General features: G+C 54.2%; 3 protein-coding genes across 3 annotated transcripts in view; 2 read left to right on the plus strand and 1 right to left on the minus strand.

Moving 5' to 3' along the window:
- The first annotated feature begins 7932 nt into the window (after positions 1-7932).
- On the plus strand, positions 7933-58855 carry CORO2B (coronin 2B). Its single transcript, XM_075431991.1, has 13 exons — positions 7933-8037; positions 24154-24220; positions 35575-35775; positions 49199-49315; positions 52988-53137; positions 53490-53654; positions 54027-54143; positions 54247-54351; positions 54694-54790; positions 55971-56083; positions 56626-56716; positions 56821-56960; positions 57781-58855. Exons 2-13 carry the CDS (start codon positions 24170-24172, stop codon positions 57910-57912), a joined length of 1479 nt encoding a protein of 492 aa, XP_075288106.1. The 5' UTR covers positions 7933-8037; positions 24154-24169; the 3' UTR covers positions 57913-58855.
- Positions 58856-66530: 7675 nt separating this feature from the next.
- ANP32A (acidic nuclear phosphoprotein 32 family member A) lies at positions 66531-88839 on the minus strand. Its single transcript, XM_075431337.1, has 8 exons — positions 88327-88839; positions 72134-72283; positions 71860-71982; positions 69929-70127; positions 69624-69722; positions 68031-68128; positions 67012-67072; positions 66531-66783 (listed from the first exon to the last, which is right to left on the minus strand). Exons 1-8 carry the CDS (start codon positions 88822-88824, stop codon positions 66722-66724), a joined length of 1290 nt encoding a protein of 429 aa, XP_075287452.1. The 5' UTR covers positions 88825-88839; the 3' UTR covers positions 66531-66721.
- Positions 88840-133373: 44534 nt separating this feature from the next.
- Positions 133374-139270, plus strand: part of NOX5 (NADPH oxidase 5) — a 15473-nt gene continuing 9576 nt past the window's right edge. Inside the window, exons 1-5 of the mRNA XM_075431307.1 lie at positions 133374-133493; positions 134393-134543; positions 136267-136477; positions 137789-138023; positions 138951-139104. Coding sequence (XP_075287422.1) covers positions 133374-133493; positions 134393-134543; positions 136267-136477; positions 137789-138023; positions 138951-139104 — 871 coding nt within the window. The remainder of the gene's footprint in view (positions 133494-134392; positions 134544-136266; positions 136478-137788; positions 138024-138950; positions 139105-139270) is intronic.

The raw sequence follows: 139270 nt of genomic DNA on the forward strand, positions 1-139270 counted from the left end.
GGCGTCGCGGGCTGAAAACACCATCTCAGCACCTGAACAGCCACAGTTTTATTTGGGTAGAGCAAAAAAAAATAAAATAACCATGACTCCTCTGCAGGTAACTCACACCTTGGCTATTTTGCAATGAACTCGGGCTGTGTCGGACCCACCTCCAGACAGCGGCCCCGAGGGAGGGCTCGCAGGCACGTGGTTGGCTTCAAGCATGTCCCTATTCCTGCTGCCATCAGGAGCTTGGGCACGCTTGCCGGTGGCCAGAGGAGCTGAGGTCTTCTTCTGCAGCACGTGGCCGTCCTTTCCTCGCTGTGCTGCCCGGCTGCGGGCAGCTCGCCCCTCGCAGCGGCAAGTCCTGCTGTGGGAGATGGCATCGCTGCTGGAGCGCTCTGCGTCACGCACCCGCTGCTCGAGCACTGCGGCAGCCACCGACCTACGTGGAAGGAGCACACCAGGCAGGGATAAGCCCTGAGCACCCCAGGGAGGTGGGGTATATATATATATATATATATATGTACATATATCACAGAATCACAGAATGGTAGGGGTTGGAAGGGACCTCTGGGGGTCACCCAGCCCAACCCCCTGCCCAAGCAGGGTCACCCAGAGCAGGCTGCACAGCACCGCGGCCAGGCGGGGCTGGAATATCTCCAGAGAAGGAGACTCCACAGCCTCCCTGGGCAGCCTGGGCCAGGGCTCCGTCACCCTCAGAGGGAAGAAGTTCTTCCTCGGGTTCAGCTGGAGCTTCCTCTGCTTCAGTTTGTGCCCGTTGCCCCTTGTCCTGTCACTGGGCACCACTGGAAAGAGTCTGGCCCCGTCCTCCTGACCCCCACCCTGCAGATATTTAGAGGCATTTCTAAGGTCCCCTCTCAGCCTTCTCTTCTTCAGGCTGAACAAGCCCAGCTCCCTCAGCCTCTCCTCGTAGGAGAGACGTTCCAGTCCCCTCATCATCCTCGTAGCCCTCCGCTGGACTCTCCAGTAGCTCTTCATCTTTCTGGAACTGGGGAGAGATATATATATATATATATATATATATATATATATATACACACAGCATGTTGTATTTCTCTCTTTACTTCCCCAAAACACATCAAACCAAACCCAAACCAGCTCTTCCCCCCAACTCTTGCTTTGCTCCAGCCTCTGACGAGATGTTGTTCTCTCTCTGTCATCTTCTGCGAAGCGTCTCCCATCCATCCCATGCTATCAAATCAGCAGCTACGGCGAGATCTGGCTGCAAGCAGGCGCTGGGTAAACAACGAGCCACAGGAAGGGGCTGGGTGGAACTCACTGGTGTTGAGAGGCTCCCTTTCGCTTGGCTTTGCTTGGGAATCGCTTGTCCCGCTCGTGAGAGGAGGGCTCAGCTCCCAGCCAGCTGGGAGAGGCTGCCAGCACCCTCGCCGGGGAGGTGAGCGAGGAAGGCTGGACCTCATCCTTGCTGGAGAAAACAGCAGTTTCCTTTTGGGGTGAGAAGATGATGGGTGCCAGGAGAGCAGCTTGGGACCCACCGCTCCCAGACCCTGGTGGTAGCCCGGCCAAACCAAGCTGGGCTTCTCCCCCAAACCCACACTTCACCCACGGCTTCTCCTTGCCAGGGGCTGTTGCTGCCGGTCCCGGTGGTTGCCTGGGGACCAAGGGCACTGCTTTGCGGTGGAAAACTCAGCTCCCACCCTCTGTCTCTGGTGCTGTTAGAAGCGATTTTCCACCACGAGGAGCTGCCATGTCTCTTTGATTCCCTTTGCATCTTGGAGCTCATTGAGTTTTCATTTGTGCACCACATTCAGTTCATACTTGAAATGAGTAGAAATAGCTCCAAGTTCCCCTCCTAGCTCCCTGCGCAAAGCGGGACCTTGTCCAGGACTAATCTGAACCAGATGACTGCAGTGGAGGGAAGAGCAAGGAGAGTCAGTCATAGAGAGATGTTTGTTCTTGCTAACAGGGTTTTTAAATGGAAACGTCTTGCTTTCAAGTAGCAGGGCTTGGGTTTTCGGTGCAGTCCAAGCGCCAGGTTCTAGCAAGTATTGTTATTCCAGATGAAGTTTCATCAACGCAGATGAAAGCCCGTCCCTTGACTTCTCTATAAATTCTCTGGTATGAAATCCAAACATTAACCTCCGTATAATTCACAGCTGCAGTAACTCTGGGGATAATCCAGGACAATTTGCCATGCACAGACTGTAAGTAGTATCTATGTTGTATTTATTTCAACGTAATTTTAGCCAGCGCAAACAATGCGTTCAGCTTTGGCCACCCTACTACACCAGTCCAGCGATGGGAGCGTCTCCGAGAACTGTAACTTTTTTTGATGAGGCAAAGAACCAGCTCAGTGGATCTTTCCTTAGGAACCAAGTATTTGCTAAGGGAGGACCACACGTGCTCCATTTCACTGGGACTGGCATTGCTGAGAGAGAGCACGGGCCTGGAAGGCATGAAGACTTGTTCCACCTGCAGCCAGGGAGAACCTGCCTCTGGGGTGGCTCTTGCTTGTGGCAGCATCGGGACCACTGCCTCCAACAGCAGCATCAGGACCACCGCCTCCAACAGCAGCATTGGGACTACCACCTCCGACAGCAGCACCAGGACCATCACCTCCAATGGCAGCATCAGGACCATCACCTCCAACGGCAGCATCAGGACCACCACCTCTGACAGCAGCATCAGGACCACCGCCTCCAACAGCAGCATTGGGACTACCACCTCCGACAGCAGCACCAGGACCATCACCTCCAATGGCAGCATCAGGACCATCACCTCCAACGGCAGCATCAGGACCACCACCTCTGACAGCAGCACCAGGACCACCACCTCTGACAGCAGCATCAGAACCACCAGCTCCAACAGCAGCATCAGGACCACCAGCTCCAACAGCAACACCAGGACAACCACCTCCAACAGCAACACCAGGACCACCACCTCCAACGCCGTGATCACTCCCTCCAGTGCTCCAGCACCAAAGAAGCCCACCCAGCCCCTCTCGTCTCTTGGCCAGCCGCGTGGACACCTCGTGCAGGAGCTTGGGGCCCTGACCTGCATCCCCAGAGCAAAGCCACCACGGGCTTGCAGCGAACGACTCGGCCAGCTCCGTTCATGAATCATCTCACAACCAGGGCTCTCTGGTGTAACCAGGTCAACCTCGGAGCTCGCTCCAGAGCCGAGCCCGGCTCAGGCAAGCCAAGTGGTGAGTAACGGGCTGATGAAGTGTCTCCAGACGATTCGGGATGGGCTCGGCAATATTTATTTCTCTCAGGAGCTTTCCTTGAGCAAGGGGATGTATTGCACGAAGGCCACGCGTCTGCAGCGTTACACCACCCCGAATCTCCCGGCCGCAGGAACTACGAGCCACGCTCTTCCTGCAGCCCCTGCCTCCAAATTTTCCCGACGATTTGCTTTAATTGCTCCCGTCCAGTGAGGCAGCATCTCCTTCCTCCTCCTCAGCAGAGCCGGTAAATCACGCAGGCAGATAAATGGAGGGGTGGGGTGGGAAGGACGGTGCGTGGGCTCCAGATGGAGGGAGGTGGCGGGGGCACAGGCAGCCCCCCAGCCTGGTTCTGGGAGGGTTTTTATTAATTAGCCCAGCTCAGGCCCCTGAGCATCCATCTGCTTGGGTTTGCTCTCCTGCAGCAACGCCTGTGGACGTCTGCTTGCCCCAAGGGATGCGTGCTGCCACACCCCCCCCCCCCATCCCGTGTCCGTGCGGTCCCCCAGACCCCTCCGTCCTGTCCCCACGCCCCCCGTGGCAGCCGGTGCGTGCTCCCAGCCCGCCCAGCTTCCCCATCCCCACCGTGCACCCACCGGTCTCACCTCGGCAGGGCCGGGAGAGGGAGCCCGAGCCCCCCCCAGCCCCGCACCCACGGAGCCCCGCACCACCCCGCGCTGCCGGTAGGAAATATCCTCCCCGGGGGTCGGGGTCTGCGGGGCTGCAGGACTCCCGCAGAGGAGTGTGGGCAGCAGGGCGAGGGAGGTTCTCCTTCCCCTCTGCTCTGCCCTGGGGAGGCCCCATCTGCAGTGCTGTGTCCAGTGCTGGGCTCCCCAGTTCCAGAAAGATGAGGAGCTACTGGAGAGAGTCCAGTGGAGGGCTACGAGGATGAGGAGGGGACTGGAGCATCTCTCCTACGAGGAGAGGCTGAGGGAGCTGGGCTTGTTCAGCCTGGAGAAGAGAAGGCTGCGAGGGGACCTTAGAAATGCCTCTAAATATCTGCAGGGTGGGGGTCAGGAGGATGGGGCCAGACTCTTTCCAGTGGTGCCCAGCGACAGGACAAGGGGCAACGGGCACAAACTGAAGCAGAGGAAGCTCCAGCTGAACATGAGGAAGAACTTCTTCCCTCTGAGGGTGACGGAGCCCTGGCCCAGGCTGCCCAGGGAGGCTGTGGAGTCTCCTTCTCTGGAGATATTCCAGCCCCGCCTGGCCGCGGTGCTGTGCCCCCTGCTCTGGGTGACCCTGCTTGGGCAGGGGGTTGGACTGGGGGACCCACAGAGGTCCCTTCCAACCCTGAACATCTGCGATTCTGTGATCCAGGAGCATTCCCTTTGGCCATCCCATAGGCATCCCTCTGGGCCACGGGAGACGCGTTCCCGCAAGCCATGGGTGCAGCTCGGGGACGGAGCGATGCTCCCCACGCAGCCCCAGTGCTGATCTCCTCTGCGGAAGGAGACCAGGGTGGATGCTGTGCCACGCAGGCAGGAGGTTTCACCTCTTCGCAGGTGCTGAGCATCTCCTGTCCTTTGGGGCTGCACAGCCCTGGCACTGCCCCCTCCTCACTCCCACGGGGGGCAAGTCCAGTCTGGGTGTGAATGGGGTCCCAACAAACCTTCAAAGCAAAATCCCAGTAACAAAGCCCCCGCAGTCTGTCACTGGTTCAATTTTGGTCCAAAATATAATGAAATCCTTTCCAGCGTGCCAAAAGCTGAATGATTTGGGGTTGGAGTTGCTCTACTGGTGAATCATAGAGCCTTAGGTTGGAAAAGGCCTCTAAGATCATCAAGTCCAACCGTCACCCCAACACCCCCATGCCTGCTACACCGTGTCCCCAGGTGCCACATCCACACGGTGTTTGAACCCCTCCAGGGATGGGGACTCCCCCACTGCCCTGGGCAGCCTGTCCCAACCCCTGACCACTCTTGCAGGAAAGACATTTTCCCAGTATCCAACCTGAACCTCCCCTGACGCAGCTTGAGGCCATCGCCTCTCGTCCTGTCGCTGGTTCCTGGGGAGCAGAGACCAACCCCCCCTCACTGCCCCCTCCTGTCAGGGAGCTGCAGAGAGCGAGAAGGTCTCCCCTCAGCCTCCTCTTCTCCAGCCTGAGCAGCCCCAGCTCCCCCAGCTGCTCCCCACAGTTCTTGTTCTCCAGACCCCTCCCCAGCCTCGCTGCCCTTCTCCGGACACGCTCCAGCCCCTCCATGTCCTGCTTGTGGTGAGGGTCCCAAAGCTGAGCACAGCACTCGAGGTGTGGCCTCACCAACAAGCACATGGAGCGGCACTGAGGGCCCCTTTGCCCCTGCCAGCTCTCCGCAGAGCCCCACGCACCCATCACTGCCGTTTTCTGGCAGAGATGGCTCAATGGGTGCCCTCAGCGTTGCGGGAGGGCAGCCGCGGCGCAGGCGCTCAGGGCAGTGAGTTGCCCCGTGCCCAGTTCCCCCGTCGCAGCACGATGCCACCTTCCCACCCCAGCAAGGGCTGAGCCGCCCCAGTATCCCTCCTGCTCCCCAGCGAAGCATCCCTCAGCCCACCCTCTCCTCCCCGCTCCACCTGGGAGGGGGTCCCAGCCCTTTCCCCAAGGTTTCTGGGCTCCCCCCCCAGCAGCAGTGCCCAGGGTTTGGGGGTTGCTGGGGTTTAGCACCAGACGGAGCGGCCGCGCGGCTTCAGCCTCCCCCCATCAGCAGGATCAGGCCCCCAGGAGCACCCAGCAGCGCACGCCTCTCCAGCAGCCCTACCTTCGCCCGCTGTCCCAGTTCCTCGCTCCAAGTGAGTTGTTTCCATCAGCTAATTGGTGCTAATTAATCCCAGCAGCTCCAGACGAGCAGCGGGTCCCCGGGCGCTGCCGCTTCCACGGCAGGAGCAGCGGCGGCCGGGGCGCGGGGGTTCCTCTGAGGCTTTGTGAGAGCCTGGTTTCCCCCTCTTCAGCTCATCCGGGCCTCCATGTCCCCTGTCCCGGTCACCTCCCAAGCTCTGTTTACTTTCAAGCGTCATCTCTGTTCTCATCGAGCCTCCCGCTTCGGTCACCAGCTCCAGGGAAAATGAGTTTTTTTTGTTGAGAAAAGGTCATCGCCGGGTGGTTCGGGAATTAGAGATGGCTGCTGCTGGCTAATGTCATTAGCCCTGCATTAATTGCATTAACCTTTCTCGCAGTTGCCAGGCCAGCCCATGGCACACGGTTTATCTCTAAAAACAGAGCTGAATTTGAGAGGAATATCAGAGGACAGACATCGCTACGCAGCTCTGGGTGTTCAGAGCCACTCGTGTTTTACGGGGAGGCTCGGCACCGGAATAAAACCACGTAATCTTTCATCAGACTCTTGGCTGAATAATCTCCTTACGAAAAGGAAATCCTTTGTTTATTGGCAGCGTGCTTTTCTTTAAGGGGAGCTGGAAATGCATTTGGTGTTGGCCTCAAGTCGTTTTAATTCAGCAACAATAAAATAAATCGGTGCGACGTCTAATCTAATCCCGCGCCTGGGCTGTATCCTGCTGCTTGCGCTCCCACGTAACCAGGAGACCACGAGCTGAAACGCTCCGTTTTCCAAATATTGCTTCTCTCGCCTCCAGCAACAAGGGACTTTAAAAAATGTGAGAAAATTCCTGGTGCAAGGGTGCAAGGCCGGGTGACGCGGGCCGTGGTTGCAGGGACGCTTCCGTGCCTCCTGGTACCCCGCTCCCCTGAATTTCTTCGGAGTCGGCGCCGTCAGGAGGTCGGTTTTGCTCGGTGGGGAGAAGGGGAAGCAGGGTAAAACTACAGAGGTTTTATTCCTGCGTCGGTGACCTCGTAGCAGCCTCTTGGGCCCCGGTTTGTGGCGGTACCCGGGATGCCGGAGTCCTCAGCAACCCTGAGTGCCACCTCCAGCCCGGGCCACCCTCCGTTCGCCTAGGAAACGGGAGTGACAGCTCTGGGACAGAGCAGTGGTCTCTGGCGTTGCCACTTGTCGCTGTTTATAATATGGGGGGGGGGAAAAAAGCACCTTGCATGTGCAGGGAGACGGGTGCGTGGATGGGTGCTCACGGATGCTGTAGGAGCCTACCTGACACCCAGCCGGGGGGGACCAGGCGGCGAGGTGCGAGCCCCGCAGCGCACGGAGCCAGAGCATCCTTAAGCTTGGAAGGGACCCCTAAGCTCATCGAGTGCCACCGTCCCTGGCTCCCGCTGCGCAAAGCCCCCCAGAAAATATAGGACCTGGTTGCCCCCCACCCCGCAGAAGCCGGCGACACGGCCCCGCACCCCGTCAGCGCCCAGAAACCTGCACTGATTTTATATCGCTTTGGAGAAAGGAGAGCTATTGCTGCCCCAGTGCATACCCACTGGTTTTACTGGTGGACCTCGATGACCCACAGCGTGCAGGGGGGACCCCCCCCTTGCGCATCCCGGGGTGGGTGGGGGGGCAGCAGGTGCCTGGGAAGGGGAGCTCGGGTCGGCAAAGAGTTAAAACCCGGCCTTTTCTCCCCAAAGCCGAGCGGCACCCGCTCCCCCCCCCCGCCCCGCCTTGGCTGGGCCCCCCCCACCCCCCCCCCCACCCCGGCTCCGTCACCGCGGCGCGGTCTGACATCACCGCCGCGCACCGCCCGAGCGCCCGGGCTGCGGGAGGGCTGCGGGAGGGCTGCGGGAGGGAGGGCTGCGGGCTCCGCCGCGCCGCCGCCCAGCCGCCCCTCCGCGGGGAGAGCGCAGCGGCACCCCCCACCCCCCCCACCCCCCTCTTCTGCTGGATTTTTTTATTTTTTCCCCTTCTTTTCTCTCTCTCCCCCCCCCCCCCCCCCCCCTCCGCGCATCTCCTGCTCCCCCCCCGCCGCCCGCGGAGCTCGCTCGCCCCTCCGCGACATCCCGCATGACTGTCACCAAGGTAAGGACCTGCCCTCCCGGCCCGGCCCCCCACCCCGCGCCGCTGCTTTTTATCCGTTTGTATTTTATTGTGTTTTTAAATTATTTATTTAATTGCTATTTAGTTTATTCTGATTTATTTCATCATCTTTTATTTAACTATTATTTATTTTATTCTTAATCATTATTTATTTTATCATTATTGATTTTATTTTTATTTATTTAATTATTATTTATTTTATTCTTATTTATTTGATTACTATTCATTTTATTACTATTCATTTTATTATTATTTCCTCGCGTCTCCCTCTGCCACTCCGGCTCTCCCGCTGTGCTGCATTTTTAACCCTTGGAGCCGCCGGCGGGAGGGCGGGGGGGGGTGTGGGTGGGGGTGGGTGGGGGGGCCTGAGCATCCCCCCTCCCCGGGGGGGACCCCACCGTAAGCCGCTTTCCGCGGCCCCTCGGCAGATGCTGCCCCAGACCTCTACAGGTGGCTGCCGGCTTGTTTGGGGGGGGGAGAGACCCCGGGGATGGGGTTGGGGGGGAATTAAGGGGTGGGATGGGGGGGGCTGCGGGGGGGACGGGGCTCGGTGGCGGCTGAGCAAACCCCGAGCAGAGCGGCCGGGTGCGGGAGGCGACGCGGGGCCACTTCGGTCCCCCCAAATCTGCTCTCTGAGCATCTGTGGGATCAGCCCCCCCCTCAGAGCTCGGCTCTCCCAGCTTGTGGGGGGAAAGATTTTGCTTTCCGAGGGCTGTTCCCCGTTCCTCCCCATCCCCGCCATCCCTCACCCCGCGTTCGTCGTCTCCCACTCGCCCCATCCCGCAGCGGGTCGGGGTTGTGCCAGGGTGCATCTCCCACCGGGGTGGTCCGGGACACGCAGCGTCCCGCTGAAGGAGTGGGTGATGTGGCAGCATCCGGAGGAAAGGGGCCAGCTCCGGGCCGTGGGAGCCGTGGGACTTCGGGAGCAGAGAAGTCCAAGCTGGCCCTGCTTGGCCCAAGTCCTCCTCCTCGCTCCGCAGCCCCGACACGAAGGATGCGGTCGTGCCCAGGAGTCTAACGGTTCACGCACCGGAGGGGAAAGAGCAGCCCCCCTGCTTTGGGAAGCCCCCCGGAGCAAAGGGCTGCCTGGCCCCACGGCGGGCAGGGTCTGCCCATAGCTGGGAGGGTCCCGGTGGGCTGCGATCGCCATCCTGGGGATGGGACTGATGGGGACGTGGGGCACGGCACCGAATTACGAAGCCCCCCGGAGCAAAGGGCTGCCTGGCCCCACGGTGGGCAGGGTCTGCCCATAGCTGGGAGGGTCCCGGTGGGCTGCGATCGCCATCCTGGGGATGGGACTGATGGGGACGTGGGGCACGGCACCGAATTACGAAGCCCCCCGGAGCAAAGGGCTGCCTGGCCCCACGGCGGGCAGGGTCTGCCCATAGCTGGGAGGGTCCCGGTGGGCTGCGATCGCCGTCCTGGGGATGGGACTGATGGGGACGTGGGGCACGGCACCGAATTACCCAGCTCGGCGCCTGCAGAGTGGAAGCAAACGGGACTGAAGCCGGTGTGGTCCTTCCCCGAGCCCCAGGGTGGGACGTGGCCGGGGAGGACAGCGGTAGCTGAGCTCTGTTCGCTGCCTTTCACCCCAAATTTCGCTGCGATGACACGCGTGGGCACACACGTGTTGGCACGAGCGCGCCGGCAGCCCGCGGGCCGACGCTGGCGTGTGCCCAGGGTCCCCAGCGAAGATGCTGGGGGGGGGATCGCTCTCTCCCACCTTCTTCCCCCGCGGACAACTCGCATTTTCCCTGCTTGGCTTTAGCTGGGCGCTCACCGGCGTTTGCTGCTGGGTGTTTCCGTGTGCCTGGCGCTGCGTCGTGCCCTCCCGCAGCCCCTGCCCGCGCCACGAACCCGCACCCGTGGCCAGGATAAACGCGCATCTCCAGCCCTTCTGGGTGCTGAGAGACGGGCTGGTGGAAAGGTCAGCCGGGTTACGAGAACCACAAATTCACCGGCACCGAGCGTCACAGCTGTAAGCCCGGCTGATTAATTTGTAGTGCTCGTTAACAGATTTTTTATTTTTTTTTCCTGAGTGCAAATAGATTTATGCAGAGCTACGCTGAGAAAAGGCCGCGGGGCTGGAAGGAAAGCACCGTCGGTAGGGTGGGGAACCTCAGCTGTGAATTTTCAGGGCATGGAGGTGTAAACTGGGAAGATCTACACCATGTGCACAAAGTAAGCTTCCACCAAAGCAGCGAAAGGCGTTAGCACACCCCAGAGATTTGATTTCCTGCGGTACGGACTATCCCGGCGCAAGCTAAAGGAAAACTGGGAGCAGGGTCCTGACCTGCCCTGGCATCGGGGTCTTGCCAGGCGGTTTGGGATGCAGACCCCGGCACTGAGGTGGCGAACGTGGCCTGTGCTCACCAGTCCGTCCCCTGGGCTGGACCGCATGGCCCAGGCGGACGTGGTGGGGGAGGACAGAATCACAGAATCACAGCATGGTGGGGGTTGGAAGGGACCTCTGTGAGTCACCCAGTCCAACGCCCTGCCGAAGTAGGGTCACCCAGAGCAGGCTGTAGAGGACCTTGTCCAGGCGGGTCCAGAAAGTGGCACCCGTGGGAGAGGAGACCCTTTTTCTGTGTGTTTGTGGCTGCCAGGAGTCAGTGCGAGGTGGGGGCTCGGGGAAGGGTCCGGTGACCCACGGCTGAGTGACTGGGGGGGTTTGGGGACTGGGAATCTGCAGTGCTGTGTCCAGTTCTGGGCTTCCCAGTTTCAGAAAGATGAGGAGCTACTGGAGAGAGTCCAGCGGAGGGCTACGAGGATGAGGAGGGGACTGGAGCATCTCTCCTGCGAGGAGAGGCTGAGGGAGCTGGGCTTGTTCAGCCTGGAGAAGAGAAGGCTGCGAGGGGACCTTAGAAATGCTTATAAATATCTGCAGGGTGGGGGTCAGGAGGCTGGGGCCAGACTCTTTCCAGTGGTGCCCAGCGACAGGACAAGGGGCAATGGGCACAAACTGAAGCAGAGGAAGCTCCAGCTGAACCCGAGGAAGAACTTCTTCCCTCTGAGGGTGACGGAGCCCTGGCCCAGGCTGCCCAGGGAGGCTGTGGAGTCTCCTTCTCTGGAGATATTCCAGCCCCGCCTGGACAAGGTCCTGTGCAGCCTGCTCTGGGTGACCCTGCTTGGGCAGGGGGCTGGGCTGGGTGACCCACAGAAGGCCCTGCCAACCCCCACCATGCTGGGATCCTGGGATTCTGTGAATCGCTTGCATGTTCCCACACTGGGGCAGGCAAAGGGGGGAGCCCCGGGGGGAGTTGCGGGGTCTTTGCGTCCCGCCCAGCTGCAGGTGTCTGACTAAAACCAGTCAAGCCCACAGCTCCCAGTGCTGCCAAGGACAGGCCTTTGTGGCGTTCCTGCCACATCTCCTCCCACGCTGGGGCCGTGTCGCAGGTGCGATGGGGAGGACTTCACAAACTTTGCAAACACTCCCGAGCAATTCGTTCTCAGGGGAAAACTGATTTGAAGATGGATTTGAAAATCGGGCAGAGCTGTCCTAGCGCAAGCCCGAGGCGTGGGAAGGCACAAAAAGCTTTTCTTGGGGGGGTGGGGGGGCTAGGGGGAAGCGAGGAGGGGGCAGAAATACCTGCTGTCAGTATGTGAAACGAGCTGGTTTTGCCCGTGTCCCCAGCCACCCGCTTCCCTCCCACGGGAAGAAATGCAAGGAGCTGCAGCACATCCCCAGAGCTCGCTCTTCTGGAGGAGTTTGCTACCCGGGAGAGCTTAAGTAGATTAAAAATAGGATGGAGAAGGACCGGCTGACGTGCAAAGAGAGCCCACGTCTGACGCTTGGGGATCTGCCCAAATTCTGTGACACCTCCGTGCCATGATGTGCCACACCAGCTCTTCCCGGCCAGAGCTTTCTCCAGGCTCTTCAAGAAGAGCCACTGAGGTGCTGGACTTCATCTGAGAAGGTGCTGTAGGAATCAGGACCAGCTTCATCCCAGCTGGTCCTGCAAGGGTCTTGGGCTCGGCATGAAATCCACGCCGTGCCGTGCCGTGCTGTGATGTGCCACACCAGCCCTTCCCAGCCAGAGCTTTCTCCAGGCTCTTCAAGAAGAGCCACCGAGGTGGTGGCCTTCAGCTGAGAAGGTGCTGTAGGAATCAGGGCCAGCTTCATCCCAGGTGGTCCTGCAAGGGTCTTGGGCTCGGCATGAAATGCCACACCGTGCCGTGCCATGATGTGCCACATCAGCCCTTCCCAGCCAGAGCTTTCTCCAGGCTCTTCAAGAAGAGCCACCGAGGTGGTGGCCTTCAACTGAGAAGGTGCTGTAGGAATCAGGGCCAGCTTCATCCCAGCTGGTCCTGCAAGGGTCTTGGGCTCGGCATGAAATGCCACGCCGTGCTGTGCTGTGCCGTGATGTGCCACACCAGCCCTTCCCAGCCAGAGCTTTCTCCAGGCTCTTCAAGAACAGCCACTGAGGTGTTGGACTTCAACTGAGAAGGTGCTGTAGGAATCAGGGCCAGCTTCATCCCAGCTGGTCCTGCAAGGGTCTTGGACTCGGGTTTGGGTTCTGTGGCTTGCAAACCAAAAACCAGCCCACCTGCGTTATCCGTAAAGCAAAGGGTCCATGCTGTGAAGCTAAAGTCTGCTTGCAGAAGCGATAGGTGAACCCTCCTGGATTTCATGGCGAGGAGGGCATTGCTCAGTGGCCGTGGTTTGCTGGGGCTGGGTGAGTAGTTCCTCGCCCCGGGTGACTTTCCGCTTTGCAGCAGGGAGCAGGAGGAGCACGAAGCCAGGCGGCGCGGGGCTCGGGGCAGAAGGGATGTGAGTCACGGGATGGAGAACAGACGTGGGAGGGAAGAGCCCGCGGCTGGGCTCTCCGGGTTTATTGGCCGTCGAAAGGGAGACGGGATCTCTGGGGATGCGCAAGTGGGAATCCTGCGGTCGGGGAGACAAATTTAACCTCCGAGCAGGGCTTGTGCCGGGTGTGTTTTGGCAGGCAGAGGCATGGCAGAAGTCCCGTGGTATGGCAATGGTGCTTCCAGCCCCCATCCGTTGCCGGAGGCTGTTTCCAAAGCCCTAAATATAATTAACCGTGAACACAAGTTAGTGGAGGCCTGGGGGCGTGTTAATTTTGGAATATAGTTCTACAATGACTGGAAGTTTTCCTAAAAGATGCAGTTTACAAGAGGATGCCATCTGGGAGGTCACAGAATCACAGAATCACAGAATAGTAGGGGTTGGAAGGGACCTCTGTGGGTCATCTAGTCCCGCGGTGTGCATTAGCCTGAATTATCCTGTGGTCTCCTCTGGCTTTATTATGTATTAATTGGCATTAGTCGTCGAGCCACGCTGCCGAAACAACGGCCTCGTCCATCGTTCAGCAGGCAGGGGAAGCCAAGACCAAAAACCCAGAGAGGAAACTGCAACTACGGCCTGTCGCGATCAAACGTGGTCGGCAAAGAAATGATGCCCTGACACTGGTTAATAGTAATTAGGGTTAATAGTAATCAGGGTCCTGCACCTGGGGAGGAACAACCTCATGCACCAGTACAGGCTTGGGGTGGACCTGCTGGAGAGCAGCTCTGCGGAGAGGGACCTGGGTGTGCTGGTGGACGACAGGGTGACCATGAGCCAGCAGTGTGCCCTGGGTGCCAAGAAAGCCAATGGAATCCTGGGGTGCATCAAGAAGAGTGTGGCCAGCAGGACGAGGGAGGTTCTCCTTCCCCTCTACACTGCCCTGGTGAGGCCTCATCTAGAGTACTGTGTCCAGTGCTGGGCTCCCCAGTTCAAGAAAGATGAAGAGCTACTGGAGAGAGTCCAGCGGAGGGTTATGAGGATGAGGAGGGGACTGGAGCATCTGTCCTATGAGGAGAGGCTGAGGGAGCTGGGCTTGTTCAGCCTGAAGAAGAGAAGGCTGCGAGGGGACCTTATAAATGCCTACAAATATCTGAAGGGTGGGTGTCAGGAGGATGGGGCCAAGCTCTTTTCAGTGGTGCCCAGTGACAGGACAAGGGGCAATGGGCACAAACTGAGGCACAGGAAGTTCCGTCTGAACATGAGGAAGAACTTCTTCCTTCTGAGGGTGACGGAGCCCTGGCCCAGGCTGCCCAGGGAGGCTGTGGAGTCTCCTTCTCTGGAGATATTCAAGACCCGCCTGGACAAGGTCCTGTGCAGCCTGCTCTGGGTGACCCTGCTTGGGCCGGGGGTTGGACTAGATGACCCACAGAGGTCCCTTCCAACCCCTACTATTCTGTGATTCTGTGATTCTGTAATTACCGCCGAGGCCTGTGATGGGGAGGGTACGGTCACAACGCCGTGATGTTCCTGATGGCAAGGCGCAGCGCCCGCTGCCGTGTCGCTGAGGGCAGATCCAGAGCATCTGGGGCCAGCGCTGGTCCCACGGAAAAGCTGGTAGGGGTTCCATCAGTGAGAAGCTCAGCTGAAGGGATTGGGCCGTGTTGGTGGGGAAGATGGCTTTGCAGAAGTCAGGCTTTGGACGGCACAGCTCGACTTTATTCATGGAGAAATAACGGGTGAAGTCTTCTCTGGGTGGTTTGCGGAAAGGGAATTTGATGAATCACAGAATCACAGAATCACAGAATGGTCAGGGCTGGAAGGGACCTCTGTGGGTCACCCAGTCCAACCCCCTGCCCAAGCAGGGTCACCCAGAGCAGGCTGTAGAGGACCTTGTCCAGGCGGGTCTGGAATATCTCCAGAGAAGGAGACTCCACAACCTCCCTGGGCAGCCTGGGCCAGGGCTCCGGCACCCTCAGAGGGAAGAAGTTCTTCCTCAGGTTCAGCTGGAGCTTCCTCTGCTTCAGTTTGTGCCCGTTGTCCCTTGTCCTGTCGCTGGGCACCACTGGAAAGAGCTTGGCCCCATGAAGCGCAGTGTGCACTCTGATGCTGGAGAAATGGCTCCAAATAATATGAATAAAATTGTATATATTATTTTATTATTATTATTATATAAAATATTAATTAAAAACCCTCATCTTAATGGATCAGGCATCAAGCTAGCCAACACCTCTAGAAAACAGAATCATGGGATTTATCGTTGCGTGGGGATTTGCTCATGGTGTTCGCCTCAGCAGGGCTCCCGCAGCCCTGAGCCCGCCGGCGCGGTGCTGTGACCAAGGGCGGATGCTCTTCCCGGTGGCAGAGGGGCACGGAGGCAGAAACAACCCACGGAGGGCATGGCAGGAGCGGGGCTTGCTCTGCCTCTCGCTGCCTGAAAATCCCTATATTTTCCGTTGGGGTTCAGCGGCGTGGAGTCTGGAAAAGCCTAGAAATACATAATTGTGTGGAACATCTTCCCGAGGTGGGTGCGAGGCAGGTCTGGAGGGGTGCTGGCTCTGCTGGAGGAGCTGCGATGGGTGCGATGGGTGGAGGTCGTGGAACGGCGTGCGGTGCCGCAGCTGGAAGGGGTAGCGAGGCCACGTTGCGTACCAGCTGCCCCGGGGTGGCACAAGGCGGTCGCCTGAACGGTTCATGGAGCGCAGAACAAGTCCCCTTGTTTCCAGCACGGACGATGCTCGCTAATCTGTAGCTTTGGTGGGATTTCTGGGGGTGGGGAAAAAGCATAACGGGCCGCTTTCAGTCTAAAAATGGAAGCTCCCCGATTCACGAAGCCTTGCTCTCATCAAAGGCAACTTGTCTGGCCTGCGGCTTTTTAATGAGTTTTAATTGTGATTCAATGCAGCGTTGATCTGGTGCTTTAACATTGCCCGGCCGCGCCGGCAGGCTGGCTGGGCACGGTAATTCATACCCTGCAAACGCAACGCGGGGTCGCCCCCCCCCCGTCCTCCTTCTTTTCATGGAAATTTTATCAAATGATGAATAGTTCGATTCATTACCCAGCTAGGAGAGAGCTCCAAGGAGTCAAATCCCGGATTCCTATCTCCCGAGTCAGTCTGCAATTACCCAGATCTGGCAGCCGGCAAAAATCTACGTGACGGAGCCAGCTGCTGAGAGCCCCCCACAAATCTGCGAATCCCATCGTTCCCGGGCTGCGAGGGGACCGGTGCCAAGCGCAGCTCCCAGAAAGCCCGCGCTCCTTTCTTCGTCGCCAAGCTGTTGGCAAAGCCCCCTCGCTGCGGCTCTCCGGCCGGAGTCGGGCTGCAGAGCCTCCAGCATCGCCGTGAAAAGCCCCGGGAGAAAAATCTGCCCGGGGAGGGGCTGTGCCAGGGCAGTGCTGGAGCAGCCAAGGTCTTGCTTGAGTTGCAGAGAATGGAGAATGGAGAGCAGCTCTGCGGAGAGGGACCTGGGTGTCCTGGTGGACAACAGGGTGACCACGAGCCAGCAGCGTGCCCTGGGTGCCAAGAAGGCCAATGGGATCCTGGGGTGCATGAGGAGGAGTGTGGGCAGCAGGGCGAGGGAGGTTCTCCTCCCCCTCTGCTCTGCCCTGGGGAGGCCCCATCTGCAGTGCTGTGTCCAGTGCTGGGCTCCCCAGTTCCAGAAAGATGAGGAGCTACTGGAGAGAGTCCAGCGGAGGGCTACGAGGATGAGGAGGGGACTGGAGCATCTCTGCTGCGAGGAGAGGCTGAGAGAGCTGGGCTTGTTCAGCCTGGAGAAGAGAAGGCTGAGAGGGGACCTTCGAAATGCCTCTAAATATCTGCAGGGTGGGTGTCAGGAGGATGGGGCCAGACTCTTTGCAGTGGTGCCCAGCGACAGGACGAGGGGCAACGGGCACAAACTGAAGCAGAGGAAGCTCCAGCTGAACCCGAGGAAGAACTTCTTCCCTCTGAGGGTGACGGAGCCCTGGCCCAGGCTGCCCAGGGAGGTTTTGGAGTCTCCTTCTCTGGAGACATTCCAGACCTGCCTGGACAAGGTCCTCTACAACCTACTGTAGGTGACCCTGCTTGGGCAGGGGGTTGGACTGGGTGACCCACAGAGGCCCCTTCCAACCCCTAACATTCTGTGATTCTGTGATTCTGTGAGAAATTGGGCTAAAACCTCAGCCCCGAGACAGTGTTGGGGTCCTGCTATGGCAGCGCAGCTGGTGAGCGTGATGGAGCCCCTTCTTAATGGGAAACCTGGGTAGGCTCGCGTGGGGCAGGGTGACAGCCGCCTCCTCGCTGCACCAAACATGAGGCTTTCCAACCTCTTGCTCCGTGCTCACGTCAGATGACGGCCGAGGAAGCACCTGCTTCTGCTCAGCGCCGGGACCCAGCCCAACCCCCTGCCCAAGCAGGGTCACCCAGAGCAGGGGGCACAGCACCGCATCCAGGCGGGGCTGGAATATCTCCAGAGAAGGAGACTCCACAGCCTCCCTGGGCAGCCTGGGCCAGGGCTCCATCACCCTCAGAGGGAAGAAGTTCTTCCTCGGGTTCAGCTGGAGCTTCCTCTGCTTCAGTTTGTGCCTGTTGCCCCTTGTCCTGTCGCTGGGCACCACTGGAAAGAGTCTGGCCCCGTCCTCCTGACCCCCTGCAGATATTTAGAGGCATTTCTGAGGTCCCCTCTCAGCCTTCTCTTCTCCAGGCTGAACAAGCCCAGCTCCCTCAGCCTCTCCTCGTAGGAGAGATGCTCCAGTCCCCTCCTCATCCTCGTAGCCCTCCGCTGGACTCTCTCCAGTAGCTCCTCATCTTTCTGGAACTGGGGAGCCCAGCACTGGACACAGCACTGCAGATGGGGCCTCACTAGGGCAGAGCAGAGGAGGAGGAGAACCTCCCTTGACCTGCTGGCCACTCTCCTCTTCCCGGGGGGTTCACAGCTCCGGGTCGGTTCACTACCAACCTCTGGCAAAGCATCTCTTTGGCTACTCTCTTAAGTGCAAAGAAACCTGATTTTACAGCGTTGTGTGCTAAAATAGGCGGAAAAATAGGGAAAAGGCGAGACTCGAGGCTGCGCCGGATGCGTGGACATCACGGGGCAGACGAGGGATGTCACAAGCGCTGCTCTGTGAGCTTCCCTGCGCTCTTGTTTGTGCCTCAACAACAAGTCTCTGCTTCTGTGGATGGTTTCCCTCTCGCTGGGAGCGGGGGCACAAGGCCGAGCTTGTCCGGGCTCCGGCTGCCCGGCGGGCACCGCGCGGGCTGGCAGCGGGGGGGTCCGTGCCTCCCGCATCCCAGCCCCAGCCGTCCTGTGACCTTCATCCACCCAGGTGCTGGGAAACGGGTGTCTGAATATTTAGAAAATAATGTTTGTTTTTTCTTCTTCTTCTTCTTTTTTTTTTTTTTTTTTGTCCTTTCCTTCTCTTTCGGAAAACTTTTGCCCCCAACTGGGATAAACTTCCAAAAAACCTTTGCAGTTTTGTAAGCTGTCCAGGAGCGAATGGCTCCGTGCGGGAGCGGCTGGGACGGGGAGGGAGCTGCCGGAGCTGGGGCTGTGGGATGCTGCCCTGTGCCCCGAGCAGCACCCCGGGGTGCTCCTTCCTGGGGAACATTTGGGGGTTTTTGGGTGGAAAACAGCCGATGTTTGAGCTGCTCACCCTGCGTTAGAAAAGCCCTGTTTGCCAGAATAAATAAGTTTCTGTGGTTCATGCCCTGTACAAAGCTGGGGCTTAGTGGGGATTTTTGTTTTCAAGCTATCGCAAAAGTACAAATATTTGTGTCCCTGCTCATGGCAGGGGGGTTGGAACCAGATGATCTTTAAGGTCCCTTCCAACCCAAACCATTCCATGATTCTGTGATTCTAGTGCTCCCAGCAGTCCCTTTTGCCCTGACTTTTTCACCCTCGCCCACCCCCCAGCATCTTCCCAAGTAGTTTCTCACCCGTGGGGTCAGCAGCCGCCCTTCTCCCCACTGTCCCCAGCCCTTTGATACCCGTGCGTGTGGCTTTTCACCTCTTCACGGTTAAAAAGCAGGTGAGTTTAGGAGGGGTTGGATTTATGGCATCGTCCCGCCGGAGGCTTTCTCTTGTTGTACAGGCAGCCCCGCTTATTCTGGTTTAAACTGCTGGATCCTGGCTGGAAAAAACCTCTCGTAACCAAGTCTCTTGACTCGGTCTTCTTGATGACGTGGGACGCGATGTGAAATAACGCTCACGGGCGAGCGCCTGGCTCGGTTACCCGCTCATCTCAACGCGTGAAAAGAGACTTTTTTTTCCCCCTCTCTGATCTTCCTAAAAACCTCTCGAGTTGGGGGAAAAAGCGTGCAATACTTTCGCCCTCAAGGAAAACGTTACTCCGAGAAGCTGGAGGAGGATAAAATCCTGTGGTCGGTGACCCAGGGCAGCTCCGGGGGGCCCGAAGCGCTTTGTGCTTCGTCGGGATGTTCCCGCCGGCTTCGCGGGGTGGGAAGGAGTTGGGAAACAGAGTGGGAGGAAAATTGCGCTTGTTTACCGACTCTATCGACGGGCGTGAGATTTGTGTTTCTTCTCAGCACGCGGGCACAGGGGGGGTTTGGTTTGCCTCCCCCACAAGGTTTCCTGGGGAAAAAATGGTCCGAAATGGGGGCCCTGCCGGTACCGCAAATGCCGGTGCCAGGGATGCTTCTTGCATCGCTCCCGGGCGCTCCGGGCCATCCGTGGGACCCTGTGAAGGGCCCGGGGTGGGTGGGAAGCAGCACCGTGGTCCAGGAGGGATGGGGACTGGCAGTGACAGTCCGGTCCCAGGGCCAGGAGACATCTGGCCTTGCTTTTTCCCAGCGGCTTGGGAAGAGGAGAGGCTCTTCCCAGGCAGTCAGGGGTCTCTAGAAAGGAGAAATCGTTGAGAAGTTGAACTCCAGGGAAATCCCAGTCACTTCCTTCCAGGCTGGAAAAACCTCAGCTGGCAGATATCGTTTCAGAAATGTTCATCTGTCTTTTGTCTTTTGTTTAGACCATGTTAATGGGTTTAATCCGTAATATTTCTAAAATCAATGTAATGCTCTTTACGAGCTGGATAAACACGGAGCTCTCTTTGCCTCTTCTCCTGGTCTGCGTGCTAAGGACAAGTGGCTTTCCCAAAGCAAACCATACCTGCCAAAAATCCCATCTCAGCCCCCTCTCCCAGCTCCGGGGTCACCATCAGGGAGCTGGGGTGCACCCAGCACCCCAAGGGATGCAGCAGCAGAGCTCTGGCTCTTGGCGGCTCAGCCCCGCTTTGTGGGGGGACACCAAGTCAAAGCAACTCTGTGGTGGTGGGGGGTCTCAGCCCCGTGGGAGCTCTGCCCTGGGCTTGTACCACTGCCTGGTGTCCCCAGTCTCTCCTCTGCCTGGACGTTGCCCCAGGGCTGACAGCATCACAGCGTCACTCATCCGAGCACAGCATCGTTCCTGGGTGCTGGGCGCTGCTCGTCCTGCTGCAGAGCACCCATCGAGGTGCTGGGGGGCCGGCGTGGGGCGAAGCCGATGCAGGGACGTCTGCATTTCCACCACAACCTTGGAAACCGCCTTTCGGAGCGTCCCAGTGTGCTGCTGTCCTTGGCCCCGTTGCTGGGCTGCTCTGACAGGGCTGTGGGTGCGTGGGGCAGGGGGAGACCACGGGATGCCCAGCGTGACCCCCTCGCAGGGGAGCGTCCCCCCACGGAGCTGCACGGCAGCCCCGGTCCCTCTCCTCGGGTCACAGGTGAGCGTGGGGCAACCCAAATGCCCCCCTCGAGCGTGGCCATCGCTCCTGCACCAACGTATCTCGCCGTCGGAGTCGGTGTCGGCGGGGTCTGTCCCTCTCCGCTGCCGTCCCTGCCATGGGGAGAGGTTGGGTGGGTGGGTGTGCGGGTGGGGGGACCTTCCCGGGGTGCAGCAGGAGCAGAGGGAGCCACGTCAGCACTGCTGCTCCTGCACTGCAAGGCAATTAAATCCATCATCTCGTTAATTCCCTACAGCTAACAGGCAAATGCAAAACCCCACGGGTGAGGGCACAGTGAATTCAGCATCAAACGCCGAGTCTGGTTTTTCGATACAGCCTTAACGCAGCGTTTGGTCTGGGGGCTCTGCAGGTGTCCCACGCGCCAGCATCCGACCCGCCGCTGGGCTGGCAGCAGCCCCCGCCGTCACCCCCGGCCACCTCCTCTCTACCCTGGCAGAGATTTTCGCTTTGGCAGAGTTTTTCTGCCAAGAACTCCAATGGGATCCCGGGGTGCATCAAGAGGAGTGTGGGCAGCAGGGCGAGGGAGGTTCTCCTCCCCCTCTGCTCTGCCCTGGGGAGGCCCCATCTGCAGTGCTGTGTCCAGTGCTGGGCTCCCCAGTTCCAGAAAGATGAGGAGCTACTGGAGAGAGTCCAGCGGAGGGCTGCGAGGATGAGGAGGGGACTGGAGCATCTCTCCTATGAGGAGAGGCTGAGGGAGCTGGGCTTGTTCAGCCTGGAGAAGAGAAGGCTGAGAGGGGACCTTCGAAATGCCTCTAAATATCTGCAGGGTGGGGGTCAGGAGGATGGGGCCAGACTCTTTCCAGTGGTCCCCAGCGACAGGACAAGGGGCAACGGGCACAAACTGAAGCAGAGGAAGTTCCGTCTGAACCCGAGGAAGAACTTCTTCCCTCTGAGGGTGACGGAGCCCTGGCCCAGGCTGCCCAGGGAGGCTGTGGAGTCTCCTTCTCTGGAGATATTCCAGCCCTGGCTGGACGCGGTGCTGTGCAGCCTGCTCTGGGTGACCCTGCTTGGGCAGGGGGTTGGGCTGGGTGACCCACAGAGGGCCCTTCCAGCCGTGACCATTCTGGGATTCTGTGATTTGCCGTGCGGTCCGCAGCTCATCCCCTCCGCTGCCGCCCGGCTGTGCCGGGCAGGGCCAAGCCCAGCGGGACGAAGGGGATGGGATCGTGACAGCCTTTTTTATGTGTTTTATGGGACACGGTTTTTCTGAGGCCCCGCTCAGTGCATTTATTCCGGTGTTTATTGGAGCCCCAAGGTGTTTCCTGCGGTGGGTGCAGAGCTGGAGCCCTTCGCTCCGCTTCCCTCCACTGCTCCAGCTGTTTGTGCCATCAGCCAGATGCATAAATAAGGAGAAAACGAGGAGCTTCGCTGGCTGCTGTAGGATTTGGGTCTCCGAAGTGTTGTCAGGGGCTCTGCCCTGCTCTGCAGACTGCGAGTGTGGAAGGGCTGGTGGGGATGGGCGAGACGGGGTCTCTTGTGGGTGGTACGAACACACAGGAGCGTGGGAGAGATGCTCCAGCACCGCATCCCGGCAGGAGCCGGTGAGAACGGAGCCGGTGGGGTGGGACGGGAGCAGGAGGACCCTCTCCCCACACGGCTGATTCACCCCTCGCCCCGGGAGAAGAGGGGCCGATGGCTCTTCACCCTGCTGTGAAGGCTACCAGGGGCAAGGACCAGCGTGCCAGGGGCAAGGACCAGTGTGCCCACGGCTCTGCTGAGCTCTGCGCCCGGAGCTCCACGTTGTGTCAGCAAAGCAAAAATTATGGATTGCTCACCAGCTTTTCACAGGGATCAAACCCACCTCAGGACCAGGGGAAAAAGGCTTCTTCCCAAGGAGGAGACTTGTTTCTCTGTTCTTGCGGATTTATAGCTAATTTGGGTTGTGCATAACAAATTTTTTACTGAGGGATCGAAACACGCGTGGGGCAACTTGGTCTAAAACCAAAAGCAGCTTCAGGATGCTGAGGGCGTGTGGGACTGTGTCCCCGGCGCTGGCAACGGAGCCCTTCCAGGCGGCATTTCTGCCCTCTGCCAGCCCTGGAGGGGCTTGCACGGGGCTGCGTGGGGCGCGGGGGCAAGCGGGGCTGTGGCCGTCCCCCAGCCCGGCCTGGGAGCCACCACGCTCCCACGGCAGCGAGGGATGGATGAGATCCCACCGTGCTGCTGATGTTATCTTGGAGACAAAACTACCACGCCGGCCAAGCCATAATAGCTGCGGGGAGGCTCGGGGGGGAGTTTATTTTGCATTATCGACATAGTTGCTCTGTGATGGGACACGTAGTTTTGCCTCTCTCATAAATACCCATAATCTGCTTTTTAGTGGTCAATATATGATCCTGCACGGACTCCAAGCAGCGATCAAACCCCTTCTTCCCCTCCCGCCCCTGTGACTTTCTCAGGCTGGGGGGACTTGGTGTCGGGGCTCCGATCGCCATCGCTGCCACCCGGGTTCGGGTGCGGGGGGCTCCGGCCGCTGTCCCCCGACGCCTGGGGCTGCTCCTGGGGGGAACACGGCAGCAAGCTGCGGCCGTCAGCCTGCGCTGGGTTCCGTGCAAGCTGCCTGCTTCCAAAGGTCAGGCCAGTGCTGCTTCCAGAGAGAAATTCTAAAATTGAAGCCTTCGAAATCGCGCCGTTTTAAAGGCTCGCACGGCGGCAGGGTGCAAAATGGCTTTTCCCTGCGGCGGAGTGCAGCCCCCCCATTTCTTCTCCTTGCCAAAGCTGGTTGTGCTGAAAACATCCAGGAAAAAAAAGCATTCCCCCTGCTGTGTTTCCCCAAGGAAGGGGCTTGGCACCCAGCCCCTCGGCAGCGGCATCGCGTCATCCCCGCGCAGGGCTTGGGGCCGGACCACGCCGGTGCTTCGGGGGCTTGGGGGGAGCCGCTGCCCCGCCGGCTCGCTTCGCCTGGGCGTAGGAATCGCTGATGCTTCGCACCCCGCTGCTGGTCCTGGGGGTCCTGGGGTTCGTGAGCACGTTGGCTGCGTATGAGTTGGGCAATGAGTTGGCATCACATTCAAGAAAGATGAGGAGCTACTGGAAAGTCCAGCGGAGGGCTACGAGGATGATGGGGGGACTGGAGCATCTCTCCTACGAGGAGAGGCTGAGGGAGCTGGGCTTGTTCAGCCTGGAGAAGAGAAGGCTGAGAGGGGACCTTCGAAATGCCCATAAATATCTGCAGGGTGGGGGTCAGGAGGACGGGGCCAGACTCTGTTCAGTGGTGCCCAGCGACAGGACGAGGGGCAACGGGCACAAACTGAAGCAGAGGAAGCTCCAGCTGAACCCGAGGAAGAACTTCTTCCCTCTGAGGGTGCCGGAGCCCTGGCCCAGGCTGCCCAGGGAGGCTGTGGAGTCTCCTTCTCTGGAGATATTCCAGCCCCGCCTGGACGCGGTGCTGTGCAGCCTGCTCTGGGTGACCCTGCTTGGGCAGGGGCTGGGCTGGGTGACCCCCAGAGGCCCCTTCCAGCCCCGACCATGCTGGGATTCTGTAATGTGCCGTGTACGTGAATGCCTCCGTTTGCGAACGGTCTCGGGAGTGAAAACTGTGTTGGAATTACTTTGTTCTTTAGAAGCGGGCAGGCTTTGTGTGTTTTCTCTCAGCCTCCCGGGACGGCGAATTGAATGTTTTTTGCTTTCCCTCTCTGCGCAGAGCTCTTGTCGAGTCGATGAGAGACCTCCACAAGCCTAGCGTGCTGGGAAGCAAGCGCGGCAGCCCGGTGAGTGTCCCGCGCAGGGCACGGTAATAAGGCCGGGACGGAGAGATGCGTAGAAACGGCAGCTGAGCCCACGCGAGCCACGGGGCTGGCCGGCTGCCTCTGCTCTGAGGTCCCTCAGCATGAAAGAGGAACCGCTTCATTTCCACCAGAGGCTCGGCATTGCTTGGCCCGCGCCCTTCTGAGTCCAGCTTGGGCTGCAGACGCGCCCGGGTGGCCCGGCCGAAGCGTCGGTCCCGTCGGTCCTTGGCGTGGCTGGATCTGGGCGTTGGGACGCGTTTGGTGGCCGGATCGCGGCTGCGCGCTGCCAGCATGCGTTGCTCTCCGTGGCGGAATGGTTGTTAAAATGAGGGACAGGAACATCTCTCCTACGAGGAGAGGCTGAGGGAACTGGGCTTGTTCAGCCTGGAGAAGAGAAGGCTGCGAGGGGACCTTAGAAATGCCTCTAAATATCTGCAGGGTGGGGGTCAGGAGGACGGGGCCAGACTCTTTCCAGTGGTGCCCAGCGACAGGACAAGGGGCAACGGGCACAAACTGAAGCAGAGGAAGCTCCAGCTGAACCCGAGGAAGAACTTCTTCCCTCTGAGGGTGCCGGAGCCCTGGCCCAGGCTGCCCAGGGAGGCTGTGGAGTCTCCTTCTCTGGAGATATTCCAGCCCCGCCTGGACAAGGTCCTGTGCAGCCTGCTCTGGGTGACCCTGCTTGGGGAGGGGGTTGGACTAGATGACCCACAGAGGTCCCTTCCAACCCCTACTATTCTGTGATTCTGTGATTCTGTGATGTGCCTAAATGTTAAATCTCACCGAGCCTCGTTAGCGTGAGAGCCATTAACGTGAACAAAAGCCGTTTTCGAGGTTGAATTGAGAAGCATCAGAGCATTAGAGTGCTGGGGAGATTAAAATCAGCGTTTATTCGGCTCTAATCTAATGTGCATGGAACAATAGGCATTCGATGACTAATTCTGGCAACGCTGGGTATCTTATCAAAATATAGCTGTTTAATTTCAAGCTTTTTTTGAGGGAGAGGCTTCCAGCAGCTTCAATCCTACGCGCATGCTTTGCTAGCGCCGAGCACGCTCCGAGCAGACCCCATCCTCCGTGTCTGGAGGAGCCTGGGCTGGGCATGCCATGGCATGGCACCGTCCTCGCACCAGCAGCTCTGCCCGCTCCCACCGGTGCGTTTTCCCCCCCAAGGGGAAAAGAAGAGTGGCTTTGCTCAAGCGAAGCCAGCGGGGACGGGGTTGGTGGCTTTGCGGGGGGCTCCCCCACCGCGTCACGATTGCTGTTTGCCGGCGTTGATTTAGGGTACGAGCACGGCCCCGCTCATCCCCGCGCTCAGCAGGCGCAGGTCCCCCACCCCTGGGCGTCGGGGGACCTGGGGTCACCATCAAGTCCACGGCCACTACGCATCGCATCCCTCGGGAGGGGGTTTAATCCCCCCTGGCCCCCAGCGCTGATGCTTGCTCTGGGCGTGGAGCGTCGGGACCAGAGCGCGGTCGTGCTCGCCCCACAGGGACTTTGGGGACAATGGCTCTGTCCCGGAAGGCACCTGGCAGCGTGCTTGGGAGTGTGGCATGGCGCAGGGTCTGGCAGTGGCTTTTTCCTCTAAAATAAGCCCCGATGAGCTATTTTGGTGTTTTCCTCCCCACTCTCTGCATGTGGGAGCTGTGAGGAGTGGCAGGGGGGTCGGGCAGCCCTGTGCTTCCTGCAGATGAAGCCTTCTCCGTCACAGAATCACAGAATCACAGGATCCCAGCATGGTGGGGGTTGGCAGGGACCTCTGTGGGTCACCCAGCCCAACCCCCTGCCCAAGCAGGGTCACCCAGAGCAGGCTGCACAGCACCGCGTCCAGGCGGGGCTGGAATATCTGCAGAGAAGGAGACTCCACAGCCTCCCTGGGCAGCCTGGGCCAGGGCTCCGGCACCCTCAGAGGGAAGAAGTTCTTCCTCGGGTTCAGCTGGAGCTTCCTCGGCTTCAGTTTGTGCCCGTTGCCCCTTGTCCTGTCACTGGGCACCACTGGAAAGAGTCTGGCCCCGTCCTCCTGACACCCACCCTGCAGATATTTAGAGGCATTTCGAAGGTCCCCTCTCAGCCTTCTCTTCTCCAGGCTGAACAAGCCCAGCTCCCTCAGCCTCTCCTCGTAGTAGAGATGCTCCAGTCCCCTCCTCATCCTCCCAGCCCTCCGCTGGACTCTCTCCAGTAGCTCCTCATCTTTCTTGAACTGGGGAGTCCAGAACTGGACACAGCACTGCAGATGGGGCCTCACCAGCGCAGAGCAGAGGGCCCTTGGTTAGGACCTGCCAAAAAGCAGCTCTTGTTTTTGCCCGGTAACGCTTCGGTTTGCCTGAACGGCCGGTCAATACTTGAAATGTCAAACTCGAGCACCGCTGACCTTTCTGGTGGAAAATAACTTCTGCCCAGCCGCTCCCAGGGATGTCGGCGCTGGAGAGGAGAGAGGGGAAATAACCCCACATGAGGGGGTCACCGGGGTAAGGAGGGGGTGGGTTTCCGTTCCACTTGGGTTTTCTTTGTACAGAAGTGGCCTTGACTTTGACTGGGAAGCCCCAGCTGGGGAACGCTCGCCAGAACCTCCGTTGGTGCCGGGAGGGGGAATGAAAAAAGCTAATAATGTCATTTCATAAAGGTGCTGTCACCCAGAGTGCCACAAAACCCCTCCTGAAAGCCCCAGATTTTATAGGCAAAAGATGAATATTACTATTGCATTCCCTTTTCCCAACATGCTTTTTCTGGCAAATATCTGTTCCTTGCCAGTCAGCCGTAACCCTGACGCTTAACCACGTGAGGGACAAGAAATCGGGGAGTCCCGATGACAGAGCACTGGCTTCCCATTACAAACCTCTCCGGGGCGGTGGGAGATGCCGTGTGCCATCGCGGCAACCCGACGGGCCCTGCTGCGGTGCCGGGGCCGGGGTTTTGCCAACCCCCCCCGAACGACCGCTTCGTACAGGTGGAAGCAGAAATCCATTTCCCTGAAAGCTTTCATGGTCGAGGCGGATCGCAGGGCGCTGCCGATGGGGATTTTTTAGGGATTGGAGTCGGCTGGGCTCTGTCACTGCCTATTGCGGCGTTCGGGGCTCTCTGCGCAAGCTCCCCCCGCCCGGCTGCTGTTGCCAAGACTCCCGATGCTTGAAAAGATGCCTTTAAAAATAAACACATTGAGACAAGAGCTGTGTCCCGCTGCTGCTGGTGGGCAGAGGCTGGAGCTGCCAGCAGATCCGAAAAGCCTTCAAAGAGGGGCTGAGTTTTCGCTTCTTGGTTCCTTTTCTCCCGGGCGAAGGGCAGTGCCTTTCCCAGGGGCTGTGGGCAGAGCTGGTCCCGTGGGTTTTCTGCCCCACGGCGGAAGGGGGCTGCGGGGTGGGCACCGGTCCTCCGTCCTCGACAAAAACCTGCAAAATCGAAAGTTGCTTGGTTATTTTTTTTTTTTTTTTTTAATGCAATTGCCCCCGAAGCTGCTCTCCGCTGAATGGCAGCCTGAAACACCCACTTCAAGGCTGACTTCCCCACCCTGCCAGAAGCGGGAGCCCGCAGGGTGCCTGGGACGGGCTGCTTTTACCCCAAGCATCAGTACAGGCTGGGGCTGACCTGCTGGAGAGCAGCTCTGCGGAGAGGGACCTGGGTGTCCTGGGGGACGACAGGGTGACCATGAGCCAGCAGCGTGCCCTGGGTGCCAAGAAGGCTGATGGGATCCTGGGGTGCATCAAGAGGAGTGTGGGCAGCAGGGCGAGGGAGGTTCTCCTCCCCCTCTACTCAGCCCTAGTGAGGCCCTATCTGCAGTGCTGTGTCCAGTGCTGGGCTCCCCAGTTCAAGAAAGTTGAGGAGCTACTGGAGAGAGTCCAGTGGAGGGCTACGACGATGATGAGGGGACTGGAGCATCTCTCCTACAAGGAGAGGCTGAGGGAGTTGGGCTTGTTCAGCCTGGAGAAGAGAAGGCTGAGAGGGGACCTTCGAAATGCTGATAAATATCTGCGGGGGGGGGTCAGGAGGATGGGGCCAGACTCTTTCCAGTGGTGCCCAGTGACAGGACAAGGGGCAACGGGCACAAACTGGAGCAGAGGAAGCTCCAGCTGAACCCGAGGAAAAACTTCTTCCCTCTGAGGGTGACAGAGCCCTGGCCCAGGCTGCCCAGGGAGGCTGTGGAGTCTCCTTCTCTGGAGATATTCCAGCCCCGCCTGGACGTGGTGCTGTGCCCCCTGCTCTGGGTGACCCTGCTTGGGCAGGGGGTTGGGCTGGGTGACCCACAGAGGTCCCTGCCAACCCCGACCATGCTGGGATTCTGTGATTCTGCTTTGCTCCCCGGCCCCTCAGGCGGGTCCCTCTGTCACTTCCCCATGTACCAGCCCCGTGGTGGCTGATGCAATATTGCAGCTCCCGGGATGGATGGGGACAAAGAGGGAAGGGAGCTCTCTGCAACCTCCAGCCAGCGCTCTCGGAGACGAAAACTTGCCCGTCCTTTCCCCGTACGGGCCGCAGCCGCTCCTCAGCATCACTGCCTGCACCAGCCCTGCTGTATGTGGAAAATCTCCTGCTCACCCACCTACCCCGCACGCTCCCGTCCATCTCCCTGAGCTGTGTTTGCAGTGGGGCAGGGTCAGAGGAAGATGTTAATGCAACTCTGCAAGGGTGCCGGGGAGGCTTCACCCAGAGCTGCCAACGCCCGGCTCCGTGCCCGTAATGTTGTCCCTGGGGTCTTTCCCCACCTCCAGGTCCCTGTGTTTGCCGCTGGTTTTGAGGAACGGCACCCAAACCGACCCAGTGGCACCCAGCAACACCTCTGCCTGTCTCCTTCGATGAGAGATTTTGCGAAAAGAGAGCTGTTCCCCGCAGCCTGGGTGCCCGGCTCGGCGTGCACGCCCGGCGCTGGCAGATATCCGCGCTCCGCCGATCCAACCTCAATGAGCTGCTTTGTTCTTTTGTGTGGAGAGGAGGAGCGGGGCGGCCGGGGAAGGGGAGGAAGGGGAAGGAGATGCTCTGCGCTGGCCTGCATCCCTGCTCGGGGCTTCCCAGCTCACCCCTTTTCTGCCCCAACTGTTGTTACGAAGGAGATTTCCACCGTCCAGCTTGGGACTTTGGGACAAGCTCTTCCCCTAAGCGGTTCAAGAAGCAAAACGCTGCAATGAGCCTAAAAACGCCGGAGCGGAGCGGAGAATTTCTCTGCTGTTGCTTGTTTCACGCGGGCGGTGTTGGTGCTGAATGTCGTGACTGGGGACGTGATTTATTTCACTGCCTCACTTCAAAGCGCTGGGCAGTATTCTCGTTTTTCATGGAAGTTCTGCTCAACCCCAGACAGGGGAGGAGTTTTGTGATGAAAGGAAAAACCAGAGTCTAAGAATAATGCAGAACTAGGATGGACCTTGGACGTGGTGGCACATTAGTCCGATTCTGGAGATGGATGGAAATGACTCCGATAAATCAATAACGTTTTTTTTAATGCCTCTGAGCTGTGGGGAGTGGGGTGATGGAAAACTAAAAATGCCCATTAGCGCCAGCAGCATGTAGAGAATCACTCAAAAAGCGAGTTTCATAAAAATTCGGTGTTGTAGGATTGCAGATGCTTTGGATGGTAACTCCCAGAATTGCTGGATGTGGCCCATCGCGAGGGGACAGGGGCTGGTCCCTCGCTGCTGGGAGTTCGAGCTGAGCCGGGGCCGACCGGGGCTCCGGGGACGTCTGCGGCTTTGTCCAAGCACACCAGGGCGAGCAGCAGGCAGGAGCTAAAATTAGCAGGAGTTTTTTGTCTTCCAGCATCCTGTGGCTTCCCGGAGAGCAGCCGGCAGCAGCGGGGCGGTGGCCGGGGGGGGTCACAAGCACCCCTGAATCCACCCCCAGAGCCTGTGTTCATTTTTCTGTTCCAGAGCAGAGGGAAGGGTATTTCTAGGGGGAAAATAATTTGTGGTGAAGACGATAGGTTCTGAACAGACACAGGTTTGCAAAATTTAAGTCAAATAATTTGGAAGTGAGGAGAAAAGGGCAAAGAAATTTGGAAGCAAAATCCCCAGAGTCTGAAGTGCTGTTCACTTCCATGGCTGCTGAAATGCCGGTGGAGCAAAGGTTTAAACCCAAGGTGAAACCAGCAAATGCAACGTTCTTCCTGGGGAAGGTCCTGTCCCCGTGGCCGCGGTGATGCCACCACGGCTTGGGTGCAGCCGCCTCTCCCCACACCCCGTGGGACGTGAGATGCTGTGGTCTCTGCGTGCCGAAACCCGTGCGAAGCCCCCAGCCCCCTGGGAGGAAGCACGGGGCAGAGGGGCCGGCGTGGGACTGCAGCTGGGTGGCTTTTTCCAGCCTTTCCTCTCCGGCTTTGTCTCGCCAGAGTCGAGCTCCTTTGGGGAAGGGGCCGTTTTCCTCCCCGGCTGGGAAATGTCAGCACCACCTGCAAAATACTCGGTGCCGGAGGGGAACACTGAGCTGCATCCCGCCGGCATCCGAAGCATCCCTGCGTCCTCCCTCCTCCCCGTCCCTTCCTCATCTTCAGAAGCCTTGGCTGGCGCGGGCAGGAAGGAGGATGTTTGTCCAGCGTGCCCCCTCCGAGCCCGGAAACCCCAGGGAGTGACGGACTCTGCAAAGCAGCACGCAGAGGGCAAATAAATAAGTAAATAACAAAACTATTTCCCATTTGAAATGATACTTCTACCCTGGGCTGCAGAGGCTGGGGGACAGGAGATTTTCATCCTCCTGCCTAGAAAATTTGACTTGTTTTCAACGGTTTTCCATCATAAAATAGCATTGCTTGTGAAACGATGTGTTTTGCTGGGAAGACTTAGAATCATAGAACCACAGGTTGGAAAAGACCTCTGAGATCATCGAGTCCAACCATCACCCCAACACCACCATGCCTGCTAAACCATGTCCCCAAGTGCCACATCCGCATGGTGTTTGAACCCCTCCAGGGATGGGGACTCCCCCACTGCCCTGGGCAGCCTGGGCCAACGCCTGACCACTCTTTCAGGAAAGAAATTTTTCCCAATCTCCAACCTGAACCTCCCCTGATGGAACTTGAGGCCATCGCTTCTCGTTCTGTCACTGGTTACTTGGGAGAGGAGACCAACAGAAGAGACTTCCCACGTGCACCCTGTCAGCAGCCGTGTTTGCAGCATGAGCGTTGTGCATCGCCCTTTGCACGTTGGTTTTTCATTGACTTTCTTCCTCCTGGCATCCTTAAGGTCTCTTGGTGGCCATGAGCGTGGGCTTGCGGTCTGGTTCGCATCCTTCGGGAGCAGCCGGGTGCTGGGGAATTCTTTGCGGGTCGGAGTTGTGGTGTCCCCGGCGGTGATGCCACGGGCTCGGTGCTGCGGCCACCATGGGCTGCCGGCAGAAACCAAAGGGCTCCTGCTGCTCCCCATCCCCTGGGTGCTTGGAAGCCCCGTGGGATGACAGTAGCTTCAAAGAAAAGGTTTAAATATATATAGTGGGGAAAGATAAATGGAGGAAGGAATAATAAAATTAAATGGAAAAATAAAGCTGGCATCTGCTTGGAAGCTCAGAGTTTTCCTCAATCCAGAACTGAAGCGTTGCTCACCCCAATGGGAGAATGCAATGGGAAACAGGCGACTTTTTTGTATAGCCAGAAAATATTCTTAGGGTTTTTTTGCAGGCAATGCCTCCTGCAGCCCGATGGGCTCCATGGCAAAGGGGTCCAGGCAGAGCGTGGCAGCCCACGGCGGGCAGCTCCCCGGAGCCGGTGGCACCTCCGTGTGCCAAAGCCGCCTGCGGAAGGACCAGACGTGAAGGTGCTTCGGGAGCGGACCTTCCCTGCCCACCCACCCCTTGAGCACCTTGCTCCGGCGACGGGGGAAGACGCCGGCGGGCGCAGCCACCTTCGAGGGGCGAAGGACACTGGGCTTTTTATTCTTCAAACCAGAACCAACGCTGAGGCAGAAGTGTCCCATCAGCTGCTTTGCCCTGCTCCTCCCGTCACAGAATCACAGAATCACAGAATGTTTGGGGTTGGAAGGGACCTCTGTGGGTCACCCAGTCCAACCCTCCTGCCCAAGCAAGGTCACCTACAGCAGGCTGTAGAGGACCTTGTCCAGGCAGGGCTTGAATATCTCCAGAGAAGGAGAATCCACAACCTCCCTCGGCAGCCTAGGCCAGGGCTTCGTCACCCTCAGAGGGAAGAAGGTCTTCCTCATGTTCAACTGGAACTTCCTCTGCTTCAGTTTGTGCCCGTTGCCCCTTGTCCTGTGGCTGGGCACCACTGGAAAGAGTCTGGCCCCGTCCTCCTGACACCCACCCTGCAGATATTTGTAAGTATATATTAGGTCCCCTCACAGCCTTCTCTTCTCCAGGCTGAACAAGCTCAGCTCCCTCAGCCTCTCCTCGTAGGAGAGATGCTCCAGTCCCCTCCTCATCCTCGCAGCCCTCCGCTGGACTCTCTCCAGTAGCTCCTCATCTTTCTTGAACTGGGGAGCCCAGCACTGGACAGAGTACTCCAGATGAGGCCTCACTAGGGCAGAGCAGAGGGGAAGGAGAACCTCCCTTGTCCTGCTGTCCACCCTCCTCTTGATGCACCCCAGGATCCCACTGGCCTTCTTGGCAGCCGTCCCTCAGCACCCTCTCCATCCAAAGGCTGATGCTCCCCGCAGCCGGTGGGGCTGGGACCCCCGGAACACCCCCAAGCCCCCGGCTCTCCCAGCCAGCACGGGAGCTATTTCTGATCCGGGAAAGCCTCCGCCGGCTGCCAGACCCAGAAATCTGCAGGAAAGGGCCCGGATGGGAGCTGCCCGCCGCACAATGCCGGCTCTGGGCACCCCCCAGCCCCTTGCCGGGGATTTTGCCGGCGTTTCCCGGCTGTCTGCATCCCCGGGGCCGCGGGGCGACGTGATGCTGTTTACAGGAAACACTGACAGAGGTTAAAGGAAAGAAACTCTGGATTTCTCCGGCGAAACAGGCGCTTGAGCTTAGTGCTTCCTCCCGGCGTGGCGGGGGCTGTGTGGAGACTTGCCTGGTTTTTGGTGAAAGAACAGAACAGGGAGGGCTGGGAAAAAAAGGGAGGTGCGAGCCTCCATGGCACGCATGTGAAGAAGGGTAAAAACGCATCTCCGGGCTGCTTGGAGCTCGTTTGTGCCGGTGCTTTGCTTGGCAGGGGGTCGCTAAGCTGAAATTCTGAATGCAGAAAATAAGGGGAGCCCCTTTTCTGCTACCCCGGCGCGGCAGCAGGGGTGTCCGCAGCGGGGTCTGTGGGATTTGTCCTGCGTGGCGAGATGCTACGAGGCATCTGAGAAGTTGAGTGGGGGAAGGATTGAGCGAGTGGCCCTTTCAGTAGAGTCTGGGGCTTTTTTTTGCAATAGTTCTGGAGCAGAGGGACAGGGAAGGCAGAAACGAGAGCAAAGTCGAGGTCCCGGGATCGTGGAGTGAATGGAGAGCTTAAAAAATATTAAAGTGCATTTTTGTGCTTTTATAACATTATGAAAAGTTTAGTTTCAGTATGAAAACTCATCTGTTCAGACAAAGGAAAATGTACGATTTAGTGAAGCTCTTGAAAGCCACTCCTCAAGCTGCGGTCGGGGTGTTTTTCCTTGCCCTGCCTGGCTCCGACCGCTTGGGTAGGTTTGGCAAAGACTCACAGCGCTTTGTTGGACGTGAGTCTGCATTTTTTTCCGGAGCAGAAACCTTCCCAGCCAAAAACGTCTCCCCGCTCTCGTTTCGGGTTAAATCCTCGAGGATCTGTGTCCTTTTTCCCCTTGCAGCCGGGGGATTGCCGACAGCACGGTCTCCTCGGAAGGATGCTCCCGGCGTGCGTGCTGCCGGTGGGATGGGCAAGGCAGCTGGGATTTGGGGTGCGGGGGGTTGAGGCAGCGCAGCGGGGTCCTCGCGCAGGGCAGGGTGTCGGATGCTGCGGGGAACATCGGCACAGCGGGGCTCTGCTCGCGCCGGGTCGCTGCGACCCGTTCCTGGCCATCAGCCCCGCAACGCGCGGTGCGGGCTGGTACCCTCTGCTGCTCCTTGCTCTGCCTTTGGCCCCGTAGCTGGGAGTTACGCCGATGAGCTTGCTCCTGCCAGTTAGGGATGGAAACGCTAGCGTTTCCAGGCTTAAAGCACTCCCCTCTCCTATTTGGGAGACGCTGCTCCAACGTGCCGTGCTCCCAACCGTGGCGTTGAGTTTGGGGAGGAGCAGGGACCCGGATTTCTTTAGGGTTGGAGCAGCCAGCGGAGCGTTTCTCCGGTGTTGCCCCTTGCTGAGAGGTGCTCTCAGCAGATCACCCAGGGTTTAAGTGCTCATTGACCCGCTTTTGTCAGTAGATGCTGGTCATGAAGACGCGAGCGGCTCGAGTCCTCCGGCATGCAATTACCGTGGGTACTTATGGTGCTCTAAGGTGGCTTGAACGCTGATGCTCTTCCCCTGGCACGCTCCGAGTGCCTTAAATCTTTATAGATTTTGTCAGGAACACTTGTCCTACTGTAAGGGTTGTTCAAAAGAAGACCGAAATGAAAACAGCAGCGGGTTTTTTACTTAGAAAAAGGGAAGTAGTGAGGAGAAAGGAAAGCGCGCCCATTTCTGTGCACGCCTCTGCAGCGCTTGGACTTGCTCTGGGGAAGCAGCGTGAGCTGGGGGGTCCTTGGGATCCCTGCTCTGCCGGGATCGGCTGGTGGGATCTCCGGGAGCATCTCACGGTTGGGAGCAACGGCAAGTGCTCTGCGACGCTTGGGGGTTAGCCCACGCGGGGAGACCCGTGCAAAATACGCTGAGGCAGCTGAACACAACGTGTACGAGCTCTCCGGTGCTCACTCAGAATCACAGAATCCCAGCATGGTGGGGGTTGGCAGGGCCCTCTGTGGGTCACCCAGCCCAACCCCCTGCCCAAGCAGGGTCACCCAGAGCAGGGGGCACAGCACCGCGGCCAGGCGGGGCTGGAATATCTCCAGAGAAGGAGACTCCACAGCCTCCCTGGGCAGCCTGGGCCAGGGCTCCATCACCCTCAGAGGGAAGAAGTTCTTCCTCTTCTCCCTGCCTAAGTGCTCTTGTTCTGCCCCGGTGCACGCTTTCACGCGGGCCAGACCCATCTGTTTCCAAGTCATCACGTTAAAAGCCTGAATTCATTTGTCACATGCACACAAAGTAGTAGCGCTGTGTCTTCTGGTCGTGCTGGAAAGGAGATCAGCTTAAATTTTGCAGCAGTAGAGAGCCTTTTAATGCCTTTTTGGAGTTGTACCTTGCACCGGGGAGACACCTTCTATTTTTTCCAGGGTGTTACATTTGCTGATCTGTGCTGCTCCGATACTGCCGTGCCTCGTCAGGCAAAATCCCTCTTGCAGCGGGGGTTGGAAACTGGAAAGCAACTGGGGAACAGCCCGAGTAGGGTATTTTGGGAAGGCTAAGCCCTCTGCCTTTGCCCCCGCAGATGTCATGGCGCCCGCAGTACCGCAGCTCCAAGTTTCGGAACGTCTACGGGAAGGTGGCGAGCCGGGAGCACTGCTTCGACGGCATCCCCATCACCAAGAACGTCCACGACAACCACTTCTGCGCCGTCAACACCCGATTCCTCGCCATCGTGACCGAGAGCGCCGGCGGCGGCTCCTTCCTCGTCATCCCCCTCGAGCAGGTAAGAGGTTTGGCCCCGGCGGAGGCGACTCCGATCCGGAGCCGGTCCCTAAGCGCGGGCGTGCGGGTGGATGCTCCATCCCGGGAATCCTCGGGATGCGTCGAAGCCTCCGCTGCCTTTCACTGGAGTTTTCTTGTGCAGGGCAGGGAGGATTTACAGCTGCCTGAGCGAAGCGGGTTTTTTCTTTAGGAGGAAAATGAAAGGTTTGTTAAGAGCTTTTTTGGCATCTCTCAGTGAGCATGTGCCAGCAGGGCGGGCGCTGGGCACGTCTCCACCCTGCCGCTCGGGTTTGTGACCAAGCGCTCCACCAACACAGCTCCCAGAGAGCAGGGGAGGCCCCGCAGAGCCCTCGTCCTGCCGAGCAGGTAGCGGTCCTTACCTTCAACATAACCTCAGCCCTCAGATTTGATGCCGTGGACAGCGTGAGAGGGAGAGCGCAGCTGCGCACCCAGCTTTCCTGTTGCAGAACCCCAGGGGCCGTTGCTCTGTGCGCTGCAGCAGGTTCCACCCCACGCCAGATTTATTTCTAAGACTCCATCATCGAGCCGTAGCCCCTCACGACGCCCAGGAGCCGGGTGCACGGGAGACGCGGCGCGCACACCTCCGCGCTGTCAATCCCGTCCGCAGCGCGCGTCCTTCCTCCCCACCACGCTCTGCTTTTGCTTCCCCAGCTCAGACTTTCCCCAGCCCCTTGCCTGGGCACCCGCGTGAATCCGCGCATCTCCTGCTCATGCAATTTTAAAAACTCCCATAAATTCAGCTGACGCTTCACTTGGTGCCTGGCGGCGGCTCCTGGCTGAGCCCTCGTCCCCACGGCAGACGCGGAGCCATGTCTCGGAGGAAAAGCCAGGAAGCAGTGACCTTGAACGTCATGAAATAAAGATTTCCTTTGCTTTGCTTCGCTCCCGAAAGTGGAGCGCGGGGCGCTGCCGCGGGGTCCCACGGCTGCGCCGATGCCAGTGCTGCAGCGTGCGGACCCGGCAGCTCCGAGCTGGTACCCGCATCCCATCCCGGGCATCCCGCCCTCGCCCCGCCGATGCTGGGCTGCTGGAGGGGACATGAGGGCTCCCAGTCGCTCGCTCTCCGGAGCGTTTTTGACATGGGAGGAGCTGCATTCGCTCCCCTTAGGGATGCACCTGCCTGATTTAACTTGGACACGCCGTGTGTGAACGCGTAGGCCATGCACGGGGAGGAGGAGGCTGTGTCTCGACGGCGAAGTCGCAGAGCCAAACCCGCCGGGATTGCCAGCCGGGAGGGGAAGCGGGCAGAGCCGGCCATGGTGGGATGGAGGAGCCCAGCACCCCTCCGCACCCCATCTCCCCACGCCCTGGCATCCTCCCAGACACTTTCCCCATGTAACGTTCACATCTCTTCTGAATTTCTCTTGAATTTCTGGAGTGGAACCCGCTACAGATGGAAGAAATTATAATCAGCATTCTAATTGCAAGGCACAGCTTGACTCTTATTAATATTCGAGAAACCAGGAGCTTTGTCTGAGCCCTCGGAGCGCTCCGGCCCCAGCTCTGCCTCCCTCCCCACGCCACCGAGCAGAGCTGGGAGGACGCCCGTCCCCACACCGCTTGCTCGTGGTCCTAAATCCCGAGCTGAGAACCCGACAGCGCCAGCAAATTACCCTTTTTTTTAATTTTTCTGGCTAACTTAGCCGGGTCCCAGTGGGGTAAGAGCAGAGGGAGCGCGATGCCGTTTGCAGCCTGTCCTGAAGGGATCGTCAGCCCCGTGCGGAAATCCTGGCACTATCGCACCCAGTAAATCCCAGAGCACAGACCCCAGTGCTCCGTGTCAAGTGGCTCCACACGCCTTTGTACAATCTAATAATTTCATTTCTTTTTTTTTTAGATAGGGACTGATTAGCTCATTAAGAGTAAACTAATTTCCTTTGGAAATCAGCAGCCCTCTAATTAATTGGCATCCATATTTAGCCGAACATAATTAAGGTAACCTAGATACTGCAGATCTACTCAGGATTTGATTTGCTGCCATCTTTTTTTTTTCTTTTTTTTTTTTTTTTCATTTCTGCCCTCTGTTCTGCTCAGAAATGTTCCCCAGAAGCCCCCCTGCTTTCTGCTTCGGGTGACGATGCGTTTGCATACGCTGGGCCATATGGTCCCCTGCCTGCACATCAGAAGTGCTGCTTCCCCGTGCGCTGACGTAGCAATCAGGGGGACGTGCAGATCATTCGGCAAGGCTGCGTGGGTTGGAAAGACAGAGCGTGGCTGCGTTTTATTCCCCCGTCCTCCCCAAGCCTGTCCCCCTGCCCCGAGCTGCAGCAGAGCTGGGGTGGGATCCCAAATTCTGGAGCCCTGGCCACTGGGAACCAGCCTCTCCCCAGCACCGCGAAGGTTTTGTGCTATAAATATCCCCGGAGAGTGGGTGAAGGAGCACTGCTGCTGGGGCTCAAGAAGATGGTGATTTGCTCCCCGAACCGTAGCAACAGGATTTGGTCCAGGCTCCAGCTGACAGGGAGAGGAGACCCCGTCGAAAATGTCGGTGCATTTGGAGTCAGCAAGAACGGGCTGAGCGTTGTCACCACGAGCAAAATCCAGTCCTGCTCGGATGGTGCAGGTCTGCAGGAAAGCAGCTCGTGAAGCTATGTCCCCGTTTGTGGTCCAGCATGGACCACGCTTCTGCTCCGTCTGCTCCGGACATGCTCCCGGCACCGGCCGTCCCTCGTGCTCTCTGCCTTGTGAAGGGATGCGTGGACAGAGAGGGGCTGGGCATCTGCAGTGCTGTGTTCAGTTCTGGGCTCCCCAGTTCCAGAAAGATGAGGAGCTACTGGAGAGAGTCCAGTGGAGGGCTACGAGGATGAGGAGGGGACTGGAGCATCTCTCCTGCGAGGAGAGGCTGAGGGAGCTGGGCTTGTTCAGCCTGGAGAAGAGAAGGCTGAGAGGGGACCTTAGAAATGCCTCTAAACATCTGCAGGGTGGGGGTCAGGAGGATGGGGCCAGACTCTTTCCAGTGGTGCCCAGCGACAGGACAAGGGGCAACGGGCACAAACTGAAGCAGAGGAAGCTCCAGCTGAACCCGAGGAAGAACTTCTTCCCTCTGAGGGTGACGGAGCCCTGGCCCAGGCTGCCCAGGGAGGCTGTGGAGTCTCCTTCTCTGGAGATATTCCAGCCCCGCCTGGACGTGGTGCTGTGCAGCCTGCTCTGGGTGACCCTGCTTGGGCAGGGGGTTGGGCTGGGTGACCCACAGAGGTCCCGCCAACCCCCACCATGCTGGGATTCTGGGATTCTGGGATTCTGTGTGTTTGTGCCGCAGCTCAACTGCAACAGCCAGCACCGAGGATGCTCGGAGAGCCCACGTGTGTGGGCAGCACCAGGTCGTTGCTGGCCCTGAGCTGCAGCAGCTGGGGAAACCCAACATGGCCCCATCTCAGCTGTCCCTGATTTAGCCGGCTTCGTATCAACCGGGTGGGGGGCGAGGAGGGGTCCTGGGAGCAGCTGGGAGAGGAGGAGAAGGTGGTGGCCATGCAGCTTGCTGGGGTGGCCGTGGGCTGCTGTGGGGCCCCTTTGCAGGAGGTGGGCAGCTGGCTGGCATCACTGGTGCCGTGGTGGGAAGGTTTTTGTTTCAGCTTGTTTTCCCCAGCCGGACGGCGTTATCTGCCCGCGGGCCTGAAGGAAGCGGTGAGTGGGAAGGGGAGGCTCTGTTTACGCGTGGGAAGCCGAAGTCCGGAGTTGCTGCTCGTGGTGTAGCTGTGTCTGGCTGCGTGCGAGCTGCTGGTGGTGTGGGGCTCAGCATGGGGCAGGTCCCTTGCCGTGCCCCGGGCGGCACTGCCGGTGGTGGGTGGTGTGTGCCCCGGCGTGCAGAGGTGTGAGCAGGGGGTCCCAGGGGGCTGGCAGGGGACCGAGCCCTGCTGTGTTCCTGTGGGATGCCGGCATCCATCACCGCTACCACGGGGACCCTGCCAGGGGTAGCCCATGGAGGTGACAGACACTTTGCAAACCCCCATGGAGGTCCCAGACCTCCACGGCAGCTCTGGGGACGGGGACAGTGGCTGGGTGAAGCCCAAATCTGTGTCCAGTGCTGGGCTTCCCAGTTTCAGAAAGATGAGGAGCTACTGGAGAGAGTCCAGCGGAGGGCTGCGAGGATGAGGAGGGGACTGGAGCATCTCTCCTACGAGGAGAGGCTGAGGGAGCTGGGCTTGTTCAGCCTGGAGAAGAGAAGGCTCAGAGGGGACCTTAGAAATACCTCTAAATATCTGCAGGGGGGGGGTCAGGAGGACGGGGCCAGATTCTTTCCAGTGGTGCCCAGCGACAGGACAAGGGGCAACGGGCACAAACGGAAGCAGAGGAAGCTCCAGCTGAACCCGAGGAAGAACTTCTTCCCTCTGAGGGTGACGGAGCCCTGGCCCAGGCTGCCCAGGGAGGCTGTGGAGTCTCCTTCTCTGGAGATATTCCAGCCCCCCTGGCCGCGGTGCTGTGCCCCCTGCTCTGGGTGACCCTGCTTGGGCAGGGGGTTGGGCTGGGTGACCCACAGAGGTCCCCGCCAACCTCAAAAATTCTGTGATTCTGGGATTCTGTGAATCGTGCTGCAGGGACCCGCTTGCCAGCGTTGCCTCTGCCTTCGTTACCCAGCACGAAGGGGCGCGACGGGGCGGTCCCTCGTCCGCGTGGGGTTGGTGGCAATGACCCGCGTGGGTGCCAGGGCGGCAGCTGGCGAGCGGGAGCGGTGGGCTGCGTGCCCCCGGCTCCAGGATGGCTTCTCTTGGCTCGAGGTCCCGGTGGCATCTGCTCTGCCTCTGTGCTGGTGGCATCGCCCAAGGGACCCCCGCACAGACCCCTCTCTGCGGGGACACCCGCTTGCAACGGCTGGGCAGAGAACGGGCAAGCTCATCACAGCGCTGCTTTCCTGGCTTCTCAGAGCTGCTGGGCTTCGAAGCACAGGGAGGTTTTGTGCAGGAAAAAATACAGAATTTCCTCTGTTTCTCTGTGCTATGAACCAATTTTCATGTCCTTGGATCTTTTCTGCCTTTAAACTGGGGACGCAGGAGGCTCCCTTGGTCGGTGCTTTTTTGTTCTCTGTGAATTTTTCTCTGTCTGATTTTAGTTTGCAGGAGATATTTCCTTCAGCCTAGAGTTGGCTGGGAAAAAAAACAGACCTGAGGCTTACAAAAAAGCTGACACTTCAGCATTAGTGTTCCAGGTCGGAGCGCAGTCGGATGTCCCTGCCTTTATCAGGGAGATAAGGGGAGCGCAGCTGCGGGAAGCCCGGACCTGGGATCTGCCTGGTTTTAAGCACCTGGATCAGTCAAAAAGCGTCAGCGTGAAAATTTAACGCTGCCCGGAGAGCTGGGGGTAGAGCAGAGGAGGAAACAAGGTTTGAAAATGGGGGTCCTTGGGCCAGCAGGAGCTTGGGAGGGGAAATCTGGATTTTTGACCCTGTTGATGGTGCTGCATTTGCAGTGAAGCCTGGGGAAAGGAGAGCTGGGCTTTGCCTGGGCCATGGCAGTGCAATTTCCTGCCCCCTCTGCCGGATAAAATCCAGAGAATCCCTGCCCTCGCTGGGGAAAAGGGGCTTCTCATTACCCAGAAACTGGGATTTATTGTTAGTGTTCCATAATCCAGTTTCGCAGGGACATTATATGGGCTTTTGTCTTTTTAATTAACAAGCTGGAGCCTGGCTACTGCTTTTGTGGGGCCGATAAATGCTCCTGCAGCGAGGCGTCGGGGTTTCAGTCCGCGCGCGTCGCTGGTCGGATGCTGCTGGGCGCGACGCTGTGCGGGTTTTGGGGCCGCCGGGCTCTGTGGGCGCAGCGTGGCGGGCGAAGCTTTGCCGACAGTTTTTTCCCGTCAGTTTTTTTTCTAACAAACAATATTTCTGTCCACGCAAGAGGTGTAACTGGTATTTAAACCTTCATCCTGGCAAAAATGGCGTCAAGCCATGCTGATTTGTTTTCCTGCTTTATGACCAGCATGGTTTAGTTGCATAACAAAGGGTAATGAAGTCATCTATAAATTGCTGTAAGGTTTTCATGGCAAGAAACCTGGTAAATCCAGGATGGTTTGTTTATCCCCAAACACCCCTGAACATGGAGTTTGCCAGAGACAGCGGCAGCATCCTCCCTCTGGGGAAACTGAGGCGCGGAGACTGGTGATGCTCGCTCGAGGAGCACGGCAGAGATGCAGGGGCAGCTTCTGCCGGGGGAGAGGACGGCCGGGGGTGCTTGCCGTGAGGAGGACGGTCGCTAAAACCAGCTGGGATTGCAGCCTTTCCTGCTTTCCCCTTCTCGGGGTGGAGAGGGAGAAGCACAGGCGATAAAATCCACGGGGCTAAGCAGAAATCCTGCCTGGCTCTGCGTACCCGCTGCTGGTTTGAAGAATCCGTGCGCTGCTTCAGCAGGTGCTGGAGCCCGCAGAGCCCAGCTCCATCGCCCTCCCCTCCTGTCTGAGTTTCCCAGGTGGTACAGGGACAGCAGTTCTCACCCACGGCGTTATTTTCCCGGAGGTGCACATCTGGCTAAACAGCTTCTTCACTCGAAGGCGCCAGAACGCGAGCTCAGCTTTCAGAATTTGCTGGAAAGCTGGCTCTTGCCCCTCGCCCACTGCTCTCGTTCACAGGGGCGGTCGGGAAGCTTGGCAGCGTGTCCACCATAACCAGGCTACTCGCTGCGGGACCCGAAGCGCGTTCAGACATTGCCAGTGCTTGGAATTGAAGTTTTGATGAAAAATATTGTTTGCGTGCATGGATTTCCTTGTTTGCTTTTTTTTTTTTCCCTGGATTTACCAGGGAATCCCTGGACCGGCTTCCAGCCAGGTCAGTTGTGTGCCCAGGGGTGATCCTGCTGGGAACACGTGTGGTTGCCCAGTTTCCTTGGCCGTGGCTGCCTCTGGCCAAACTGGGACCACGCAATCGCTCCCGTCTGGTGGTTTGCAGTCGCTGGAGGCTGGATGAGCAGAAGGGAGGCTGAAGGGGGAGAGCAGAGAAGGTGGAGAAGGGCTTGAGGCATCTGTATATTTGTTCGGTTGTTGGGGAGAAACATATCCAACAGCATCATCCTTCCTCCTGCACGTGGGAATCTCCTTGGGGAATCGTTTGTGGAGCTGCACGAGTGACCGGGGCAGCAAGCGCTGCCTCTTGGTGCAACACCTCCGCTGCCTGGTGACCCATCCCCGCGCGTTTGAGCTCTCGCCGCTCTTTGCTGAAGCAAAGCATTCGACTTCACAGAATCCCAGCATGGTCGGGGTTGGCAGGGACCTCTGTGGGTCATCTAGTCCAACCCTCCTGCCCAAGCAGGGTCACCTACAGTAGGCTGTAGGGGACCTTGTCCAGGTGGGTCTGGAATATCTCCAGAGAAGGAGACTCCACAGCCTCCCTGGGCAGCCTGGGCCAGGGCTCCGTCACCCTCAGAGGGAAGAAGTTCTTCCTCATGTTCAGCTGGAGCTTCCTCTGCTTCAGTTTGTGCCCGTTGCCCCTTGTCCTGTTGCTGGGCACTACTGAAAAGATCTTGGCCCCATCGTCCTGACCCCCACCCTGCAGATATTTGTAAGTAGATATTAGGTCCCCTTGTCATTAGGACTTGGTTCCTAATGAGGGCCAGTTAACCTGCAGAGACCTTCTCCTGTACCAAAATCAGCCGGGGATCTGCCTCAGGTCAGGGAAATCTGTGTAGTTTCCCCCTCTTTGGCTCTCGAGTAGGAGAGACCTTCTTTCAAAAGACAGTGATAAATGTATTTACTCTTGATCTCAGCCACTGGAGACTTGTGTGTGCTCAAGGATTTCCTGGGAAACCCCGTAAATCCCCTGCGACTCAGACAGCGCTTCCCTGATCCCCCTCTGAAAGCTAATGAGGATTGGGTGGGGAAGGGTGGCCTGGGTGGTCCCTGGGGCTGGTGGTGGGTGCTCCTTCCTCGGGGACAGGGGCTGGAGGTGCTGGAGTTGATGCTGGGTGGACGCTGCTGTTGTCTCTGCGGAGTTTTCCATGCGTGATTGGTTTGAGGATGGAGCTGAGTCAAGGTTTTCACCACTCTTGTAGAGCTTCGTAAGAGATGCGAGGATTTGGAAACGTTCTGGGTTTGTACTCCAGGGAACTTGGTGAAAGGCGGGTTTTATGAAATACAGATATGAATTATTTATCCGTGCTTCCTGCTGGGTGGTTGTAAAGCGAATGTGGAGTCCTGCCGTCGCGAGACCGGAGCTTGCGCTGCTTGGAGGGTCTGGGGTGGGGACGCTTCCCATCGCGTGAGCCCAGCGATGGGTGGCCGAGAGGTTCACCGGGGTGGACTCTGATGTTGAAATTGCTCGTGAGCTCACACCGCTCGCAGCAATGCTTTGATGACTTGGAGTGCTGAAAAGTGATGCTTCTAAGAACAAAGCGGCTTCGCTCCTCCTGGTGATGGTGTTCCCCTTCCCGGGGCCGTGCCTCCATCCCTCCTGGGCTCCGCACGCTGCGGTCCCTCTGCCCTCGCTGCTGGTCCAGGGGAAGGCTTCCATCTCGGTCATCAAGCAGCGAAATAACCAAATTCAGCCAGCTTAAAAAATTCATTGTCCTTTCTTCCCTTTCTCCCCCAGACACGATACAAATAACTTTCTCCTTTTCAGGCGTTCCCAATTGCTCCAGCGAAGGGAGGGCTGTGAGGGGTGCAGTTGCTGGGAGATTTGCTCCTGGCAGTGCACACCGTGGAAGAGGTCGGCTGGCCAGAGCCTGGAGAGCCCCAGCACGCTCTCGCTGAAGGGCCGGTATCTGGGTCACCGAGCCTCCCCTGGCCAGGGGTCGGGGAGCCGGCGATCAGGATTCACCATGGCTTAACGCACGGCTGCTGGCAACGTCCCCCTGAGAACGACTCAGTGGGAAGCTGTGGTGTGAATCCCTGATTTTTATTGTGGTTTTTTTTTCCTTTTTATTGCACTTCTTTGGCTCCTTCTCCCCTTCCGGGTGCCCTGGGCATGGGCACAACCCACCACTGCCATCGCGTGAGGGCAGTCCCTTGCTGCATGCACCTGTCTGCTGTCTGCCTTCGACTAATTTTAATCAAAACCCTGGATTTCTTGGGCAGAAACTGCCCCTAGTAACCAAAATCTGTTTTGTCCTCTTGAAATGTACCCTCAGCAAGTTTGCTGATGACACCAGACTGGGAGGTGTGGTAGATACACCAGAAGGCTGTGCTGCCATTCAGCGTGACCTGGATAGGCTGGAAAGCTGGGCAGAGAGGAACCTGATGAGGTTCAACAAGGGCAAGTGCAGGGTCCTGCACCTGGGGAGGAACAACCTCATGCACCAGTACAGGCTTGGGGTGGACCTGCTGGAGAGCAGCTCTGCGGAGAGGGACCTGGGTGTCCTGGTGGACGACAGGTTAACCATGAGCCAGCAGTGTGCCCTGGCTGCCAAGAAAGCCAATGGGATCCTGGGGTGCATCAAGAAGAGTGTGGCCAGCAGGACGAGGGAGGTTCTCCTTCCCCTCTGCTCTGCCCTGGGGAGGCCTCATCTGGAGTACTGTGTCCAGTTCTGGGCTCCCCAGTTCCAGAAAGATGAAGAGCTACTGGAGAGAGTCCAGCGCAGGGCTACAAGGATGGTGAGGGGACTGGAGCATCTCCCCTACGAGGAGAGGTTGAGGGAACTGGGCTTGTTCAGCCTGGAGAAGAGAAGGCTGTGAGGGGACCTTAGAAATGCCTCTAAATATCTGCAGGGTGGGTGTCAGGAGGATGGGGCCAAGCTCTTTTCAGTGGTGCCCAGTGACAGGACAAGGGGCAATGGGCACAAACTGAAGCAGAGGAAGCTCCAGCTGAACCCGAGGAAGAACTTCTTCCCTCTGAGGGTGACGGAGCCCTGGCCCAGGCTGCCCAGGGAGGCTGTGGAGTCTCCTTCTCTGGAGATATTCCAGCCCTGCCTGGATGCGGTGCTGTGCAGCCTGCTCTGGGTGACCCTGCTTGGGCAGGGGGTTGGACTAGATGACCCACAGAGGTCCCTTCCAACCCCTACTATTCTGTGATATTCTGTGATATTCTGTGAAAGCCGAGTGAATTTTGACAAAAGCCATCCAGCTGACTTCGCAGAGGAGATAACTCGGCTGGTTGCACGAAATTCAAGTGGTCGCGTATTAAATTGTGCCGTAAAAAGTTCTGTCCACCTGGAATTTCACAGCTGCTGAGTGAATTCCTGCTCTAGACGCTGCTAACAGTGCCGTGCTAATGCAGATGGGAAAACAGGGGGAAAGCTCGATCATCTGAGCCGCTTGGTGAGCGCTGTCTGCTGGAGTGCTTCGTATCGGAACCCACAAAGCTGGGCTTCGCATCCCGTTAGTCCGCGGAGGGGGACCGGGAGGCAGAGCTTCGTCCGCTGGTGAAGCGCGGGCGTTGCTGCGTTGCTCGCTGGGTTTCACCTTCAGGGTTTCTCGTCCCAAAGCTGGGCTGCTTGTCCTGGGGGCTGCGTCGCTGCAGCTCGAGCCTTGCTCTGCGTGGTGCTCGTAAGCGGGAGGAGACCCGAAGCGGCTCGGTGCTCTCTCCAGGGCTGGGGAGCACAGGGCTGAGCCCTGCCCACCTGCGAAAGGAGGGCAGAATTATTTTGGATTTTTCCCATGGGGATATCTAAAGAATGTGAAAAATAGGGATTTTTCTTCATCACTTTTCATGATTTTTGCAGTGGAGGTTGGGTAAAGGCAGCAAAGGGGCAAATGGCTCCTCCTGGGTGCCCCCCCAGCCAGGGCCCTGGATGTACTGGGTGCATCATGAGGAGCGTGGGCAGCAGGGTGAGGGAGGTTCTCCTCCCCCTCTGCTCTGCCCTGGGGAGGCCCCATCTGCAGTGCTGTGTCCAGCTCTAGGCTCCCCAGTTCCAGAAAGATGAGGAGCTGCTGGAGAGAGTCCAGCGCAGGGCTGCGAGGATGAGGAGGGGACTGGAGCATCTCTCCTACGAGGAGAGGCTGAGGGAGCTGGGCTTGTTCAGCCTGGAGAAGAGAAGGCTGAGAGGGGACCTTAGAAATGCCTCTAAATATCTGCAGGGTGGGGGTCAGGAGGATGGGGCCAGACTCTTTCCAGTGGTGCCCAGGGACAGGACAAGGGGCAACGGGCACAAACTGAAGCAGAGGAAGCTCCAGCTGAACCCGAGGAAGAACTTCTTCCCTCTGAGGGTGACGGAGCCCTGGCCCAGGCTGCCCAGGGAGGCTGTGGAGTCTCCTTCTCTGGAGATATTCCAGCCCCGCCTGGCCGCGGTGCTGTGCAGCCTGCTCTGGGTGACCCTGCTTGGGCAGGGGGCTGGGCTGGGTGACCCACAGAGGGCCCTGCCAACCCCTACCATGCTGTGATTTTGTGATTCCACCCATCCCTGCCCCGACACCCCTGAAACTGGCCCTGATGGAGGTTCAAATCACACCGGCAGGTATCCGTCACTGAAGGGAGAACGAACCCTGCGCCACATGGCTAGGGAGTTGGCGTAACGTGCCCTAATTAGAAAGGGGCCGATGAGATAGAAATCGCTCTTGCGTTAAGTGCTCATCACAGACCGGCTAATGGGGACGTCGGGGAATTAATGAGTGTTTGTAGGAGACCGCACCGAAGGGCAGAGGGAAACGACTGCCGATGACCCTGGTACCCAGCCAGTGATGGAGCTGAAGGTCTCCGTTTGCTCACGTGCTGCAGGCAGTGAGAGCAGGCACCAGGCGTTGGGCCAGGCTGCCCGGGGCAGTGGGGGAGTCCCCATCCCTGGAGGGGTTCAAACACCGTGGGGATGTGGCACTTGGGGACATGGTTTAGCAGGCATGGTGGGGTTGGGTTGATGGTTGGACTTGATGATCTTAGGGGCCTTTTCCAACCTACGATTCTATGATTCTATATTTTTTTTTTCCCTGAGCCTCGATGACTGAGATGACCCATATAACCAAGTCCCTGGTGTTTTAAGGCCAGCCTGATTCTCATCTCATACATGGGCTGTGTCCAAGGGATGGCTTGGAGCTGTTGTAGCAATTTGGGCAAGAACCGGGTTTTCGCTTTAATAACACCTGTAAGAAATATTTTTAAGATGTGAAAGCGGGCTCAGGGAGGGTTGTGTTTTTGCTGGGCAGCCCCTGCAGAGCCCCGCCACGCGGTGGGTTTTGCTCTGGGGTCCCTCAGTGAAGGTCCTGCTGGACGTGGCTCATTTCTGCCCGTGTTTCTCAGTGCCTCGCGTGATGGTTTTCTGCCCCGCCGTGCCACGAGCGACCGTGCCCCTTCATCGCCGCCCGATCGATTCGGGCTGCGCCGCGTCCTGCTCCTGGCTGCCGATCACCGGGGCTGCGACCAGCAGCAGCAATTAGCAGCTGTGTCTCCCCAGGAGCAAATTAACTCAAATAAACCTTGGCAGCAGCGACGGCGCAGGGGTGAGCCCCTGGGCCTGATCCGGCTGCCGGGAGCGCTCCTGGCCGTTGCCCTCAGCTGCGGATGGTGAAAACGCAGCGTGTGGTCCTTGGTGTGCTTCTTCGTTTGAGTTAAATGGAACCAGGAGCTCTACGTGCGAAAAGGTCAGTGCTGCAAGGGCTATGAAATATTTAGTGGCTGTGTCGTGCTGACCTAGTTAGTTTGCACGCTCTGAGGGTGCCACCACCGCCGGGCTGCGGCAAGGAGCTGGCGCGGGGGAAGGAAGGGCGGTGGGGTGGCTGGAGGGTCCCTGCTGGGTCCCTGCGAGGAGCAGGGGGTTCCTGCAGCCCATCTGCGCTGGGAAGCTGAGGAGGAGGCTGTGCGCCGTGCTCGGCCGCGGAGCTCGGCAGGTCCTCGCTCTGCTGCGATGGCAAGACCGCGCCATCCCATGAAGTCTTGGAAGGGTTTCCATCCGTGTGGAAGGATCCCATCAAGTGGTGTCATGGTTAGGTTATTAGCATTGTTTAGCAAGAGGGTTGATGATGCCAAAGCTCCTGGAGGTTCTCCTGTGGAGCACACATGCATACCTTGCTCAATGTCACGTCCAAAGTTTGGGAGAAAAGTAGCAAATGGTTCATGCATGACCCACTGGCTGCTTTGGTAGGCATGGTGGTGATGGGTTGGCACTTGGACTTGGTGATCTTAGAGGGGACTTGGTGATCTTAGAGGGGACTTGGTGATCTTAGAGGGGACTTGATGATCTTAGAGGTCTTTTCCAACCTTCATGATTCTACGATCTGCCTCGAGGCCCGGGGGTTGGTCTGGAGCCTCCCGAGTCCCTTCCAGCCCTTTTGCCCCTGGATTCGGCTGGTCGTGCAGCTGTTTGCTGCCGAGCTCCCCAAGCGGGTGGGCAGCCCCACGGGGCTGTGTTTGCAGAAATCCCTCCTCATACACGGATTTTTGGGAATATTGATGGGGTAAAACAAATCCTCAGCTCAGCCGGGACCTCCTCCGGCCAAAAGCCCCACCTCAGTGTGAGCTACAGAGCTCTCTCCCCTAACAAGGCTCTAGAGAAAGACCAAATTTATCACTAAATTTATTTTTTTCTTTTTTTTTTTTTTTTGTTTATTTTAAATTACAGACAGGCCGGATCGAACCAAACTACCCCAAAATCTGCGGTCACCAGGGCAACGTGCTGGACATCAAGTGGAATCCCTTCATTGAGAACATCATCGCCTCGTGCTCCGAAGACACCTCGGTGAGCTGGGATGCTTTGGGCCGGCACCTCCCGGGAGCCGTGCGGCTCCGTCCACCCTCTTGCCTTTCATTTCGTGGGAAGGGGCTGCCGGAGGCACGGCGGGCGGGTGACGGCTCAGCCCCCTCGGGAACGGACAGGGGGTAAGAGATGGATGCAGGGCAGTAAGCAAATTGTGCCGATCCCCGGCTGCTGCGGCCGGCGCCCAGCTCCTCCGCCGTCCCCGCTGCCATTTATTGTCACAGCGCTGCTCTTTCTGCGTCCCCGCTGCGGATGAGCCCTGCAGCTGTGCACAACGAGGGCTTTTCTCTTTTTTTTTTTTTTTTTATTTCCAAGCCCAACAGCAATGCTATTATTAATCCTTCTTGTTCTCGGGGACCGCAGGGGCTGAGCGGCTCTCATGGCCTGATCCATCGAGTGAGGCAGGAGAAAAGCAGTTTTGCAGGCTGGGGGACAGTGAATCAGGTCATCTGCGCGTAGCTGTGATTTGCACCCTCCTCCTTCTTATTTTCTGCACCCAAACAAGTCCATCCCAGAGGCTGTATCATAAAGGGGGGGGAAAAAAGCCTCGGGTTTGGGGCGATGCAGTTTTTAACCAGTTACAGGTCTGCCTCGCCTGATCCTCGGTGTTTCGCTGCGTTGTCGCCTGATGTCTCATCCCCTCCTTCAGTTCGGTACATTGGCATTTTTTATGAGCTGAAAGCTTGTCAAGGAAGACATTGAGTAGGGAAAAGAAATTCAGATCGTGGCCATGAATCATGGTGAGCTGTCTCCCGCTTCAGATTATAACCTTTTATATCCAGTTGCCAGGGAACAGGAGGTGCTGGGAGCGAGGGAGGATACTGGGAAGACTTCACGAGCCATCGTTACACCTGGGAAATTAATTAGTAGCCCTTGAGGCTGTCCGGTGTGGGGGGGTTCCCCTGATGGGGGGGAGCTGGGGGGGAGCGGCCCCGCAGCCGGGTGGGCTCGTGGCTCCGGGTGCCACCCCGCGCCCCGGGGTGCTGCTCACGGGCAGGTCCCGCGCCCTCGGGCTGGCTCCCAGGAGGCTGAGCGATGCTCCGGCCAACGCTCTTCATCACAGAGAGGATGCTCAGGTCCTCGCGGAGTCCGAGCTGCGTGATGGTTGTCCCGGGCTGGGGACACCACCGCTGTGGGCGACACGGAGGACGGGCCACCAGCACGGCGATGCAGCCGGCGGGTCCTGCTCCAGACTCCTGTCTTTCCTCCATCGTGTCCTACGCGGAGAGGGCAACGCGTGCAGCCTTGTCCCCGGGGCATCGCTACGGGTTAATCCTCACCAAGGGGCGATGAGGATTCTTCAGCTTTGGCAGGACCTGGCATAACGGTTGCCTCGCCGGAGAGGGATCGCTCTCGCAGCCCACCCGGGTTAGCGCTCTGCCTGAAACCCCTCGCTGTCACACCTGTATCAGTCCCTACCTGTCGGTCCCCGCTTGGATGACGGCGTCTGTCCTCACCCAGTGCTCTCCCGTGGGGCACTGGGGCCGTTAATTCGTTACTCATCCTTGCGGGGCAATTAGCAGCACGGCTGATCCTCGAGTTCCCGGTCCCGCCGTGGAGCTGCCGAAATGCCACGAAGGCTTTTTGGGAAGGAGCTTTGGAAGGGCAGGACAAGGCGAGCGGGAGGATGCCGAGAGGAGCTGCCCAGTCTCCGGGGCGGTTTCCAGCTCCGCGTTCCCCTTGTGCCGGGGCAAGTTCCGTCTGAACCCGAGGAAGAACTTCTTCCCTCTGAGGGTGACGGAGCCCTGGCCCAGGCTGCCCAGGGAGGTTGTGGAGTCTCCTTCTCTGGAGATATTCAAGACCCGCCTGGACAAGGTCCTGTGCAGCCTGCTGTAGGTGACCCTGCTTCGGCAGGGGGGTTGGACTAGATGACCCACAGAGGTCCCTTCCAACCCCTACTATTCTGTGATTCTGTGATTCTGGGGCTCGCTGGGCATGGCGAGCGGCTGCGGCGTGCAGAGCTCGAGCGGGGGGCTGGCAGCACCGTGTCTTGCTTGCAGGATGCATCTCCTTGGGGAAAATGTTCTCGGGAAGGTTCCTTAGGGCGGGTTGGGAGGGGGAAGCCTCTGGTGCCACCGGCTGCGTCCCACCCCGGCTGCTCTCCCTGGTGTCGCGAGAGGAGGGTGGAGGGACGCACCGCTGGGGCTGTTCCGCTGGGGGGTTTTTTAATGATAATTTTCCAAAAGCATCGTTTCCATCCCAGGATGAGGTTGTGAAACCCAAAGCTTGAGTTTTGGACCAGCTCCAGCTATGCCTATACCAGCAGCAGAGCGGCGTTAGCACTGCCGCCACTTCCGACGCGTCCGTTTTCAGGTCGGAGTGACCGCGGTGACGGGGAAGCCTGCCTAAAATAGCCTCTCCCTGGCACTCAGCCCCGTTTTTTTTACTTTTTGCAAGACACGAGGGATGATGCGAGTCTGTTAGGAGCAGACCGCAGCGGTGATGCCGCGCCGCGGAGCCCCAGCGACGCTTCCCGGCTGAGCACGGGCGCGGGTCCCGCCTGACACCCATCGCTTCGGCTCAAGGAAAGGGAAGAGGTGGCTCCCGTTCGGGCGTCGCAGCCGAGCGCAGGAGGGTGTCCCCGTGTCCCCCTCGCTGGGTTTGTGCGTGAATCCCCCAAAAGGCGAGCATGCAGGGCTGGCTGGGAGCTGGCACGGATGCAGCTGGAGGTTTCACAGAATCCCAGCATGGTGGGGGTTGGTGGGACCTCTGTGGGCCACCCAGCCCAACCCCCTGCCCAAGCAGGGTCACCCAGAGCAGGGGGCACAGCACCGCGGCCAGGCGGGGCTGGAATATCTCCAGAGAAGGAGACTCCACAGCCTCCCTGGGCAGCCTGGGCCAGGGCTCCGTCACCCTCAGAGGGAAGAAGTTCTTCCTCGTGTTCAGCTGGAGCTTCCTCTGCTTCCGTTTGTGCCCGTTGCCCCTTGAAAGGTTTGAGGTTTGGTAATGGCCGTTTCGTAACCCGTTGCTTTCGTAACCGCAATATCACAAATGAATTTTTTGCCCCTCCCCAGGCTGTCACTCAGGCCGTGGCTGGATGGGGCAACGCTCGTGGGTGCTGGAGAGGAGAATGGGGGCAGCAGGATCAGTCCCCCCCGGGCAGCGGCCTCCCAGATGTTCCCCACTTTGTTAAAAAGCTTCATCCCAGCTGGGCGATGCACGGCCCCAGCCACCCCGTCTGCCCAAGGGGGTTGGGTAAATGCGATGTGTCACTTCCCTGCCCTGGGGAGGCCCCATCTGCAGTGCTGTGTCCAGTGCTGGGCTTCCCAGTTCCAGAAAGATGAGGAGCTGCTGGAGAGAGTCCAGCGGAGGGCTATGAGGATGAGGAGGGGACTGGAGCATCTCTGCTACGAGGAGAGGCTGAGGGAGCTGGGCTTGTTCAGCCTGGAGAAGAGAAGGCTGAGAGGAGACCTCAGAAATGCCTCTAAATACCTGCAGGGTGGGGGTCAGGAGGATGGGGCCAGACTCTTCCCAGTGGTGCCCAGCGACAGGACAAGGGGCAACGGATCAACCTCAGGACATCCATCAGGGTGCAGGATGAGGCCGCTGGCATCGGGGCACGGTGGGGATTCGGCAGCTCGGAGCCCCCCTGGGTGGGTCTCGGGGTCCTCCCGGGGGTCCCAAGCCCATCCCGACGCCCGCCCCGTCCCGCAGGTTCGGATCTGGGAGATCCCGGAGGGCGGCCTGAAGAGGAACGTGACGGAGGCCGTCCTGGAGCTGTACGGGCACAGCCGGCGCGTCGGCCTCGTCGAGTGGCACCCCACCGCCAACAACATCCTCTTCAGCGCCGGCTACGACTATAAGGTGAGCCCTCCATGTTCTCGGCTGCTGCCCTCACCAAGGCTTTCCCTGCTGGTGGCACGGGTGGGAGTCACCGGCGTGTGGCCAGGGCAGGGTCCTGGCATCAAACAACCCCCTCCCCATGCCCCCAGCCGACGATGCCTTCCCTTGAGCAAGGGTCTTGCAGCCCATCATAAGGACTATTTTGGTTAGGGCAGCCCTGGCAGGAGGGCTGGTGGCTCTGTAGGTGATGAGGGGGTGATTTTGGACAAAACAGGAGATATCAAGATGCCTGAAGCAGACATGGAGGTTGCAGGAGGGGTTTTGGGCATCTCCAGGAGTGGAGATACCAGGGCGGCCTCTCCCCTTCCTGCAGGTCCTCATCTGGAACCTGGACATTGGGGAGCCAGTGAAGATGATTGACTGCCACACGGACGTCATCCTCTGCATGTCCTTCAACACCGACGGCAGCCTCCTGGCCACCACCTGCAAGGACAAGAAGCTGCGGGTGGTGGAGCCGCGCTCCGGCAGGGTCCTGCAGGTGCGGTGCCCGAGCCGGGGGGGCTGCGCGCCGCGCCACGGGGTGGGGGGGTTGGAAGGAACAGCTTGGGGAGGAGCCCTACCGAAAGGTGTGAGAACATTCGCAGGGTGCTGTACGCCCTCGTGATGCTTTGCATGTGAGGGGTCTGCCGTTCACTCGGGGTCTGCCGTTCACTCTCTGCTGTGGGGAGGGGCTGGTGGGTTTAAGTAGGTGGAGATGATGGGTTTAATTAGGTGGATCCCAAACACGGGAGTCGAAGGCTTTAAATCTTTTATTAATTAAGGATTTGTGGGAAATGATGGAAATTATGGGGGAAGGAAGCAGAAAGTTGGAGGTGGGGGGGCTGCCGCCGAGCACGCTCCTGTCTTGCAGGAGGCCAGCTGCAAGAACCACCGGGTCAACAGGGTGGTCTTCCTGGGCAGCACGAAGCGGCTGCTGACGACGGGGGTGTCGCGCTGGAACACGCGGCAGATCGCTCTCTGGGACCAGGTGGGTGCCGGGACCCCGGCTCCATCCCCGCCGGGACCCCCACTCAGCACGAGCATCGGGACGTGGCGCTGAATAAAGTGCTTTTTTCCCCCCTGTTACGCAGGAAGACCTGTCCATGCCCCTGATAGAGGAGGAGATCGACGGGCTCTCGGGTCTCCTCTTCCCTTTCTACGACGCCGACACTCACATGCTGTACCTCGCTGGCAAGGTCCGGGCTGGGCTTCGCATCCCACGGCAGCTCGGGGGGAGGCGAAGGGACCCCTCTGCAGCGAACGGCGGGGAGGGGGGAGAAGGACCAGCTGGGGACCAGGTCCTTCACCGGGAGAAGCGTTGCGTGGCTCTTGGGCCACGAAACCCTGGTTTGGAGAGGTGCCCGTCGCTGTCGCGTGAGCGGGGCAGCGTCCCGCCGAGTGACGCGCGGTGCTGCGGCGGTCCCAGCCTGTATCCCCCCAGCACCTCCCAGTTACGGGGTGCTGGGCGTTGCTGTCGTGGTCTTTATTCAACCTCACGTTTGGCAAAGCACTAAACCATCTCTCTTCCTTCCCTCCAGGGCGACGGCAACATTCGGTACTACGAGATCGGCTCGGAGAAGCCCTACTTGAGTTATCTCATGGAGTTTCGCTCCCCAGCCCCGCAGAAAGGACTGGGTAAGGACGGCCGCGCTGCTGACCCTTCGCCCCGAAGGTAGATGGTGGAAGGTGCTTAATTAAATGCTGCAGGCAAATGGGTTTGGACCTGCTGGAGAGCAGCTCTGCAGAGAGGGACCTGGGTGTCCTGGGGGACGACAGGGTGACCAGGAGCCAGCAGCGTGCCCTGGCTGCCAAGAAGGCCAATGGGATCCTGGGGTGCATCACGAGGAGTGTGGGCAGCAGGGCGAGGGAGGTTCTCCTTCCCCTCTGCTCTGCCCTGGGGAGGCCCCATCTGCAGTGCTGTGTCCAGTGCTGGGCTCCCCAGTTCCAGAAAGATGAGGAGCTACTGGAGAGAGTCCAGCGGAGGGCTGCGAGGATGAGGAGGGGACTGGAGCATCTCTCCTAGGAGGAGAGGCTGAGGGAGCTGGGCTTGTTCAGCCTGGAGAAGAGAAGGCTGAGAGGGGACCTTAGAAATGCCTCTAAATATCTGCAGGGTGGGGGTCAGGAGCATGGGGCCAGACTCTTTGCAGTGGTGCCCAGCAACAGGACAAGGGGCAACGGGCACAAACTGAGGCACAGGAAGCTCCAGCTGAACCCGAGGAAGAACTTCTTCCCTCTGAGGGTGACGGAGCCCTGGCCCAGGCTGCCCAGGGAGGCTGTGGAGTCTCCTTCTCTGGAGATATTCCAGACCTGCCTGGACAAGGTCCTCTACAGCCTGCTCTGGGTGACCCTGCTTCGGCAGGAGGGTTGGACCAGATGACCCACAGAGGGCCCTGCCAACCCCCACCATGCTGGGAATCTGTGATTCTGTTTGGCATGGGAGCTGTGCCAGCTCGGGAGCTGCGCTGTCCTTCCCGTGGTGGTTCAGCCGGGCTGGGTCCCGGCCAGGCGCACACCCGGTGTCACCCTTCCTGCTGTCACACACAACAGGGACCACAGTCGGTGATTCCTGTGACGTTTCCTGAATCAAGGCTGCTTTTCCCTTCCCCAGTGTCCCTGCAAAAGCCCCTGGTGCGGCCGGGCTCTGCGCCCTGGGTCCCTGGGGTGATGGCGGGGCTTAATTCAGCCAGGATCTGAATCTCCTGATGGAGAGCAAGGACCTTCTGGGGTCCTCCGTGCCGGGGAGGTGGACAGGTCCCAGGTGGGGATGGGTCCTGGGGTTGGCAGCACCCGGGTTGATTCTGCACCTCGTCCACAGGGGTGATGCCCAAGCACGGGCTGGACGTGTCGGCCTGCGAGGTCTTCCGTTTCTACAAGCTCGTCACCCTCAAGGGGCTGATCGAACCGATCTCGATGATCGTGCCGAGGAGGGTGAGTCCCTCGGGGGTCCGAGCGGGTCCGGTGAGGTGGGGATGACCCTGCTTGCACCGCGTCGCTGACCGGTCCGGCGGCCGCGTCTCTCTGTGCCGGTCTCAGACCTCCCAGTTGTTCCCCTCCCTGGATTCCTGGCGGATTTTTACCCCGGGTTTAATGGGGTTGTTTTTAGGAAAAAACATGTTCCACATGTTCCAGCTGAACCCGAGGAAGAACTTCTTCCCTCTGAGGGTGACGGAGCCCTGGCCCAGGCTGCCCAGGGAGGCTGTGGAGTCTCCTTCTCTGGAGATATTCCAGCCCCACCTGGACAAGGTCCTTTGCAGCCTGCTCTGGGTGACCCTGCTTCGGCAGGGGGTTGGGCTGGGTGACCCACAGAGGTCCCTGCCAACCCCTGCCATGCTGGGATTCTGGGATTCTGGGATTCTCACCTGGCTTCACGGTGCAGACACCAGTTCGTCGCTTCCCCGGGTGCCGCGGGCGGCCGCGTCGCTGCGTGGAGGCTGACGGAGGCGGTTGCTTTTCTTTCCCCGTGTTGTCAGTCGGAGACGTACCAAGAGGACATCTACCCGATGACTCCGGGTACGGAGCCAGCCCTCACGCCGGACGAATGGCTGAGCGGGGTGAACAGAGGTAAAGCCACCGGGTGGGCAGCACGGAGCCCCAAAAACGGCCGGGCGGCGGGCTGGGACCCCAGCCCCCCCCCCCAACCCCCTCCCGCGCTCTTCCCCGCGCAGATCCCATCCTGATGTCGCTGAAGGAGGGCTACAAGAAGACATCCAAGATGGTCTTTAAGGCACCGGTAAAGGAGAAGAGGAGCGTCGTCGTCAACGGCATAGACCTGCTGGAGAACGTGCCGCCCCGGACAGAGAACGAGGTGGGGCAGCACGGAGCGGCGACGGGAGGGGATGGTCGCTGGCAGGGGGGACATTTTCGGAAAGCCACTGGGGACCTAATATCTACTTACAAATATCTGCAGGGTGGGGGTCAGGAGGATGGGGCCAGACTCTTTCCAGTGGTGCCCAGCGACAGGACAAGGGGCAACGGGCACAAACTGGAGCAGAGGAAGCTCCAGCTGAACCCGAGGAAGAACTTCTTCCCTCTGAGGGTGACGGAGCCCTGGCCCAGGCTGCCCAGGGAGGCTGTGGAGTCTCCTTCTCTGGAGATATTCCAGCCCCGCCTGGCCGCGGTGCTGTGCAGCCTGCTGTGGGTGACCCTGCTTGGGCAGGGGCTGGGCTGGGGACCCACAGAGGTCCCTGCCAACCCTGAACATCCTGTGATTCTGGGATTCTATGTGGGTCTCTGCTTGTTCTCCCAAACTGCGGTGCCTGAGCGCTGCATTTCCCCGCAGCTTGAAGCATCGCACTCCGCATTAACCACAGAGCACCCAAAAGGAGCGGCGTTCAGCTCCTGAATTATTCTTTTTTTAATTAAAATCTTTCTCTGGGAACAACATACGGAAGCGCTGGGGAAGCATCTTGGTCTGGGGGGGGAATTTGTTTTGCTGGAGCTGAGTTTGCAGATCACGTGCGAGGGGCATCCCCGCGCTGGAGGGTGGAAAACCGAATCCCGGGAGCGAGCACGGCAGACGAAGCCGTGTTGGGAAAGCAGCCGAGCTACGAAGCGGCCGCAGCGCGGCTCGGGGGGCTGGCAGGGGGGGCGAGCGGCTCCCCTCCAGCTCCCTCTTTCCCTTCCAGCTCCTTCGGATGTTCTTCCGACAGCAGGACGAGATCCGGCGGCTGAAGGACGAGCTCTCGCAGAAGGACGTACGGATCCGACAGCTACAGCTGGAGCTGAATAACCTACGCAACAGCCCGAAGAATAATTAACTTCCAGGGACGTTTTATAAAGAAACTCTCTCTGTTTATACTCGCTCTTTAATTTTACTGTATCCACTTACACAGAATATGAGCCAGAAGTCAAGTGACCTGCCAAGAGCCCACTCGCTAACTGGAAAAAAAGTCCTCCTGGTCTTGTCTAGCACTAAAACCGCCGTAACCGAACGCTGCTGCGGGGCGGGCGACCGCGAGCCCCGGCCGTGGGCTCGGAGTAAGCAGATGAGCCACGTCCCCTCCGTCGGGAGCAGCCGGCGCGGGGGAAAGCGCGATGCTTCGTTGCTCTGAATTTTTTCTTTGTTTTTTTTTTTTTTCTTCTTTTCCCTATGCAAAAATGTGACAGCGGGTGCAGAACTGGGAACGGGGTGCGGGAAGGGCTTAATTCACGGCCGGCGGCCGCGGCACGGCCGGGCTTTGGCAGGAGCAGCCTGGGGACGGGAGCTGCTCCGCGTGCGCCCGTGCACCCGCTCCCACAGCCTGCTTTAAATAAATAAAAAGAGACTGGGTGTCCTAACCTGGCAGGGATTTTTTGCTCCCTCCACCTCTGCGAAGAGGGACTCGCCCTCCTCCTTCCCGCTGGGACGGGGGCCAGCGCTGCGGGGAGGGGGGACGGGTGGCACCCGGCTGGTCCCCGGGCGGACGCCGTGGGGCTGCCCCGAGGGATGGACCCAGCGCCGGGATGGGCACGCGCGTACAATCATGGTTTTCTTGTGGATTAGGCCTGCAGCACAGGGAACGACACCGAATACGGCTCGTTCACCTACGGGTAGATATATTTTTTCGCTAAGCTGCCCAGCAGTGCCAGCGCGACGGTTTCTCCTCCCCGTTTTCTGACTTTGTGCCCCGCACCCACTGCTTCCCCCTCTCTCTGTTCGATGTGCTGTCATCGCCTCTTATTTATGCTGCCATGGAATAGTGACAAAATAAAATGTTTTCAAGATACCAAAACCTTGCCCTCTCCTCCTTTCTCTGCCGAGGGGCCGTGCGCGAGCGCTGGCCCTCACCCGAGGAAGGGTGGCGGGACCCGAAGGGGCATTTTTGGGCGCACACGGAAGGGTCCTCTGCTTGTGCTGCAGGGTTGGGGGGTCCCTGCAGGGTGGAGGGGTGATGGGTGGGGGAGCAGCTCCATGCTGGGGGCTGCGCCGGGAGCAAGGTTCTCCTCCCCCTCTGCTCTGCCCTGGGGAGGCCCCATCTGCAGTGCTGTGTCCAGTGCTGGGCTCCCCAGTTCCAGAAAGATGAGGAGCTGCTGGAGAGAGTCCAGCGGAGGGCTGCGAGGATGAGGAGGGGACTGGAGCATCTCTCCTGCGAGGAGAGGCTGAGGGAGCTGGGCTTGTTCAGCCTGGAGAAGAGAAGGCTGAGAGGGGACCTTAGAAATGCCTCTAAATATCTGCAGGGTGGGGGTCAGGAGGACGGGGCCAGACTCTTTCCAGTGGTGCCCAGCGACAGGACAAGGGGCAACGGGCACAAACTGAAGCAGAGGAAGCTCCAGCTGAACCCGAGGAAGAACTTCTTCCCTCTGAGGGTGACGGAGCCCTGGCCCAGGCTGCCCAGGGAGGCTGTGGAGTCTCCTTCTCTGGAGATATTCCAGCCCCGCCTGGACGCGGTGCTGTGCAGCCTGCTGTGGGTGACCCTGCTTGGGCAGGGGGTTGGGCTGGGTGACCCCCAGAGGGCCCTGCCAAACCCCACCATGCTGGGATTCTGTTACCGTTTGGTGCCAGGGCTGGAGTTTCCTGGGCTTATCGTGTCTCATAGCTGGAAGGAGAAGCCCCTGTTGACGCACATCTCAGCTGCTTCATGGAGAGCAGCCATGGCTTGGTGCTCTTTGAGGTTATTTTGGGTCTTCCGGCCTTATGCAGAGGGGGGGTGCTGGGACTTACTGCTCAGAATTCTCTCCTGTAAGGGAAAAGCCAGCGTTTCTCCAAAGCCCCTTGAATCCATGCGGAGTGAGCCCAATTACAGCTGCGGGTGGTGATGATTAATGAGGCCATTAGCATATCTGCAAACCTCAGCACAAACCCGGCGGCGGTTGCTGCCCCGGTTGCAGGTGAGGGGGGTGCGGGTGGGGGGCTGCTGCGGGATGCACCCTCACGGGGTGGCTCGGGGCTCCCGAAATGTCTGGGATTCACCAAAAATCGCCAGCCCGAGCCGTGGCTGTGCAGTCCCCAGGGCAAACCCTTCGCGAGGGTCCCGCTGCTCCTCCGCTCGCACCTTCCCTCCGGAGCTCCCCTCTCCCACTGACAGCCTGAGCTTTTCCCAGCCATTCCTCTTGAACCACCTGGGAGCTATTTAAGGCAGAAAAGCCCATTTTGGGGGCACTCGACACATCCAATTCTAGCACTGAGCTCCCTGCACTGCTGCGACCTCACGGCTGGACCCCGGAGCAGGGACTGATCCTGCCTCGCTGCAAGGACCCGCAGCATCTCCCCTCATCCCGAGTGCTCCGGCGCTGCCCCACATCCCTGCCCAGGGCTCTGCAGGAGCCTGCGCTGCTGTTATGGGTTTTTTTCAGTTGCTTCTGAGCATTTTGCAGTATTTTCCAGGGTCTAAAAAAGTCTGTGACCTCGCAGATTCTTTCCCCCCACCTTCTCACAGACAAGCGTTCATGTCCTGCGGTGCCAGCAGAGATGAGCCCTTGGTCTCCAGGGCTCCTCCAGGAACTTTCTCCAGCCTCAATAATTTACAAACATCGAATTCACCTGCAGCGTTTCCCCGTCCAAAGCCAGGCTGAGGTCTCACCCTTCCTCTCCTGCTGCTAATTGCAATTAGCTCTCTGCCACAGCTGACATCTTCAGGGATAACAGGCTTTAAGGAAAAAGGCTTAAAGATCTCAGCTGTCGGCAGCAGACGGCCCCTTCCTTCTTCCAACAGGGCCATGGGGTGATTTTGTTCCCTCTGGGTTTTTCCCCTCGGTGTTAATGCCGTCCCTCCGTGCCCATCCTTACCAGCCTGACCTATTTTCTGCTTCCTGGAGGTTTCGCTCTGTTCGAGGCTTGGCCTCCTCGGCCGCTTCCCAGCCGCAGGAGTATTGGTAATGCTCCGCTTTCCAACATCTCTTGGTAAGATTTCTGGGGATTAAAACACTCCTGAATTTACAGATGAAGATACAAAGGCTGGTTTTTGAAATCTAAAATTAAACAAACGCAGAGGAGAAGCCGCCACGGGTTTTGTTTTAATTAGATGGGAGTTTGCCGTCAATTTGCTGAGGATGACTCCGGTCCCTCCCTTTCCTGACATCCTTGACAGGGGGATGCTTTGTGCTCGCAGATCTCAGCCCCTCTTCGTTGATGTGGCACGTGGCACCCTGTGCCCGGCCCTCACCAGGGTGCCTGGAGAAGCGTCCGGCCGCTGCACAAATCCTGGTGCAGCATCAGCTCCATTCCAGCACTAAACTCCTCCTTTGTGCCTGGAAGCTTCCTCCCGGGAGGGGATGGGAGAGTTGGGTTCTGGGGATCTCGCTTTAGGTCACAAGTCAGCAGTGCGTAATTTCTAAAAATGTACAAAATTTGTCAAAAAATTCTGGTGGTTTTTTGCTGTGAGGGGGTGGAGCTCCCAACGGAGGGTCCCCGAGCGCGTGGCTGGAGCTGCTGAACAGAGAGGGGCCGAGTTCTGCGAGCGCAAAGCCCCCCTCTGTCTTAAGGGCATCAGGAAAGGGAGGGACCAGCGTCATCAGGAGAGGGCTGTTGTAAGCGAAGCTGGGGGCTGCACAGGGCAATCGCTTCACCCACCGCTGCGAAGGACACGTTCATCAGTGAGGAGAAGGAGGAGAAGGAGGAGGAGAAGAAAGAGGAGGAGGAGGAGAAGAGGAGGAGGAGAAGAAGAAAGAGGAGAAGAAAGAGGAGGAGGAGGAGGAGAAGAAAGAGGAGGAGAAGAAGGAGAAGAAAGAGGAGAAGGAGGAGAAGAAAGAGGAGAAGGAGGAGAAGAAAGAGGGGAAGAGGAGAAGGAGAAGAGAAGGAGAAGAAAGAAAAGGAAAAGAAAGAGGAGGAAAAGAAAGGAGAAAAAGAAAGAGGAGGAGGAAAAGAAAGAGGAGAAGAAATAGGAGGAGGAGAAGAAAGAGGACGAAAAGAAAGAGGAGGAGGAGGAGGAGGAGAAGAAAGGGGAAGAGAAGAAAGGGGAGGAGAAGAAAGAGGAGGAGGAGGAGAAGAAAGAGGAGGAGAAGAGAGAGAACGAAAAGAAAGAGGAGGAGGAGGAGAAGAAAGAGGAGAGCTTTCCCGGCACTGTTCTGGGAGGTGGGAGGAATCATTTGCAAGAGCAGAAGAGAGCGGTGAGTTGGGCCACCTGCCCTGGCCTCTTCAGGCTCTGGCAAAGCCCCGTGGCCCTCCTCTTGGACCTCCCTGCCACGGTGGTCCAGAGGGGTGGGAGGACCGGGGGGTTCCCCCTGCTGCAGACCCAGCGCTGGGGCATCCTCCTGGGCTGCCAGCGCGGCCGCTGCCACCTCAGACCTCTGCCCAGCCCGTACCTTTGCTGCTGGGGTCGGGGTATCGGCACGTCGACAGCAACAGCTAAAGCCAACGTGACTTCTGGAAAGTCAAGGAATAGTTATTCGCACATCAAGGTCCTGCACCTGGGGAGGAACAACCCAGTCCACCAGTACAGGCTGGGGCGGACCTGCTGGACAGCAGCTCTGTGGAGAGGGACTGGGAGTGCTGGGGGACGACAGGGTGACCATGAGCCAGCAGCGTGCCCTGGGTGCCAAGAAGGCCAATGGGATCCTGGGGTGCATCAAGAGGAGTGTGGGCAGCAGGGCGAGGGAGGTTCTCCTCCCCCTCTGCTCTGCCCTGGGGAGGCCCCATCTGCAGTGCTGTGTCCAGTGCTGGGCTCCCCAGTTCAAGAAAGATGAGGAGCTACTGGAGAGAGTCCAGCGGAGGGCTACGAGGATGAGGAGGGGACTGGAGCATCTCTCCTGCGAGGAGAGGCTCAGGGAGCTGGGCTTGTTCAGCCTGGAGAAGAAAAGGCTGAGAGGGGACCTTAGAAATGCCTCTAAATATCTGCAGGGTGGGGGTCAGCAGGACGGGGCCAGACTCTTTCCAGGGGTGCCCAGCGACAGGACAAGGGGCAACGGGCACAAACTGAAGTAGAGGAAGCTCCAGCTGAACCCGAGGAAGAACTTCTTCCCTCTGAGGGTGACGGAGCCCTGGCCCAGGCTGCCCAGGGAGGCTGTGGAGTCTCCTTCTCTGGAGATATTCCAGCCCCGCCTGGCCGCGGTGCTGTGCAGCCTGCTCTGGGTGACCCTGCTTGGGCAGGGGGTTGGGCTGGGTGACCCACAGAGGTCCCTTCCAGCCCCGAACACTCTGTGATTCTGTGGGTCTTGCTTGTGGGGAGGGGTCACAACCAAGGCTGGGAAACCCCAGCGGGACGTTTTCGGTGGTACGAGCTTTTGAACCGGCTCAGGACACCAAGGCAAAATAAAGCAGCCCAGGAAAAAACTCTTGGGGTTTCTATGAAATAAAAGTCAAGGGAGAGCTCTGCTTTGCCACGGAGGAGAGGCTTCCCCCAGCACCCGACACGCTCCAGGTAAAGCGTGTTTCATGCCACACCTAAGGATGAATGCGCAAATAACAGCTTGGGCATCTGGAAAATAGATGGTCCCTGCCCAGACCGCCCTCAACCACTGCATGACCAGGGCTCTCCAAATCCCCGTGGGGCTGAAAGGCAAACCGAGAGCAGAAAGAGCGAAGGGACACAGCAACGTGGAGTCTGAATGAGCTGAACCCTCCCATCCTTCATTTCTGGCAGGATTTCTACCTGGGTTTTTCCACCAAACTGTTATAAAATACTGGGGTTTGGGTCTTCCCTGAGAGTTGGGAAGTATTGTCGCAAGCTTAGCAGGCATGGTGGTCGGGGTGGATGGTTGGACTTGATGATCTTAGAGGTCTTCTCCAACCTATGATTCTATGATAAGTGCTAAGTGTCTTCAGCCAGCACTCACGTAGGCACAGAGCACTTGGGAAAACGCGCCGTTGGTTCCCGGCCTGGCGAGACTGTACTTACACACCGTGAAATATGAAATAACGATGAAATTATCCACACGGGGCAAACCTCCTTTTTGTTTCCCGTGGCAGTGGGCAGGCAGAAGCCACCGGTTCTCCCCGCTCCCAGCACACGCCTGGCCACCAGCTACCCACCCACCTCTTCCCTCCCCATCTCCCCACGCAGCCAGGACTGCTGCACGGGGAAAGCTGGAACCCTAGGCACGGGTAGCAAAGGTCTTACCGCTGCGGTTTGCTTCAGGAAACCTAATTAATTCCAAAGGAAGCTTTGAAACAATTAACGGTACGAAGAGAGGGGTTCCTTCAGCGACACCCGGGCCGCTCGCTGCCTACACGGGGCGAGGATCTGAACGCTTCCAGGGTCAGAGGAAAAACGGCTTTGCGAGGCAGCGGTGGCTCGCTAGAGCCCACGGGTGACAAAGGTTAAACCGCATGTCCCCGCTGCGTCACCCCCTGAGCTTGGACCTTCACCCAGGCGTCCCCATCCGCCGCGTCCCCGGGACCGGCCGGGGCTCAGCGCCCGGGAAAGCGCAGGTCCAGCTGCTGCCGACTCCTTCCGAGAGCTCCAGTAAAAAGCTGTGTCTTTGGAAAACCGAGTTTCCCAGCATAAATCCAAACTGGAGTGTTCGACTAAGCTGGTTTCGAGCTCTTGAGCCCCGGCGTTCCATGGGGCTGGCGGCCGCTCTCTGCTCTGTGGCAGCTCACGGGTTCGGTTTCGCAGCCCGGCTGGGCAGGGAGCGGCTCGCCCGGCTGGATTTCCTCTTCGAAAAACCAACCGACCAACCAACCCCACCCTACGCACACGCTTCAGGATAGCGTAGCTTCCCACCTACAAAAAAGGCAGGTCTTTCTCCAAAGAGATCCAGTTAAGAAGAAACACACGACCCTCCCAGCTTCCCACGCCCTCGCACGGCACAGAAACTTCCAATTTTAGGTACACGGAAGATGCTACTCGCTCTGCCCTTCACCTCCGACCCACAGCTCACCTCCAGGCGAGGGAAACGTGGAGTCAGCTCCGGGCTGGCAGCGAGTCACCTTGTCTCGGATGAGCAGAGCTCCCAGAGGTGCTAACCCACAACTCACGCCCCGAGCCGCAGCACCGCACGCCGACGGGGGAAACCGAGAGTTCTCTCTTCCGGGCCTGGATAAATAGGGATAGGATTAAACGTCAGAAATGAACGCGCGTTATCGCGATAATCGTGGCGGTAACAGAGAAGGAACGCTCACTCGGACAGAAAAATGGCATGCCGTTATCCACAGGCAAAACCTCTCCCTTGGTTTCACCCAGCCGTGGCCAAGGGTAGCTTTTATGGAGCAAAACGTATCACCAGGCTGCTAAAAATATCAGGGGATTTACCAGAATAGCTTAGTAAATGCCTTTTTTAAAAAGGTGTGCGATTCCTTCCCAGTGGCCCATTTTACTCAAATAAGCCACAGAAAAATTGTATAAAAAGATTTATTGAAATTCATCAATGACAAACAGACATAAAACTCAAAGTTTGGCTCTTCTGGGAAAAAAAAAAAAAACTGTTGCAAATGTATTTATACAGATGAAATATTGACTAGGAAATACAAGTCACTTCTAAAGCTATTTTAAAGAGGGATATGAAAGTAAAACTGTACATTCACTAGGTATTTTTCAGTCATTTTACTGACTTCCACTAGGTAAGAAAATACAATTTTGTATTAGTATCTCGTGCTTGAGTGTATGAAAAGAAACCTCCTACCCTACATGCGGAACTGCCTCCTGGATTTAGGTTTGTAAAAATTTTCAAAGTATATAGCACAAGTGGAAGTAGTTTCTCATCACTTAAAATTGACTAGGTGTTATATATTACAGACCAAAATAGTACACACCTTCTTTAAAAGGGTTGAAACATTTTTTTATTACAATTGTCAAATTCATTTCACTAGTAACTCAGGAATTAGGAACACTTTTTATATATATTTATATATATATTTAAATGCCTGCCATTTTCAGTGTATTGGCTATACCCTAGCCAAAAAAAAACCCCAAACCAACCCCAAAATAAACAGAAAGGAAAACACACAACACGCAGGGCAGGGAGGGAGACTGCAAATTCACCCCACAAACCAGATCCAAAGAAACACCCCCCCCCCAAAAAAAAAAAAAAAAAAAAAAAAAAAAAGGCAAAAACCCCAACAAAAACATTTGGTCACTATTTACAGACAGCAAAACAAAAGGTACCTACAAAAGCAGGGAAAGCACGGGCTGAAAATGGCAGTCATTCCCGGACAGGCAGCGCAGCAACCACTTGACCCAGACGCCATCCTCCCGCCTGCTGCTGGGCAGGGACGCTTCGCCCGCCTCCGCGGCGTCCCCCAGAGAGACGCTCACCACGCGTCCAGTGACCGGCAGCAGTGGAAAAACCCCAACGACCAACGCTAGGCAGCTGTCTCCGAACCCAGCAGGTGTATCTGGGGTCTCATCCACCAACCTTCAACTTTTTTGTCTTTTTTTTTTTTTCTTTTTTTTTAAAAAGATGTCAACTATCCACTCCAATAATAAGAAACAAATTACCACTTGGTTTATACTTACTATTGCAGTTACAGGGACTAAGAGAGGGACAAAAAGAAAAAATTTAAAACGAATAGGAGGAGGAGTGGCAGTAAAAATAGTATTTTATTCCCTTGCCCACCCAGTCTGCTTCTCCCTCTCGTTCCCACAGCAACATTACAATCAGGGGGGGGAAAAAAAAAAAAGAAAAAAAAAAAGGTTGGGGGTGTGGGGAGGGGAAATACAGGGTAAAAACAGTCAAATCACAATAGGAAATTTTCAAAATAGGTTATTCAGTTTAGTCGTCTTCATCCCCTTCGTCTTCAGGTTCTCGTTTTCTCTTCTGTCCCCGTTCTTCATCTAGAAAATCAAACACAACTTGGATTATTTGAGCGCTCCCTCAAGCTGCTGAGAAGGTGAACAAGTTCAGCAAGCTTCTGCTTTGGCAGCTGGCTTGCTATCAAAGGAGCAGGAACACAAACACGAGCCTGCTTTTTACAAAATGGTATTTAACTTAAAAAAAAAAAAAAAAAAAAAGGCAGACAGATGATTATTTTATCTCCAGCTAAAACTGGAATGATGTCATACCGGGCTCTTCTTCATCTTCATCGTCATCTACCTCACCATCGTTGTAGCCTTCTTCATCCTCCTGGATTTAAAGAAAAGACAAAAGAAAAAAAAAAAAAGGAAGATTGAAAGAGTTGCTTTCAGTGCAGGATCCTTCACAATTTGGCAATACCCAACAGCATTTTACAACAGAGAGAAAGTCCTTGAAGCATCTTCAACAAAAACCAAACAAAAAGGCGGACGCTTCCCACGCACTTATGTAAGTGCAGTTTTTTTCCTACAGCGTAACTGGACTCTGGCCCCGGTTTCACTGCAGAAAATCACAAGCAATCACAGCAGCCACTTCTAGCGTCAAGTCTTCAGCGAGAAAATTGTTTCATACTTCACGCTGATACTTCATGCCCCAAGTCTCGTAAAAGCTGGTCAGTAGCAGGCCCACGTTGCAGGGGCAGAGACATCTCCAGAGCCTGAGGAGCTGCTGCTGGTCTGAGCAGCAGCTGAGCACCCACACCTTCAGTCTCGAAGGCCGTCTGGCCGGAGGACAGGTAAGACAACCTCCTACAGACAAATTTCAGCCCCGCTCCCGGCGGTCTCGGCAGACTGTCACCGCCTCAGCACACGGGAGCTGGACGGCAGCAAGAATTCAAGCGCCCTGAAGCGTCACAAGGTCCACGCCGAAGGAGGAACCTTGCTCTGCGAGCACGGGGTCGGTAATCCACGCACCGCTCTCCCGTCGGTCCGGAGGCTGTAACGCCAGCCCTCCAGCGGCCCCACAAACCAGGACCGCAGGCGCTGCTGGCAGGATTGTTGACATCAGCCCAACAGACAGAAGGATTTCATGTCAGCGGTCACTAGATGGCAGCTGGCTCATAGACAGGCGTGCCTCAAAGCCACCCCGCGCTGCGAGGCTTCCCAAGTCAAAAAGAAAGCACGCGCTTCAACTACTACAAGCCTCCAGTGCTTGGGGCATTTTTTTCCCCGACTATTCCCAGTTGGAGAACGTTCCCCCCTCACCCATTATTAACTGCATAAATCCTTACCTCCTCTTCTCCGCTGACATCCTCCTCTTCTCCTTCCTCCTCTTCCTCCTCATCTTCTTCGTCTTCTACTACCTGAGCATCATCATCATACTCCTCTTCTACACAGTCAAACAAGATTAACCACTCAGACGTTTAAAGTTGACTTTTTTTTTCCAGCGCTGCCACCTGCGCTGTGACCTCCTACCCCCACAAGGAGCAAACGGGAGGCCTTCAGGGCAGCACCAAACCGCTCTCCAGCTGCCAGACAGGCCCAGATGTGCCTCCTCGGCCCAGGGACAGGGCGGCATGGCAGCTGCACCCCTGGTCGGAGCTGCTCCAGGGCAGCAGGGGCCTTGATGGTAAGTCACGGCAGCCTCGGGACTGCTTCAGCTTCAGCTGCTCCAGCTCCCACTGCTAAACCACGTTTCTGAGCCCGCAGGACACTCGCAGCTCTTCATCTGCAAGCGTCCATCTGCTCCCATCAGGGACGGAGCAGAACTTCACAAGCCAACCATGCGCTGGGAACCCTCCCCGAGGGACACCCCTTGCCTTTGTGCTGCCAGAGCAATCACACACAATCCATCCTCTGGGTTTGCAGTCTCTTTTCGAGAGGAAAGAGATTCAATGCAACTAGCCCAAGCACCAAACCGGAGACCGTTTTTCCATGCCGCAGGAATGGTGTTTTAGAGCTTTTTCATGCATTTGAACGCAGGCCCAGACTCGTGCTCTGCTGAGGAGAACCCGTCCCTGCTGAACCTGGCTGAACGCACCGCTCTGCCGGGCACGGCTGCAGCTCCCGCCCCTCACCAGAGCCCACACTCAGCACTCGAGGGAAAAGTGCAAGTCCAGCGATTCCGCTTTTGCTGCGCAGCTGGGTTTGGAGAGCCTAGCAAATTCCCCGAACGCAGCCGGATACTCATCCGACCGGTACGCTGCCGCCGCCGGGCGCAGCCTGCCGGGGAGGCAGAACGGCACCTACAGCACAGAGGGACCCACCGTGCGTTTTCTTGATGTTAAAAAGTTGCTTGCTGCATCACCAGTGCCTTTCACAGAGCCTGCCCCGGGCAGACCTCAACACACACATGCTCCTCTCCTCTGCCTGATACCAACAAGTTCCCCGTGTCCTCACGGAGCAGCCACAACCTCCTGTTAACGTCTTGGCTCCTTTACTCAGTTCCTTGACCTGTTTCTATGCCTAATCTGGGTCTCCACCTTACCCTTCTCCATCAGGGTCTACGCAACGGCTCACACTTCCCTGATCATACTGTTCCTGGAAAACTGCAGCGTCTCCATGCCACCCTTCCTTACCCATTTCTCCCTCGCGTCCTCATCCCCTGGGGTTTACTGTTCCCTGAACTCTTCCAGTGTCTTACTCCCCACCCCGGCCCCTTTCTTCTACCACCCTTTCACTACAGATATGGTTGGGAAAGCAGCTGTTTCAGGCCCTGTCCATCTCCTATCCCCTCGTTCCTTCAGAGGACGCTGAGATACTTCTGCTTTGCATCAGCTGGGAAGAGCTGCTGAGGGCACCCTTCTCCTGCCAACAAGCCAAACGTACCACACAGCGCACCAATCTGACAACTTACAAACACCAAGTAGCACAAATTCACATACCGTCTTCATCTTCCTCCTCGTCGTCTAAGCCCTCCACGTAGCCCTCTGCGTCAGAGTCCGGCGCTTCTTTGTCATCCCGATCTTTCACTAGAGATAAGACTGAGAAAGTAGCTCTTTCAGGCCCTGCCCATCTCCTTTCCCCTCGTTCCTTCAGAGGACACGGAGGTACTTCTCCTTTACATCAGTCAGGAAGGAGCTGCTGAGAACACCCTTCTCTTGCCAACAAGTCAGAGCTGGAAGCAAAACGTACTAGGCAGCATATCGATCTTTTAACTTACGTACACCAAGTAGCACAATTCACATACCATCTTCATCTTCCTCCTCGTCGTCTAAGCCCTCCACGTAGCCCTCTGCGTCAGAGTCCGGCGCTTCTTTGTCATCCCGATCGTAGCCATCGAGGTATGTGAGTTGCGGGAGGAGCTTGAATACGTTTTCTCTGTAATCGTTCAAGTTGGTTACCTCGCAATTGAAAAGATCTAGACTCTTCAGGTTTTCTAACTTTTTCTGCAAAGAAAGAAAAGTCTCTGAAGTTCAGCGTCACAACACTGCTCTACAGAGAACGCAACGGCAGCCAGAGTTCATGTGCTCAACAGCTTCCCAGGTCAAAAGGGTCATTCTGGTCTCTGCCTGCTAAATTGGTGTGGAACAGAAGCCTGCAATGCCTGCCCATCGCTGCTCTGGTATCCAAGGGTGGAAAATGCTCTCGAGCTCAGCATCTCGCCAGTGGAAAACTGAAGTTTGGAAAGAGGTAATGTGCAAAACCACACACACTGTGAGGGGCCGAGCTGAGAATTAGCCCAGTCAGTTTTACCAAAAAGCACCAGGTAAGATATTTGACCCAGCAGTCTGGTGTATTTAAACTACAGCTCTCGGTAGAAGAAGAAACAGACTATTCTTTGGACACAGGGATTTTGCTAAGAGAGATTTTTTAAATTTTACCGATTCTACCTTAGCCTTTAGAAAAATGGAAAAAGGCTTACAAATCAAACAGGAATTCAGTTCCTGGGGTTTTGGTTTTATTTTTTTCTGAGGAAGAAGTGGTCTGCACTGCCTACAGCACCTCGAAGTACTAACAATAACAGCACAAGCAGCTGAGGATTTGTATCCAGTCCTACAAAATACCTCCCTTCTGGAGTTTAGTGTGTAGAGCAACGGTGACACCAAAAAAACCAATTTGCCTGAAAGCATAAGAGCAGTTACAACCCTCTCTCTCTTCTGTTTGCTACATGAGTTTAACTGCTCTGCTCTCCCCTTCTGCTGGGGGAAAGGAGATCCGAGATGGACTCAGATGAGAACTGCTCCTTGAGAGGTGTTAAGAGCACGTATTTGGGAAATAAGCATGAGCCGAAACTCTTCATTTCTGGAGAGCAAAGGGCACACAAACCAAAAACTAGAAAACAGCACTAGCGGGATCGATACTTGGATACTCTCTGCAACTGCAACCTGACAAACTTGAACTCAGCACAAATCAGAAGCATAATGACCGTGAGCAGGAAAGATGATGGAAACCAGCAGGGCTAAAGGTGGAAGCTCAGCAACTTCTGCCCAGCTGCAGCGCGCACGCCAAGTATGGAGGCACACGGTGCTACAGCAGGCCCCACCACCACCAGCACACACCGCACCCGGGCACAAGCGGTGGCTGGTGATTTCAGACCCAAGGCTTCAGGGAGAACACGCCGAGCTCAAGCAGGGTGTCCGGGAGACAGACCCACAGCCCACGTCACCGTGGATGGTGACGGGGAGAGCCTGGGCCCGCCGGAGCGGCAGCCGCTAGAGGGAAGCAGCCGCTTGTACTGCCAGCACGGCCCTGGGGCACGGCGGAGAGAGCCCGGGGTCGGCAGCCAGACAGCCCTGGGGCACGGCGGAGAGAGCCCCAGGCTGGTGGCCAGACAGCCCCGGGGCACGGCGGAGAGAGCCCCGGGGCACGGCGGAGAGAGCCCCGGGCCGGTGGCCAGACAGCCCCGGGACACGGTGGAGAGAGCCCGGGGTCGGTGGCCAGACAGCCCCGGGGCACGGCGGAGAGAGCCCGGGGTCGGCAGCCAGACAGCCCCAGGACACGGCGGAGAGAGCCCGGGGTCGGCGGCCAGACAGCCCCAGGGCACGGCGGAGCCTCACAGCAACCCAGCCGGAGAGATGAGCCCCAGAGACATTCCACCACTTTGGACTTTCCAAGCTTGAAATGCCTCTGCTCATCACAAAATGGGGTTTGATTTCACCACGTACCACATTAACTTACCAGAGGTTCTATTGTACCGAGATCTTTTATTTTGTTGCCGCTTAGATTTAGATGCGTGAGGTTCGGACACTTTTCTGCCAACACTTCCAGTCCTCCTGAGATTCTGTTGTCACTTAGCTCGAGCTAAAAGGCACACAAACATCTTGAGTTTTTAGTGCAAACATGTACCACAAAGCTGTTTGGTCAGCTAAATTACATTTTTATACAAACAACTACTTTTCGCATGCAGTATAGTGCAAAGAGGGAAGGATATGGCATAGGGCATTTTATTTACCTTCTTAAGTTTGTTTAACTTTGGTAAGTTTGCAACTGAGGTTAAGCCTACGTTGATTGTACTTAAGAATTCCAGCTCTTCAAACTCATCTGTAAGGCCTTCGATTTTGCCTTCGTATGACCTACAGTTGTCAAGAACGAGTTCTTTAACCTGGAAAAAGAACAATGCAGAAGGAATGTCAGACATTGTGCATGGAGGGTCAAGGTTTCACTCACAAGCAAAGGCATAGATCAGGCAAAAAATGAAAGGTATTCCACTGAACTGGCAAGTACGCGAAAGGTTATTTTCCGTGTCTGATGCCTCCTTTTGCTAGCACTGTTTTAGAAACACAGATATTTGGCTTTGCCTCCGCTGCCCACCTTTGTGTTGTTCTATAAACAATGTCAACGGTTTAAAGACACGAATCCTGGCTTAGCCAATTTGACTGTTAGAAGGATCATTGGTAAAGGAAAGCAATGATCATTCTAAAAAATATGAAAACAATCTATTTATTTTTAAACTAACCTCCAACTTTGACACTCTGTACAACTGGTGTGCTATTACAACACATCATCAGCTGTTAAAACAGCTCCTCTCTGCACGCAAAACTTGTTTGAGCTTTTCAAGCGTGGAGAGATCACTGCTCCGACACTCCTGAAGCCTGAAGTAGGTACTGCTGATCCTAAACCAGGCGTTGCCGGAGTCCACCCTCACCCCTCTTCCTTAGGTGGTACTTTAGGGGAAGATCTTCCCCACGGAGGGGGTTACAGGGGATGTACGTGTTGGATGATGCTGGCAGAGGAGGCTGGGGGAGCGTAGTGGCTGCAGTGCAGCCCTTATCTCCCTCGCCCCGCAGCAGCAGGGAGGCTCAAAGGGACAGCTGAAGATAATGTCCTCACAGGCCGAGCAGCACAGGCCCTGCCCTGTGTTTGGGCACAAACTGAAGCAGAGGAAGTTCCATCCGAACATGAGGAAGAACTTCTTCACTCTGAGGGTGATGGAGCCCTGGCCCAGGCTGCCCAGGGAGACTGTGGAGTCTCCTTCTCTGGAGATATTCAAGACCCGCCTGGACAAGGTCCTCTACAACCTACTGTAGGTGACCCTGCTTCGGCAGGAGGGTTGGACTGGGTGACCCACAGAGGTCCCTTCCAACCCCTACCATTCTGTGATTCTGTGATTCTGTGCCCGACAGCCACAGCCGGGCAGCCCTACTGTGCACACAACAAGTTACAGGCTGCAGGGTTTTGTCAGGGGTTTGGTTTGTTGGGTTTTTTTTCAAACAAAGCGCCGCTCTTTTTGCAGGTGTCACCTCCAACGGACACCAAACAGCATCATCAATGCAAAAGAGCCCCTAAATACGTCCCACTCTGAACGAACCTGCTCCTTGTCACCCTAAGGGCAGGCCAGCCACACGGGGTTGAGGCCCTCAGCACCCTGTCCCGTGCCCGAGGTTTGTTTCCAGGCTTGGAAAGGGAGGGGGTGCTGCTTTTTTGCTGAGGATGGGACCAAACAAGGCTGCGAGAACGGTGTATGCAGAAGCACGAAGCAACTGCTCAGTTCACACCAAGGGCAGTTAATATGCAAATATTTAATTTTCTTTTTTTTTTTTTATTACTGTAATCCTGCTGCACAGAGAAGAATCCTATGTAGTTTTACAGCTCCAAATAACATCCCTAAATTTCTAATTAAATCCCAGGCACTGAAGTCAATAGGGAAGTCAGCCCAAAGCAACACAAGAGCACAAGTGATTCATTGAGAGTAGGAGGATCAGCGTTAGACAGGAAATACATTTTCCAAGACTCTACAATTTTCCTAGAAGAATTATGATAGGGAATGACTACACAAAAGTCTTCCAGAAGCACTTTAGTCTGGATAGAAGAAGCCAAAGGCCAAGTCAAATGCTCCCAATGTCACATATACCTATTCCACTGGGGAGGGATGACCTCAAACCCCAAAAATAAACTACAAAAAAACCCTCTTTGCTTTGAAATTTAGACAGCAGGAAAGCCATTTTAAAGGCAAAGATGTGTATCTTCTTACTGGAACATTATTTAAGTATCAGGAGCCTCCAGTGAGATCAATTCGGGGACAAACACACAGTTTTCTCAGTCATCTGCTTCACACACACACAAAAAAGTAAAATAAAAGCAGCTCCACCCCAAACGCAGACCACCCAGCAGCTCCATTGCCCCTATCTGTGTCCTTGCTCCCCAGCAGACGAGGCCCTGCCTGCCCCGTTATCTCCCCTGGCCAGCGAGGTGGCTCGTCCGAGACGGCACCCACCTACGGACACGCTTCGGAGCAAGGAGGGCAAACGAGAGCGTCGTGGTGCCCGCCGCGCTGCGTTGGTGCCTGGCCGGAGACCCCAGGGGCCTTTTTTTGCCTTCTCCTCCTTGCCAAGGAAGTTTTCAAGAGCACACATAGGAAGATGAAGCAAGGCAGGAGGGAGTTCAGGGAGGGAAAATGCTGGCAGCCGCAGCAGCCAGCAGAGTTCAGAGTCAGCTCTGGCTTTGAGCTACGCAGCAGACCAAAGGCACGGAGCGAAGCAGCACCTCAGCCTCCCACCGAGAAAAAATCAGCATCTGTCCTCAGCCCGGGAGGTGGGACAGCCCTTCATCCTCCCCAGGGCAGGACGGAGAAAGGGCAAACGGGGAAGTGGACAAAGCTTCCTCGGGGGTAGAGATTGCAGGGGGAGCTGGGAACAGCCACGGATGCAGGAGAAAAACCCTTTAACATGGCGGCAGAAGAGCCAACCAGCTTCTACTTTTAGTTTGCTCTTTTTAGCACAAGACTGCTGTTTTCTCCCTACCTCTCAGAAAACTTTGTTTCATACAGCGCTGCAACGCTCTCTTCTTTGCTGCACCCAGTACCAAGACACTGGGCAGAGGTACAACCCGAACAGCCCCACAGGGAAGCGACCGTGGAATAAAACCAGCCAGGTTTGCAAGCGGCAGACAGCTCGCTTGGACCGAAGAGCTCGTTTAGGAAACAGCAGAGCCCGGGCTCCTAACGCTCCAGAAGCACAACCGAGGCAGGGCAATTCCGGTGTTTACGTGGTCAGAGGTCTATGAACACACTGAATCGCTTCTGAACAAGCACGTCTCCACAAAACAAAATTCAAGTCAAAGCTAAGCTGGCTCTATGTCCAGCGGGCTCCTCATCTTTCTTGAACTGGGGAGCCCAGAACCGGACAGAGTACTCCAGGTGGGGCCTCACCAGGGCAGAGCAGAGGGGGAGGAGAATCTCCCTCGCCCTTCTGCCCACACTCCTCCTAATGCACCCCAGGATCCCATTGGCCTTCTTGGCACCCAGGGCACACTGCTGGCTCATGGTCACCCTGTCGTCCCCCAGCACTCCCAGTCCCTCTCAACAGAGCTGCTCTCCAGCAGGTCAGCCCCAGCCTGTACTGGTGCCTGGGGTTGTTCCTGCCCACGAGAGTCCAGCGGAGGGCTGCGAGGATGAGGAGGGGCCTGGAGCATCTCTGCTACGAGGAGAGGCTGAGGGAGCTGGGCTTGTTCAGCCTGGAGAAGAGAAGGCTGAGAGGGGACCTTCGAAATGCCTCTAAATATCTGCAGGGTGGGGGTCAGGAGGATGGGGCCAGACTCTTTCCAGTGGTGCCCAGCGACAGGACAAGGGGCAACGGGCACAAACGGAAGCAGAGGAAGCTCCAGCTGAACCCGAGGAAGAACTTCTTCCCTCTGAGGGTGACGGAGCCCTGGCCCAGGCTGCCCAGGGAGGCTGTGGAGTCTCCTTCTCTGGAGATATTCCAGCCCTGCCTGGACGCAGTGCTGTGCCCCCTGCTCTGGGTGACCCTGCTTGGGCAGGGGGTTGGGCTGGGTGACCCCCAGAGGGCCCTGCCAACCCCGACCATGCTGGGATTCTGTGATTCTGTGAAATACATGCATGCAAAAGGAGGATGAACTGGGCTCATGGGGCTTCTCCCACCTTCGCTGCCACGTGCGTGCTCACTGCTGCACCGTACCCAATTCTCTTGCATGCAGTACAAGCAGGCCAGCTTACAGTTTTGGTAAGAATTAAAATTACCCGCAGCTACTTGCCTGTAGCCTCTCAGCCTGCAGTCTTGTGCGCCCCGCTCTCCTCCCGTTCCCCTCCAACTTGCCATCTCCTCCCCGAGAACCTGCTGTCTCGCAGCAGACAGCCCCGTGGGAGAGGGCATTGCTCTCCAGGGCCCCTCTGGGTTATGAATGGGGGGCTCTTTTCCAGCGTGCTGGCTGCTGCACAGAGGTCTCTTCTCAAACCTGAGCCCCTCGTGAGGATGCTGGGCCTCATCCAGGCACACCACAGCCTCGACAGTTAGCGAGCACATAACTGTGTCAGTATACAGAGAGGGAGAAGCGGAAAGGTGACCTTAGCAAAGCTACATTCCATCTAAAACAGCTCACTACCACAAAAGTATGACAGCAGGACTACAGACCTACTCCTCGCTTGTTTTTCAGAAGTCTTTGTAATCTTAAGGAAAATTCCAGTTCCTGAATCACTCTCCAAACATCGACTGAACTTCCCTGGAAACGCACAGTAGCACTACAATTTTTACATCTCCTTCCTCGTATTCTGTCACCCAAACACAGAACAAACCCTTGCCTGATGCACGTAGCCCGGGCGAGCACCCGTTCTGCGCCCTGTTACACACCCGAGCGAGATGAGCGGGCCTCAGCTGGTCTGAACCAACTCAGTCGTCTCACACTGCAGTCTCTGTAATTCTGCAGACACGCAGCCGAGCAGTCGGAATCGGGGAGGACAATCTGAACTTGTTTGGAGAGACAGGCCAAGGGAGTAAGCGTCCTCAGCTAATTGCTGTACGGCTGCATCAGACAGGAGGATTCAACTTGCAGCAGGGTCAGCCTTAGTGTCTATGCCACAAGGCATAAGCAAATCCAAGCCCTAGCTGGAGTAAGTACTAACACAAGTACTAGCACAAGACAGACCACATGAGCTGAACTTGTCGTTCCTCCCTCTCCCAAGAAACTGCTACACAGCACGGAACAGTGGCAGAGCGACACGCCGCCAGTCACCAGCCGCCCCAGATAACACCGCAGCGCTCACCTCAACAGCTCAGCAAGCCCCCGCAGGTGAGCGTCCAGCAGAAAGCCCAACAAGCAGGCGGCTAGGTCGGCTCCAGCCGTGTCGTTGATAGCAGTCATGATAAGGCACCATCAGGTGCCCGGGCAGGGACACTGCCCATCGCAGAGCTCCAACTGCCCAGCGTTCCTCGGTCAGCCGGCCGTTCCGCCTTGCCCCCCGCGCTCCCGGGGCGGCTCGGGGCCCTGCCACCCCTCTCTCCCAGCCAGCCGGTGCCGTCTGCTCGGGCAGGTGCTCCCTGGCTCTCCGCACGCCTCTGCTCGAGCGTTGCTCTGTGGTTTGCTGGTACCAGCCCTCAGTTTTCAGCAGTCACGCGTATGCAAGTACATTGCTGCTTCTTCCACAGACCATGCGCCTTGGACCTGTTCTCCTGCAGTCATCCCAGTTTCTATTTCTGATTATCCCAGACGCTCTCAGCACACGACATCACATCTGTTAACGCACGCTGCGCCGCGAGCCGTGGATTACCGCATCCCCTGCATCCCTTCATGGCTTCCACGACATCACGCTCTACACTACTGCCTGCTTGATAACCAGGGGTTCCTATCTGTTTCCTAGTATGGTTACTGCGTTAAGCCGCGTTCCCAAATGCGTATATGACATCCTCAATAAGCCACGGGGTGCACTACGAGATTCCAACCTCTTCCTAGGGTACGTACAGACAACCACGTGTAAGCAGCCACTGGATTTCACGGGACTCATCACAAGTGACACCTGGGACTCTTGCTCGCCGTGCACCATACCCAGCAGACCTTCCTCTGCCTCCCCTCCCCAGTGCAGGCTGCCGCTCCGGACGGGTCCTGACTCTCCAGTTATCAAAACATACATCATCAGTAGAATATAACTACACACAACTATTAAGCCTCACATGTTATCACTTAAACCTTTAATCTGCATTTCCATTGTAACACGTAAAAAGGCAAAGTCTCTACTTCGGAAAGCCTACAACCCATGGGCAGGGAGATCCATGAACTCGGGACTAAGTTCCCGAGTCCCAGTCTGTAACTGAAGGCTTAACGAGGTGACAGAAGGACACAGTTGTGAACATAATTTTTAAAAGATAAAAAGCAAATTTGCAAGTACAAATACATTCTGCCAGCTTTACAAGCAGGAACAGCAAAGGCTGTCCCGTCTCATTTTCAGCACAATGGACCAGATGATTTTGAAGTGTACATTGCACATGGTACCCCCAGGACAGGAATCTCCCGCTGTGTGGCATTTTTATCCAAAAAGGCAGGTATAGATGAATGTGTGAACTCTGTCCTGCACTGCCCCCAGACAAGCGATCCAGGGGAGCACTGTGAGAAGTCCTTCATTCCTCTTAACCCAACGGAAACTTCATGTGGAGGAGGGCAGAACTGTGGAAAGAAGCGAGGGGAGAGAAGGGAAGCCTGGTGGAGTAAGTGGAAGTGAAGTCCAAATTTGAAAGCACACACAGTTTTATTCTCTGCCAGATGCACCAACATTTCTTCAAGACACCTGGGTTTCTGTCTTTGGGGTTTTTTTTTGGTCTCAGAAGCCTGCATAGTCCATGCAAAGCCCTGCATCTCTCCACAGTAAAGCAGGACCATTCACGTCTACTGTAACCAAACTGCAAAGGGTTGTGTCCCTCTGGTTCTGGCACTGTATTCTAGATCTGTACTCCTGCAGGTTTGGGGATCCTTGAGCACAAACAGAGCTCATTTGGTTTCTATTCCACTTGATTTGTGCAGCAAAGTTTAAGAGAAGGCAGCCGTCCACAGCCACGGCGTTCTCATTTGCTGGGGAAGGCACGGGTTTGACAAGGCTCAAACTAACGCCCAAGTCTTGCAGGAGCCGATCGTTCGTGCCTCCGCAGTGATGGTAAGGACATAATGCTGCCCACACTCATCTTACAAGCTTCCCCCTAAGTTACTACTGGACGAGACAAACGTTGCATGAATTTCCAGTTCAGGTACTACCAGGAATGTGACTGGGCCAACAAATGCTTGAAGGAACAGCCTACTTCACTCCTTGGGCTAACAAAGCTGCTCTGAAGGCTCAAGGACATGATGCAACTTCTGCTCTAAGACGATCACCAAAACGCAACCAACCTGAAGAACCGAATTTCTTTAAAAACTAAAGCTAGCACCACACGCTACCCGCCACCTGCATTCAAGGCAGATCTTCAGCCACATTAGGGCCCCCTGTGATAGAAACACACAGCAGAGCCCGGCTACACCGAGCTCAGCTCCTGCTGGGAAACAGCGAGACAGAGAAGCGCAGAGCAAGCCGTAGCCCAAACCAAGGCCTCTGTACGTCGGTGAAGACACACCTCAAGAGCTGCTCGGGCTCTGCAGAGCTGCCGGCCCGGGCTGTGCCCCCTCCCACACTGGTGTGCTGCCCGCAGACAGGCAGGCAGGGGAGGGAGGGAGCTGCGGCCCTGGCTGCGCTGGCTTGGTGCCACAGGGATTCCTCTGCCGCGGGGCAACCCTCAGCTGCTCCTTCTGGACAACCCAGCGTCGCCCACCGGAGATGCTCGGGGATGAGGATCTAGCCACAGACAGAAATAAATTTAACAGGGGAGGGAAAATTCCAGGAGCGCTGACGTCCTCTTCCTTTCCCAAGACACACAAGTGAAAAGCAAACCAGAATAAAGGCACCAACCGCAGGTCAAGTCCAGGTTTTTTGCCTTAGCAAACCAACATATGATTTTGGATTTTGATATATCCCTTCCAGGCTTTATTATGAGTATCTGAGATGAGATATATCGACTTAACTCACTCGCAGTACATGTCTTAAACCAGTTAGCCAATGACCAATCTACCTTGCACAGGCTCTGGTCATTGCTGTATCGGGCAAAGAACCTGCAAATCCCAGGGCAGAGAGAAACGCTGTGCAAAAAATGGCCACGTTAACACCAACCACTTCCCCCGAGATACGCCGAGGTATCTAGCAGCCAGAGCCCTTGAGAATCGCACCGGCAGAGGCAGCGACTGATGGCTGGGAAGGGACTGGATGGAATTACAGCGTATAACTTGTAATTCGGGGCAGTGATCCACAACCACCATCACGGGCACCGGGTACGAGCGCAGAGCCTCACCGCAGCCAAATGCCAGGCGCCTCTCACCACGCTAAAGCAGCTCAGGCTGAAGTTTATGGGATTTTCCCCAGGCTGAAGTTCACGGGATTTGCCCCAGGCACAGTCCCCACACCCAAAGGCATCCCTTCCACCAGCCCCTTGGACACCCAGCACCTCACAACTGCTGAAGAGAACAGCTTCCAGAGCAGCCTGGCTCCACGGCAACCTGCTCCACTCCTGGATGTTTTGCCTATTTTATACCCAATTCAACCAAGCTGGAACTTTTCACAACAGAGTCACACGAAACTACTACCAGACCTCAAAATTCGTCTAGGGTTTCTCCAAATGACGCAACCCCTTCAAACTTTCGTATCTGAATTCCTCGTCTGCACCTCTTTCTTGGAAACTCACCCCAACGCTGTTGAACACTTCGGCAGAGGGTTTTAGAAGCCCCGGACTGAACCTCCAGCATCGTGGTGACAGTTTTGGCACCTCTCCTATTTTTCACTCCAAGCACCAATACTCATGGATGTGCACGGACCCCGACGCTGCCATCTCTGAACTACAACGCTGTGGTTCTCATACAGGTTTACTCTGTGTTTGTAAACTATACCCTAGCAAACGCTCTGTACTTAATTTAGTTGATCTAACAATCACATGATGAAGAAACTTGGAATATTTTCTGGACTGCAGTTCTGCACGGTTCTGACACCTTAACCACCCAGCTCGCTTGAGGAGAGTGCCCGGGGAGAGGAGGGACTGTGCCCAGCTCCTGAAGCTGGGAGCAGCAAAATGCCCCCATCGTGGTGCTGAGCCCCCGACAAATGACCGGGGAGGAGAAGCGAAAATGAGGATTTGCTCCGGACGAGGGTGCAACCAAGGAACTGCATGAAAATACTTGCCTAGGAACCAAGAACAACCCAGTGACAACGCGGGCATCCCTGCGGACATCTGTCACGGTCCGGACCCCACGCTCAAAGCCACCTTCAACGCCCGCTCACGCCGGGCTCTGTCGATGTTAACTCCCACTAGGATGAGCACGGTTTCTGCTGGCCGCTCCGCAGGCGTGGGAGACCCCACCGCACCCCCACCCCGGCGAAGGGAGAGGAGCAGGGGAGGAAGGGCAGGAAATTTTTCCTTCCTTTGTTTGGTTGGTTGTTGTTGTGTGTGGTGGGTTTTTTCAATCAAAGCTGCTCTGTGTGCAGGGACAGCTTAAGGCTACTTGCATAGCTCAGAAAAAATCTGGCTCAGCATCAATACATTTACTTTTTCTACCCTCTAATATTTTACATAGCATAGCTATAAACCCTGAGAGCAATACATATGGCTCCAACTAATTTTATGTCCCATCGCTCTGTTCCCAGAGAAACTAAAGGCCCAAGTGAAATACGTAAGTGGCAGAAGGGTAACGAGTCTTGGCAATTCTAAGTCTTACACTCATATCTAATTACGAGGCATCTCCAGTACTAAAAAACTTCCAGAAAGAATAATCTACCGTTGTCTTTCTCAAAAAACACCTCCCCAACCAAGAAACCCCATGAGTCACATAAAGACACTTTCACACATTTAACAAGGGTCAGTATAGCCATATGCATAAGCAACACACTAATTAATAAATCGACAACACGCTTCAGGGACACAGAAAGCTGTTTCATTCAAAAGCATATAGCTAGATTTCAGTTTTGTTTCTACTGCTAGCAGCCTAACTCTGTAACCAACTCCAAATATTTCTTTAGACAGACTGTTTCAAATACTTAAATTGCTTGATCTTTGCATTAAATGCTTTTTTAGTGTTCCCATTAATGTTGCCTGCTTCTTTCTCCCTCTTCTACAGATGGCATCACCCAGGGGCAGAGCACTTCGGTGGGTGACTTCGCACGGGTCACTTCAGCTCCACGCCTCAGTTTCGCTCTATTTGAGAAACCAACGGCTCGATACCACATCCACAGTGCTTCTCGTTCGCTGCCAGTTATTATTAAATAAAACAGAAGCAAACCATAAGATTACATTGCAGATTTAATTTGAAATTCTTCCATTAGAAATTTTAAGCATTTAGTTGAACGGCTTCGTTTGCTCAGTTGCACGTACTCCAAATCACCCTCAGCAACAAAGGACTGATGTAGAGACACACATAAAAAAGAAACACTGCATTTAAATTAAGACTAATTTCAGGAGCTGCATATTTAATAATGAAAGCAGTCTCTGAAGATGTCAGCTGCTGTAGAATGCGCTGGCAAATCATACTTGCAAAAGATAAGCTTTTCCTAGCTTTTTTTATGGCTTTGAAGGGAAAGTGTTCGATAGACCAAGTCGATGGACAAACGAGCGCTCCGATCGAGAGCGCAACTTTTACACAGTGGCGTAAAAGCAAACCATTGAGGGTTTGGGTTTTTTTTTTTTTTGGAAATATTTCAAAGGTCATGCTTACATATGCAAGGGCTTCAGGACCGATTTTAGCAACCCAGTCAAAAAATACAGACTACGCATTTACTAGCTATTTTGTCTGAAGGGTAGCAGAGCAAAAGAGGAGACAGGAAAAAAAAAACCTATGTAGAACAAGTCCAGCAGTGTCACACAAATAGCTGAAAAGTGTCCATCACTCCAAAGCACAACAAAAACATCACTGCTCTCTATTCCCACTTGAGACTTGTACCCCACTGCAGACAGAGTTTGGTTCATCGAGCTGAGCTCTTTGTCAATCAAGACTGCTGAAAGCCATCCGGCCCTCTGCAAATGGCAAGGCTTGCCTCGGCGGGTGGCGAGGAGAGGACCCCCCATTCCTCCGCTCCCCCCTTCCCAGCACCCCAGGCACATCCTGCTCCCTCCCAGGGACGGCGCTGGGACCCCAGAGGCGCCTGGGATCCTGGTGTGCAAACCACAACTACTGCCATGACCTTCCCTGGCATTTACTTCTTTCTAAAAACATTCAAGATGCAGCACCCGCTCCTGTTTCTCTGGTCCGGTTCTGCATTTTCAGGCTTCTCCAGCTTACCGATACTCCACAGAATGAATGACATGGGAAGAATCAGTCAACGTCAGCCTTATGGGATGTAAATATTTAAGAAAACAGACACTGATATTTGTGCCGCCACTCAACGTACATTTAAAGATGCATCACTGACATTGATAATACGGTCTTTTACATACAGCAAAAGATAAAATATTTTAAAAGTCCTAAATCCCTGCATGTGATTCATGGTACCTCGAAACACTCCGCAGTTTTTGGTGTACATTTAGAGCAGAACAGCACAAAGGCATACTCTATTTACTGATATATAACACACAAACCCCGCTGCAAGGATGGATTATAATACCTAGGCTTAACCCTTGAAGGTTTGTACTATGAGGCTTTTTTTTTTCCCTTTCCTTGTGTCAACAACTTGTTTCATTTGGTGGGCAGGACAAGAACCCTCGTTTCTTCAGGAGATGCACTTCTTGGTGGACTACAACACAATCACACCATCTAAACCCCAGCTAGTTCTCTTAAATACGTTTTTACCAAACCAGTATCTGGACACCAACTTGAATCACACAGAAAATTATGTAACTTTACATATTGCTGGTCAAAATGGAATTCTCAACCGTTGAGGGTTCAGAAGCCCCAAAACTCTACTGTTGGTACTTTCTAGCAGCATCACAGAGAAATGGGAAAATTAGGCAACCAGTTTTGGATCCATATACTGGTGGTTTTTAATTCTACATTCATAGTTGCTTTCATACGCTTAACACTTGGTCCAGGCTAAGAGAAACGATTCCCTGGTCAGCCCAGCAGTCAGCTGTGAAACTAGTCTAAATTTCAGTGAGGACAGCTCACGCATCACACCTGTCCTCTGGCCTGATTTTTGTGGGCTGCAGTCCCTCCAAGACGAGCATCCATCCATCCATCTGTCCATCCATCAGGATGCTCATTTTAGAGGTTTGCATCTGGAAATTCAGAGCCACGAAAACCAGCTGTTATACAAACCTGGGAAGCTGGCAAAAATGTCAGCTACTTCTTTGTACACTTGCACCCTGCTGTCAGCGACATAAGTGGTTAAGTGATACAAGTCTGCAAAAATCCATGATAACCTGCACACGCTGCACAGAGTTTGTACGTGCTGATCTCGTGCCACCCCAGACACAACCCTATTCCCTTCAGTGTCAAAATCTACAGAAAAGCAGAGTGAAATCAGACTGTCCAAAAAGTTATAAAGTGCAACAGAGAGTGAGAAAAACTCTAAGAAATACTGTGTCACAACCCGCATTTTATCACTGTCACAATTTGGGGCTGATAAAGCACTAAATTCTCTGACTAAATGAACTGGCGTGGTAGTGCTAAACCAGAGATGAGTTTTGTGCATCATTTCAAAAACCTACCTCTGTGTCACAGGGCTGAGCAGAGCCTTAGTACTGAGCTTGTTTCAGTTTTTGCATTTTACTAATGAGTTTATGACAGGAATAGACAGGAATGCCCACAACCGTGGCCAGGTGAGCTCCTGCGACCTCAGTAGTTACACCACTACCAGCTGATGGCTCTGGAGGAAACCCACATAAAGTAACTGTATCTGGCCCACTTCTAGCTGGCAGTTACTTGTAACAGAAAAGCACATTGGTAAGATAAGCAAAGTGACAAAGGCTACAGCAAGTGCACTACCAGAAGTGACCATTTAAAGCAATGGGATAAAAAGCTGAAGTATCTGGGCAGAAAGCAGATGTGCAAGCTCAACTCCGGCTGTACAACGCACCGAAAACAGCATTTCAAGCACCAAAACCCCAGAACTCTCACCAACACTGAACTAATATAAAATGGAGAGAGAATTAAAAAAAAAAAACCCAAAACCCCCCCAAAACCCCCCCAAAACAAAAACTACAACAAAAAAAAGAGGTTGAAGAAGAAAAGGAAGAAACAGCTGCTATACGACCCACTTCAGGGCATTTATATGATGTTTTATTAGTCAACACGTAACCTTACAGGATTATATGACTTAACAGCTCAAAACAGTTAGCTCAGCTGCACAGCAGCACAGTATTCTACAGATCAAACGACAAGGTATTAACACAGCCTCAGAAAGAACCAGACCACCACAACGGCATCCTCTTGTCTGACTCTCATTTACAAAAAGTTTTGATCCTGCGCGGTCTGGTAACAGGATGTATTAAATACATCGCAAAACTTCAGCACGTATAGGGCAGAAGCTCCAAAACAAGTATATTCACGGTTATTTTCACCAAGACTTCTTTACATTACACTTAAAAGTTTGAAGATAATGAACCCCCACAGAAGGAGGAGGAATACTGCCTATCTATCCAAGCAAAGACTCAAAACACCCACTCGCAGAACCGTCCTGTTCATGCCCAAAGACTTGCTTAAAACCCATAAATACTCACAAAAACCACTCACAGAACCATCCTGTTCATGCCCAAAGACTTGCTAAAACCCATAAATACTCACAAAAACCACTCACAGAACCATCCTGTTCATGCCCAAAGACTTGCTAAAACCTATAAATAAATGCCATGGGCATTAGAATCACTTCTAAACCCCAGTTCCAAGTAGTTTAGCTGAAGCACTAGGCGGTTCTAGCTGAATTTTAATAGGTATCTTGGAGAAACAGAACTCCAGCCGCAGAGTTCATTCTCCCCGTGCACACAGCTGCCATCCATGGCTGTGCAAAGCGGACTCTCGACAGAACAGCATTCCCACGTGGCATCCCTCCCGCTTCGCGCGGAACCAGAAAGATGTGGCTTTACCACGGCGGTGTCACCTTGGGAGGCCTGATCCACCCAACCCACTGCCAGAGCCACAGGCCGGCAGGGGGAAAGACGCGGTGACAGGTTAAATCAGCCCCATTTTACAACCACCCGGTGTCGATTTCTGAGGTACTGCCGGACGGTGAACCCCCAACACCTCAGCGCTCGGTTAACCAGCCAGAACAGAGCAAATCCTGCACAAAATCCAAGCATGGAGGAAGGAAAAAACAGTCCAGTTTACACCTAACGCGCTCCGGGTCAAGCCTTTAAACCGCAGGTCTGTGTTTAGAACGGGGAATAAGCCTCCAGCAGCAGGAGCGATGGACAAACCGACCAAAAACCAGGTAAAAAGGGGCAAAAAATCATTTAAAAAATATTAAAAAAGCAAAAGGAGCCCCAGAAGCAGAGACACCCCCCCCCCCCCCAAGCCGCGGGGCACCCCCGGTCCCGCTCCCCCGGGCGGGCTTTGCCGGGGCGGGCAGGCCCGAGGCGGAGAGGAGCCCCCCCCGCCGCGAAATCAAATAAAAATAATTAAAAATAATAATAATTAAAGGGGGTGGGGGGGCGGCGGCGGCGCCTTTTTACCCTCCTGGCTCGTCCCGCCGCGGTCGTCGCCAGCCTCCTCCCAGCCCCCGCGCTCGGCGACAAAATGGCAGCCCCGGCGGCTGGCAGTCATGTCGGAGAGGGCGCCCGGGCGCCGCCCGGCCCCGCCGCAGCGGGAAGGGCCCCCGCCCGCCAACGCCTCACGTCGCTGCTTCCACACACACCGCCGCTTCCACCCCCCCCCCTCCGGGGCCTGGCAGCGCGGGGGGCCGGCGGGCAGCGCTCCCCTCACGGCCCGGCGGGCGCGGCCCGGCCGTTCCCTCCGCCGCGGCTGAGGAGGAGGAAGAAGAGGAGAAAAGGCGGGGGGGTGGCGGGGCGGGGGGGGATGAGGGGAAAACCAAAACATGGCGGCACGTCCTACTTGCGGTGGGGACCCCCCCCCCCCCCTCCAACAACGAGCCCCCGCGGGCCGCGCCTCGCCGCCCGCCGGCCTGCGCCGCGGCGGGAGCCCGGCCTCCCTCCTCCTCCTCCTCGCCGAGGAGTTTTTAAACTTTAAAGAGCAGGTTCCGTCGGCCTGCCGGCCTTTGTCCCCCCCCCCGGACACCCAAAAGCCGCGGGGCCGCCATTTCCCCTCATCACCCCCCCCGGAGAGGTACGTTCGCCCCCCCCCCCCCCCGTCCCCCTTCCCGTTCCCCTTCGGCGGGGCCGGGCACACCGCGCCCTCCCCGGCCCCTGCGCGAAGGCCCGGGCGGGGAGGGGAAGGGAGGAGGGGAGGGGGCTTCCCCGCCGCTGCCCTCGCCCTCCCCGCGCCCCGAGTTCGCGTCCCGCCTGCCCCCACGCACCCCCCCCCCCCCCCCATTTTTGCGTTTGGTTGTTTTGTTTTTTCTTTTTTCTTGTTTTTGTTTTTTTTTTTTTTTGTCCTGACAAAGTTTTCCCCTCTCTCTCTCTCTCGTTTATTCCGCCAGACGCGGAACAACAACCTGAAGTCCGGCCCCGGGGGAGCGGGGCGGGGGGGGGGGGGAAGAGAAAAAACACCACGCACAGGCACCCATCCAGCCTTTTTGTGCGTGCGTGGGGATGGAGAGCGCGGAGAGCGCCTTTATTTCTCTCTTTTTTTTTTTTTTTAATTTTTTATTATTATTATTATTCAACGCTCGCGCTGCCGGCGGCCGAGCTACCCGATCGCCAAAAAACACACAACGCTAAGCGTTGGTCTAAAATTCTTTTTTATCTTCTCAGCATCTGGAGGAGAGGGAGGGAGAGAGAGAGAGAAAGGGCGCGTTCATGAGGACTACAAAGTTACAAATATGGCTCCCCAGCCTCTCTCGCCTGATCGCCGCAAAGAAGCGAAGCCGCGCTCCCGGCCCGGCCGCTCGCCGCCCGCCGGCCGGCCCTGCCCGCCTCGAGCCCCCCGCCAATATTCGCCAACTCGACGCGCCGGGAGGGGAGCACCAACTTATTTTTATTTAAGGCACGGCGAGCTCTACCCCCCTTCCCCCCCCCCCCGCAGGCATCGCACGCCGGCAGAGTCGGGAGCAGCCTCCGGGGTGTCGCGTCCCCCGTGTGTGTCCCCCCCCCAGACCCCCAACGCCTTCGGGGACCCCCCCAAAGCGGGGGGGCCCGGCCACGCACACGCCGGCACCTCAAGGGCAGCGGCCCCCGCTTAACCCCCCCCCCCCCCCACCACTCCACCCCCATCCCGGGGGTTGGGATGCACCCCCCCCCCCAAAAAAAAAATTAAAAAAAACATGGGATGGATTTTTATTATTAATAATTTTTTTTTTTTTTTGGCATTGCTTACATCTGAGGGCGTCCTGTTCCGCAGCTCTAAGTGGATCCTCTTCTTCATGTCCATCTCGGCGGTGGCGGGGGTCGCTCGCTGCCGCCGGCTCTGCTCGCGCAGTGACACCGATGGAGACCCCCCCCCCGCCGCCGCCGGCGCCGCCGCCCCCCCCCCCCGGAGCCAGCGACTTTGAGGGCGCAACCAGCTCCGCTCGGAATCCCGAGCCCCAGCGCCGCGGCGAACACTAACCTGATAACTGCGGAGGCGGGCGCTCCCGGGGGCTCCCGCCTGATCGACGCCCGTCTCCGCCAACCGCGGCGCCGCAACGCCGAAGCCGGAGACAAAGGGGCGGGCGAGGGGCGGTGGGAGCCAATGGGGGAGCGGCGAAGCCGGCCAGGGGGACAGCCCGGCTGGGAGCGGAGGATCATTCCGTGCTGGTGGCTGATGGGGAAGGAGCGGCGGCGGCTCCGCGGCGGGGACGGGGTGCGCTCTGCTTCCCCCCCCCCCCCCCCCCATGCTGGGGGAGGCGCTGAGGCGCGGGGCGGGGAGCGGCCCTCCCGCCGGAGCCGCCCGGGCAGGGGCGCGCAGCCAGGAGGGAGGGAAAGGTGCGGAGCGGGGCGGCGGAGCGCGGGCCGCTGGCGGGCGGGCGGGCGGGCGGGGGGGGCGGGGCGGCGGTCTCCTCAGCGGCTGCCGTGAGGGGAGGCGAAGCCGCTCGGCTCTGCCCGCCCTCAGGCTCGCTCAGCGCGGGGTCCCCCCTCGTTGGGTGGCGAGGCCGGGGGGGACGGGGAGGCGTCGCTTGTGCGAAGCAGTGCCGGGTCGGTGGGTTGCCTGGCTGGGAGGCAGCCTGGGAGGTGCTGGCGGCTGCTGCGGGGCCTCGGGAGCCCGCTCTTGCTGGGGCTGGCGTTGGGCGAAGCGGTGCGGCAGGGCCCGCGGGAGGTGCGTTCTCCTCCGCCTTCTGCCAAACGAGGTGCCAAGTATGTCCTGGCAGGGCCCGCTCCCTGCCTCGGGTGTCGGATCTGCTGGCGAAGCCCCGCGCTCACTTGTCCCCAGGCCCTCGCGACTGGTTTGGCCAAGCACGGGGGACCGTTTCCACTGGGTGAAGATGGTGGGTTGGGGGTGCTCTGTGAGCTTCCCGCCTGTCCCCCTGCGTGGGGTCACTGGGCTTTCGGTGGGCTCGCTAATGGTGCCTTCGCCTCGGGTGGCTGGAAAAGGCAGGGCTGGAAAAACTTGGAGGAGTTGTTCAAAACGCTCGATACTGGGTGTCGACAAAAAGATGAGAATTGCTGGGAAACTGTCTTGTCAAAATATTTTGCAGCGCTTCTTTGCATGCTTCTACCTGCGGATAAACCGTAACGAATGCGGCTGACGGCGAAGCGCGAGTTCTGGTGAGCGTGCGAGCTGGGAGAAAGGTCGGGCTGGATCCAGCTTAAGGTAAAAAGTGGAATTTACAGGACGGTACCACTAGCATTCTGCAGCAGGTTAATGTTTTTGTGGTGGTTTAGGGCCTCATTAGAGTTTAGCTGTGAGAGCTGCTGGATTTGGGTTTCGTCTGTGGCGTGGACAAGTCGTTTTATTTGTTGTTCTGTGGCACTGGTTTCAAAGTGGTAGAAATTACTGTGGTAGATTTAGAATATAACTTTACAAAGCGTTTAGGGTTTCTGGATTAGGGTGAATTTTATTTTAGCTCTGTTTTAAATTCTCCTTTACAGGTGTGAACAAAGGTGGCCCCTGGGCTGAGGCTTCCCACAGGAAGGTTTGGTCTGGAATTTGTTTTCATGGCACAGGCGGAAGACCTTTGGAAAAGAACTTTTATCACAGAAACAAAGTGTCTATAAGTATTAACTAAGCCAACGTAATATTTTAAAAAAACAAGTTTCTGGGAATCCAGAGTTGCTTTTTATTTTTCCTTTGTTTTCTCAGAAGTGAGAATGTGTGCTGTGTTCTAATTTATATAAAAGTTGTATAAAATGCCCCTTTCCAGGCTACTGGAGGAAGCTTACTCAAAGTTCAAAACCAAAATTAAATGTTTAAACCTGTTGGTTTCCCCAGTGCCCCGTTGATGTGCATGCTGTTTGTATTGCAAGAGTTTGAGAAGTCTTGAGAACTGTTTGGAGAACTAAAAACGTATGGAAATGTTCCACAGGCCAAGTACCTAATGTCCTATCACAATGGTGAATAAAAGTTCAATAACATCTTCTCAGAGTACAGCTTTTCTTGAACAGCAACAAGCAAAATCTGGTCACTGGACTGCCTGATACTTTTTACGATATGAAAATAAGTCAGCTTTAAAAATGTGTATGACTGTGGCATTTAAACTGAGGATCTGGCTTTGTTCTCTTTGTAGTCAAGGAAGAAGCTGTTACATTTTGATGAAGCAATACTAAGCTGGGGAATTTTTATTAGGTGTTTCTGTGAATAAAGCTGTCAGCTATCTGTTATAGATGTCATTGATTAGAAATACCATGTACTGACACAGTGTATGGAATGCTGTCTTGTCGGAGTCCTTAACAGAGCAGAGCAGAAAAAATGGTCTGAGCTCTGCTTACGATGGTGGGAAACTGCTCTGCAGGGTCCCTGGTCAGTCTCCCGTTGGAAGATCAAAATATGCTATGTTTTTATCTGTATGATCTGTTTTTTAAGGCTCAAGTACAAAGAAGTTAACATTGTGAGTAATCGCTGCAGTTAATGTTTGATTTTTCTACACGGTTCACGTGTTTGTCCAGTTTTTTTGTTGCTCCAAGTAATCTGTTGTGAACTGTATGAAAAGGACGTTCTGAATACAGGTCTGTGTCTCGAAGCTGATCGTATGTCGGGATCTGAACTACTAAAACCACTCACTATACAAGCTCTGTAGTTATTGCTGAGCCTGACTTAGGTTTTCATGCACTTCTGTATGATCATCTGGCAGATATTGTCTGATCTGGCCTTAAAAACTGTTTAACGGAACTGGAAGTTGGCTACTTAGGTGATTTCATCCACACTTTGTATTTTGGTGTGGATGGTATGGACGGTTCTCCATGTTTCTTCTCTTTTCTTTCCCCCTTTTTTTTTTAACATGGATACATCAACACAAGTTTCATGTGAAGGGCTCCTATACATTAAACGTATGCATCATGTGTGATATCCTACCATGTTCTACATCTGTAAAATTGCTGGGTAGCTGAGCATTTGCTAAAATGAGCTGTTGATTGGTTTTTTTGTGGCTTATAATACTCCTTTGTAGTTCTGCTGGTATCTTGTTTGTCCCTGCTGCATCTAGACAATGCATTCCTTCATGTTGTGTGTAACATCTTCTTTGGTCATTTCTGTGTCTGTAGATATGGTAACAGGAAAGAGAAAAATCCTGTTCATAAATTGTCCCTCCTCCCACCCTTAACTTCCCCACCCCCCAGCATAGCTGGAGTATTGGTCATTAATGGGAATTTAGAACAGTGTTGATTGCTGGTATCCAGGAATTCTGGGGAAAAGGGCCAAAAACGAGCACTGGGGAACTGTATAAATTTTCTGACAATACAGATTTATGCTTTGAGACCCTCAAAATCAATAGGGGAGTGCTACAGGCAGAACAAAAGAAAGAAGAGGAGCTCAAGACATTGGCTGAATAAGGTCTGGAGCCTGCTACTGTTTTGAGAGGCTGGGATGTTGGTGCTGGGCCTTCCATCTGGTGTTCAGTCGTTTAAATCTCTCCCAGGAGTGGCTAGCAAGGTGCAAACTGAGTGGTGGAGTCTAAACACAGAAGGGTTCTTGTCTGCTGTTACTTGCCCATTTTGAAAATGCAGTCAGCCCTTGGAGGGTGTTTAGGCCAGTTCAAAACAATTCGGTTTTCGGTGCTTCCTTCTGGGACCCGTGTATAATTGCTCTGGCTTATGAGGGATTCCCATTGGTTTCTGCATTAATTGCTTGCAAGTTCTCCACGTTGTGTCACAATGTTCTGTTTTCTAGCAGTGTTTCAAGTAAGAGATTGATACTCAGCTGGGAAGCTCGGACAAGAAGTGAAGAAACATTGTTTAAAGCAACGGACGGAAGGGGAAACAACTGTTTTAAGTTGGCAAATTAGGAGAAGAAGAGGTGAATCCTTCTGGTACATATCAAAACTGGCTTTTTTTTTTTTCAGAGCCGAGTGTAGGATTTCTGTTTCCCTTTTTATTTGCGTGATATCAGGCATGCTAGTGGAGCCTAGAAATTCTTAATTAACAAAACAAGGGAAGAAATTGTTTCACGCATTTTTGCTGATCTATGGGAGCGCACTGATCGATATTTACACCCATAAACCTTCCATAACTTGTACACCAGTTTTTAAAATCGCTTAAGTAGTTTTCTGCAAGTCTTTTGCAGTACGCCTCCCCCCCAGTTTCTGTTTGTCAAATATGTTTTTTGTATTCCCTACCGAAACTGGTTGTTGCAGCTGGCACGCTTCTCGGACAGGATTTAGATGAGTTTTGGAGGGTTTCTTGTTTTATTTGTTTTTAACCAGGAGATGCAGTGTATATTGTCTCTTTGTGAACAGGATGCTTAACGGTATTCATGAAGTTTATTCTTTGACGTTCTTTAGATAACCAAGCAATTCCTCACGTAAACTGGCAAATTTCTTTGTATTTCTTTTCTGAAGCATTAATCATTTTATTGTGAAGGTAGGGTGACATTGTTACAAAGAAGTGCTTTTTATGGCTTTGATATTTCATTTTACTGTACAGGATTTAACAAAGGAGAAATAATTGTTTGCTTAGTTCCAGTGGCTTATAGTACGTATTACTTGGTTTTTAACTGAATATTCAGCCAGTCTTACTGCTGTTGATCTTCCTTTTGCAAGCTTTCCTGTCCGTGATCAGCTTCAGAACATCTGTAAATTCTCATGAATTAGACATTGTAAACCAAAAAAAAGATTACAGATTAGCTTAAGTGTTAGATAGGCCTTCAGGATGATTTGTGGAGAAAACGGGTACAACATGAAAGTGAAAAAATCTTAACTTGAAGAAATGGCGTAACTTTGAAGTCAGATGAACAGGCCGTGCAGCTTTCCTGCATAGTTTGTAGAGAATCAGAATACAATAACTTGTTAGACACGTGACAAGAGGGAGGGGGGGAAATCAGCACTTTTAATTTTTTTTTTAGCCTGTCATAGGTCTGTGAATGGGTCAACACAGAAGGAGGAAAAGAACTTAAGAGATTCGTGCAAGAGTCCTGATAAAAAAAATCTGATAAACTCGCCTGTGGTACAGCAGTGAAACACAAAATCAGAGGTAGGAAAGAAAAATGACAATTTTTAGTATGAAAAGTTTAACAAGGTTACATACCAAAATTCAAAGCTAAAAATGTATGTTAATGTATTTTGTAACTAAGGTGGAAAATTCAGTGAATGACGATGTCGGAATTAAAGTGTATAAAATGAAGTTTATTGAAAAGGGTTTGTAGGACTGGTTTAGCTGTTCCTGAAGATGACAAGAGACAGTGGGAGGGCTCTAATTAAACCAGAAAAATTGGAGATTCTTGTCAAATCTCTGTGTGTTGGGATAAATAGAAAGGTAGTGGTTTTTTTCTTGTTGATTTTTTTTTTTTTATGATTTTATATGGCAGGTTGTCTGAGTTCCTTAAGGCGACAACAGCACGATGTCAGGTTTTTACAAGGCCTGCACACGAGCGGTGTGGATGTAGTTAAAAGTACTGCAGCCTTACTGTTCCACTAGGACTTTAAGAAAACTTTTGGAGAGCATTTAACCACTTCTGTTCTTTTCACAGGGGAAAAAAGGAAATGTACTTGTAGTTTTTGTACTTTACAGAATGATTAGGTTTTGGTTTAGCAGAAGTACTTCAGAAGAACAGAGTGCATTTCTTTCTTACACTCGGAATAAGAGGCACCTGCTGTAGAAAGAGCGTATTGTCCGAACCTTGCTGCAGTGGATGTGGGAGCTTTCAGGTCTGACAGTTTAAACAGTGAAGATGAAAGTGAGGACAGTTTTTGGGCAGGGGACTGCAAGAGGAATGTGATACATGGGACATAGTTACCAGCGTGATTACCAGTGCAGCTGCCGTAGTAACTTCTGCCAGTACGACAAAAATCTGTCATGTCCAGTGCTCTACTGGTCGTAGTGTGAGTGATAAAGATGGGAGCAGGAGGAGGGTAATGCCTTGTTCCACTTGCCAGCTTCAGCCCAGCGTGTGTGGATGGAGCTACTGCTGCTAGGTCGCAGACTGACACCAGAGCTTCCCAGGATTTCCAAAAGTGTTCAGGCTGGGCTAAAATTTTGGAATTGGAGGTGCTAAGATTTTGGGTTGTGTTTCCTGTAAATAGTAGTGAAAGGGCAGGGATTCAGAGAGACTGAATTGCTCTGATAGTGAGTAAAACCTGTTGAATGCAGGCAAGAAAAAACCCCAGGTCTTAAATACCTTCTATTTCTGCACTTTGTTACACAAGGTTTTATTTCAGTAATAAATTCATTTGTTTCAGTATTGTGATCGATAGGACTTTTCTACTTCTCTGATAATATTTTCTAGGTTTGGAACGAGGGATAAGGAGTGTTCTGCTAGTCCCAGGCTTCCTTTTAATATAAATACGTATTCAAATGAGAAAAATCTTCTACTGATGAGTAGGAGACTTCTGGAATAATAACACCAAAATGTTATTTTCTCTCACTAACATGTCATCGAAATTCACTTTTTCTAGTGCTCAATAAGTGCAATTTCCACTTGAAATTGTTAAAGTGAATTGCCAAAGGTCATGCATCAGTTTAGTGTCAAAGATGGGTCTGGAATTCAGGAACTCTGATTTTTATAGTCGGAGCAGTCTATTTAACTGCCTAGCCCCAACATCTGCCTTAGCAGATCATAAAATTTCATCTGTGCAATGGAAGTAATTATTCTGTCCTATTTAAGAGAACACTTCGCTTCCTTCCTAGCTGTTCTGAGAGTCAGCGACACACGCAGAATCACAGAATCACAGAATATCACAGAATAGTAGGGGTTGGAAGGGACCTCTGTGGGTCATCTAGTCCAACCCCCCTGCCGAAGCAGGGTCACCTACAGCAGCTGCACAGGACCTTGTCCAGGCAGGGCTGGAATATCTCCAGAGAAGGAGACTCCACAGCCTCCCTGGGCAGCCTGTTCCAGTGCTCCGTCACCCTCAGAGGGTGAACTCCGTACACACATGCAACCTTCTGAAGTTCGTTGTCTTCCTTATCCTCTTCAAAGAATTGCCAGGCTTGCTCTTCTCGACCTCTCGTCTGCCTGTTGCTTCACTTCTGTCATTTCTACCTCCCGTTGCTTACAAACTTGCCTCCTACAGCTTGTTTGGCATTCTTGAGCAAAGGCTTTTGTGGCTGGATTCAGGAAAGAGGTAAAGAGGGAATCGGAAGCTCCAGTATACAAAGTTATTACAAGATTGTTAGTTATTTCATGAAAATGTTCCGTAAGCATCCCTGCCTTGCCCCTGGTGGCTGCTGTGGTACAATTCCTGCAGACTAAAATTCAGGCAGAACTTGAGTGCTGCGGTAGGATTGAGCTCTCCTGTAGAGCGAGACTCCCTGAGCTCCCAAGCACCGCCTGACTGCAAGCAGAGCGATACGAAGCAGTGTAGTTCTGTAGCTTCCATGTCTGGCACGTATATGTATGCACTGGGGCTCAGCCCTCATAAAGTGACTTTCTTTGTGGAGGTTACTTTGCATATTTTCTTTGTCATAGATGGCTATCAGTTTATGGAATGAGTGACACGGCATTTTTGAATATGCCATTAAATTTAGGGCTCTCTACAAAATATATTTTTGCCTGAAGATAATGTATGTGTGTGTTGGGTTTTTTTTCCAACAATAAAAACCCCAAGTCTGAAAATTGTAGTTTAATCCCTTCTCTGTGCCGTCCTCAGACCTCTTTGCAATGTGGTAAGCAGGGTGAAAACTGATTTATTTTTCTTTAAATTAAATAATGTCCTTTTGAAGCCAATGAAAGGAAAATAGTTCTAGTTCTAAAATGAATACTGCAGTTTTAGGTGGTGTAAAAGATCAGCTAATCCCGGAGTGGTTTCCCTCAACAATTGGGTCTTAGTTTCCAAAGTAGGTTAGCAAATAGAGTTTAATAATCCTTTAGGTCCTCTGATTTTCTTTGTGACTTGTTAAATTTTCTGCCTTTTTTTTTTCCCCAAGTACATAAACAATTCGGTTGTTAAGCTCTGAGGTCAATCACCGGTGGCGACTGGATGGGAAACTCCTGTTTTAGCCAGCGCTCTGAAAGAGGGTTGTGCAGGTCTGGTAACGGTTCAGAAACGCGCTGAGCCAGAGACAAAGCCAGCCAACGGACTGGTAAAAGTCGTGGAATCGTTCCCAACTATGAATAATATCCGTGAGATGTACAAACTAGGAGGAAGAGTTGTATTCATTTTATGGAGGGGCAGATTGAGCTGAGGTAAGTGTTGTGTACATCGTGTGGGAGACGTAGATAGAGCGGAACTTACAAATCCTACCTGACAGCAGAGTTACCCTGCCTGCTCACCCAAAAGTGCTCGGTGTGCCTTGGACGTGCAGGCTGGTCTTCAAGTGTGGGGTGTGTCTTCTACCGCTTTTCATACAGAATCATAGAATAGTAGGGGCTGGAAGGGACCTCTGTGGGTCATCTGGTCCAACCCTCCTGCCCAAGCAGGGTCACCTACAGCAGGCTGCACAGGACCTTGTCCAGGTGGGTCTTGAATATCTCCAGAGAAGGAGACTCCACAACCTCCCTGGGCAGCCTGGGCCAGGGCTCCATCACCCTCAGAGGGAAGAAGTTCTTCCTCATGTTCAGATGGAACTTCCTGTGCCTCAGTTTGTGCCCATTGCCCCTTGTCCTGTCACTGGGCACCACTTAAATGCCCAGTTGTAAAAATAAATGCAGCTACTTCTAAGACAGGAAGAAAAGGAAAAGTTAATTTAAGAAATTGAAGACTTGACTTGTGCTAGAATATGTGGATACTTTATTCAGAGACAGAATGAAGGGGGAAGGAAGCAAAATCTGTAGCACAGAAGTTAGCAAAACCAAATTGATTTTGAAGTAGATGGGCCTTCTTTGGAAGTTACAAAGGAGGGTTCTTGCGTGCCTGCACCGTTGACGCCTTTGAAGGGGAAGTGGTGTACTGGAATAAGCGTGATGAGCTGGTGCTGAGCAGGAGGCTGAGCGCGTGCTGGATGCGGTGGCCTGGCTCGCAGAGTTAATGGACTTGTTGCCATTGGCTTCACAAGAGCTTGAGTTTTGGCTCGTAAGCTGCTTACAGTTCTGCTTCTGCAGTGAGAATAAGGAACAATCAGCAAGTTTGTACAGGGGCTGCTGGTAGACATCAACCATGAGATCTAGCCTGGCATTTAATTAAAATTTAATTAAACATAAATGCTTTCCTGGAAATTACTGAGAATCCTCTTGTGGCCACATTGTGTTGTTTTCCCTCCTAGGTGGGTATGGAGTTTCTGGGTGGCAAAAGCAGGAGTTTTACAAGTAGTCCATGTGCTCGTCTGTAAAGCTGTAACACAACAGCAGCTACAGGGATGAGGCAGGGCTTGGGTAAGTACCATTCAGTTTGACTTAGGTAGTCTGCAGAGCGAGGGTCCCTACCTCCTTCCTCTTGGAAGGTCCTCCTCGTGGAAGGAGGACCCCAGAGTGCTTCATGCACTACCCTAGTAAATAGAGGCCTCTGCTGAAAGACAGAACTCGGCATGCTGCTCCAGTGAAATACATTACACATTTGTTATTTTCTGGGTAACGGCCAAATCATTTGTTGTCCCTCCCCACACACACTTCCATTTCTAAAAGGAGTCTTCAGTCTTTTGAATGTCGTACAAAACTGTTCAAAACCAGACTTGAGCAATTGAAATTCAATTAGTTCAATCAGAGCAATTCAATTGACACAGCTGAGTTCTGTGATCTGAACAAAAGATTTTGCTTTAATTGTGTAGGAATATATAAGTGATGGTGTCTTGGTGATGATTGTCTTGTTCCTGGCCCTCCAGATAGATGTAATGCAGTTTAAAGTTTACTGGTATACACCCCGTTCGACTACTTGAGATTTATGTGGTGCCTCAGCCTTGCATAAAATTGTGGGTGAAAACAGTCCCCTGGAAAACAGGAGAGTGTTGGTATTTTCTGTGGGCAACCCGGGCAAACGTTGGGGGTCAGTGTGTGATATTATGACTAAATTCGGCAAATGGCTCAGCCGTCCATTCTGTCTTGAGACAGATGATCTCATAACATCCATTCCAGATGATAAATCATTAGAGGTTGTGATTCATGGATCAAATGTAGTGATGTTCGAGTAAAATGAACTTTATCTCACAGCAGAAGAGGTTAGGATGTCTGCTCTTCTGAAGTCTGTTTACACTGGTCAGTCTACAACATACAGTGGGGTGCAAAGCCAGTGTAAACATATTTATTCCCAAATAAGAGGGCCAAGATTTTTCTGCTAGCAAGAAGCAGAAATTTCCCTCGTCATCTTGGCTTCCGCCACTAGCAGTCAGGCTCTTGGACTCCTGTTTTCCCATGGCATCTGTGGCTGGTTGCCACCAGCCCTTTTCTCACCTTCCTAGATGCTTCCTCACCGTGTCGTGTTTGTTTTTTCTGCCTGTAATCAAAGACCACAGTCAGCATCTTGCTTCCTCTGTCCCTCACTTTGCGTAAGCGTGAAACTAGTGGTCATACAAGTGGTTCTCGTGTTACCTAGTTCTGTTTGCTGTCACAGTCTAAAATCTTATTTTGTCCTTCTGAAAGTGCCTGTGTAAATGAGGCATCAGCTTATGCATCACACAGTTAAATGAGATTCTCTTCCTCTGCCAGTCCTCCTCCTTCACTGTCTTAGTTGCAGCAGATGAAACAGCCTTATTTACTTATCATGCAAATTCAAATTGGGCAGCATATTTGGAATAAGATTTCCTCTAATTCTGAGTAGGGTTGTCTAAACTTCATGTTTCTTTCTGCATGGAATCTTACGTGATGAGGTCCTCGGCGGAGGGCGTTTTACAGGATGGCAGTTTGATATTTCATCCCTTTCTTGTGCTCTGCTCCCTTGCTTCCAGTAGGAGGGATTTTTCCTTATCTCAGATCCCGCACTGCCGTATGTCTCATTCCCCCCACCTGAGTCAGCCCTCAGCTCTGCCTGAAGCTGTGTGCCAGCCTCCCTTGTCTGCCTGTTGCATTTAAAACCATTATTTTCATACAAGGAGGAGTGTGCCATAAACAACCCCTTCTCCTAAGCAACCCTTAATTTTCCTTTACCATGACGACTGCAGAAGTCTCCGGAGTTACTTACTGATGTGCTGCTGGGACTGTCAATGCTGGCTTGCTGTTTCTTGGGCCTCCCTACCTGTCTGCTCTACTGTTGCCTCTTGCATTTCTTTTCGTGCCCATTGCGGAATTTCTGTCGCGTGTTTATCCTGTCCCAGGACTTGGCATGAGTCAGTGGCTAGACTTTATTGACATTATAGTAAAACAAATAAATAATGGTAGAATATGAAATAATCGAACTTGACTCATAAGTATGGAAGGCCATCTAGTCTGTGCTTCCTATGCAGGCAGGGTCAGCCACACACAGCTTTCTTCCTAGCAGATGTTTATGTGGGCTGCCCTTGGAGGTGAGTAATGCTGACGTTGCTGCTCCCCAATAATTTGCTCCAGTACCTTGCCCTGTAGTCAGTCATAACATCTAACCTGAATCTTCCTTGCTGCAGTGTAAGCCTGTTTCTTCTCGTACAGGCTGTGAACAGAAAAAAAAAGTGTGTTGGGTTGTTTGTTTGGTGTTTTTTTTTTTTTTTTTTAGTAGGGCACTTCAAATAAAGTACTTACAGACGTATTGGTCTCTTTGTCAGACCAGCCTCCTCTGTTTCTTCAGCCCTTCCTTGTAGGTTGCTTGCTGAACATCTGATCGTTGTTACTGGCTTTGTGTATATAGCCTGTAGTAGGTACACCTCTTTCTTAAGGCGCAGCATTCCAAAGCTGGGTGCTGTACTCCAGCTGAGACCTGCCTTACAGTTGTCTTTGATCCCCGTAAAGTGCAGCGCTGCTGTCAAGATAGATAAACACTGTTGACATGCATTCACCTTGTAATTTCTCTGCAAACATTAGATTCCTTTCTGCAGAGTTATTTTAGCTTGTTCTTTCTGTCCAGTACTTAGGTGATTGAAGTGGCAGTGACAATAAGTAGCTGCAGCTTTTTTCTCGGCAGGGGTCTCAGTCTGGGGTGGTCAATATGTCAGTGAAAAACTGTTCCTAGAGGGAAGAGTGATCAGCGCAAGGAGGGTGCATGGCCCCGAACTGGAGACAGAACTGGAAGAGACGCTGAGGGTGTTCAGAAGTCTCTGGTGGATATAATCTGATTTTCTTTATGGTGGTTTGGCTGTATCCTTATAGTCACAACATCTGTTAGATCAAATAGCATCGCTTCTCTGATATTTATCCCTTAGGTATGTAGAGGGAGGAATTTTATCCCTTTTCAGCCTTCATTTTTGTGAAGCGCCGATATACTTGATGAGATCTGACACAAAGATAGTCTTAGCTGTTCTTCTCTGGACTTGCTCTTTGCTAACAAGAGTAATTAGATTTTTACTCCCTTTTCTGATCTGTTTCACCCTGGATGTTGCTTACAGTGCGAGGGATCCAGGTTTCATTGCTGAATCTCGAACCTTAGAGACAACATAAAGAAGCGTAAGTATATCTGATGGTACTTTGGAGAGTGAGTCTACAGAGCAAGTGGCTGAAATCCATCCTTCCCATCTGCACAATCCCAGAGTGCTGCAATGGGTGAGGAGCAAACTGTGCCAATACTGGACCCAGCAAAATCTTAAAATGATTTTCAGACTGAAAAAGATGCCAGGGGGGACAGAGAAGTTCTGGACAGAAAAAGCGAGGAAGGATTTCTTGCTATTAATCCAAAATGCCCATATTGAGTGCAGTACTACTTACTGTTCTAGGCCTCGGAAAATGACATGTTATTTTCTTTAACTATGACAAAAGCAAAACCTAGGACTAAGTGGTGGATATTAAATATTGAATATACCAAAAGGATTTGTCGTCTGCTAAGTATAAAAAGACTTCAAAAAGGAACAGGCTGGCTAGGCCCTATATGTTTGTTTTTCTTCATACCGATCATGTATTCCCATTTCTGTTAAAGCGACGTTTACATTTGGGTAAGTGGAAGTGCTTTTCCTTTACAGAAAAGCTACTGCAAAAATAGCAAGTGGTTAAATCAAACGAGCTTCACGGAATATTCACAGTTCACCCTCTTGCGTGCTGGAGTTCGGCATTGTACAAACAGGACCAGAAATTCTTTGCTTACCTCGCAGCAAATTGGCTGCCTAGTCAGATATGCTAAACACCCTGTTGAGCCTACAATGCTGCAATAAAGTTTTGATAATTTAGCTTTCTTCTATAGTGTCATTTGTTGCGGGGTCAGACTTTTCGGATAATAGCTGTCCAAAGTGCCTCAGCACTTTGTGTGTCTCCTGAATGAAGCTCAAAGCACAAATCTTTACGCTGGAATGTGGCTTGGAGATGAGCTAGGGAAATAGTCAGAGGCTCTGGATGTTGTTACTGCTTATGCGCTGCATTATTCTTTCTGAAAATTCCCAGAGCTGGCGATATGTTGTGTATATTTAAAAGCCCCATGAGGGGAAGAATGAAATACATTCTTCTTCTTTCCTCCATACTTCATGAATAGCTTCTTTTTTGAAAATACAAAATGATACAACCTTGTGTATTTTCTTATGCCTACTTCTACTGTTTTTACAGTAGGCTTAAAAAGTACTCTTTCTGTCATTGTTCCTTAAATATTTGCTTTCCTCTCTCAGCCTCATGAGTGGAAAGCCATAGGAAATTGATACTTGTGGTTTATTAACGTTTTAAGTTCTGGTAGCTGAGAGTTCTAGAAATCACTGCACTATTGGCAAAATAAATAGAGTTGCATTTTGAAATCTTGTTTCTGTACGTAGAAATTCCGTGACCACCCTCTGTTTTTTTCCAAGGCAGTTCCATAGGTCAGTCAGGCCTTCGAAACTTGAATTATTTTGTGTTAAACAAAATATGAAGAAAATTCAATTGGCAGTTATGGGGTACCTTACTACAGGCATGAAAAAACACGGGGATGCCAGCTAGCAGGAATCAGAGTGTGTGCTTATCAAGAAAGGTGGGTGCTCATCTGAGGAAGCAGGGAGGGTTACAGGATCGGGTTCTGAAGATACTGCGGGGCGGAGGGAGCGTGTGCAGGTGTGTAGAGCCGCGTACCAGATGTGTCTGCTCGTTTGCAGTGACCAGCCATGCAAATTGAGCTGCCGTGGATGCAGATGAGCTATACTTGTTTTACCAGGCATATGTCTAATTCACACACAAGTTCATGAGAAGCAATTATGCAAATGAGAAGTCAAATGACTGGAGTGTTGTGTGTTAATTAGTATGTCTGTGAACTTTTAAAACACACGGCTATATGCGGTCATATGTATTTGAAGATACACCTCTGCATACAGAATCACAGAATAGTAGGGGTTGGAAGGGACCTCTGTGGGTCATCTAGTCCAACCCTCCTGCTGAAGCAGGGTCACCCAGAGCAGGCTGCAGAGGACCTTGTCCAGGCGGGTCTTGAATATCTCCAGAGAAGGAGACTCCACAGCCTCCCTGGGCAGCCTGGGCCAGGGCTCCGTCACCCTCAGAGGGAAGAAGTTCTTCCTCATGTTCAGACGGAACTTCCTGTGCCTCAGTTTGTGCCCATTGCCCCTTGTCCTGTCGCTGGGCACCACTGAAAAGAGCTTGGCCCCATCCTCCTGACACCCACCCTGCAGATATTTAGAGGCATTTCTAAGGTCCCCTCGCAGCCTTCTCTTCTCCAGGCTGAACAAGCCCAGTTCCCTCAACCTCTCCTCGTAGGGGAGATGTTCCAGTCCCCTCATCATCCTCGTAGCCCTCCGCTGGACTCTCTCCAGTAGCTCTTCATCTTTCTGGAACTGGGGATCCCAGCACTGGACACAGCACTGCAGATGAGGCCTCACCAGGGCAGTGTAGAGGGGAAGGAGAACCTCCCTCGTCCTGCTGGCCACACTCTTCTTGATGCACCCCAGGATCCCATTGGCTTTCTTGGCAGCCAGGGCAACAAAACAGGTTACTAAAGGTACGTTCTAGTACCAAGCAAAGTGTGCGTACGAGGGCAGTGCAATGATAGAAACAAGTCACGTTTTTTTATTCTGTGAGGTAGAACGGAGGGATTCTGACATGTTATTTACTAGCTAGGGGTGAGTACCGAAGGTGGCTTTTTATTCGTCTAAAATGAAGACAGTAGCTCACCAATTCTGGTTTTCAAACACCAGCAAAATATCTTCCCCTTGATTTGATCTTCAGCTTGTTCCAGCTTTCTGCCTTCCTTCTGTAAATACTCACGATATGTCTTCACTCAGCATCTGTGAATGTGAGGGAAGCACAGGTGGAACTGAAAGCTCGGGGAGGTACTACTGGAATATTTTTTTTCTACAGACATCTGCTTCTATCACAAATTCACTTCATAATCATAGAGCGATGTTGCACTCCCCAGAAATACCTAAACTCCACCAAAAAAAAAAAAAAAATAAGGCACAATAAAGCAGGGACAGGAGTGTAGAAGTACCTCCAGATATCACGTTCTGCCTTTTGGGGTTTTTTAGGGGGTTTCCTTTAGATTCCTGCCAAAAGGTCCTATTGCTGAATCCTGTGTATTAAGCTCATCAAGTGTTGTAATGCAGAAGCATAGGCCCTCCCTTTAAGTCTTGATTGGAGGTACACATATGTTGTTCCCTCTGTCAAGGGTCATCTCCTTCACTCAGTTCTGGCCACCTCTTCCCGTGGCCTAATCCAGTTTTGACAGAAGCCCCCTGCAGCTGACCTGAGGGTGGGAACCCACTGGTTACAGCACAGTTGCACAGCTCATCGCGCACACGGAAAGCCGCTGTTTGTAACTGATGGTTAAAGTGTTGAAATCGGGGAAGACAAGCTCTGGAGATCCTTGGTGTGGCTGTCGTCTTTGATCTCCTTGGCAAGCCCTGTTTAGGCAAGTCAGATCTGTGATGTTTTGAGGTTTTTGATACAGGCAAGTCCACCTCGCCGCAGTGATGAATTGGACCTGTCCTGCCTTTTTGTAATTTTACTGTTTGTTTCTTTGGCGATTCTTTGATCACCTCCAATCTTGGATCCCTGCAAGATGCCATCACTTTCCAGGTGTGCCTCCTCTTGACAAATCAGTTCTTGGTGAGTTGTAGTTTACTGTCCAGCTTAGTTCCTTTCAGTGGGGTAATCCTGAATCACAGAATCACACAGAATCACAGAATAGTAGGGGTTGGAAGGGCCCTCTGTGGGTCATCTAGTCCAACCCCCTGCCCAAGCAGGGTCACCCAGAGCAGGCTGCACAGGACCTTGTCCAGGTGGGTCTTGAATATCTCCAGAGAAGGAGACTCCACAACCTCCCTGGGCAGCCTGTTCCAGTGCTCCGTCACCCTCAGAGGGAAGAAGTTCTTCCTCATGTTCAGACGGAACTTCCTGTGCCTCAGTTTGTGCCCATAAATGAAGTCAAATAATTCCCCGTTGCTAGCCTGTACCAGTACCTTTTAGGGATTTCCATCCTACATGGAGAGTAGAAGACAACAGGGTGAGGAAAAGCCCAGGTCTGCATTTTGACTGGTACCATCATTTCAGCAGAAGACCAGTAACTGTTTGAGGATTTCCAGATCATTTCAAAAGAAGGACTGGAATGAGCTGTGCTGAGGGAAAGTAGAGCAGAAGGAGCAGGGTCTACATCCTTGGTACCGCCATGAGCAGGACTGGACCACATCATCTTCAGATTCAGTAGGCTCCCAAGCAAGCGAAGGTCAGTGAGCACAGTAATGTATTGAGGAGCCTTCAGAATCAGGCTTTGACTTAACCAGGCCACCCCACCGAGAACCTCAGACAGCAATAAAAAGGTGACTGCTGATGAGAAGACCAAGCAAAACAACCTGAACGTAACTGCAGTTGTGCAGACCTGTGGAATCGCGCTGCACGGAAGGGGCTGCAAGAGGGCTTCAGCCGTACCGTTGCGCTTGCCTGGTCTCCCCAAGATAGAGTTCCCAAGAACAGAACCTTGAGGTAAGGAAAATGTGCTGCTGTGGTGAGATTAACACTGGGAAGGTGTTCAGATGGGGGAGGCGGAGCCCACTACCTGCTGGTTACTGGGGTCCAGTAGTCTTTTGATTTCATAACCGAAATTGTAAGGAATGCCCTGTAGTAGTGAGTAGCGGAGTAGAAGCCTGTTGCTTGCGTAGTGAAGCTGATAGAAAGAACTGGTTTGGGGCTGACCTCCCACTAGCCTGCGTGACGCATGCGTAATCATACCTGCTGCTGATTTGTCCATTAATAGCACTGAATACATTTTAGCCTTTCTTTCAAGGTAGAAAAATGAACATTAAATGTGTATTTGGACAATGTGTCTTTCAAACAGCAGCCCTGAAGTGCCACGATGTTTTTAACCTTCCTGTTGATTCTTGCTGCAACGTAAGCGTGCGTGACGTGGCTGCCAGTGTGGCCGTAACTTCGCACTGAAATGAAAGCATTGCCTAATGTAAGTAGTCAGAAATTCCAAAAGCAACAACAAAATAATCTTCTCTTTGTATGGATGGCTGGGACTCTCTGGTGAATGTCATCTGTGTTAAAGTGCTTTTAACTTCTTGCCCAACGAAAAAATGTGTTCTAGTAGTGCTCTGTTAGCATTAACATGTTTCTGGCCATATCCACGGCAGTTTCCAGGGTCTTATCTTAGGTTTCTGGCTCTGGAATTCTGCGTCTCTGGATTTCCAGAAACAGAGTTTGTTAATCTTTCATACGTTTAGTAAACATATATCCCAGAGCAGTCTGTATTTTGTCTTTTGCCTAGGGGCTATGTGCATAGAGCACAGCATAAGTTTCGCTAGCTATCCTTGATTTTAAGAAATGGAGGTAATTAAGAATGTAAACCCCTTAGTGTCCACAAGTTTGGACCAGGGGGAATTCATATTGTATGAAATTTGCATAAAAGAAAGGCATTGCTGGCTGTCTTTAACATTATTTTATATAAGCATTGTTAAAGATATTATTCTCACCCGAGTGGGCTCTATAGTCAATCTCTAACAGCATGTTCCTAAGGCTTTTGTATTAAAATTTCTGCTTACCGGTGCCCCGTGATGTGCAGATGTGTTGTTCCTCAGCAGAAATAACTGGCTTGGCTATTTTATAATGTTATTGTTAGAAATTCCAAAACTAATACTATTTAGAATCGCCTTCTACAAAGGTTACTATCCCACTGCTACTGATCTTTGGCGGATACTAGATGCGAAAGGTTTGAGAATGACAGGGCTGACGAGCCATAGCACCCAAACAGGAGCCAAAAGAAGGCACAGAGCGACTGAGCAACGTGTGTGGAACACGCAGAGTTCTCCAGGTATGACTTTGCAGCCTCATGTCCCCAGGAGGGGTTACCAGTGTAGATCAGGCGTATGCCATACCTGAGGCAGCATCAGTCGGCTCCTAGACTCCGCAGCAGGCTGTGAAGCGCTCTCAGAACAGGCTGCCACAGAATGCTGATGATCAAGGGATCCTTAACTTGCTTTTCACTGGGGAAGTGTGCTGTCAGTCAGCATCTTGCCGAGCAGGTTTAATGGGGTGGAGATTCTGGGGAAACTGGTGGGACTGGAAGTAAGTAGTACTCTTCTAATATTAAAATTGAGTTAGGCTTCTGAATCAGAAGTGATTATTTGCCTAATTTCCCTTCAGATGTTTTAATATACACATGGGTCCAAAGCTAATTCTCTGACTATTTAATAGTTTTTAGCTGGTTAAGATGCAGACCTTAGAATTAGGGGGGGTTGGGTGGGGAACAACGGCAACTCCGTGGCTGGGAAATCAGGTAAGTAGAAAACTTGCGAATTTTTTTTTGTTTCTTCTCAAATCTTCTTCTGCATCGTTTCTGTTATTTCCAGGTCTCTCATTCCTTTGTGATCTATTATTTCTATTGATATTTCTCAAAAAGCTGTTCCTGCTTGTAGCATGTGGCAGAATGGGGAGAAGTGGTTTGTAATGTCTTTTTGTTTTTTGGTTTTTTTTTAATATTTTCCATGGTGCCTGAAAAACAGGATGGAAATAAATCCTCTTTATCTTTTCAGAAATAAGGCTTACAGTTTGGGTTTGGTTTTTTTTCTGTTGGGAGACTGGATAATGCAGAGATGGGGGCTGTCAGCGTTGGAAACCTTTCCTTGAAAGGGCAAGGATTTGAAGTCTCAGCCAACATTAATTCTCCCCAGGTATTTGAGTTAATGAACATAAATAGAAACCAGATAATTTTAAACCACCTGTAGTAAAGCAATTTCCTTTGCAGAGCAAATTTTACTACCATCTCTCTCAGATTCTGACTGTGCGTACCCCACGGGAGAGAAAACCTCAGCATCCAATGTAAGATCTCAGCAGGCAGGAAATTTTTTTCCCTTTTAAACAACATGTAACTAGTTACACTTCTTTTGTTTCTAGGTTGTGTAAAGAAAAGTCACAACCTGGAGGGGAAAAAAAAAAAACCAACAAAGCAGCAAAACATCTTTTAATCCTTCCCCCAAATGAATCGGTTTGGAGTATTTTCTCTGAGCAGACTGACTTTCCTTTTAGCTGTGTGTGTGTCTGTTCTGTAGGCTGTTTGTGTTGCCCAAAGCCTTCCAGGTGTTCAAGATCCTCACTCCTGAAGGTACCATGCGTAAAACCCACTCTGTTCAGGAGTTCTGCAGTGCACCCCCATTGAAACCCATCTGGGGGTCCCAGTATTTGCATTTAGCACTCTGAGTTTCAGCCACTGCTGGGTGGGCAGCGTGCCCGCCGTGCACAGGAACGTTACGATTGCACTGTTTGGAGTAGCGGTGCAGCCAGACAGCCTGGTGACCTCTTGAAGCCGGTAGCCATCGTTCTGGTGAGCCACCTCATGGCTCGCTGTGGTGGAGGAGTGTCTGGCCCTGAGTGTGCTGCGTGCTGTACGAGTTGCTTCAGGGGTAAATGGAATTTGGGACATGGGCTCAGAGTGAACAGTCCCTGCGATGCTGCTTGTTTATATCACCAATTTCCTTGATTTACACCCCAAAGCGGAGCCGGGCCCTAGCAAAGAGATGTGCGGTTGCAGTCCTCACGTTGGTGAGTTCAAGCCAGCTGCTGCAGGCTTGTGTACGGATGGGCAATAGCTGTAGACCCAGTGACACTGAGAAAGGGGTTGATGTAGAACACACTGCTTTTTTTTCCTTTTTTTTTTTTGTTTTTTTGTTTTTTTAATTGACAAAGCTCATGCAACAACTGCCAGTTTGGGGGTCAGCTGACCCTGGCTGGGAAATGCTGTCAGTCAGCCGTAAGGGAAGCTGAGGATGTCTAGAATGACTTCTCTCTGTCACAGATCCTGCTTTGTGGCTCCACAACATTTACACACGTTAGCTGCTGCCCTCTCTGCAGCTGTGAGTCCATAGCTAGCCGATTCGGCATGGACTGGTGAATCACTAGGGCTTCTCTAATGGACATGGTGCTGCTGACCAGAAGGTGTTTCTGCCCCCTTGGGTTATTTTTGTCTGAGTAATGCACAGGAACTTGATAATGGTTTGAGACTTTTTCTTTTTCTTTCTTTTTTTCTGAATTGTACAAACCTCACCAATGGGACTCGTCACAGAATCATCAAAGTGGGAAGGGACCTCTTGAGATCAACTGATCAATCCCGTGCTGAAGCGGGGTCAGCTACAGCAGGCTGTCCAGCACGGGGCCAGGTCAGGTTTTGAGACTACGCCTCCTCTCTGAGCAGTGTCTGACCACCCTCATGGTAGAAAGAGGAAAAAAAAAAGTGTTTTCTTGTATGGAGATGATACTACCTGTTTTGTTGGGTTGGTTTTAGGTTAGTTTGTGCCCGTTGCCTCTTGTCACAGGGCGCTACTGAGAACAGTCTGGCTCCCTTGTCTTCATTCCCTCCCATCAGGTGTTCTCATGCACATTGGTAAGATCCCCCTGAACCTTCTCCAGACTTAGAGAGGCCCAGGTCCCTCGGCCTCTCCTTGTATGAACGATGCTCTGGGCCCTTAACCAGCTTTGTGGCCCTGCACTTGACTTGCTGTAGGACAAGCCCATGGCTGTCTTGTACTGGGGAGCCCGGCATGGCACACACCAGTACTGAACCACGGACCTCACTGGTGTTTTGCTTTCTGTGGTTGGTCTCGAAGCTCACTTTGAAGAGAGGGTGCTTTGCCCGGTGTTTTTCCCAGCCTCTGACCACCGTGCGGTGGCTGGGGGTTCCTGACTCTGGGAAGGTATTGAAGCAGGCTCTGTAAGGATGCATTTTGTGCCGTTGTTCCTTTGGTGTAGATTGGCCAGGAATTTGGAGGCGTTCACAGCTTCGTTAGTCACAGTTGCCAGCACAGTCCAGGAGCAGGGGGAGAAAAGGGAAAATGAATGAATTCTAACATCCCAGCGGTGCAACAGCTGCTGGGGGTGCCTGGCTATCTGTGAACTCCCTCTGTGACCCAGCAAACCTATTGCCTAACAGCTTCCAGTTGTTTCCTAACAAATTCTTCTGTTGATCAACACAGAATATTTGTAACACAAAATAGCAAGGAGAGCTGCAAGAAAATTCCAAGTGCAGGCAAATTGCTAGGCTTGAGGCCTGAACGTATTTTCTGGAACTCAGTGCCATCTCCGTGTTCCTGCTATCTCAGATTCCGAATTTAGATTTGAGATCTCTAAGGGGTTCATTTGAACATACTCTTTACTAGCACTTCAAAAATGTCAGGCATATGTTTGTCAAATTTAGAGCTGGTTTAAGCATAATTATGCATTCATTTAAGCATAGTAGTTAAGTGGTTTCATGAACTATATCAATAAGTTGCTACTAATATAATTACACCGATGCTAGTGAGTTTTATGAATTAACTGTATTTGTTTCCAAACAAATGTAGTTAGTTGTATTGGTACAAAGCCAGTGCATAGACAAACCCTCACTTCTGCTAATTATACAGTATTACAGAGGTGGGCTCTGTTTTGTAAAATGCATCCTCATGGTCTTTCCCTTAAGCAAGAGGAAACTGAGGAGCTGGGACAAGATGCTTCAGTAAAAAGTTGGTGTGGATTTCGTCTGGGTTTTTTGTTTGTTGGGTTTTTTGTTCGATGGAACAGGGGGCTGTAGGTTTCGAGGAAGAGGCATGCTTGGCAGCAATCCAGAGAAAAAAGTCAAAAAAGTGAAAAGCCAGAATACCCTGCAGAATGAGGATTGCTGGGGATGACCGGAGAAGGGCGTCTTTGGTGGGTGAGCACAGGGCTCTGAGCACGGCTGCGCTGGGGCTGGCATGCTGGCAGCAAAGGTGTGCGCGGAGCTGGCGCCGAGAAGAACATGGCGAGTCCTTGGTCTGGCTCGTCCCTTCTGGCAGCTGAGTGTTCACCAGGTAGAGGTGGAAAAGCCATGGAGAGAGATCTGTGGGTTGTTCCTGGGAAGTCATTTCCGAATCAGATTCCCCTCCTGCAAACCATACAACACAAGAAACCTCCCCTTCTGGAGCTGGGAGGTTTGGTGGGTGCAGGGGAGTCAGCTGCGTGGTCTTAGGGGGTTCTCTGGATGTCAGCGGGGAGGAAGAAGAGGATGGGAGCACCACTGCAGGGGAGTCGGCTGCGTGGTCTTAGGGGGTTCTCTGGATGTCAGCGGGGAGGAAGAAGAGGATGGGAGCACCACTGCAGGGGAGTCGGCTGCGTGGTCTTAGGGGGTTCTCTGGATGTCAGCGGGGAGGAAGAAGAGGATGGGAACACCACTGCAGGGGAGTCAGCTGCGTGGTCTTAGGGGGTTCTCTGGATGTTGACGGGGAGGAAGAAGAGGATGGGAGCACCACTGCAGGGGAGTCGGCTGCGTGGTCTTAGGGGGTTCTCTGGATGTCGACGGGGAGGAAGAAGAGGATGGGAGCACCACTGCAGTAGTCCAGTCCCTCAGCTTGCTTCTCTCTGCATGCAGAAATGATGTGACAACCTGCAGCCCCTGGGGTGGAGTTCCCAGCATTAAACATCAGCGTTAGCCTTTTCCTTCCTTTTTCCAGGTCTGTAAACCCCGTGTAAGTGCTGCCATCTCCAGCCCCTGGGAGCTCTGCTGTCCTCCGAACGCTGCTGCCACCTGACAGCGTGCCAAGCCTGATCCATCTCCGGCAAGACTTCTTTTAAAGGGATGAGCCTACGTTTTTAAATGAGCTGCATTTTAACCGAACTGAAAGGTAGGCAAGAGCCTGAGCTGCCAACTCTCTCGACAAAAAGAAATTCTGTTTTGAGAGGAATGCAATAAAAAGTCCAGTCTTTTCCCTGGAGGGGATGCCATCGTCACTCCAGCCGCCTTGCTGGTAGAGGAAGCTCGCGGGATCACGTTCTCACCGATTTGGTTGAGGGACTAGACTGGCATGGGCAGAAAAGTTTGGGTAGAAGTTTTGTATCAAAGCATCTGCTTTTTAAAATTAACGCGTTCGATATTCAGTAATGTTTGGGGGGGGGATGTAAAATCTTCAAAAATTATGTTTTGGCTTGCCTTTCCTACCTCATTTTATATCTGATAGCGTAAAGGGTCTTGTTTGACTTTCAGTCTCCACATGTTGTTATTTTCAATATTTTGAGGGGGTTCTTATTTCAGCAGTTCCAGCCCGGTGCCACCTTTGGAGCAGCTCTGCCGGCCGCGGGGAATGGCCGCTCGGTCACAGCTCCGCTGCAGCGATTCCTTCGCCGTGGCTGCGGCGCTGGCTTGCGGGAGGTGCTGCTCGCAGGGGTACTTTCTTTCCAAAAGAAAACTTCCCTTTTCCCGTGTGTTTTCCATTTTGTTAGTTTTGCAGTAATAACTTTTCATCCTGATTCTTTTTTTTTTTTTTTTCAAAAACGAAAGAAATTTAGCATTTTGTTGGAACAGAAATCCCATTTTCACACATGCATGTCCCTTGATTTTTTTTTAAATTTCTTTTTTAGTGGGACTACTCACATAGATAAACCGCTACAGAGCGTTATTGAAATCACAACCATAAATTCTGTAATAGGTTGAAAGTGTCCTGTCAGACTATGGGTAATAAATTCTGGGTATAATGAAATTGTTCATAACTTTTTGGGAAAAAAAAAATGAGACTGCATTTTCCCCAGTGATTTACAGAGGCTGTAATTTTTAAAGGGCCTAAAATAACTTCCCAATTTAAAATGATTTCATATACTTCCCCAAACAAGCAGCGATGCTCTGTTGGCCGTACTGCTGTCTAATTAAATCTTTGCTGCCCTGGTGTACCTGGAGGGAGAAGGGGGCACCCGGAGGTGCTGGGCACCCAGCGCTGGAGCGGCGTGTCTCCCAGCTCCGCCGGCTGGCAGCCCGGACCTTGGCCACCTGCCCTCGCTGGGCTCTGCCTGCTCGCACCCTGGCACTCTCGCTGCAGGCCTTGCCATCCCGAAAGCTCGTCTGGCTTGCGTGGATTTCCAAAAAGCTCTTTGACAGGTGAAAATGTCTTTCTTTGACGTTCCCTGGAGAGGCAGATTCCCTTTTGGTCTGCGGTTTGCCGCACCAGCGCCGGTGCCTCGCTGTGTGTAAGTGTTTCTCTTTGCTCCATGAGCCTTTTGTCTCTGCTGTGCTCTAAATATTCCTCATTTAATGAAGCGAAGTTCTTTAATTACTATTTTTCTTTGTGGAATGGCTCATGGTCCCTTGGTCTTTTGATACTATCAGACTGAAAGGGGAAAAAAAATCTTTTAAACAATTTTCTGACTCCCTCTAGAGGATTTCTTTCCAAGCCCAGAAATAACTCCGCAGTGGGAGAAGCCGAGCACTCAGTCACTGCGCCTGCACAGCCGCCTTTCAGTGCAGATTACGTCTTCCCCAGTACCCACAGCCTGCTCTTTTCTGTCAGTTGCTGCTAATGTCTCCCAGATTTTATTCCCACTGTTCTTTAAATATAAATGCTCGCAGTCCATTTTTCCTTAGGCAATGCAAGCCCGGTGTTCTCTGCCGAAGGACCGCGCTGCAGTCATCGCTGCCCGGAGAACTGCCGTTCCTGTGACGAGCTGTCTCCTCTGGACCAAACTTGCTGAGACGATCAATTAGAAAGCTGATTTTAACACCTTTTGGATGCCTTCTTTCCTGTTGCAATGGTGAAATTCTGATGTCTGTCTTGAAGAGCAACTCATTTTCATGCTGATGTATTTCTTCCCTTCTTCATATCAAGGGGTACACCTAATTTTCTTGTATTTCTGTCCTTTCCTGTTGCTGTCCGTTGTGCCATGCCCCAGGCGATGAAAAATGCCGTCAGTCGGACAGACCAGTGTGGCTTCTTTACAAAGGTCACCGGAGGAGTGGAGACCTTTTTACCAGAGCGTGCTGCGGTCCCTCTCAGCAAGGTGATAGCTTGGTGTCGGTGGTCGGTGAAGAAGAATGCTCCAGGGCACTCTGTGCTAAGGCTGTTTCTGACATGTTTCAATGACAAGGAGTTAATTCCTTATATTTCAGATGCGTTATGTCACCATTCAGTACCATTATCTTATTTGACCATTTTGGATGTGTTATCTTATTTAACCGGGGCAATATTGCTAGCAAAAGTCAGAGCAAGCAATCCCGGACTCTTCTTACTGTCACTTCTTAGTTCAAGACTCTTTCAGGTTGTTCCTTAGCAAGCAGCTGGGGCTAAAGGCTGGTAGCTGGATTATTGCTGCACTAAATCATTCTCGATTCGATATAGGTTGCAGCCACCTCTAATTTCTCAAGGAAATTGTAACCAGAACAATCACTGAAAAGCAGTAGCTAATGATGGGCATTATCATGTGATTCTTTTAACGTATCTACAGTCAAGAGAGGAGTAAATCACAGTGCAAGCAGCCAATGCTACCAGTCCCTTGGACAGGGGGTCCAAGGGGTCCGGTGTGGGTGCGTGCATGGAGCGCTCTGCGCTCCCCCGCCAGTCCTGTGCTCAGCTGGTTTCTCTGGAGCACCGGGACCCTGATGGTTCCATCCGTGGCAGAGACTGCGGCACGAAGCCGGTGTCGGGCCCCCCTTGTCACCCATCACACCCCTAGGACGTGCCGCCGGGACGTGGCAACCCTAGCCGTGCTGCCTACAGGTAACGGGGTTCTTTTCACCCCTTGCCCAAAGTCCCTGCAAAAGCACGGTAGAAAGCACCTCGGGGTTCGGGAGGTCCATCGGTGGTTCGCCCACCGGCCTGGGGTGTTCCTGATGGGTGCAGCCCGTATCGGCGGCAGCAGGCACCGGTGGGAGCGGTGAGTTATTGCTGCTCATGCGCCCTGGCTGCCGCTGCATGTTTCTCTGCTCTAACTGCAGCAAATTGTGATGGCAGTAATTTCATATTTGGATCCTGCATCCTAAAAATGGTTTGGGTTTATGTGTTTCTCTCGTAATAACAGAGAAACCCCAGAGCGCCAACATTTAAATGGACTTTATTCCTTTACGGATAGGAAGCGTTGGAATTATCTGTAAGGGGGATGCTGACCTACTTAGCTACATATACAATCCCTTTCCAGATTAAAATGCCAAATACCAAAAAAAATTTTAAAGGGGCTCTCATTATGCTGCGGAAGCTAGATCTGTTTTTGTCAGTGTTTCCCAATACTTCTTTTTAAAAGGTGGTTGTAAGTGCCTAGAAGCCACGTAGCTTCTGTGTGCTTATAAAAATGTATTTATGTTCTGTCAGTTGTAGGTTAAGGGTTGTTCCTCCATCGCATCACGAGGGGCCTGGAGGAGCACCGTGTTCAGGTCTGTAGGGAAGTGGCAAGCTGAAACAGCTCTTCTGCCGCGCTGAAAGCAGCAGCCGGGTGCGAACGCCTGAGCTTTCCTGCCACCCAGCGAGGCAGAGCGCGAAGTGAGGAGCGACTGGTTCATCTTCTGCACACAGCCCTTGTCTCCCGTGGCTAACGGTGCTTTAACATTTCATTTTCTTCATGGAGTTTTCTACCTGTTCCTTCAAATGTAGGGGTGCATCACGAGGAGTGTGGCCAGCAGGGCGAGGGAGATTCTCCTCCCCCTCTGCTCTGCCCTAGTGAGGCCCCATCTGCAGTGCTGTGTCCAGTGCTGGGCTCTCCAGTTCCAGAAAGATGAGGAGCTACTGGAGAGAGTCCAGCACAGGCTACGAGGATGAGGAGGGGACTGGAGCATCTCTCCTGTGAGGAGAGGCTGAGGGAGCTGGGCTTGTTCAGCCTGGAGAAGAGAAGGCTGAGAGGGGACCTTAGAAATGCCCATAAATATCCGCAGGGTGGGGGTCAGGAGGACGGGGCCAGACTCTTTCCAGTGATGCCCAGTGACAGGACAAGGGGCAACGGGCACAAACTGAAGCAGAGGAAGCTCCAGCTGAACCCGAGGAAGAACTTCCTCCCTCTGAGGGTGATGGAGCTCTGCCCCAGGCTGCCCAGGGAGGCTGTGGAGTCTCCTTCTCTGGAGATATTCCAGCCCCGCCTGGCCGCGGTGCTGTGCAGCCTGCTCTGGGTGACCCTGCTTGGGCAGGGGGTTGGGCTGGGTGACCCACAGAGGTCCCTGCCAACCCCTGCCATTCTGTGATTCTGTGAAATGATTCTTTTGTGTCAAAGCTTGTCATCTGTTTCACTGATTATGAACCAAACCGCGAGCGTTTGTGTAGTGATAGTGCGTTAGTCTGGTGGTGGTGGAAAGGATGACCTGGATCAAGACTCCTCGCCCAAATCACAGCTGTATTGGGAGCGATGATGTCAGCTGCGTTGCCTGGAGTGCAGCGTGTGCCTGAACGCGAGCGAGCAGGATGGGGACAGGGAGCCCGGCAGCGTGAGCGGCTGGCACAGGCTAGCCGGGGCAGGCGAGGAGCGGGGAGCAGCCGGAGGAAGGCTCGGGAGTTGATTCCAGTCTGAGCTCGCCTTCTTCCGTAGCGTATCACCCTTTAACCTTCGGAAGAAGCGGGCACAGAAGAGATTTGTCATTTCTCTCTGCGCAGAGGACTCTGCCTGGTGGTTAGTTGTGAGCCTGCCTGCGGGAAGCCGTTGCTCGTGTTAGTCATGCTGCATAAACCACCCTTTTCCCTTTGCTTGTTTGCTGAGCGGTGGCTCGGAGATTGAATGGACTGGAGTAAATTCATGACTCTCTCACACAGTTTCCTATGTGCCTTTTTACATAATATATACTGTAAATATTTAGCCATTATAGAAGATTTTACAGAAATAAAAAGAATACTAGGCTTTGCCTCCTGCAGTAAAATTTTCACAGTCTCCACAAACTTCTACCTGAATAGACTGTTAAAACACTGCTTGTACCTGAAGGCGATGCAAGATAAACCTGTTAACAGGCATCTATTGCCTGAAACCTTTCCTCCTTTACATGTGCTGTCGCCAGCGTGGTAGGAGTTGTAGGGCTGTGGCTAGCTGAGGCATAAGGAGCACCTGGAAAGAGCAGAAGGCGCTTGCAGATGCCACCAGAGTTCATAATGTTTCTATTCTGCTGGCAGTTCACTTGATGGTTGCATTTAGAAATGTTTTCTGTGGATGTAGAGGAGGGGATGTATCTTTTTTTTTTTTCGTTTCCTCACAGATTTAAGCAATCAGTCCATGTGGTAGCTATGCCTTGAGTTCCTAGCTGGCAGCATTGGGTCCGTCAGCACCTTTTGTGGGACGGTGAGGGCAGTTTCAGGGGAGGGGAGGCCTTTCTGCTGAGCCTGCAGGCGAGAGGATGCTGTGTCAAGTCACAGCGGGTGGGCCTTCTGCTCCTGCACGAATTTCTGAACTGGGGAGGCTTGGGGGAAGCTGGGAAGAAGACAGCTGAGGAGTACAAATCAATATTTCTCCTGGCAGCCTTGGTCCTCTTCCTCTCTCTCCAATTTACATCTGTCCTCTAGAGATGGCGTGTCGCAGTGCAGGAACCAGAGAGGCTTTCCATCTTCTGGATTGCAGTGTGGGTCTGGGGATGGGGTTTTTTTGGAATTCCATGGACAAAATGGATTAACCAGTATACATTCTCCACCGTAAACCCTTTGAGATCCCTTCGATTTTTCAAATTCTCCCATTTCTTGAATTGCTGTAATTTTTTTTCCCTGTTCTCAGGTGAAGTTTTAGTCATTCAGATTGTTCATCTAAATTAGGAGATTAGAGAGCTTGATGCTGTGCAAGCACTGCAAGGAAGTCGCTGTCAAACCTTGCTTGTTGAAGGGCTGACCATGTGAAGAAAGCTCTTTGTCATCAAAGGTCAATTTTTTTTCTTTTGTGGTTTCCTCCTCGCTCCAAACATGATTTCTTATGTGGATGCTGTTCTGCAAATAAAGTTTTAGCTGAAAAAGTTACATAATCTTATTCTGTCCATGTCGAGGTATTGTGAAGCCTCAGATAGCCAGAGGTTTATTTGTATCCTTTCAGCAAAAAATCACACAACCTTTTTAGCAAAGAAACATCTGTGAAACGTTGTGATTTGATTTTATAATGGTTAATTTTGTTTGCAGCTCTGTTTCCGAGCTTTTCATTCCTGATAAACCGTGAAGGCTTTAACGGTGAAATTCTTGTTATTTTACATTGCCTGTCTCAGAAAAACATAGGAAACAATGTGGAGCTGTTACCACAACACAGCCTTACTATTGAGCTTCAATATTGTCTCTGACGTTTTTCCCTTTGTGTGTCTTTTTAATTTTGGAGACTTACTGAAGTGCAGTTTTCAGGTGGTCTGGATGGTAACGTAGCCGTTGTGATGCTCACAGCAGAGAAGCGGCTGCACAAACGCACGCTGGCGTTTCACTGGGCCTGCTCTGCTGTGCAAGTTGTTTAATAGCTGAGGTGGAAACTTGCAGAGCTCCTTTATCCAGCAGTAGAAGATCAGATCTCATTTTTAAATTACCTTTCATGTGTTTTGTCCAAAGTCACTCTTTTGTATTGCTCAGGAGGGACCCCTAAGATTCTGTGCACTCGTGCAGTGTCATACAGGCAAATTGCGACTAGCTTTGTGTCTGGCTCGCTCTGAAATTGTTAGGGCGAACTGATTGCGTGCGGTGGAAGCCAATCCCCCCAGAATAAACCCCTGAACTTTTATGAACGCTTGAACGCTTTCAAATCTGCGCCTGGGGGATCAGGAGGGCCGCGTGGCACGGGGAAAGGAGCTGTGTCGCGTTCTCTAGAAGGTCCAACACAAGGCTTTACAGCAGCTCACTGGGGGGGGTGAGACTGTACTGAGTCGCTAGATAGGATGCTTCAATGCAATATCTTTATTAAGATGCTTCTTCGTCAACGACCTGGATGAAGAGTTAGAATGTACCCTCAGCAAGTTTGCTGACGACACCAAACTGGGAGGTGTGGTAGACACACCAGAAGGCTGTGCTGCCATTCAGCGTGACCTGGATAGGCTGGAAAGCTGGGCAGAGAGGAACCTGATGAGGTTCAACAAGGGCAAGTGCAGCGTCCTGCACCTGGGGAGGAACAACTTCATGCACCAGTACAGGCTTGGGGTGGACCTGCTGGAGAGCAGCTCTGCGGAGAGGGACCTGGGTGTCCTGGTGGACGACAGGTTAACTATGAGCCAGCAGTGTGCCCTGGCTGCCAAGAAAGCCAATGGGATCCTGGGGTGCATCAAGAAGAGTGTGGCCAGCAGGACAAGGGAGGTTCTCCTTTCCCCTCTACACTGCCCTGGTGAGGCCTCATCCGGAGTACTGTGTCCAGTTTTGGGCTCCCCAGTTCAAGAAGGATGAAGAGCTACTGGAGAGAGTCCAGCGGAGGGCTACAAGGATGGTGAGGGGACTGGAGCATCTCCACTACGAGGAGAGGTTGAGGGAACTGGGCTTGTTCAGCCTGAAGAAGAGAAGGCTGCGAGGGGACCTTATAAATGCCTCTAAATATCTGCAGGGTGGGTGTCAGGAGGATGGGGCCAAGCTCTTTTCAGTGGTGCCCAGCAACAGGACAAGGGGCAATGGGCACAAACTGAGGCACAGGAAGTTCCGTCTGAACATGAGGAAGAACTTCTTCCCTCTGAGGGTGACGGAGCCCTGGCCCAGGCTGCCCAGGGAGGTTGTGGAGTCTCCTTCTCTGGAGATATTCAAGACCCGCCTGGACAAGGTCCTGTGCGGCCTGCTGTAGGTGACCCTGCTTCGGCAGGGGGGTTGGACTAGATGACCCACAGAGGTCCCTTCCAACCCCTACTATTCTGTGATTCTGTGATTCTGTGATGCTACGTGGGGAAAGAATTGATTTTCTCTTTGTTTTTAGAGGTTCTGATCCTCTTGAGCACATTCCAGCTTTGGAGGGAGATCTGTGTGTCAGAAAGAAATCCGTACAAGTTCCAGAGGACTCGCCGCAAAGAAAGAAGCCTGGCTGTAAAAAGGCGACCGCTCTCCTCTGTTCTTTCACAACAGAGCACGCAGCTTTCCTGTACCAGAACTGCTTATGACACGGCCACTTCTATTCAACGCAGAGGGTTCTAAAGTACAGAGAACAGCAAATTCAAGCCTATGTATCCAACTGAGATCACATTGGTTGTGCTTGTGGTGAGCGACTGATGAGGTTTCTAAAATCTTTTTCTCTCTTTTAGCATTGCAGGATAATTTCAGGAATGTGAAACGTATAGAGGGAATTTTAATGAGGGGACTTTGGAACGTGGATGTATTTATTTGTCATTAATTACTCACTGTTTTGGTGCTACTCTGTATATGATAAGCCAAATTCTTCTGCTCTTGAAGCTATTCGGAAGCTTTCCCAGTGGTTTTTATGGGAGCAATGTCAAGGGAGACAGAAGGGAATCCTAACAGGTTCCCAGTATGGAAAGACTTGCGTGAATATAATTTTAAAATTTACAAGGTAAAACCCTTCATAAAGATGCTCGTTTATTGCTAGTAAAGAGGATTAATTTTGCCAAGGGGCACTTTCTATGATATGTCACAGAGTTTGGAAATGCCACGCTAGTCCAGTGCTAGGATTTTAGTGGCGATGTGGGAACAATAGTCATATGTTGTTTTCCGATTTCATGTTTTTCAAACATAATAACATGCCGTGTTTTTCACAATCTTGTGATAGCCTTTGAATTTTACGACACTTTATTGTAGTTGTTAGTGATGACCAGCTTTGTTTAGTATTTTAAAATAGCTCTGGGTGGAGAAATTTTGCTTCCGAGATGCAAGTTATTTTAAGGAATGCACAGTACTTTTTCGTAGTTGTGTGGTACTCTTCAAAAGTTGTGCTTAGTTGTGCTGTACTGTTCAAAAATACTAAATCTAATGATAAAAGAACATACTGTACACATGCAGGCCCACTGGCCTCACGTGAGGCTTTTAGGCCAACTGTACATTAATTCATCTGCAAAGGCTTGCGCGTGTGGAAGCGTGTGCGGACATTTCTGGCGTTTCAGCGTGCAGACCAGGTAGCTGTTTGGGCTCTACCTGCTGTAATTTTTTCCAAGAAAAAAGGTAGGAAAGCAAAGTATAAATGAAAATGTTCAGTTGAAAAGTGTTCATTTGCGAGTTGGATTTTGACATTTTTAAACTTGAAAAAGCCTGTATTCTCCCCCACATAGTGCATCTAGAGGAGAAGCAAATTTATGAGTTGTGAGTATTGTAAAGAATATATTCACAAATATCCTCGAGTTTTTTTCTTGGCCTGGTTCAATGACTTCTTTACTAAAAATACTAGCCTTAACTTTGAGTTTCCAGGCTTCTCTAGGCTTAGTGTTTAGATTAAAGTTGTCTCCTTCCACACCATTTTTTTTACAGTAGTTTGTTTTAATTTGAACCTAAAAATTTCAGTGCGAAACTCCGACGATGGATATTATCACTTTGATGAGCTGGAAGTCCTGATGTGATTAAAGCTACTTGTTGTGTTTGACAGGTGATGGTGCAGCATCCATCCTCGCCTACGGAGACTTCAGCAGTGGACGTGGTCAGTGCTGTCGTCCACGGTAAGAACTTTTCCCCTGCACAGCAGCGATCTGCGGCTCAGCTGCGTGCTACCCAGTAGGACCTTTCTCAAACCAGTAAGCTCTTAAGGAAGGCATCCCATGCACGTTTCCCATGCTCATTAGGGGATGAAAACTGCGGCTTTCCGAAGTGGCATGGAAAAAACTCCACCTCGCTGCAGAGACAGTGTGATCTGGAGAATTCACTGCATTATTCATCCATTCGAGAAAGCAGGGCTACCATCTAGTATGGCAAAACGAGTGGATTTTCTGTAAATAGGAAGATCATAATTATTCCAGCGAAAGCGCACTTGTACTGAAGTTTGTGGTGTTTGTGATGTTGGCTCACAGAATCACAGAATAGTAGGGGTTGGAAGGGACCTCTGTGGGTCATCTAGTCCAACCCTCCTGCCGAAGCAGGGTCACCTACAGCAGGCCGCACAGGACCCCGTCCAGGCGGGGGCTTGTAGCAAATGTACATCTGATGTTTGCATGAATGCACACCTTAGAAGCAATTTAATGATCTTTTGCAGCCTCTGGAACAACTCCCGCTAGGACAGAAGCAGCTGAAGAGGAGGAGACGCTGCAGAGCCGCGTGGACACTCTGCAGCGAGTCGTGCGAAATGTGCCCACGCAGGGCACACCAGCTCGGCTTTCAGCCCTTACACCACTGATGGTCTTCGGTTAGAAGTATACAGGAAACATGCTAAAAAGCAAAAAGCCCCAGAAAACATCGCAGTGACAAGAAACCTACTTCATCTACAACACCATCAGCTTCGACACTCCAAACTGACCCAGATATTTCTGCTGGGTTTTGTGCTCGTGAGCCTGCTCAACTGACAACAGCACTGAAAGAGCTGGCCTGAATGTTTCAAACTGCTGCTGCAAAAAAGAAAATAAGACTCCTGAACAGTTAGTAAGTGGATTTATTGAAATCTTTGAAGAATGCTTTTAAAAAAAGGAATGTTGAATGCCGCAACTAGGTTTGAAAACCCCAAACCTACCAGCAGAACGATGGAGAAGGTTGCGTGAGTGTAAGGTGGAACATCAAGCTGTAGGCAAAGTCGTCTTGGGGACGATTGAACCGTTACCGGTGGCACCGGAGAGCGTTAGCCAGCCCACGTCTCAGCGGGCACGCCGAGCGGGAATCGAGGTGGCAAAAGCTCAAGCACTGGAAGAGAAGTAGAGAGAATCAGAGAGCAACTGTATAATCATTCTCATGCTTCCTCTGCTCCTCCCTCTCCATCGCTCTGCCCACCAGGTCGAGGAGAGAGCTCAGCTGGAACCGGGAGAATGAGGGCTTTGATTAACCTGCTTTATGATTTTAGTCCTCAGTTAAATACATATATTGATAGTTACGTTGAGAAAAGTGTTCCAGCTTTTAAGAATGGTGAAAAAACTTCTTAACAATAGTTAAATACTCATATCTTGAATATTGTTGTCTTTCCTTGAGGTTTAAAAGATCAGTTTTCAGTTTTGTCAGTCACCCAAACCAGGTAGAACTGTATTTATCCCAGTATCAAAAGTTACAATTTTAAAATGGTTTTACTCACGTCTGTTGTGTGACAGTGATAAGTTGAACCGTAGTGGAAAAAAAGAGTAATGCTCAGTGGGCTTTTCCAAACTTTCCTGTGTTCCATATGTGCATGTAAGAGATGACAAGTCACACGCATTTTTAGAATACACTTGATGTTCTACACTAATGGCATAATAATAAATTGGCTCCAACAATTTCTCCTTTTTTTTTTTTTTTTTTGTGGACATACTCCAATTTAAATTTCAGCATTGGAAAATATGTTCTTACTTAAAAACACTACCATGCAATATTTACATTTTCTGCTGCTAGTTGCCAGATTTTTGGAGCTCTCTACTATTTCTATTTTCTCACTGTTTATTTGGATTTTCTTTTGGTTCTACTTAAATTCTTAGAAGGCTTCTGTCAAATATTGTTCTTTCTTGAAACATAGTCTTCTGCATGGGTTAAAAGCTGAAAATGGGAATTTTGGGGTTTTTGACATAAAGATGTTTTTAAACTAAATATGTTCACTTGTATGTCTTTTGGTTCAGTATCCATGACATACTTCTTCATTGCTGTTTCCATTAAAAATGGGTTCATATCGTGATGATACAAGGCTTGTATTCAGAGAAGTACAATGTACATATTCTTGGTATTTTAATACCAAGTAAAGAAAATAATTATACTTTATATTTAATTTTAAAATATATTTCTAACTTTCCAGTGTATTCATTATTTCATAAATTTCACATAATAGTTAAAATGTTTTTTTAAAAACATTTTTTCTTCTGCGTGATAAAAATCAAAAGCAGTTGGGTGATGGCTTTAAACCATTGACCTCTGACGTATGCCCAGGTAAGTGGTACGACGAGATAAAAATGCCGTGTGGAGACAGCCCGAAGCATCGCCGGCAGCAGCGCAGTTCCGACCCCGGCCGTTGTGTGACGGGGTCTGGAAATGTGGGCCATCTTGGTAACAAAGACCAGCAGCCACGACAGCGGGGTCGGAACTGAACTGTCCTGGGGAAGCTGTGGAGAGGGCTGGGCGGGGAGTCGGAAAGCTCATTTGTCTTCTCTTGCAGGAGCAATCGCGAGGAGTTCTGCTGCTAACGAGTTCTGCTGCTAACGAGTTCTGCTGCTAACGAGTTCTGCTGCTAACGAGCTCTGCTGCCAACGAGCTCTGCTGCTAACGAGTTCTGATGCTAACGATTTCTGCTGCTAACGAGTTCTGCTGCTTTCCCACGTAGAACCCTACATAAACAAATGGGCTTCTGGATTGTGTGGAGAAGTTGCGTAAGTTTTTACCTGGAAATAAGAGAATTTTCAGTGTGTGGTTTATTTATAAACTGTTGACAGCTTTGGTTTTTCATGTATTATTATTGATGTTGGTTGTTTGAAGTTAATAATTCATCTTCCTTCAGTGGGCCACTGGAACTTTGAGGCAGGAAAATAACGAGTAGCCAGTATAGTGCTCTGACCCACGGGTTTTGGTGCAAGTAGTCAGTTCCAATCAAAGCTTTTTTTTAAATTCTCTGACTTTGCAAATGCTCTCACCGAGGAGGGAGCTGTCTGAAATGGGAATCGCCCTCAGCGCAACGTGGGTCGCAGTGAGTGGAGCTTTCTGCTTCACCTGAATTACGAGTGTGTTACTTAGCAAGGGTAAGCGGGCGGTATTGAGGAAGATTTAAGACACTCTGGACAATTTCAAGTGCAGGATTTTTGGAGAGTCAAACGCTCTCAGAACAGATGCTTTATTTTCACATGCTTGTATCAATATAGGCTAATGGACGGGTGCTTTGGTGAAGAGAGGCATTTAAAAACCCCACACTGAGCATGTTGGAGTGCAGCTTTCCTATGGCAGAGGTTTGTGGACATGACGCTCTTGGACTGGTGCCTGTTGGAGGTAGTAAACTGTTTGTAAGACTTTCTGCAAGACCTGAGGAAAGAATGGCTTCGGAGTTTGCAGAGCTTGGGTGCGCAATGGAGATGGGCTCCGCGCCGTCGGCAGATGCCACTGGCGTACGCCTGTGAGCTGTGCCCTCTGAGGGGGGCTGGACTTAAGGAAGAAATTCTTTACAATGAGGGTGGTGAAACACTGGAACGTGTTGCCCAGAGAGGTAGTGGAGGCCCCATCCCTGGAAACATTCAAGACCAGGTTGGACAGGGCTCTGAGCAACCTGATCTAATTAACGGTGTCCCTGCTCGCTGCGGGGGGGTTGGACTAGATGACCTCTGGGGGTCCCTTCCGACCCAAAACTTTCTATGATTGTATGACTCGGTGCAAAGCACGAGGTGAACGCCTGCTTTGCCCCGTCCCAGCCGCGCGTGACCCCGCGGATGCGGCAGAACCCCGACGGAACCGCGTCGCGATGTCCGACCCGCGCTGAGCGGTGGGGCCCAGTCCCCTTCCTCCCGGTCTGTAGGTCAGTTTTTCCAGGTTTCAAAACACGCTGTCTGTTTGACAGCAGCTTGGTGCTTCAAGATGCCCCGATTCACCACCATCTTCCCGCGCTTCGGGGCGTGCCGGGAGGAGATCTGGGGGCTCGGTGCCCGCCGGGGCACGGCCCTGCGGACGGCTCGCACTCGGGTGGTCAGCGAGCTGCCCTCCGCAAGAGCCCCACCTGACAGCAGGGTTAGAAACTGCGAGGTGTAAATGGATTTATGCATCCCTCTGACGTGAAAAGTACAGCACTGGTGGGAACAGGAACGAACCGCGGTCGTCTGTGCCCGCCTGCGCTCGGCGGGTCTCGTAGCAGAGCTCCCGGCTTTCTCCGCCGCCGCTCGGACGCAGAGCTCGGGGCTCAGCCGATGCCCTGCGATGGCTTCTGCGAGCGACGTCGTTACCTGCCTCCGAGCAGCCGCCTGCTCTCTGCTGTTTCCCACAGCATTTAGATGGGGACCCGTAAGCCACTTTCAGAGTTCTGTAACAACTGGGTAATCAGGGACCTGTCGCAGCCAGGTGCTCCTGGGCGGTCCAGCTGAAACCCCCTTTTTATTTGACATGAAAAGCTTTGCCAGGGCTGACGTAGCGTGAAGCTATAAAGGGGTGCGCATCTCTGCGGCGCACTCAGTTCGGGGAAAATTATCCAGCTTGGAATCCACCGCTGCCTCTCGGGAGAAACCAGGATGCAAACTATCAAATGTGGGATCTAAGGTGAGTGGAAGTACGAAGAATGGTGTAGCAGACTGCTCAAAGGCTTTTTTGCCACTTTTGATGTAATTTAAACATCTTTGTTTCCTGCTTTGTAGAAGCATCTGTGTAAAATCCGAGCAGACCGCAGTATTGGTAGATGCAAGTTGCACAATTTGTTAATATGTATATACATACTTTTATATACATCGTTTCTCGCCTTAATGCAAATATTCCAATAGGTGGTAAAAGCAAATTAACTGCATTTTTCTTTAAAAAAAAATCTGAGATATTTTGAGGGGGATTCTTTAGATTGATACTTATTGGCCAGTTACAATTTTGTGTTAATTGTGCTTAGTTTGAGTGTTTAAAGTATTGCAGGTTACAGTTTGTGGGATTACGAAGGGATAAGGTATGTTTAACTTAGTTCTAAGGACCGAAACGGAGCACAGCACTTAAACCATGACGCTTTTGTGCGTATTTTTAACAGGAGAGAAACACTAAATTGTCCTGGTGAGCAATTACTTAAGTTTTATTTATCAGAATTTTTGGATAATATTAAAAAAAAAACAACAGAAATTTTTGGATAGTGTTAAAAAGAATATCTGAAAGTTACTCTCCATTTAAAAAATACTAATTTCTCAAATCTAGTGCTTAAATTTGTCCACATTTTATTTCACCGGTGTCCATAGATATTTCTTTTTTGACTGTCTTTACCTGAAGTGAGCACACACAACTCTTTCATCTCCGTTCCCCTCTCAAGCGTTGCCACCCAGCTGAGCTTCGGTCAGCCCCGGAGCCGAGCGCTTTGGGTGAAGTTTCTCAGATTTGGGGTCTCTTCAGCAGAAGAGGTTTCTCGCTAGCACAGCTCCTCCGCGCGCTCCCCCCTCTCCACCGCTTCGGGAACGCTCGTGGCAAGGAGCAATCGAAACGCTCCGGGGGAATGAGCTCCGCGTTCCCGACATCAAACGCTCCCAAATCACAGGTCAGGTCCCGTACAAGCTGGGCTAGCTTAGAGACTGTGGTTCCTGATAAATCATAGAGACTGTGGTTGCTGAAAAATCATAAAAGCCGGCCCTTTTTTAGCGGGTGACTTTCTCCCTAGAGCAGGGGGGACTTGGCCTCCCCCTTCCCTCCTGCCCAGGATGCTCTCTCGCCCACCACATGCCAGGTTTATCATAGAATGGTGTGGGTTGGGAGGGACCTTCAAGATCATCTGGTTCCAACCCTCCTGCCATGAGCAGGGACCCCTTCCACCAGCCCAGGGTGCTCGGAGCTCCATCCAACCTGGCCTTGAACCCTGCCAGGGAGGGGGCAGCCACAGCTTCTCTGGGCAGCCTGGGCCAGGGCCTCACCACCCTCATGGGGAAGAATTTCTTCCCAATATCTCATCTAATCTGCCCTCTGTTAGTTTAGAGCCGTTCCCCCTTGTCCTATCACTGCACCCCCTTGTGAAAAGCCCCTCTCCATCCTTCCTGTCAGCCCCTTCAGGCACTGGCAGCTGCTCTAAGGTCATCCCAGAGCCTTCTCTTCTCCAGGGTGAGCAGCCCCAGCTTCCTGAGCCTGTCCTCGTAGCAGAGGTGCTCCAGCCCTCGGATCATCTCCGTGGCCTCCTCTGGCCCCGCTCCAACACATCCCTGTCCTCCTTATGCTGGGGGCTCCAGAGCTGGACACAGGACTCCAGGTGGGGTCTCAGGAGAGCGGAGTCAAGGGGCAGAATCCCCTCCCTTGCCCTGCTGCCCACGCTGCTCTCATGCAGCCCAGGGCACGGTTGGCTTTCTGGGCTGCCAGCGCACATTGCTGGCTCACGTTGAGCTTCTCACCCACCAGCACCCCCAAGTCTTCTCCTCAGGGCTGCTCTCCAGCCGCTCTCTGCCCAGCCTGTGCTTGTGTTTGGGATGTCCTGACCCACCTGCATCCCCAGCCGGCTCGGTTCCTGAGCTCCATGGGTAGGGATGCTGCCTTTGAAGAAGGGACTGGGGAAGGCAGGGGCATGTTTCAGAGCTGCTTCTTGCCTAAATCACTGCTCAGCAGTATTAGAGAGTTGTACCTCTTCTGCATTAATTACAGCCTCTTCGTTTCGGCAGACGTGAGCCTCGCGCTGTGCTGCCAGGGTGTCAGCTACCACTCATCCTCGGGTGCTTTCCTGATCCTACGGACATGAAATGTGTTTGCGCGGCTGATTTTCAGCCTCGGAGCGACAGGTGGTTGAGACATCGTCCTGTAAACTTTTACGGATGTATAATTCGACACTAGAAAGTAGTTTTAATTGGCGATTTAAATGGAAACGGCCCGCATCGGGCTGCGCTCTGGGCTGTCGTAGAACTGGGTCCTTGTCTTCAGGGCAGCTTGCACGGCCGCGTTGCCTCCGTGCGTTCCAGCGCGGGGTGAGAATTCTGGGCTTGCGGTCGCCTGTGGAAGGCTGAGGGGGGAATCTCTGTGGGCAGGGCGAACAGAAGCGCTTTTCTTGAGAGATTGGCTCATCGGGCTTATTTTCATAAACTTCTATGAGGAATTTAAGAGAAGAACTGAAATCAAACAGGCTTGCGCTGGGACATCCGCCAGCTCCAAGGCGAGGAGTAATCCAGGATCCCACTCCGTGCAGGTCCCAGGTCTGATTAAAATCAACTGATCTTCTTGTAGCAGCCTGACCACTATTTAAGTTGTATTAGCAAATCTAAGCTCTGTTCTTTTTTATTTTGGGTATCCACAGTATGTTTGTGTCGGTGAAATACTCTGAGGGGGGCTTGTGCCTGCAGGATCCAGTGCAGACTTGGAGCTGATTCGTATTTTACTCTCCCCTTTCCCCAGTAAACAGGTTGGTGCCCTTGAATTTCCACAGTTTTAAAGTGAATTTGTCTGGATTGTGAACTGGTGGTGTTAGCTCGGGTCAGAATTTGTGCTTGGTTTCTGCTGGATCCCAGCAGGGAAAGCTGCGACTTCATGTAAAATGCAGACAGTTGAGAAGAAACACTGCTGCACGGGAAACGGGAGGAGTAACCCACAGAATCACAGAATGGTAGGGGTTGGAAGGGACCTCTGTGGGTCACCCAGCCCAACCCCCTCCCCAAGCAGGGTCACCTACAGTAGGTTGTAGAGGACCATGTCCAGGCGGGGCTGGAATATCTCCAGAGAAGGAGACTCCACAGCCTCCCTGGGCAGCCTGGGCCAGGGCTCCGTCACCCTCAGAGGGAAGAAGTTCTTCCTCGGGTTCAGCTGGAGCTTCCTCTGCTCCAGTTTGTGCCCATTGCCCCTTGTCCTGTCGCTGGCACCACTGGAAAGAGTCTGGCCCCGTCCTCCTGACCCCCACCCTGCAGATATTTAGAGGCATTTCTAAGGTCCCCTCTCAGCCTTCTCTTCTCCAGGCTGAACAAGCCCAGCTCCCTCAGCCTCTCCTCGTAGGAGAGATGCTCCAGTCCCCTCCTCATCCTTGTAGCCCTGCGCTGGACTCTCTCCAGTGAGAGAGTTCTCCAACCCCCTTGGAAGCGCGTTACTTCCCAGTGAAGCCCGGTAGCAGGCACTCTCTGCAGCACCTGCTTCTCAGCTCTTGGCTGGATTAAACCAGTTGTACCTATTTTTATGTACTTTCTTAAAACCTGCTCACTGCAACACCGTTTCAGCATCACTTCAAATTAAAGCCTTCTTGTGGTTAGGGAAAGAAGCCCTTAGGTGAGGAAGGGCTCTGCCGTGACCCAGGGAGATGCTGTTTGTGGTGTATTTTGTGTTTCCGGATACTTCCCATCGTGCTGCCGAGGCTGGAGGGGAAGGTGCTGGCGGCAGGGCAGTGCCTAGGGCTTTCCCATGCATTTTCTCTGACTTCTCCCCACTCTTTGCAGCCCCATGTGTGGGTCGTGCATCCCGGGGTGCCTGGGCAGCACGGCTGGAGCGAGGAGGCTGGGGATGCCCCTGACGTTGGCTCTGCGTGCAGCACAAGCCTCGCGCCCTGGGCAACGACTCCATCGGAGACCGGAGCCACGTCTGCGCTTCCCGGGGAGCCAGAGGGGAGTTTCGGTACGAAGCTCAGCAGACATCCCAGTAAACAAGTTGGTAGGTAGAGCAGGGGAGTTTTCCCTGGAGAGAGCCCAGCGGAGGGCTGCGAGGATGAGGAGGGACTGGAGCATCTCTCCTACGAGGAGAGGCTGAGGGAGCTGGGCTTGTTCAGCCTGGAGAAGAGAAGGCTGCGAGGGGACCTTGGAAATGCCTCTAAATATCTGCAGGGTGGGGGTCAGGAGGATGGGGCCAGACTCTTTCCAGTGGTGCCCAGTGACAGGACAAGGGGCAACGGGCACAAACTGAAGCAGAGGAAGCTCCAGCTGAACCCGAGGAAGAACTTCTTCCCTCTGAGGGTGACGGAGCCCTGGCCCAGGCTGCCCGGGGAGGCTGTGGAGTCTCCTTCTCTGGAGATATTCCAGACCTGCCTGGACAAGGTCCTCTACAGCCTACTGTAGGTGACCCTGCTAGATGACTAGATGACCCACAGAGGTCCCTTCCACCCCCTACCACTCTGTGATTCTGTGATTCCGGCCAGGATCGGCTGCCTCGGCTCCGGCGGTGAAGCGGGATTCTGCCGCTTAGCGTACAAAGCATCTCCCTGCTTCCCCTCCTTGCTTCCTGCCGGGAGCACCCCTGCCATCAGCCGGAGCAGCAAAGCAGAAATGTTTTACTACCTGGTTTCTGGTTCTGACATTCCCATGGCAACCTCCTCCCCAGCTCCGTGCTGTACAAGTAGGAGTTGTTCGGAAAGGAATAAAGGTTGCAGTATGAAAAAGACACTTCCCCATGTGTTCCTGATGGCCAGTAAATAAGGACTGAGGCGCCGGGTGAACACGGGCTCTTTATGGGATTTGGCAGGGCGCGCTTCCCAAGGTTAGACTGCTTAATGGCGCAAGAAATATAAAACAAAGGAAATTAAAATAATAACATACAACAGCTGTGATCAGCTACATTTTAAATGGGATTAACTGGGGTTGTTTAGTCCAGAGAAGAGGAGGCTGAGGGGAGACCTTCTCGCTCTCTGCAGCTCCCTGACAGGAGGGTGCAGTGAGGGGGGGTTGGTCTCTGCTCCCCAGGAACCAGCGACAGGATGAGAGGCGATGGCCTCAAGCTGTGTCAGGGGAGGTTCAGGTTGGATACTGGTAAAAATGTCTTTCCTGCAAGAGTGGTCAGGGGTTGGGACAGGCTGCCCAGGGCAGTGGGGGAGTCCCCATCCCTGGAGGGGTTCAAACACCGTGTGGATGTGGCACTTGGGGACACGGTTTAGCAGGCATGGGGGTGTTGGGGTGACGGCTGGACTTGATCTCAGAGGCCTTTTCCAACCTTCATGATTCTGTGATTCTGTAAATACTATGTGGCAGCAGCAGGACCGGGCTGCAGCTACAGACCCGATGACAAAACCGGGGGTGATTGCAAGATAGGAGAGACCATCAATGAAATGCGGTGCGAAGCAGGAGCGGGCTCAGGAGTCACCTCCCTGTGTGCGAGCAGGAGTTTGCGCCTTGTTTCCAGCTGCGTCCCCCAAATTTGCTCGGAGTTTGTGCCTTGTTTCCAGCTGCATCCCCCAAATTTGCTCGGAGTTTGTGCCTTGTTTCCTGCCTCATCCCCCAAATTTGCTCAGAGTTTGCGCCTTGTTTCCTGCCTCATCCCCCAAATTTGCTCTACCACTGCCTGTTCTCCCCGGCAGCACCGTGTTCTTCTGCCGAGACCCCGTCTGACGTCCCCCGGGAGCACTCCAGGAAGGCGAAGGGCAGTGAGCGCAGCGGCTCCGCGTTGGTTTTCCCTTGCTTTCCCAAGATAACGAGAGCCGGCGGGAATCTGGGGCTCTGGCAAGCTGCTGGCGGGTGGGACAGAAAAGTGGGGGACTCTAAGAGGCCTAGAGGAGCTGAGGAGGGGGATGGGGAGCGAGGAGGCAAGGATCGAAGGGGGTGGAGCAGGAGGATGGAGGCCAGGACCATCCAGGACAGGAGAGAGGACCCAGTGCCTGTGGGGAGCAAACGTCCCCATCTCCCTGCTCTGGTTTGGTTTGCAAAGGGAAACCCCGGAGCATCTTGCCACCCCTCCTTCCACCCAGCTCCAGTTGTGGGGAGCTGGAAGGGCCTGGGAACGGTTCAGCCCATAAAGCTGAGCTCTCCAAAGTTGGGGAACTCCCAGGATGAAGCTGTGGGTGCAGCGGGAAGTTCAGCCACACGCTGTGGAACGCGTCGGGTCGCGCGACGCTGCTCACGCCGGGGCGATCAAAGGGACCCGGGCAGCCCCGGGGACTTGCACCCAAGGTACCTGGTTAACCTGACGGATGGGCTACCGAGGCCGAGAGCAGGAGGTGGAAGGGCAGGAGATACAGCGCAGGGTGGCCGGGGAGCGGAGCAGGAAACCTTCCCCCCTCGCAGCCCCTTGGAGCTCTGACTGCAGGAGGGGAATGGGAGCACGACGCCAGGTCGCTGTGAGTCTGTCCTGCACCTGGGCAGGAACAACCCCGGGCACCAGTACAGGCTGGGGCTGACCTGCTGGAGAGCTGCTCTGTGGAGAGGAACCTGGGTGTCCTGGTGGACAACAAGGTGACCATGAGCCAGCAGTGTGCCCTGGGTGCCAAGAAAGCCAATGGGATCCTGGGGTGCATTAGGAGGAGTGTGGGCAGCAGGGCGAGGGAGGTTCTCCTCCCCCTCTACGCTGCCCTGGGGAGGCCCCATCTGCAGTGCTGTGTCCAGTGCTGGGCTCCCCAGTTCAAGAAAGATGAGGAGCTACTGGAGAGAGTCCAATGGAGGGCTACGAGGATGATGAGGGGACTGGAGCATCTCTCCTAGGAGGAGAGGCTGAGGGAGCTGGGGCTGTTCAGCCTGGAGGAGAGAAGGCTCCGGGGTGACCTCAGAGCAGCTGCCAGTGCCTGAAGGGGCTGCAGGAAGGATGGAGAGGGGCTTTTCACAAGGGGGTGCAGTGATAGGACAAGGGGGAACGGCTGTAAACTAACAGAGGGCAGATTTAGATGAGATATTAGGAAGAAATTCTTCCCCATGAGGGTGGTGAGGCCCAGGCCCAGGCTGCCCAGAGAAGCTGTGGCTGCCCCCTCCCTGGCAGGGCTCAAGGCCAGGTTGGATGGAGCTCTGAGCACCCTGGGCTGGTGGAAGATGTCCCTGCTCATGGCAGGGGGTTGGAACCAGATGATCTTGAAGGTCCCTTCCAACCCAAACCATTCCATGATTCTATTCTGTGGTTCTGTATCATCTCCAGCACCTCTGCGGTGGGGATGAGGACCGTGGCAGGTACGAATAGGACTCAGTGACTCGTTTCTTCGGTACATGAAATTTGGGGCTGCACGTGATGCAGCATCACCCACGCACTCCTCGGCCGTGTCTCATGGCCGCAGCCGTCGTGGCTGCCCGAGTCCCGGCTCACCCCGGGGCGGCTGCTGCGGGAGCCGGTGGCCAGGGATGCTCCAGCGAGCCGGGCGGAGGGCAGCCACCGCTTCGCTCCGCGGGGAGTCTGCGGGAGGCGAAAGCGTGGCAGGAACAGTGGAAAAAAAGCCGATGTGGAAGGGTGCCGGGCGTTAGTGGGGCTGCTGCCCGCCCTCCCGCAGGTTCCCGCACCATGAGCGCGGGCGAGGATGCCGAGTGGCTGCGGTGGGTGACGAAGCAGTTCGGGAGCATCGCGGGGGAGGACAAAGAAATCGACCTGGAGGAGTTCAAAACCGCTCTCCAAGTGAAGGAGGTGAGCGCTACGCGGCGGGGCCTTCCCCTGGGCGGCACTGGCGGCCCGACACCGGGCTGCGGTCTGTTATTGTGCTTAGAGAAAATTAAGCTTAAAAATAGAATTGCGTGACGTCGTGTGGGAGAGGGAGAGAGGAACCTGGCAGTGCTCTGCAGCGAACAGGAGAGTCCGGCGGAGCGCTACGAGGATGAGGAGGGGACTGGAGCATCTCTGCTACGAGGAGAGGCTGAGGGAGCTGGGCTTGTGCAGCCTGGAGAAGAGAAGGCTGAGAGGGGACCTTCGAAATGCCTCTAAATATCTGCAGGGTGGGGGTCAGGAGGACGGGGCCAGACTCTTTCCAGTGGTGCCCAGCGACAGGACAAGGGGCAACGGGCACAAACTGAAGCAGAGGAAGCTCCAGCTGAACCCGAGGAAGAACTTCTTCCCTCTGAGGGTGACGGAGCCCTGGCCCAGGCTGCCCAGGGAGGCTGTGGAGTCTCCTTCTCTGGAGATATTCCAGACCCGCCCGGACGCGGTGCTGTGCAGCCTGCTCTGGGTGACCCTGCTTGGGCAGGGGTTTGGGCTGGGTGACCCACAGAGGACCCTTCCAACCCCTACCATGCTGGGATTCTGAGTGGAGAACGCGGATTAACCATCCCCAATGCAAAACCGACTGGCTACCCACAGCCGGATGCGGGCACGCTCGGCTGTCACCAGCCCATATTCCCTCCGTGCCGCGTCCCCAGGGCCCCCTCCCTTCCCCGTGTGCCCCTGCAAAGAAGCAGCCTTCCTTCCTCCCACCTGGGTTTGGGCTGTGTCCATCACCTCCCGCTTTTGCCCGTTGCCGGCGGTGAGAGCTCTGTTGGCAGCGGCGGGGAGCATCCCCCCACCGCATCAGCGCCGTTGTCCCCCTCCCGCAGTCCTTCTTCGCCGAGAGGTTCTTCGCGCTGTTCGACTCGGACGGGAGCGGGACCGTCAGTCTGGAGGAGCTGCGGAGAGCCCTGAGCCTGCTCGTGCGCGGCAGCCAGATGGACAAGCTGCGGTTCCTCTTCCAGGTTTACGACGTGGATGGTAAGGTGATGAAAAATGGATTCATCTGTGGGTTTTTTCCAAACCAAGTTGCAATTTGCAAGGCAGCGTGGTTCTGTGCTGAGCACCCGAGTGCGGGCATCGCCGCTGTCACGGCCCCTCTGGGGTTCGGCACCACCGGGTGACAGGGGAGGCTGGTCCTCACTGCTGGGTCTTCACTAATCACAGAATCCCAGCATGGTGGGGGTTGGGAGGGCCCTCTGGGGGTCACCCAGCCCAACCCCCTGCCCAAGCAGGGTCACCCACAGCAGGCTGCACAGGACCTTGTCCAGGCGGGGCTGGAATATCTCCAGAGAAGGAGACTCCACAGCCTCCCTGGGCAGCCTGGGCCAGGGCTCCGTCACCCTCAGAGGGAAGAAGTTCTTCCTCGGGTTCAGCTGGAGCTTCCTCTGCTTCAGTTTGTGCCCGTTGCCCCTTGTCCTGTCGCTGGGCACCACTGAACAGAGTCTGGTAAGGTAAAGGTAAGGCTCCATCTGGCATCACGCTGCTGCCTTCATCCCTTGAGGAAAGCATCAAAAATCCATCCGAAAGCCAGCAAGGGAAAGCCGCAACGCCTCGGGATGGCCCATGGTTTGCCTCCACCCTCAGAGAGGAGCCGTCTCCGCTCCACTCCAATATCTCCTCTCAATCCGGTCGGTATCGCTGAATCCCAGCACGCTGCCGCCTGCCTCCATCGGCTGGGAACGCTGGGAAGGCCAGAAGCAAAGCTCTTCTTGAGCAGCTTTTCCTGCTCTGACCAGCTCGGGTGTAAAATGCCAGCTGCAGAACTGAGCGCCGAGCCTCCTGCCCGTCTGGTTTGCCCTCGTGCCAAAGAAGCGCGGCCGCGTCGCTTCGCTAGCGCTGGGCTCCGCCAGCCGAACGACGCCGCAGCGAAACTGCCAGATAGGTCACTTTTTCTTAAAAACAAAAAATCTATGAGTTTGCTGATTTATGAGCAATGGTGTGGTCATGCTCCGGGGGGGGTTTGCATCAAGAAGAGTGTGGCCAGCAGGACGAGGGAGGTTCTCCTTCCCCTCTACACTGCCCTGGGGAGGCCCCATCTGGAGTGCTGTGTCCAGTTCTGGGCTCCCCAGTTCAAGAAAGATGAGGAGCTACTGGAGAGAGTCCAGCAGAGGGCTACGAGGATGAGGAGGGGACTGGAGCATCTCCCCTACGAGGAGAGGCTGAGAGAACTGGGCTTGTTCAGCCTGGAGAAGAGAAGGCTGCGAGGGGGCCTTAGAAATGCCTCTAAATATCTGCAGGGTGGGGGTCAGGAGGACGGGGCCAAGCTCTTTTCAGTGGTGCCCAGCGACAGGACAAGGGGCAACGGGCACAAACTGAGGCACAGGAAGCTCCAGCTGAACATGAGGAAGAACTTCTTCCCTCTGAGGGTGACGGAGCCCTGGCCCAGGCTGCCCAGGGAGGCTGTGGAGTCTCCTTCTCTGGAGATATTCCAGCCCCGCCTGGACAAGGTCCTGTGCAGCCTGCTGTGGGTGACCCTGCTTGGGCAGGGGGTTGGACTGGGTGACCCACAGAGGTCCCTTCCAACCCCTACCATTCTGTGATTCTGTGATTCTGGGGTTTCCCCCCCCCAGAGAGCCTGCGTGCAAGGACGGGAGGCAATGAAAGGTGGGAGACGGAGGCAAAGCCGCGGGCTTGGCGGGGCGCAGCGGCGGGCGGGGGTCCCCGCTCGGTCCCCGCTGCGACGGCCGCTCACCCCGCGCAGGCAACGGCTCCATCGACGCGGCCGAGCTGCGCCTGGTGCTGCGCTGGTGCCTGCGGGAGAGCGCGATAGCCCTGCCCGAGGAGCGGCTCCGCGACCTCGCCCTCGTGCTCTTCGAGGCCGCCGACAAGGACCGCAGCGGCTCCGTCACCTTCGAGGAGCTCCGCGAGGTGCTGGAGGGTTTCCCAGAGGTGATGGAGAACCTCACCATCAGGTAGGCGCGGCGGTGGGTCCCTCCGGCAGAGCCGGGGGGCTGCGGGTTCCCCTCCGAGCGCCGTTTTCCCCCTCCATGGAAATCCACGTTTAGCGTTTTAGCGGGGCCGGTTGCGATGGGACGAGGGGGAACGGCTTTAAAATAAAAAGGGGGGGATTCAGGGTGGGCGTAAGGAAGAAATGTTGTCACTGAGGGTGGTGGAACCCTGGCCCAGGTCGCCCAGCGAGGTGGTCGATGCCCCATCCCTGGGGCCATTCCCGGCCAGGCTGGACGGGGCTCTGAGCACCCTGGTCTGGCTGGAGATGTCCCTGCTCGCTGCAGGGGGTGGGCTGGGTGGCCTCTGAAGGTCCCTCCCCACCCAAACCAGTCTGTGATTCGGTGAAAAATCATGGGATTCATGCTCTCACTGAGGGTCTCGTGGGGTGCCCAGGCCACAAGGTCCTTGGCCAGCACCAGGAGCAGCTCAAGCACCTTATGGTGCTAAGCTGGGTGCGGAGGCGGGTGCAGGGGTGGCATCAGGCTGGGTGTTTGTCATGGATGTCAGGATGGGTGCAGGGATGGTGTTGGGATGGGTGCTGGGATGGGTACAGGGATGGTGCCAAGCTGGGTGTTGGTCTTGGGTGAAAGGATAGGTTCCACACTGGGTGCAGGGATGATGACACACTGGGTGCAGGGTTGGGTGCAGGGATGGTGCCACGCTGGGTGCAGGGATGGTGCCGGAATGGTGCCGGGATGGTGCAGGGCTCGGGTGCAGGGATGGGTGCAGGGATGATGCCACACTGGGTGCAGGGCTCGGGTGCAGGGCTCGGGTGCAGGGTTCAGGTGCAGGGCTTGGGTGCAGGGCTTGGATGCAGGGATGGGTGCAGGGATGGTGCTGGGATGGGTGCAGGGACAATGCCACACTGGATGCAGGGCTTGGATGCAGGGATGGGTGCAGGGATGGTGCCACACTGGGTGCAGGGATGGTGCTGGGATGGGTGCAGGGATGATGCCACACTGGGTGTAGGAATGGTGCTGGGATGGGTGCAGGGATGATGCCACACTGGGTGCAGGGATGGTGCAGGGTTGGGTGCAGGGATGATGCCACACTGGATGCAGGGCTTGGATGCAGGGATGGGTGCAGGGATGGTTCTGGGATGGGTGCAGGGATGGTGCCACATGGGTGCAGGGCTTGGATGCAAGGATGGGTGCAGGGATGGTGCCACATGGGTGCAGGGCTCGGACGCGGGGCTGGGTGCCAGCCTGGGTGCAGAATGGCCCCATCTTCCCCCCTCCTCCGGGCAAGGAGCAATGCGGTGCCTTTGCCCCCAGCCCCGCGAGCTGGCTGAAGCCCCCGCCGCCCCCGGAGAGCACCCACCGGCCGCGCTGCCTGGCCCGGGCGTACTGGCACAACCACCGCAGCCAGCTCGCCGTCCTGGGTGCCTACGCCGGCCTCAACCTCCTGCTCTTCTCCGTGGCCGCCCTGCGGCACGCCGGCCTCGGCGGGTGCGTGGTGGTGGCCCGGGGCTGCGGGCAGTGCCTGAACTTCAACTGCGCCTTCCTGGCAGTGAGTGCGGGGTCCCAGGAGGGGTGCTGGGCTCGTGGGGGCATGGGGTGGGGGATACCCGGGCTGCTTACAGTCACGTTTACACTGGGACCTTCTCCCCGTGCCGGGGGCTCTTTGGAGGGCGCTAACTGGAGCCTCTGGACTTCTGTAGTTGTGGGACCAGGCTGTCGTCTCTACGTAATTACAGATAAATAAAGGGTCTGGGAGGTTGTGAGCTCTTTGGGACAAGGGTGCTCAGCACCCTGCGGTTGGGTCCTTGGTTTCTGCCTCTGGGTGCTCTCCGGGCTGACACCCCGTGTCAGTAGGGAGCTGGCTCTGGAGCCCCCAGGGACCAGCCCCTGGCTGAGCCCCCCAGCATCACCTCCGACTGCCCCCAGCCCCCAGCGTCACCTCTGACTGCCCCCAGCGTCACCTCCGACTGCCCCCAGCCCCCAGCATCACTTCCCACTGCCCCCAGCCCCCAGCATCACCCCTGACTGCCCCCAGCCCCCAGCATCACCTCCCACTGCCCCCAGCCCCCAGCATCACCTCCCATTGTCCCCAGCCCCCACCATCACCTCCCATTGCCCCCAGCCCCCAGCATCACCTCCCACTGCCCCCAGCATCACCTCCCATTGCCCCCAGCCCCCAGCATCACCTCCCACTGCCCCCAGCATCACTTCCCACTGCCCCCAGCCCCCAGTATCACCTCCCATTGCCCCCAGCATCACCTCCCATTGCCCCCAGCCCCCAGCATCACCTCCCACTGCCCTCAGCCCCCAGCATCACCTCCCATTGCCCCCAGCCCCCAGCATCACCTCCCACTGCCCCCAACATCACCTCCCACTGCCCCCAGCCCCCAGCATCACCTCCCATTGCCCCCAGCATCACCTCCCACTGCCCCCAGACCCCAGCATCACCTCCCACTGCCCCTCTCTTCTCCCGGAGGTGCTGATGCTGCGGAGGTGCCTGACCTGGCTGCGAGCTACCCCCATTGCCAAGGTTTTGCCCCTGGACCAGCACGTTTCCTTCCACCAGCTCGTGGGCTACGTGGTGCTGGCGCTGGCAGCCGTTCACACGGGCGCCCACGTCGCCAACTTCAGTAAGTAGCCGGTCCCGGGCAGGGGAGGCCCGTTGGCTGCAACGGGGTCTCTCTTGGGCAACACCCGCTCCAACACACCCCGTCGGCAACCCTGCAGTGGGTCCCCCTCTTCCAGTCCCTCTGCTCAAGTGGAAAATGCCCCTCGGTGCAGGGCGCATCACCCATT

This window comes from Opisthocomus hoazin, chromosome 10 (assembly GCF_030867145.1).
Source record: "Opisthocomus hoazin isolate bOpiHoa1 chromosome 10, bOpiHoa1.hap1, whole genome shotgun sequence".
NCBI classification, from domain to species: Eukaryota; Metazoa; Chordata; class Aves; order Opisthocomiformes; family Opisthocomidae; genus Opisthocomus; species Opisthocomus hoazin.

Excerpts from the sequence above, each read along its gene's own strand:
- CORO2B (XM_075431991.1), top strand. The coding sequence starts at position 24,170 with ATGAGAGACCTCCACAAGCCTAGCGTGCTGGGAAGCAAGCGCGGCAGC. Across the intron at positions 24,221-35,574 it reads GAAGCAAGCGCGGCAGCCCG|ATGTCATGGCGCCCGCAGTA; the intron begins GTGAGTGTCCCG and ends TTGCCCCCGCAG. Across the intron at positions 56,084-56,625 it reads CGATGATCGTGCCGAGGAGG|TCGGAGACGTACCAAGAGGA; the intron begins GTGAGTCCCTCG and ends CCGTGTTGTCAG.
- ANP32A (XM_075431337.1), bottom strand. The coding sequence starts at position 88,824 with ATGGGGGGGGGGGGGGGGGGAAGCAGAGCGCACCCCGTCCCCGCCGCG. Across the intron at positions 71,983-72,133 it reads AGTTAAACAAACTTAAGAAG|CTCGAGCTAAGTGACAACAG; the intron begins GTAAATAAAATG and ends TGTGCCTTTTAG. Across the intron at positions 67,073-68,030 it reads ATGTCAGCGGAGAAGAGGAG|GAGGATGAAGAAGGCTACAA; the intron begins GTAAGGATTTAT and ends CTTTAAATCCAG.